Source organism: Pristis pectinata, chromosome 6, assembly GCF_009764475.1.
Source record: "Pristis pectinata isolate sPriPec2 chromosome 6, sPriPec2.1.pri, whole genome shotgun sequence".
NCBI classification, from domain to species: domain Eukaryota; kingdom Metazoa; phylum Chordata; class Chondrichthyes; order Rhinopristiformes; family Pristidae; genus Pristis; species Pristis pectinata.
In genome coordinates, this window is record NC_067410.1 from 110,916,859 (window position 1) to 111,061,037 (window position 144,179).

The 144,179-nt window shown below is 44.7% G+C and overlaps 2 protein-coding genes and 1 pseudogene across 2 annotated transcripts; all 3 read right to left on the reverse strand.

The window, feature by feature from the left end:
- Window positions 1-18,540: 18,540 nt before the first annotated feature.
- LOC127571914 (uncharacterized) lies at window positions 18,541-23,709 on the reverse strand. The gene is made up of 3 exons (XM_052018662.1): window positions 23,554-23,709; window positions 20,646-20,700; window positions 18,541-19,043 (listed from the first exon to the last, which is right to left on the reverse strand). The coding sequence occupies exons 1-3, from the start codon at window positions 23,707-23,709 to the stop codon at window positions 18,541-18,543; spliced, it is 714 nt and encodes a 237-aa protein (XP_051874622.1).
- A 4,319-nt stretch (window positions 23,710-28,028) lies between these two features.
- LOC127571915 (zonadhesin-like) lies at window positions 28,029-97,105 on the reverse strand. Its single transcript, XM_052018663.1, has 12 exons — window positions 96,983-97,105; window positions 95,884-95,968; window positions 93,728-93,975; window positions 92,067-92,244; window positions 90,423-90,531; window positions 78,648-78,792; window positions 75,337-75,501; window positions 72,658-72,785; window positions 71,632-71,852; window positions 62,618-62,865; window positions 62,193-62,322; window positions 28,029-28,411 (listed from the first exon to the last, which is right to left on the reverse strand). The coding sequence occupies exons 1-12, from the start codon at window positions 97,103-97,105 to the stop codon at window positions 28,029-28,031; spliced, it is 2,163 nt and encodes a 720-aa protein (XP_051874623.1).
- Window positions 97,106-132,607: 35,502 nt separating this feature from the next.
- On the reverse strand, window positions 132,608-134,205 carry LOC127571997 (basic proline-rich protein-like; annotated as a pseudogene).
- Window positions 134,206-144,179: the final 9,974 nt, after the last annotated feature.

Genomic DNA, 144,179 nt, shown 5'->3' on the forward strand with positions numbered 1-144,179 from the left:
CAACCACATCCCCTCGATACATCTCACCGCTCGCTACTTCGTTTCCTTCGCTGGGGTATCATTTTATTTTACAAATATCCACAGGACGAAATTGCAACAAGTGGTTCTCAAGCTGCGACCCGTTTGGTAGTTTGAAAATTTTAACGAAGGGAGAAAAGACCTGGTTTGAAAAATGGGGGCGGGGGCTATGTGGGAGGGAAGGGGTAGATAGATCTTAGAGCAGGGTAAAATGTCGGCACAACATTGTGGGCCGAAGGGCCTGGTTTGTTCTGAGAGCCACGGTCGTTTACTGATTTTTGTGTGTGTGGTTTGGTTTAAGATTCTTATACTCGGCCTTTTCTCTCTTGTTGGTTCTCCGGATTCGCGCTTCGCTGGCAAAACAAACAAAAAAAAAGTCATACAATGTAAATTTATGGTTGGCACGGATGTGAGGGGCCGAACGGCCTGTTTCTGGGCTGTGACTCCATTGGTAATTTCCAGCTGCTTCAACTGACAGGCTTGCAAGGGATATCGGAAGGGACTTCCAAGCCAACAATTGGTGTGGGCGTGCATTGGTGGGAGGGAGAATCTTCAAAGGAGATGTGTGGGGCAGGAAGAGCTGCTGTGCTACAGCTCCAGCGGCCTGGGTTCGATCCTGACCTCGGGCACTGTCTGCGTGGAGTTTGCAGGCCCTCCCTGTGACCCTGGGGGTTTCCCCCGTGTGCTCCGGTTTCCTCCCGTGCCCCAGAGATGTGCGGCTTGGCAGGCAGTTTGGCTGCTGTCAAGTACCCTTCACGGAGGCGTGTGGGGAATTGGAAGGAATGGGAGATGGGTTTGTTCTGAGAGCCAACATATACCTGATGGGCCAAATGGCCTCCTATATTAGAACATTACAGCACAGTACAGGCCCTTCGGCCCACAATGTTGTGCCGACATTTTATCCTGCTCTAAGATCTATCTAACCCTTCCCTCCCACATAGCCCCCCATTTTTCTATCATTCATGTGTCTATCTAAGAGTCTCTTAAATGTCCCTGATGTATCTGCCACCACAATCTCTGCCGGCAGTGCGTTCCACACACCCACCACTCTCTGTGTAAAAAAAAACTTACCCCTGACATCCCCCTTATACCTTCCTCCAATCACCTTAAAATGATGTCCCCTCATGTTAGCCATTGCCGCCCTGGGAAAAAGTCTCTGTAAGGGAAATATATCCCCTATATTGTAAGGGCAAATGAGGAGATAGTGTTTGAGATAAGAAGATCAGGTTTATCATCACTGACGTATGTCGTGAAAAGTGTTGTTTTGCAGCAGCAGCACAGTGCAGGACATAAAGATAAATATTACTATAAATTACATAAATAAATAAATAAATAAATAGCGCAAAAGAGGAATAACAAGGCAGTGTTCATGGGTTCATGGACCGTTCAGAAATCTGATGGCGGAGGGGAAGAAGCTGTTCCTGAATCATTGAGTGTGGGTCTTCAGGCTCCTGTACCTCCTCCCCGATGGTAGTAATGTGAAGAGGGTATGTCCCGGATGGTGAGGGTCCTCAGTGATGGATGCTGCCTTCTTGAGGCACCGCCTCTTGAAGATGTCCTCGATGGCTGGGAAGGCTGTCTCGTGATGGAGCTGGCTGAGTCTACAACCCTCTGCAGCCTCTTGCGATCCTGTGCATTGAAGCCTCCATACCAGGAGGTGCTGCAACCAGTCAGAATGCTCTCCGCCGTACATCTGTAGAAATTTGCAAGAGTCTTTGGTGATGTGGGCTTTGCAGGCATTTGCAGCATTTAGAGAGGAGACAGAGGAGACGGCAGATGCTGCAATCTGGAGCAATCAGCTAGAGGTACTCAGTGGGTAGTGCAACATCTGTGGAGGGAAAGAAACTGACCCTGATGCAGGGTTTCAACCTGAAAGGTCGACAATTTCTTCCTCGCACAGATGCTGCTCGACCTGCTGAGTTCCTCCAGCAGATTGTTTGTTGAGCCAGCATTTAGTTGCCCCTTGAGAAGGTGGGTTGAGCTGCCTTCTTGAACCACTGCAGACCTTGAGGCGTGGGTGTACCCACAGTGCTGTTAGGGAGCGAGTTGCAGGAATTCTGACCCAGCGACAGTGAAGGAATGGCAATATGTTTCCAAGTCAGGATGGGGTGTGGCTCAGAGGGCAACTCCCAGGGGGTGGTTTCCCCGTGGTTTTGCTGCCCTTGTCCGGGTAGAGGTGGTGGGTTTGGAAGGTAGTGTCTGAGGAGTCTCGGTGAGTTGCTGCAGTGCGTCCTGTAGATGGTGCACACTGCTGCTGTTGTGTGTTGGTGGTGGAGTGAGTGAAGGTACAGTAAGGGTGGGTGGGACTGAAAACCAAATGACCAGATAGAAGCCCTTGAGGTGGAGGGAGATAAATTTTTGGTAGGTCAGGAAATTAATGGTCCTGGGGCACAGGAGCTGAGGCCAGCGCAGATCAGCCATGATGATATTGAATGGTGGGGTAGGTTTGAGGGGCCGACTGGCCTACTTCTGCTCTTCCTTCTCTCCTCCCATTCAACTTGTTTGCCCAGGGATGGAAGCAGATTGCCATTTTATTGTTGCCCACATAACCATCAAACCCCACCCACCCCCCACTCCCCCCCCCCCAAACCAATTTCAATGGCATTTACCTTGAAGGTAATGTCATTGGTTGCATCACAGCCTGGGATGGAAACTCCAGTGACAGGAACACAAGAGTCTGTAGCGAGTGCTGGATTCAGCCAGTTCCATCATGGGTACAGCTCTCCCCACCACAGAGAGCATCCTGTCTGGATGCATCACAGCTTGGTACTGCAACTGCTCTGCCCGGGACCGCAAGAAACTGCAGAGAGTTGTGGACACAGCCCAACGCATTACGGAAACCAGCCTCCCCTACATGGACCCTCACAGGTACGGTCTAAAACCCTTTAAAAAGTTTGTGTTTTCATGGGCTTTTTACTTAGGAGTGAATCAGGAGCTGAGAGACTATGGAGCAGCAGGTCCCTCACAGGTCCGGGCGAATTTAGAAGGGCCAATAAAAAGGAGGTCGTGTCAAGTGGAGCGGCCATTATGGAGCCGCCATTGTCGGAGTGGACAGAGTCAGAGTGAGTGGCTTTGGCACAAGAGGCTTCGGCATCAAGAGGCAGAGGCCATCTGCAACAACACTGGTGAGTAAAGGTAAGGTTTACTGTTATTGTCATAACTTTTAAGTAGACTACAGCTAGGTAAGGAAAACTAGTTCAGATGGAGGGCAAGGCTGCAGCTGCATGATATGGGAGCTGGTGGACCCTGCTCTGCTGCACGGTGACCACATCTGCAGTAGGTGTTTGAGGCTGGAGGAACTGGCTCAGAATTGATGAGCTGGAGTCGCAGCTTCAAAACACTGCGAAGCATCAGGGAGGGAGAGAGTTATGTAGATGCTGTGCATCGGGAGGCAGTCACCACCCCCACCCCCCTTACAGCAGGTACTTCTAGGGTCCAGGAGGCAGATAGATGGGTGACTGTCAGGGGAGAGAAGGAGAAAGGGGAACAGGCAGACAGAGCAGAGGACCCCAGAGGCTGTTCCCCTCAATAACAGGTATTCCACTTTGGATGCTGTTGAGGGGGATGACCTCACAAGATCACAAGACAAAGGAGCAGAAGTAGGCCATTTGGCCCATCGAGTCTGCTCTGCCACTTCACCATGAACTAAACTATTCTCCCATCTAGCCCCAAATCCTAACCTTTTCCCCATATCCCTTGATACCCTGACTAATTAGATACCTATCAATCTCCTCCTTAAATGCCCCCAATGATTGGGCCTCCACAGCTGTATGTACCAATGAATTTCATAAATCCATGACCCACTGGCTAAAGAAATTTCTCCGCATCTCTGTTTTAAATGGGTACCCTCTAATTCTAAAACTGTGCCCTCTTGTCCTGGACTCACCCACCAAGGGAAACAACTTAGCCACATCTACTCTGTCCTATCCTTTCAACATTTGAAATGTTTCTACGAGATCCCCTCTCATTCTTCTATACTCCAATGAATACAGTCCAAGATCCAACAAACGCTCCTCATATGTAAGTCCTTGCATTCCGGGAAGCGTCCTCGTAAATCTTCTCTGTACCCTCTCCAACATCCTAACATCCTTTCTAAGATAAGGGGCACAAAACTGCGCACAGTACTCCAAATGAGGTCTCACCAGTGCCCCATAGAGCCTCATCAATACATCCTTACTTTTATACGCTATTCCTCTTGAAATGAATGCCAGCATAGCATTTGTTTTCCTTACTGCCGATCCGACCCGGTGATTAACCTTTAAGGTATCCTGCACGTCCCTTTGCACTTCCGAATTTTGAATTTTTTCCCCCGTCTAGATAATAATCTGCCTGTTTATTTCTGTTTCCAAAGTGTACAACTGCACATTTCTCAACATTGTATCTCATCTGCCATTTCCTTGCCCATTCTCCTAAACTGTCCAAGTCTCTCTGCAACCTTCCTGTTTCTTCAACATTTCTTGCTCCTCTACCTATCTTGGTGTCGTCTGCAAATTTAGCCACAAAACCATTTAATCCATAATCTAAGTCATCGATATACAGTGTAAAAAGAAGCGGCCCCAACACTGACCCCTGCGGAACACCACTGGTAACCAGCAGCCAACCAGAACAGGATGCCTTTATTCCCACCCTTTGCTTTCTGCCTGTCAGTCAATGTTCCACCCATTCTAATACCTTTCCTGTAATTCCATGGGCTCTCATTTTATTAAGCAGCCTCTTGTTCAGCACCTTGTCAAAGGCCTTTAGAAAATCTAAATACACAACATCCACAGCCTCTCCCTTGTCTATCCTACTTCAGATTACTTCAAAATATTCCAATAGGTTGGTCAGGCGGGATCGTCCCTTCACGAAACCATGCTGGCTTGGACCTACAGTATCTTGTCATGCACCTCTAGGTATTCCATAACCTTGTCCTGGAGGATTGACTCCAATAACTTTCCAACCACCGATATCAGACTAATAGGCCTGTAATTTCCTCTATGCTGCCTCCCTCCCTTCTTAAACAGCAGAACTACATTTGCGACCCTCCAGCAGGTCTTGCTGCTCAGAAGGGAAGGGAGGAGAAGAGGAGGGCAATAGTGATAGGGGACTCGATAGTCAGGGGAACAGACAGGAGGTTCTGTGGACATGAGCGAGAATCCCGGATGGTATGTTGCCTCGCTGGTGCCAGGGTCCAGGATGTCTCTGATCAGGTCCACAGCATTCTTGTGTGGGAGGGAAAGTAGCCAGAAGTCGTGGTACATGTTGGTATCAATGACATAGGTAGAAAGAGGGATGAGGTCCTGAAAAGTAAGTTTAGGGAGCTAGGCAGAAGGCTGAAGAACAGGTTGCCTTCTGCCAACATCACTAAAAAATCATTACACTTTTCTTTTTGTGGGAGCTTTTTGTGTACAAGTTGGCTACCACGTGGCTTACACTACAACAGAGATTGAAAATGTTTTTTTATTGTCACTTGTACCGAGGTACAGTGAAAAACCTGTCCTGCATACCGTTCATACAGATCAATTCAATACACAGCACATTGAGATAGTACAGGGTAATGACGGTGAATCAAAAACAGCCAGTGCTGAAAACACACAGCGTGTATTGGTATTGGTTTACTATTGTCACTTGTACCGAGGTACAGTGAAAAACCTGTCTTGCATACCAGTCGTACAGGTCAATTCATTACACAGTGCAGTTACATTGGGTTAGTATAGAGTGCATCGATGTAACAATACAGAGTAAAGTGTTACAGCTACAGAGAAAGTGTAGTGCAATAAGGTGCAAGGTCACAACAAGGTAGATCGTGAGGTCAGAGTCCATCTCATTGTATAAGGGAACCGTTCAATAGTCTTATCACAGTGGGGTAGAAGCTGTCCTTAAGTCTGGTGGTACGTGCCCTCAGACTCCTGTATCTTCTATCTGATGGAAGAGGAGAGAAGAGAGAATGACCCGGGTGGGTGGGGTCTTTGATTATGCTGGCTGCTTCACCAAGACAATGAGAGGTAAAGACAGAGTCCAAGGAGGGGAGGCTGGTTTCCGTGATGTGCTGGGCTATGTCCACAACTCTCTGCAGTTTCTTGCGGTCCTGGGCAGAGCAGTTGCTGTACCAAGCCGTGATGCATTCAGATAGGATGCTTTCTATGGTGCATCGATAAAAGCTGGTGAGTGTCAAAGGGGACAAGCTGAATCTCTTTAGCCTCCTGAGGAAATAGAGGTGCTGGTGAGCTTTCTTGGCCGTGGCAGCTACGTGATTTGACCAAGACAGGCTGTTGGTGATGTTCACTCCCAGGACCTTAAAGCTTTTAACCCTCTCGACCTCAGCACCGTTGATGTAGACGGGCGTATGTACACCGCCCCCTTTCCTGAAGTCAATGACCAGCTCTTTTGTTTTGTTGACATTGAGGGAAAGGTTGTTGTCATGACACCATGTCACTATCTCCTTCCTGTACTCTGACTCATCACTGTCTGAGATATGGCCTACAACGGTGGTATCATCTGCAAACTTGTAGATGGAGTTAGAGCAAAATCTGGCCACACAGTCATATAGGGAGTAGAGAAGAGTGAGTAGGGATGTCAGGCAGCATCCGTGGAGAGAGAAACAACTCTTCGTCAGAACTGGGAAATAGAGATGGAATTAGTATTCGGCAGGAGAGAACGTGGGGGAGGGATATAGAACAAAGGGAATGTATTGGTATTGGAATTGGTTTATTATTGTGACTTGTCCCGAGGTAAAGTGAAAAACTTGTCTTACATGCCATTCATAGAGATCAATTCATTACACAGTGCAGATATATCAAGTTAGTACACAGTGCATTGAGGTTGACATAGAATTTAAATTTAGAAGTGTAGAACGGTTATAGTAAAGGTAATGAGTAGCTTGCAATGAGTCACCATGGATGAGTTGAAATGGCTCAATGGCTGTAGTTACCAGCACATTAAACTTCCAGACCTGTGTAATGAGTTGTTAATGGTAAAGTGGTGGGATCTGCCCAGCAGGGTAGACTTGTACAAGTAGGATAAGAAAGACTGAGGCAACATGGTGTAAAAACATAAAAAGGAAAATGCTGGGAAAACTCAGGAGGTCAGGCAGCACCTGTGGAAAGAGAAACAGTGTAGTGGTTAGCATAACGCTATTACAGCGCCAGCGACCCGGGTTCAATTCCAGCCGCTGTCTGTAAGGGGTTTGTACGTTCTCCCCGTGTCTGCGTGGGTTTCCTCCGGGTGCTCCGGTTTCCTCCCACATTCCAAAGACGTACGGGTTAGGAAGTTGTGGGCGTGCTATGTTGGCGCCGGAAGCGTGGCGACACTTGCGGGCTGCCCCCAGAACACTCTACGCAAAAGATGCATTTCACAGTGTGTTTCGATGTACATGTGATTAATAAAGATACCTTATCTTATAGTTAACGTTTCAGATGAGGAGACTTCGTCAAACCCAAGAAAGAGAGAAATAAGTTAGTCTGCATAGCAGCGAAATGTGGTGGGAACAATGATTGAAATGTCAGAATTAGAGCGCATAGTAAGGTGAGAGGGAGAAAGTAAAAGGAGATTTACAGGGCAGGTTTTTACACAGAGGGTGGTGAGTGCCTGGAACCTGCTACCAGGGGTGGTGGTAGACACAGCTACAATAGCAACATTTGAGGCATTTAAACTGGCCCATGAACATGCAGGAAATGGAGCAGGGAGCAGAGGGATATGGACCATGTGCAGGCAGATGGGATTAGTTAAAATTGGCATCATGGTCAGCATAGACATGGTGGGCTAAAGGGCCTGTTCCCATGCTGTACTGTTCTATATTTCATGTTCCAAGTGATGGTGAATTAGTCCCCGGTTTAGAACACCTTTTATCCGAGGTCTTTATCCCAGACATGTACAGAGATACCAGAGGGGTATCGGTGAGGAGCCACCCAATGGTTTGATTTGCTGGTGGGATGAGGACATTCATACAATATGGGAAAGGCCCTTCAGCCCAACTGGTCCATGCTGACCAAGATTCCCATCTAAGCTAGTCCCATTTGCCTGCGTTTGGCCCATATCCCTCTAAACCTTTCCTATCCATGCACCTGTCCAAGTACCTTTTAAATGTTAATGTACCTGCCTCAACCACTTCCTCTGGCAGCTTATTCCATATACTGACCACCTTCTGGGTGAAAAAGTTGCGCCTCAGGTTCCTATTAAATCTCTCCACTCTCACCTTAAACCTGTGCCCTCTAGTTCTTGATTCCCCAACCCTGGGAAAAAGACTGTGCACATTCATCCTATCTGTGCCCCTCATAATTTTATACACCTCTATAATGTCACACCTTAGTCTCCTACACGCCAAAGAAAAATGTCCCAACCTGCTCAACCTCTCTCCATAACTCAGTCCCTCGAGTCCTGGCAACATCCTCATAAATCTCCTCTGCGCTCTTTCCAGCTTAATGGCATCTTTCCTATAGCAGGCTGACTAAAAATAAACACAATATTCTAAATGTGGCCTCACCAACGTCTGGTACAACCACACCATGAACTCCCAACTTCTATACTCAGTGCCCTGACTGACGAAGGCCAGGGTGCCAAAAGCCTTCTTCACCACCCTGTCTACCTGCAACGCCACTTTCAGGGAGCCATGTACTTGTACCCCTACGACCCTCTGTTCTCCCTCAAACCTTGAACTAAGTGACGATGGGCCATTTTACAAGACAATGCATTGGTGGGTCTGTGTAAGGACAACATACTGTATCTCCTTCCCTGAAAGGTATCGGTGAACAAGTTGGTCTGTAATAACAATTTAGTCATTTTACAGTCACCATTATCGAGACTAGATTTTATTTCAATTTTATTTAATTAGTTGGATTTAAATTTCTAAGCTGTTGTGGTGAGATTTGAAATTGCGTCGCTGGGTAATACTGAATACTAATCCAGTAAATAACTCTTGTGTTACCATGTCCACGTACTGAGGGGCAGAAGGTACCATTGGTGTGATCCGTATCCATCTACTGCAGCCCATAATTCCACACCCAAGTGATGTCCAAGAATTCTGTCCAAGAATTTTCCATTAATCAATGAAAATACCATGTCCGAACATTTTCATCTGAATTAAACCATTAGATTTAACCAGTCATCTGTCCCATAAAGTATTAATGATTAATTTATTTTTCATGAACAAATTGTCACTAAGGCAGAAGTTCAAATGTAATTCAAAAGCACAAGTAGTTTGGTGACTGCCCCGACCTCTTGCCGTTCACTGAACAGGTCAGTGCCACGCACAGTTTGGAGATTCTGTAGCAATACTTTGAGGATGATACTATAATCCTATCCATTTCCTCATGTTAATCACAATCCTGTACAATGCTTAATTCGGACATGAAGGTAAACCAGCAGCTCTACTTTCTTAGAGGTTTAGGAGATTTGGTGTTGGTTTATTATTGTCACTTGTACCGAGATACAGTGAAAAACTTGTCTTGCATACCGATCATACAGGTCAATTCATTACACAGTGCAGTTACATTGAGTTAGTACAGAGTGCATTGAGGTAGTACAGGTAAAAACAATAACAGTACAAAGTGTCACAGCTACAGAGAAAGTGCAGTGCAATAAGGTGCAAGGTCACAACAAGGTAGATCGTGAGGTCAGAGTCCATCTCATTGTACAAGGGAAATGTTTAATAGTCTTATCACAGTGGGGTAGAAGCTGTCCTTAAGTCTGGTGGTACGTGCCCTCAGGCTCTTGTATCTTCTACCTGATGGAAGAGGAGAGAAGAGAGAATGACCCGGCTGAGTGGGGTCTTTGATTATGCTGGCTGCTTCACCAAGGCAGCGAGAGGTATAGACAGAATCCATGGAGGGGAGGCTGGTTTCCGTGATGCGCTGGGCTGTGTCCACAACTCTCTGCAGTTTCTTGCGGTCCTGGGCAGAGCAGTTGCCGTACCAAGCCGTGATGCATCCAGATAGGATGCTTTCTGTGGTGCATCGATAAAAGTTGGTGAGTGTCACCAAAGAGTCATAGAGCAATACAGCACGGATACAGGGCCTTCTGCCCAATGAATCTATGCCGATGTTGCTGATTTGAAAAGACTCTTGCAAATTTCTAGATATACGATGGAGGGCATTCTGACTGGTTTATATCACAGCCTGGTGTGGAGGCTCCAATGCACAGGATCTCAAGAGGCTGCAGAGGGTTGTAGACTCAGCCAGCTCCATCACGGGCACAACCCTCCCCACCATCGAGGACATCTTCAAGAGGCGGTGCCTCAAGAAGGCGGCATCCATCACTAAGGACCCTCACCATCTGGGACATGCCCTCTTCTCGTTACTACAATTGGACAGGAGGTAGGAGCCTGAAGACCCACACTCAACGATTCAGGAACAGCTTCTTCCCCTCCGCCATCAGATTTCCGAACGGTCCATAAACCCATAAACATAACCTCATTATTCCTTTTTTCTTGCACTACTTATTTATTTTGTAATTTATAGTAATTTTTTATGTCTTGCACTGTACTGCTGCCACAAAACAACAAATTTCATGCCATATAAGTCAGTGATATTAAATCTGATTCTGATTAATTTATTTTTCATGAATTTCATTTAAAAATTTCATTTTTATTATCACCAAGGCAGAGGGTCAACTGTAATTCAAAAGCACAAGTAGTTTGGTGAACAGGTCAGTGCCACACTCAGTTTGGAGATCCTGTGGCAATACTTTGAGGATGATACTATAATCCTATCCGTTTCCCCACGTTAATCAGTCTTGTACAATGCTTAATTCAGACACAGTCTCCATCAATTATCATCCTGTCTGGAATGCCATACGTCAGTGAGAGCCTGTCTTCTTTCCGAACAAGGTCAAGGGCTCCTTGGAAAACGATATAGGGGTAGAGGAGTAAATAGCACTGAGAGAGGGCACAGATCCTGAAATCATCGTCATCGTCAGCACAGCTTAATAACCATGCAATGTTAAGGACAGAGGTTTGTTTCTAATGAGGTAAAACTGATAGCAAAAATAATGTGAAATTTGTAGCACCCTTTGGAGTGATGCAAACTCTTTACAAAGGGTTTTTAAAGGTAGTAGAGAAGGTGAAATAAAGCTTGGATGGACATCTTGGTCGGAATGGGCGAGTTGGGCCCAAGGGCCTGTTTTCGTGCTGTATAGATCTATGTTTGCAGAGTGCAGATGATTGGGTAATTGCCCTGTCAATCACGGTTGGTGGTCACACTTCTTTATGTGATTGACACATACACAATCTGTGTGCAGCCATCCGCCGCTCATTAATTTACCCCCCACTTTTATCGGGGGAAATTGCTGTAGTTTCCTTCACTGTTCTCTCAGTAAATTGATATTGTATGCTGCACAAGGTCTGCTGTAAGGCCTTTCATTCGTCGAGCCCTGCCTCCAACCTCCTGTGACAGAATTGTCAATGCTATAGTGATGGACTCTGCCAACGTTCTTCACGAGTGAAGGCTGATAGACAACCTGATAGACTGGCTGTCTGTGGTAGGGACGATGCAGAGAAATTCTTCCACTTGAGAACAGGACTCCAAACCCTGGGTGACATCAGTTTTAGGCACTTGCTGATGAATCCCATTGGGAATATACACAGAAACACGGGGTGAGGAATGTCAGTCAAGGAGAACTTTGGAAACCAGCTCCTGCTCCTTCCAAGCCATGTCTCCAATTACTCCGTGACTGCCTCAGAATGTTTTGTTCCCAACAAAAATTGTCTTTGAGTGAACCAAGAGTAACAAAGTGTGACATTTAGTGAGTGTGTTGGGGCGGTTTTGACTCATGAAAAGTCTTACTTGCTCACAGGGGTTGTCCGTGGCTCAGAGGGGGCTCTCTGTCCCTGAGGTGGGAGCAAACAAACTGGAGCAGAAGATTTCAAATTTGGTCAGATTAGAGCCGGTTTGGGACATTTTTCTATATTTGTGCCTTAAAATGCAGTGTGGTCATAGAGTTACAGCAAAGAAATAGGACACACTCAATCTTTTCATCGATCTACACCAATCCCATTTGCCCGCAATATGTCCATATCCTTCTACACCTTGCCTATCTAAGTGGGCTTTTGTTGCTTGTGTGATCTTTACTCACCAGAACGGTAGAGTCATAGAGTTACACAGCATGGAAACAGGCCCTTTGGCCCAACTCGTCCATGCTGACCAAGATGTCTATCCAAACTACTCCCAGTTGCCTGCATCTGACCCATATCCCTCTAAACCTTTTCTATCCATGTATCTGTCTAGGTGTCCTTCACCTGCCTCAACCACTTCCTCTGGCAGCTCATTCTGTATACACACCGCCTTCTGGCTGAAGAAGTTACCCTTCAGGTTCCTTTTAAACCTTTCCCCTCTCACCTTAAACCTACGTCCTCTAGTTTTGGACTCCCCTACCCTAGGAAAAAGACTGTGTCCATCCACCTTATCTACACCCCTTGTGATTTTATAAACCTCTATCAGGTCACCCCTCAGCCTCCTTCACTCCAGGGAAAACAGTCCCAGCCTGTCCAGTCTCTCCTTATAACTCAAGCCCTCCAGTCCCGGTAACATCCTCGTGAACATTTTCTGCCCCCTCTCCAGCTTAATGACACCCTTCCTACACCCGGGCAACCGGAACTGCACACAACACTCCAAGTGTGGTCTCACCAACGACTTGTACTGCTGTAACATGATGTCCCAACTCCTGTACTCAACGCCCTGACTGATGAAGGCAAGCGTGCCAAATGCCTTCTTCACCACCCTGTTCCAGTCTGTGCCACTGGGCAGCGGGGGTTCTGATGACCTTTTTATCTTCATTCCTGCCCAATTCTCAGCCTCGCACTGTGGGTTCAAACCCTGCTCCCGCTCCAGCCTGCTACCTCAGCGCTACTACAGAGAGACCACTGCATTGTTAAACTCCCTCCTTGAGGATGAGGCATCAAACTGGCTAAGAGTCATAGAGTCATACAGCATGGAAACAGACCCCTTCGGCCCAACTGGTCCATGCCGACCAAGATGCCTATCCAAGCTAGTCCCACTTGCCTGCGTTTGGCCCAGAACCTTCTAAACCTTTCCTATCCATGTACATGTCCAAGTGTCTTTTAAATGCTGTTTAAGACAAATGTACCTGCCTCAATCACTTCCTCTGGCAGCTCGTTCCGTACACCCACCACCCCCTGGGTGAAGAAGTTGCCCCTCGGGTCCCTTTTAAATCTCTCCCCACTCACCTTAAACCTCTGCCCTTAAGTTTTTGATTCCCTCTCCCTGAGAAAGAGACAGTGTGTATTCACCGTATCTGTGTCCCTTGTGATTTTTATGCACCACTGTAAGGTCTTTCTTGTGCCCTCTTAGAATGAAGAGGAAGATCCCACTGCACCATGTGGGGAACAGCAAGGGAGGTCTCCAATAATAAAGCAAATGTTGAAAATATGAAATAAAATCAGAAAATGCTGAACACTCAGCAGGTCGGGCACATGGTGGGAAGAGCCACAGAGATCTCTCCTGTATCGTGGCTGTCATTTCTCCCTCAACCAACCTCAATGGAAGAGATTATCTGATGACAATCACATTAGGCTGAACAAATTAGATGAAAGGCTGGCTCCAGCCAGAAATGTTTCAGCAGTAATTTCTATTCTTGAGTTAGGTCTGGTCCATCTATACACTGATTTGTTCCTGAAATCAATCACTTGTATTTAACTGACAGATGCTTCCATTCCATCCAACAGTATGATTCAATAGACAATTCCAAAGTGTTTAGACACATTATTTCATCAATAAATGCCATTAAATTGCCGTGTTAATGAAATTATTCCCAGGAAAGTTCTTTTTGTGATTGCTCTGCTTGTCAAATACAAAATGTCAGTGAGGGAGCAATAAAACCTCTCCTCAGTTACAGGGATCTGTTGACTGAGACACTCTGCTGAAAGATCATAAAAAGATCCATGACAATTTATTCTTGATGCCTCTGATGTCTCCTTTTATGAACTTACCATATATCTGTGTAGAGTTTACACGTTCTCCCTGTGACCGCGTGGGTTTCCCCTGGGTGCTCCGGTTTCCTCCCAAAGACGTGCTGGAGGTTATAGGCTGCTGTTAAAAAAAAACCCTTAGGGTAGATAATTGGCAAAAGAACCAAAGGGGAGTTGATGGACATTAAGTTGCAGGGGTACGGGGAAACAGAGAAATGGAGACACCAGAGACGGCGGATGCTGGAATCTGGAGCAACACACAATCTGCTGGAGGAGCTCAGCGGGTCGGGCAGCATCTGTGGGGGGAATGGACAGTCGACGTTTCAGTTCAAGACCCTTCAGATGAAGGTCACCTGAAGGAAACCCACACAGTCACAGGGAGGACATGCAAACTCCACACAGATGGTAAATTCATAGAGAGAGACATCTTTATTATACGAGAGTTTCACTCAAGAGTCTTATAACAGCAGAGTAAAAGCTGTCCCTGGTGGTACATATCCTCAACTTCTGTATTTTCTGCCTGACAGGAGGGGGGGGGGATAGAGAATGTCCGGGGTGGGAGGGGTAGGATTGATTATGTTGGCTGCTTTACCGAGGCAGTGAGAAGTGTAGACAGAGCCCATGGAGGGGAGGCTGGTTTCTGTGATGTGCTGAGCTGTGTCCACAACTCTGCAGTTTCTTGCGGTCTTGGGGCTGATGGGATTGCACTGCTGGGAGCCTGCATGGACTCAATGGGTCAAATAGCCTCTTTCTGTGTTGTAAGAGGTAAGCAGTTAATAACTATTAGCAGCAAGAAAGTGTTATGATTGTCTTCAGGAATGGGGGCAGTGCACATGCTCTTGTCTACTTCAACGACGTTGAGGTCGAAGGGGTTGAGAGCTTTAAGTTCCTAGGATTAAACATCACCAATAGCCTGTCCTGGTCAACCACACAGACGCCACGGCCAGCACCTCTACTTCATGTCCCCTTTGACACTCACCAATTTTTATCGATGCACCAGAGAAAGCATCCTATCTGGATGCACCACAGCTTGGTACGGCAACTGCTCTGCCCGGGACCACAAGAAACTGCAGAGAGTTGTGGACACAGCTCAGCGCATCACAGACACCAGCCTCCCCTCCATGGACTCTGTTTATACTTCTCACTGCCTCGGTAAAGCAGCCAACGTAATCAAAGACCCACCCACCCCGGACATTCTTGCTTCTCCCCCCTCCCATCAGGCAAAAGTCTGAAAACACGTACCACCAGGCTCAAGGACAGCTCCTACCCCACCGTTATATTGAACGGCTCCCTAGTACGATAAGATGGACTTTTGACCTCACAATCTACCTTGTTGTGGCCTTGTACCTTATTGTCTGCCTGCACTGCACTTTCTCTGTAACTGTAACACTTTACTCTGCATTCTGTTATTGCTTTACCTTGTACGACCTCAATGCACTACTGTAATGAAATGATCAGTACGATCGGTGTGCAAGACAAGTTTTTCACTGTACCTCAGTACAAGTGACAATAATAAACCAATTCCAATGAGAATCAGAATGTTGTGAACAGTTCTGGACACTTTGGGCAAGATGAAAGGATTTTACTAAAAGAAGAGATTTGCCAAATAGTTTCAGTGGCTTCAGTTCCGTGGGTACACTGGAGGGGCTGGGGATGTTCTCCTCGCAACAGAGGAGGTTGTGAGGAGATCTGATGGGATTTAAAATCATGTCGGGTAATAGCGTAGACAGAGAGGACCCGTTCCCGCTGGTGGAGGGGTCAAGAACCAGGGGACAGAGGATTGGCAAAAATGACAGGGGGAGTTTCTCCAGCACTTTGTGTCAGCCCCATTCACCCTCCCCTGCCCTCTCCATCTGCTCCTCACCCACACACTCCTCCCTCTGGTTCCCCTCCCCACCCCCTTCCCTCTACTCCATGGTCCACTGTTCTCGCTTATCACAGCAAGCACGGTAGCGTAGTTGTTAGCGTATTACAGCGCCAGCGACCCGGGTTCAATCCCGGCCGCTGTCTGTGAGGAGTTTGTACGTTCTCCCCGTGTCTGCGTGGGTTTCCTCCGGGTGCTCCGGTTTCCTCCCACATTCCAAAGACGTACGGGTTAGGAAGTTGTGGGCGTGCTACGTTGGCGCCGGAAGCGTGGCGACACTTGCGGGCTGCCCCCAGAACACTCTACACAAAGGATGCATTTCACTGTGTGTTTCGATGCACGTGTGACTAATAAAGATCTTATCTAAACAGGTTCCTCCTTCATCAGCCCATTGTCACTTCCACCTATCACCTCCCAGCTTCTTACATTATTCCCACCCTCATCTGCCCGTCACCCCCCCTCACCTGGATCCACCTATCACCTCCCAGCTCTTGCTCCACCTCTGTACAGGCCACCTCCCCCCTTTCTTTCCAGTCCCGATGAAGGGTCTCGACCCAAAACGTCAACTGTCCATTTCCCTCCACAGATGCTGCCCGACCCGCTGAGCTCCTCCAGCGCTTTGTGTGCTGTTCCGGGGGGGGTGGGGGGGGGTGATGGAATCTTTTGATACGTACTGTGTCTGGAACGCACTGAGTGGGAAGAGTGGCAGCAGATTCAAGTGTACTGTTGAGAAGGGGGTTTTGTAAGTATCTAAAAAGAAAGGATTTAGAGGGCTGTGGGGAGAGGGTGGCTGTATTGCTCTTGCACTGAGCTAGTATGGACGATGGGCCAAATGACCTCCTTCCCTGCCATTCTGTGATTCCTTGCAATAAATGTCCTAATTCCTCCTGAAATATCTCCATGCATTATTGTTTAAAACTAATGAAAGATTTGCATCTTTCACCGCTGAGGAAGAACCACCGAGACTGTGAATAGACGCTTATATAGACAAGTATAGAAGGATACGGGCCTAATGTGGGCACATGGGATTACTGTAGATGAACAAAATGGTCGGCATGGACATGGTGGGCTGAAGGGCCTGTTTCTGCATTGTACAACTCTGTGTAGTCCCAGAAAGACACAGAGACTACAGATGCTAGAACCTACTACATAGAGCAATAAACAAGATGCTGCAGGAACTCAGCAGGTCGAGCAGCATCTGTGGAGACCGAGGGGTGGCTGATGTTTTGGTTCAAGACCCTGCATCTGGACACAGATGTTGCCCGGCCCCCCAGCATCTTGTTTGTTGCTTGATGATGTCCCAGATGTAATGCTGGAAACAAAGTGGATCACTGAACGTGGAGTCACAGGTAGACAGGGTGATGAAGAAGGTGTTTGGCAGGCTGGCCTTCATCAGTCAGGGCACTGAGTATAAAAGTTGGGAGGTCATGGTGCAGTTGTACAGGACACTGATGAAGCTGCACTTGGAGTATTGTGTTCAGTTTTGGTCGCCCTGCTGTAGGAGAGATGTTATTAAACTGGAAAGACTGCAGAAATGGTTTTCAAGGATGTTGCCAGGACTTGAGGGACTGAGTTATAGGGACAGGTTGGATAGACTCGGACTTTATTCCTTGGAGTGTAGGAGGCTGAGAGGTGATCTTACAGAGGTGTATAACATCATGAGGGGCATAGATAGGGTGAATGCACTCGGTCTGTTTCCCAGGGTTGGGGAATCAAGAACTTGAGAGCATCGGTTTAAGGTGAGAGGGGAGAGATTTAATAGGAACTCGAGGGAAAACTTTTTTTACACCAAGGGTGGTGTGTATGTGGAACGAGCTGCCAGAGGAAGTGGTTGAGGCAGGTACAATAACAACTTTTAAAAGACAGTTGGACAGGTACATGGATAGGAAAGGTTTAGAAGGTTATGGGCCAAATGCTGGCAAATGGGACTAGCTTGGATGGGGTAATCTTGGTCGGCATGGACCAGTTGGGCCGAAGGGCCTGTTTCTATACTGTATGACTCTATAACTGTGCACAGCTTCCATTAACAGCAATGTGATCATCTGTTTCATACTGAACTAGCCCCAGGATGATGGGGGTCCTTTAAACCTACTCTTTGAAGGAGATCTAAAGGATCTTCTATGTCTACCTGAAGAGCATCACATCAAGATATCTTTATTAGTCACACGTACAATGAAACACATAGTGAAATGCATCCTTGCATAGAGTGTTTCGGGGGCAGCCCGCAAGTGTCGCCACGCTTCCGGCGCCAACATAGCATGCCCACAACTTCCTAACCTGTACGTCTTTGGAATGTGGGAGGAAACCGGAGCACCCGGAGGAAACCCACGCAGACACGGGGAGAATGTACAAACTCCTTACATACAGCGGCCGGAATTGAACCCAGGTCGCTGGCGCTGTAATAGCATTACGCTAACTGCTACACTACCGTGCCGTCACCTCCTCCAACCGTGTGGCCCTCTCCCAGTGCTGACCGCAGGAGGCAGCCTGCATTAGTGAGGCCGGAATGGCTGTTCCAACCCACGAGTTTCTGGGTCAGTAAAGGATGGACCAACTGACCCAAAACATGCCTGGAACTGGCAAGTGACCCATAGCGAAGAGAAACAAGGATTAATCCCAAGCTCATTTCAATTCTGTTTATTGCATAGAAATAAAAGGCTCCAGATTTTCCTATCTTCTACAATCTCTGAGAAACTTTGGCTTCTCCTGTGTCCCCAGACAGTGGGTTTTATTTGAGGTGGAGTGTGCTGGGCTTTTCATTTTAGATGAAGTTGGCTCTCTTGTAGTTGCAGATGGGGGATTGCAACCTGGGTCTCAACTCTGGTCTAATTTCAAAGGTTGCTGAACTGGGTGATTTCTTCCCTGCCACCTGCTCTCTGCTTGACCGGATATACCTGGAGCCTGCCTTATACTTTGACTTGCAGACGTCCACGAAGTTGAAGTGCCCATAGCTGTAGATGCCCTCCGAGCCCCCTGTCAAGTGCGGATACTCCAGGACCTTGCGGGGGAGGTAGCACAGGACTTCGCCGCCGGCTGATTGCAAGTACTGGATCCGGTGTTTCCTGCACCGCCCTCCAGGTCTCAGGTGCTTCAGCCTGAGCTTGCCCTGGGGCACGATCCTCTCCAACGAGTGCCGGAATCTCTTGCGGAGCTTCCGACTGGCCCGTTGGCTGAAGACGGCCCTCAGCATGCGCCCCACCTGTTTCCTCAACGCACCCAGGAGGCAGAGGAGTGAGAAGCTCTGAGGCGGGGTTGAATCACATTCTGGGGGGGTAGGGAGAAACAGAGAAAGGGAAGAAATGTTATTGAGTGCATCACACTCTGGCTGCGTCTCAGTTTTAAAATAACCATCACTCCAGTTCCCAACAAGCCTCTCTACCACTTCTTGTCCCTACAACTCTTACAAACAGATGTATCTAAGCTCGAGAAGGTCCAGTAAAGATTCACAAAGCTGTTGCCAGGACTGGAGGGCTCAAGTTATAAGGAGAGACTGGATAAGCTGAGGCTTTTTAAATGGCTCACACGAGGGGGCATAATTTTAAGGTGATTGGAGGAAGGTATAAGATATTATTAGTCACATGTACATCAAAACACAGTGAAATGCATCTTTTTGTGTACAGTGTGCTGGGGGTAGCCTGCGCCACACTTCCGGCACCAACATAGCATGCCCACAACTTCCTAACCCATACGTCTTTGGAATGTGGGAGGAAACCAGAGCACCCAGCATGCTAGCATGGATCTGCTGGGCCAAATGGCCTCATTTTGTGTCGTCAATTCATACAGCGCAATGACGGGCCCTTCAGCCCATCGTGTCCATGCCGACCTTATCGCCCATCAGAAGATTAAGTCACGTGGGATCCACGGTAAGTTGGTAAATTGGATCCAAAATTGGCTTGGTCATAGGAGACAGAGTAGCGGTGGAGGGGTGTTCTTCTGACTGGAGGTCTGTGACCAGGGGTGTTCCACAGGGATCGGTGCTGGGTCCTCTGTTGTTTGTAATAATGACTTGGATGAAAATGTGGGTGATTTGATTCGTAAGTTTGCAGATTAAATGAAAACCGGTGGAGCTGTGGATACCGAAGGAAGGTTAAAGGATGCAGCAGGATATTTGGGCAGATCTGGACAAGTGTGAGGCGATGCATTTTGGGAGGTCAGATGCAAGGGGAGAGTATTCAGTAAGTGGCAGGACCCTTGGGAGCATCAACGTACAGAGGGATCTTGGGGTGCAGGTCCATGGCTCCCTGAAGGTGGCAACACAAGTGGATAGGGTGGTAAAGCGGCCTTGCCTTCATTGGTCGGGGAACTGAGTACAAGAGTCAGGAAGTCACGTTTCAGTTGTATGAAACTTTGGTTAGACCGCACTTGGAGTGTTGTGTGCAGTTCTGGTCACCGCACTACAGGAAGGATGTGGAGGCTTTGGAGAGGCTGCGGAAGAGGTTTACCAGGATGCTGCCTATGTTAGAGTGTATGAGCTATAAGGAGAGATTGGACAAACTTGGGTTGTTTCCTCTGGAGCATCGGACTGCAGTTGTTTGATTTTTGGGTAGTGTATGTGTGAGCATGTGGTGCATGTGTGAGGGTAATCCTTCCACCAACACTCCCAACTCCTCTGCGGTACAGTGCTGTGCAGAGTGTCAGATAACCTTCCAGAAGGAGTTACACCCAGTGCATCATCCCAGCTTTCACCCACAGGACTGTGCCCAGCGACATGAATTTGGCAGCTGTTGGAGGGGTGTGGTCAATGCACACATCTGACACGGAGCAGCAGATGTGTGTACGCGCTACTGGTTGAGGCAGGATCTGCCGTGCAGGGTCTGACTCACCCCCACTCACGGCCTGTCCGCCAGTGCCACAGAGAACACTCACCCGATGACTGCAACTTTCCACAGCTCCTCACCACCGTACGGACACTGTTGTAAATCTACATGGGGAGGGAAAGGAGGAGTTTTACACTTAACGGCAGAGGTGGGATCCTCTAAGCACACCGTCGCCAGCTCATTCTGCCCACTGCGTATCATGCCACCTCAGACTCGACAAACTAAGTTTCCCGCCAGCTGAACAACATTTGAAGGGGGGGCAGTGTGGTGAGCTGTGTATTTATCAAGCTGGGATCTTGCTGTGCACAGAGTAGCTACCCGATTCTTTGTATAACTACACCTACTTCACTTTAGGGAAAGTTATCATGTTTTTTTTAATTCATTCGAGGGATGTGGGCTTTGCAGGCTGAGCCAGTGTTTATTGCCCATTCCTAGTTGCCCCTTGAGAAGGTGGTGGTGAGCTGCCTTCTTGAACCACTGCAGACCTTGAGGTGTGGGTGTACCCACACTGCTGTAGGGAGGGAGTTTGAGGAATTCTGACCCAGCGACGGTGAAGGAACGGCGATATGTTTCCAAGTCAGGATGGCTCGGAGGGCAACTCCCAGGGGGTGGTGTTCCCCGTGGTTTTGCTGCCCTTGTCCTAGCTGGTAGAGGTGGTGGGTTTGGAAGGTGGTGTCTGAGGAGTCTCGGTGAGTTGCTGCAGTGCGTCCTGCAGATGGTGCACACTGCTGCTGCTGTGTGTCGGTGGTGGAGTGGGTGAACGGTGGTGGATGGGGTGCCTATCGAGCGGGCTGCGGTGTCGAGTTTCTCAAGTGTTGTTGAAGCTGCACTCACCCAGGCAAGTGGAGAGCGTTAGTCTGATAACACAGGTGCTGGGTGAATGTTTCTGAAGATGTGTGCCTATCCTACCATGGGAGATGAAGAATTTTAATTTAAACTACATAAAAATCTGGAGTAATATGATCCTATCAGGTGTGAAGGTGTGGTGACCATTTGCCTAGTTTGGTCATGTCCTTCAGGGAATCTGTCAGCCATACCTCTCTTTGTCTGTACCTGACTCCAAATGCACAGCAATATAATTGTGTCTGAAAGGCTCAACCAGGACTCAGTTGCCAAGGAGGAAGCTCACCACCAGCTTCTCCCGGGCAACATGAGCAACAATGCCGACACAGCCAGCGAAGCCCACATCATGTATGTGGACAGATAACAATTCCTTAAATAATTGACTGCCTACAAAGTGTCCATTTAGCAATGGGAGACCTCTATGGAGACATGGTCTAGAGTCCTTCTTACATTCCAGTGTTATACAGCACCCTTCATAGCCTCACATTGCTGTTTGTGGGAGCTTATTGTATGTCAAATGGCCATTGTGTTTCCTACATTATACCTGGTTGTGTAATGGTTAAACACTTTGGAACATCCTGACCTTATGGAAGGTGCTACAGAAATGCAGCTCATGCTGAAGTGTACACCAAAGACTCTTACAAATTGCTGCAGATGTGCAGTGGGGAGCATCCTGACTGGTTGCATCACTGCCTGGTATGGAGGCTCCAATGAACAGGATCGCAAGAGGCTGCAGAGGGTTGTAGACTCAGCCAGCTCCATCACAGGCACAGCCCTCCCCACCATCAAGGACATCTTCAAGAGGCGATGCCTCAAGAAGGCGGCATCCATCACTAAGGACCCTCACCACCCGGGATATGCCCTCTTCTCGTTACTACCATCGGGGAGGAGGTACAGGAGCCTGAAGACCCACACTCACCGATTCAGGAACAGCTTCTTCCCCTCCGCCATCAGCTTTCTGAACGGTCCATGAACCCACGAACACTACCTTGTTATTCCTTTTTAATGCACCATTTATTTATTTATTTTTGAAATTAATTGATTTTACGCCCCTGCACTACTGCTGCCGCAAAACAACAAATTTCATGTCATCTGTCAGTGATGATAAACCTGATTCACGATTGAACTGACAGGAGGCAGCTTTGGCACAGCAAGCTCCCACGGACAGCAGTGTGATAATGACCACATAATCAGCCACAATCATATGGAGACAAAGAGACCGCAGACCCCCTTCTTTCCAAACCCCAACCTCCCCACCCAGTCCCCTGTTACCCGGTTTCTTTCCCTTCCCCTCCCTCATTCTATTTGCCTATCACCACACACTCAACCCACTCATTCCTCTATTCCCTCCCCTCCCACCTGCCCACCATCCCTTCCCCATCAGTTTCCATCATCTCCAGCCCTCTGTTGCCCCCATGTATCACCTCCCAGCCTCCACCCTTCCCTCCTCCCCTGGCTCCACCTGCCAATCATCCCCTCCTCACCTGGATCCACCTATTGCCCGCCAGCTCCTGCCTGACCCCACCCCCTTGTACCAGCAATCTCCCCTCCAGAGTCCTGATGCAGGGTCTCCGGCTGTTTATTGGTCTGCCTCCTCACACGCTGCCTGACCTGCTGAGTTGCTCCAGCAGTTTTATTATTGGACAAAGTAACACATGGATCCAACTTGGTGGGTTGTTGGGTTGGGGTTGGGGGTGGGGGGTTGGAGGGGGGGAAGATTCATATTCCTATACACATTCATTCAAGTCCACTTAAGGGTGCTGCAAATTATTTCACAGCCAATTAAGTATTTTATAAGTGTAGCAATTGTACTGCAGGAAAAATAGCCTGCCATTTTTTGCAAGGGAAGATCCCAGCAACGTGGCAGTGATCAGATCACCGGACCCTTTGTTGCTGTTGACTGAGGGTCAATATTGGCTCAACCATTCTCCCCCCAACCCTAACCACTTGGGACGGTGGTTAATGTCCCATTCAACAGTGCAGGCTCTCCCAGGCCGGCTGTTGCTCGGGTCCCTGGACACAGTAACTCGTTGCTCAGAGATTCATTGCTCTGAGACGCCCCAGACGGACACACCCTCCCCGTGCAAAGAGTTCCAGATGTGGGGCATCCTTACCTGCAGGAAGGAGCTGTAAGAGGCCAAGAACGCCACCATGCAGCTGAAGTAGAAAAGCACAAAGACCGCCACATGTTGGCAGAAGTAACCGCCTTCCCAGTCGGTCGGAGGCAGTGGGTCCGGCTCCTCCGGGTTCACACTCCTAAAGATCTGCATTCACTCTACCACGACCCTGGGTCCAATGAACGGGACGTCCTGTGACTCGCTGCTGCTCACTGCCGTCCCGCCAGCACTGAGCGGGGCCATGGGCTGCTCCCCGCCTGGTGACACGTCCCATTGCTTCACAGACCTCGGTTGATGACACGGGGCCAGATGTTGTCCTGAGGGCAACATCTGGCTGGGAAATTGTGACGTCGGGCTAGGCAGAGGTCCCCGGGCTGGAGACTGGAGATAAGTTGGGGGGGGGGGGGGGAGCGGGGTGTCATGGGGATCAGGGGCAATGGGAGGTGGGCTGGGATAATCAGGGATTGGGCCATTGGGAATGAGGTGACACCATTCGGGATGAGCAGAGACAATTGGGAATGGGAATGGGAAGGGGCAATGGGACAGATCCAGGAAAGATATAGTGGCTTTGGAGGCAGTGCAGAGGAGGTTCACCAGGTTGATTCCGGAGATGAGGGGATTAGCCTATGAGGAGAGATTGAATCACCTGGGACTATACTCGCTGGAATTCAGAAGAATGAGAGGGGATCTTCTAGAAACATGTAGAATTATGAAAGGGATGGATAAGATAGAGGCAGGAAGGTTGTTTCCACTGGTAGGTGAGACTAGAATTAGGGGACATGGCATCAAGATTCTAGGGAGTGGATTTAGGATGGAGATGAGGAGAAACTGTTTTTCCCAGAGAGTAGTGAATCTGTGGAATTCTCTGCCCAGGGAAGTGGTAGAGGCTACCTCATTAAATATATTTAACACACAGTTAGATAGATTTTTGCACAGTAGGGGGATTAAGGGTTATGGGGAAAAGGCAGGTTGGCGGATCTGAGTCCACGGCCAGATCAGCCATGATCTTATTGAATGGTGGAAAAGGCTCGACGGGGCAAATGGCCTCCTCCTGCTCCTATTTCTTATGTTCTTATGACAGTTGTTGGGAATGGGAAGGTGGTAGGGAATGGATTCTGACATGGGGAATGGGCAGAGATAATTTGGAATGGGCTGGGACGAGCTGTGGACGGACGGTCTGAATATTCTGATGGTGTGTTGCTGGGGTCTCAGAACACACTGGATGGCTGGGATCGTGCACAGTCATGGCTCCAATCTTAATTTTTCATATTCATCTGCTCCCACCAAAAGCAAAATTTGGAATTTTTATCAAAATTTAGACAATGGCTTCAGCAGTTTCTGGTTCCAGTGTTGTGCTGGGCACAGTTGTGGTCCACAGACAGAGGGCACTTCATACCGACAAAGGGAGACTGGATTGGTGGGACAGTATCAGATGGAGGGGTTGTAACTATCAGGAAGGGCTGGGGGTCTATTCCTCAAAACCCAAAGGGGAATGGATAAAATTCCGTAAAATCATTGTCGGGTTGGAATGTTTCCACTCCTTGCAATAGTTACTGATAAATCACAGAACATCGAACACTACAGTACAGGAACAGGCCCTTCAGCCCACCATGTTGTGCTCAACTAATTAAACTGGTGATTAAATGCTTAACTAAACTAATCCCTTCTGCCTACACAATGTCCATAACGCTCCAATCTCTGCACATCCATGTGTCTATCTAAAAGCCTCTTAACTGCCTCCATCGTATCTGCATCCACCCCACCCCTGGCAGCACATTCCAGGCACCCACCGCTCTCTGTGTAAAAAACTTGCCCCGCACATCTCCTTTGAACTTTCCGCCTCTCACCTTAAATGCATGCCCTCTCGTACATTTCAACCCTGGGAAAAGATACTGACTGTCTACTCAATCTATGCCTCTCATAATCTTATAAACCTCTGTCAGGTCTCCCCTCAGCCTCTGCATCTCCAGAGAAAACAACCCAAGTTTGTCCAACCTCTTCTTATAGCACTAATCCAGGCAGCATCCTGGTGAACCTCTTCTGCACCCTCTCCAAAGCCTCCACATCCTTCCTGTAATGGGGCGACCAGAACGGAATGCAATACTTCAGATGCAGCCTAACCAGACCTTTATAAAGCTGCAACATAACTTACTGACTCTTGAACTCAGTGCCTCGGCTAATAGAGACAAGCATGCCAAATGCCTTCTTTACTGCCCTATCAACCTGTGCAGCCACTTTCAGAGAACTATGGACTCGGACACCAAGATCCCTCTGTACATCGACACTGTTAAGAGTCTTGCCATTAACTGTGTACTGTCCCTATACATTTGATCTCCAAAGTGTAACATGTCACACCCCAAATCCTATGGGAAACGAGGAAGAGTGTGTTTTCCCAATGAGAACATGGAAGACACCAAAGCAGAGCACTGCAGATGCAGTAAACCTGAAACAAAACTAGAAGATGCTGGAAATACTCTGTGGCTCAGTCAGAGTGATCGCTCACACCTACTGCCTCACCTGACCTCCGGCGTTGTCTGTGTGGAGTTTGCACGTTCTCCCTGTGACCGTGTGGGCTCCCCCCGTGTACTCCAGTTTCCTCCCACATCCCAAAGCTGTGCAGGTCATTGGGTTAATTGGAGTGGAGAATCAGAGTTGGGAGAGTGTGCGTGACAGGGAAATGATTAGGGGGGGATGACATCGACGGGTTCGCTCTGATAGCCAGCATAAGCTCTGGGCTGGATGGCCTCCTATATCGTAAGAAACCATAGAAAGTGACGCAGCCTCTGTGAAAAGAGAAACAGAGTTAACATTTCAGATTGAGCTGCTTCTGCCTGAGGTCAGGACTGAACCCATGTCACTCCCACTGAAGGGTAGGGGAGTATGGAACTCTCTCCTACCGGGATGGGTGGGAATGGGGAACAGTTTCCAGTTTTTCTGGTCCCAATTGGATCAAGGACGGATAATCCCTCTGCACAGCCCATCCCACACCAGGTTGTTCTGAGGACCCTTCACTTCCTTGAACAGCCATTTCTTCTCCATCAACACACCGGCCTGGTTGAACTTGTTCTCACATTGAACAGTTTCTCCTCCAACTCCACTCACTCTCTCCAACTCAAATGTGTGGCTATCGGGACTCACATGGGCCCGAGCTACACCCATGTCCTTGTAGATACATGAAACAGTCAATAGAGTCATACAGCAGGGAAACAGGCCTTTTGGCCCAACTGGTCCATGCCGACCAACGTTCCCATCTAAGTTAGTCCCATTTGCCCGCGTTTGGCCTATAAACCTTTCCTATCCATGTACCTGTCCAAGTACATTTTAAATGTTGTTAATGTACCTGCCTCACCCACTTCCTCTGGCAGCTCGTTCCATATACAGACCACCCTCTGGGTGAAAAAGTTGCCCCTCAGATCCGTTTTAAATCTCTCCCCCTCTCCTTGTCTTTGTTTCAGTCCCAGTTTGTAACCCCTCCCACAGCTCTCTTTTAGTTACCTCAATGACTGGAGACATTGGAATCTGGAGCAACACACAATCTGCTGGAGGAACTGAATCTGCTGCTCGACCCACTGAGTTCCTCCAGTAGATTATTTGTTGACCTTGATGACCTTGAAACGTCAACAATTCCTTCCCCCTACAGATGAGAGGCATTGATTGTGTGGACAGTCAGAGGCTTTTTCCCGGGGCTGAAGTGGTTGCCGCAAGAGGACACAGGTTCAAGGTGCTGGGGAGTAGGTACAGAGGAGATGTCAGGGGTAAGTTTTTTACTCAGAGAGTGGTGAGTGCATGGAATGGGCTGCCGGCAACGGTGGTGGAGGCGGATACGATAGGGTCTTTTAAGAGACTTTTGGACAGGTACATGGAGCTTAGAAAAATAGAGGGCTATGGGTAAGCCTAGTAATATCTAGGGACGTGTTTGGCACAGCTTCGTGGGCCGAAGGACCTGTACGTGCTGTAGGTCTTCTATGTTTCTGTGTTTCTATGCTGCTCGACCTGCTGAGTTCCTCCAGCAGATCGTTGCTCCAGATTCCAGCGTCTGCAATCTCTTGTGTCTCCGTTTGGTTCACTTACCCCAATGTAAAAATGTAGGAAACAAAAATCATTTCCAATTCATTGTGCTGGGACAAATATTATCCAATGTTTAGTTCAAGTGCTTAGAAACACCCCGACAATCCCGAAATAAGTACAAAATTAAAGTTGGAAATAATCAACAAGTCAGGTAGCGTCGGCTGAGAAATTTCAGGCAGTCATTCCATGTTTCGAGAGTTAGTTTTAATTATCGCCAGAATGCAGTTGATATATGATTTCTGAGAAGAGGCACGTTAGACTAAGGTTATGCAAGGTCTATTGCAAGCAGTAAAGTCACCTGATTTTAGTGAGAGAAAGAGAAGGGGAGATGCTTTCCAATGGAGAGGAGGCTACAGGGTTTAATAGATACAGGGCTGACACAGGCAAGTGTGCACGCCTCATGCCTACATGTTCATAGTCATGCGTGAGTGTTTGCAGGCAGTGGAGCAGTTCCCAGGTCTCCTTTCACCAGGCGCGTATCCCTGCAAGTTTATTGTCCACTCTGCCCTCGTGAACTTGTGTGGGTCGTAGTTACAGCAAAGGCGGCTCAGGATCTCTTGTTCGTCGGGCTCCAGGTAGCGCACGCGTTTCCTCTTGCAGTGGGCGTAGGACTTCTTGTGCCTCTTGTGCCCCATGGTGTTGCAAGGGAGGGGCTCATGTGAGCAGGAGGGCCGTGCTTCCTCACAGCTAGAAGCTCGCCTCTTGATAGCCATGAGGCCAACGAGGTAGTCCCACCACTGCCTGCTCTCATGAAGGAACTGCTCAAAGATGTTGTTGTAGTTATAGTCTTGAGGAAGGAAGCAGAGAGAAACATCAACAATCAACCATCTTCACAAAGTTCAAGCCCCTCCATAAATCTGCTTCTCCCTTTCCCATATTCCCAGACTCAGCCAGCTCCATCATGGGCACAACCCTCCCCACCATCGAGGACATCTTCAAGAAGCGGTGCCTCAAGAAGGCGGCATCCATCACTAAGGACCCTCACCATGCGGGACATGCCCTCTTCTCATTACTACCATCGGGGAGGAGGTACGGGAGCCTGAAGACCCACACTCAACGATTCAGGAACAGCTACTTCCCCTCTGCCGTCAGATTTCCGAATGGTCCGTGAACCCATGAACACTACCTCGTTATTCCTTTGGTTTTGCACTATTCTCTATAATTCATAATAATTTTATGTCTTTGCACTGTACTGCTGCCGCAAATCAACACTTTTCACATCATCTAAGTCAGTGACAATAAATCTGATTCTGATGCCAATTCTGATATTATGTTTTTCCCAGAATTTTCACAGTGTCATCAAGTGCAGTCCCTCATTGTTGAGCTACATTATAAATGGTGGAAGTGGTTGAGGCAGGTACAATGACAACAATTAAAAGACATGTGGACAGGTACATAGGTAGGAAAGGTTTAGAGGGATATGGGCCAAACGCGGGCAAATGCGACTAGCTTAGATGGGAATCTTGGTCGGCATGGACCAGTTGGGCCGAAGGGCCTTGTTTCCATGCTGGATAACTCTATGACTATGTTCACATTCCTCTACTTCCTCAGGAGGCTAAAGAAATTCAGCTTGTCCCCGTTGACCCTCACCAACTTTTACCGATGCACCATAGAAAGCATCCTATCCAGATGTATCACGGCTTGGTACGGCAACTGCTCTGCCCAAGACTGCAAGAAACTGCAGAGAGTTGTGGACACAGCTCAGTGAATCATGGAAACCAACCTCCCCCCCATGTCTACACTTCTCGCTGCCTTGTAAAGCAGCCAGGATAATCAAAGACCCCCCCCCCCCCCCCCCCCAGCCCTGGACATTCTCTCTTCTCCTCCCTCCCATTGGGCAGAAGATACAAAAGCCTGAAGCACGTACCACCAGGCGCAAGGACAGCTTCTATCCTGCTGTTATAAGACTATTGAACAGTCCCCTAGTACGGTAAGATGGAGTCTTGACCTCACAATCTACCTCGTTATGGCCTTGCACCTTACTGTCTGCCTGCACTGCACTTTCTCTGTAACTGTAACACTTTATTCTGCATTCTGTTATTGTTTTCCCTTGTACTACCTCAATGTACTGATGTGCTGAAATGATCTGTATGGATGGCATGCGAAACAAAGTTTTTCACTGTACCTCGGTAGATGTGACAATAATAAACCAATTTACCAATTTAATTTACTCTTAGGTCCAGCCCCCTCACGTTACAATTCTCCACCCACTTCAACCTTCTCCTGCACTGCACCAACAATGGACAATGAACAGAATCTCTTGTTCCATCTGGCATGGTGTTGAATTTCCTCCTATCCACAGATCCTCCTTTCTTTCCTCCTATCCACAGATAGGATTGTACCTTCCTTTCTCTTCTGCCCAGTTTTGGAAGTAATTGTTGCCATGACAACTTTGTTCTGCACCGTGCCACAGACCTTCTCCATGTTTCATCCACCCTTCTCCCTCTCTGCTTCTTCTTGTTTCTCCAGTTCTGGTGAAGGTTCCTTGGGACAAAAGGTTGACTCTGTTTCTCACTGACCTGCTGCGTGGTTCCAGTGTTCTCTGTTTTGTATTGATCACTACAGTTGGCTGAATGACTGGTTTACTTCATAACACAAGAACACAAGAAATAGAGTCATAGAGTCATACAGCATGGAAACAGGCCCTTCGGCCCAACTCATCCATGCTGACCACGGTGCCTACCAGAGCTAGTTTCATTTGCCTGTGTTTGGCCCATATCCCTCCAAACCTTTCCTCTCTATGTACCTGTCCAAATGTCTTTTAAACGTAGGAATTGTACCCACCTCTACCACTTCCTCTGGCAGTTCGTTCCACACACCCACCACCCTCTGTGCGAAATACTTGCCCCCAGTTCCCCTTTAAGTTGTTCCCCTCTCACTTTAAAGCTATACTGTTTAGTTTTAGACTCCCCTACCTGTGACCATCCACCTTATCTACGCCCCTCATGATTTTATAAACCTCTATAAGGTCACCCCTCAGCCTCCTTCGCTCCAGGGAAAACAGTCCCGGCCTGTCCAGCCTCTCCTTACAACTCAGGCCCTCCAGTCCTGATAACATCCTCATGAATCTTTTCTGCACCCTATCCAGCTTAATGACATCCTTCCTATAGGAGAAGGAGGAGGACACTTGGCCCATCTAACCTGTCCCCTCATTCATCAGGACCATGGCTGATCTTCTTTCTATCGACCTCTGTCTTGGATGAACACAACGGCTGAGCCTCCTTATTCTCCAGGGTGGAGAATTCCGAAGGTTCTCCACCCTCTGACTGAAGAAATGTTTTCTCCTCTCCATCCTCCATGATCTCAGACTGTCCGCCCCAGCCCCAGACCTCAGTTGGAGGAAATATCCTCTCTCCATGTAGCCTGACAAACCCTCTAACAACTTTTAAAATTGCCATGAGATCTCTTATTTTCCTAAGCTAGAGACAATGCAGGACTAGTCTTCCCAACCTCTCCTTGTACTGGAAACACTGGAACCAGTCCCGTGGATCTTCACTGCACTCTCCTGATGACAAGTGGTTAGCATAACGCTTTACAGCACCAGCAACCCGGGTTCAATTCCGGCCGCTGTCTGTAAGGAGTTTGTATGTTCTCCCCGTGTCTGCCTGGGTTTCCTCCGGGTGCTCCGGTTTCCTCCCACATTCCAAAGACGTACGGGTTAGGAAGTTGTGGACGTGCTATGTTGGTGCCGGAAGCGTGGCGACACTTGCGGGCTGCCCCCAGAACACTCTACGCAAAAGATGCATTTCACTGTGTGTTTCGATGTGCATGCGACTAATAAAGATACCTTATCTTATCATAGGTAAGGAGACCAAAACTGCAGACAATACTGCAGCAAGGCTCTATGCAATGCCAATAAGATTTCCATAAACTGTATTCAGATCCTCCTGTAATGAAAGCTAATGTACCATTTACCCTTCTAATCACTCACTGCACCTGCACATTGGCCTTCAGTGACTCGCTTACAAGGACCCCTTGAACATCGATGCCATCCACTATCTAGCAGCAGTAAGCCATAATGTCAATCAGAGCCAGGTAGTACTGAAACAGGCCCTTCGGCCCACCATGTCCATGCTGGCCGTCAAGGACCCATCCATCACCATCAAACAGCACCGCTCTTCTGTTCTATTCACCCATTTGGATGACCTCATATTTTTCACATTATCAGCCACATTCTCGCCCACTCATATCCCCCTTCAAGCCTCCTGACCTCCTCCTCTGTATTCACAGTCTCAGCTAGTCTGGTATTGAAAGCACGTACCACCAGGCTCAAGGACAGCTTCTATCCCGCTGTTATCTGAACAGTTCCCTAGTACGATAACATGGACTCTTGACCTCACAATCTACCTCGTTATGGCCTTGCACCTTACTTTCTGCCTGCATTGCACTTTATCTGTAACTGTAACACTTTACTCTGTATCCTGTTATTGTTTTACCTTGTACTACCTCAATGCTCTGTGTAATGAACTGATCTGTAGGAACGGTATGCATGACAAGTTTTTCACTGCACCTCAGTACAAGTGACAATAATGAACCAATTCACGAATCATCAGCAAATTTGGCAACGTGACATTTGATCTCCCCAGCCAATCATTGATGTGGATTGTGAATAGGTGGAGACCAGGTATTGATCTCTGTGGTACTCCGCCAGTCACGGTCTGACAACCTGAGAATGATCCATTTTTTCCACTCCGCTCTTTGTCCAATGACCATTTACTGACCTGTGTCAGTATTATACCCCAATTCCATGTACTCCACCCTTGTTGACCAATCTCCTGTATGAGGCTTTAACGAAACCTTCCAAAAATCCAAATGTACTTGGTTCCCCCTCATTCCCTTTGTCACATACCCAAAGGTCCCCAATAGATTAGTCAAACATCATACACAAGACTGATTGAATTCTTTGAGGATGTGACAAAGCACATGGATGAAGGTAAAGCAGTGGACGTGGTGTACATGGATTTCAGTAAGGCGTTTGATAAGGTTCCTCATGGAAGGCTTATTCAGAAAGTCAGGAGGAGTGGGATCTAGGGAAACTTGGCTGTGTGGATTCAGAATTGGCTCACCCATAGAAGACAGAGGGTGCTGGTAGATGGAGCGTATTCTACCTGGAGGTCAGTGACCAGTGGTGTTCCTTAGGGATCTGTTCTGGGACCCCTGGTCTTCATGATTTTTATAAATGACTTGGATGAGGATGTGGGAGGGTGGGTTAGTAAGTTTGCAGATGACACGAAGGTTGGTGGTGTTGTGGATAGTGTAGGAGGTTGCTGTAGATTACAACAGGATATTGATAGGATGCAGAGCTGGGCTGAGAAGTGGCAGATGGGGTTCAACCAGGAAAAGTGTGAAGTGATACTCTTCGGGAGATTGAATTTGAATACAAGGTTAATGGCAGGACTCATAGCAGTGTGGAGGAACAGAGGGATCTCGGGGTCCACGTCCATAGATCCCTCAAGGTTGCCGTGCAGGTCGATAGGGTTGTTAAGAAGGCGTCTGGTGTGTTGGCCTTCATTAGTCGGGGTATTGAGTTTAAGAGCTGCGAGGTAATGTTGCAGCTCTATAGAACTCTGGTTAGACCACACTTGGAGTATTGTGTTCAGTTCTGATCACCTCATTATAGGAAGGATGTGGAAGCTTCAGAGGGTGCAGAGGAGATTTACCAGGATGCTGCTGGGATTGGAGAGCATGTCTTATGAGGATAGGCTGAGCAAGTTGAGGCTTTTCTCTTTGGAGAGGAGGAGGATGAGAGGTGACTTGATAGAGGTGTACAAGATGATAAGAGGCATAGATCGAGTGGACAGTCAGAGACTTTTTCCCAGGGCAAAAATGGCTAACACGAGGGGCATAATTTTAAGGTGATTGGAGGAAGATACAAAGGGGTATAAGGGGTAAGTTTTTTTTCACACAGAGAGTGGTGGGTGCGTGGAACGCACTGCCAACAGAGGTCGTGGGGGCAGAAACATTAGGGACATTTAAGAGACTCTTAGATAGACACATGAATGATAGAGAAATGGAGGACTATGTGGGAGGGAAGGGTTAGATAGATCTTAGAACAGGATAAAATGTCGGCATAACATTGTGGGCCGAAGGGCCTCCACTGTGCTGTAGTGCTCTATGTTCTATGTTCATGAATCAAGGCTGGCTCCTAACATTCTTTTCAAGATTCCACTTTTTTCTAGGCTACATGTTGAAAATCTAAAAGGGATATCAAAATATGAGCAGCAGTCAATCATAGAGTCAGGTAGTAACAAAACAGGCCTTTCAGCCCATCGTGGCATGCTGGCCATCAAGTACCTATCTTAATACCATTTACCGACACTTGGTCCACAGCTTTCTGTGGTTTGTCTAAACACTTCCTAACTATTGTGAGTCTCTGCCTCCATCACCTCCGCAGTCAGTACGTTCCAGATTCCAACCACCCTCTGGGTGATAAAATTCTACCTCAGATCCCCTCGAAATCTTCCACCTTTTACCATAATCCTAAACCTCTTGGTTTTAGACACCTCTGCTTTGGGAAAAAAAGTTTATTCATGTCTCCCGTATTTATGCCTCTCACAATTTTGTACACCCTTATCTGTGTCCCCCCTCAGCCTCCTCTGCTTCATGGGAAACAAACCGCTTCAGTCTCTCCTCATAACTGGAACATCCTTTTCAGTTTTTTTAAGAGGGGCTTGGATGGGCACGTGAATGAGAGGAAAATGGAGCGATATGGGTATTCTGTAGGTCGGAGGGAATAGCTATGTCGGCACAACCTTGTGGGCCAAAGGGCCTGTTCTGTGCTGTACCGTTCTATGTTCTATGTTCTGTTCGATCCCAGGCAACTTTCAGGTAAATCTCCCCTGCACTTGTCTCCAGTGCAATCACATTCTTCCTCTGCTGTGGCAATGAGAACAGTGCACCCTCTTCCAGCTGTGGTCTAACCACTGTCTTATAAGTGTGTACCATAATCTTCATGCTCTTATATTTTATGCCTTGGATAATGAAGGCAAGTAGCCCATGGCTGGCACGGTAGTGTAGCGGTTAGCATAACGCTGTTACGGCGCCAGTGACCCGGGTTCAATTCCGGCCACTGTCTGTAAGGAGTTTGTACGTTCTCCCCGTGCCTGCATGGGTTTCCTCCAGGTGCTCCGGTTTCCTCCCACATTCCAAAAGACATACGGGTTAGGAACTGTGGGCATGCTATGTTGGCACCGGAAGAGTGGCAACACTTGCAGGCTGCCCCCAGAACACTCTACGCAAAGGATGCATTTCACTGTGTGCTTTGATGTACATGTGACTAATAAAGCAATATCCTAAAAATATCTTATATGCTTTCTTTGCCACCTTATCTACTGGTGCTGCCCTCTTCCGATAACTTTGGATTTGTATGCCAAGATCACTCTGTTCCTTAGTACTCCCTGGGGCTTAACTACTTAATGTGTATCTCTAGCCCGATTAGTCCTCCTGAAGTGCATCACCTCACACTTGCCATCTGACATTGCTCTGCCAATTTCACAAATTCCTCAATATCATCCTGTAACCTCAGACTAGCCTCCTCACTATCAACAGCAAGTTTCATACCATCTGGACAGTTTCAATACCATCTGGACACATCCAAACCAGGAATGAATATGATGAACACCAAGGGTCCCAGCACTGATCTCTGATCTGTCTCCCCTGTGGAACCTTTCAGGGACCTTACTGAGGTCCATGTGGAATACATCAGCTGTGCTGCCCTCATTTTGTTACCTCTTCATAAAGTTCAAGCTGATATTGACTCTCCATTCAGAGGACACAGCCTGCTAACTCTTACCTGGTCAACAATGGTGAGATTTCTATTCATTTTAACAAGAGCTCCTTTCCTCGTCTAAACATGAGCCCATTTGGCTCAATCTCTCCCTGTTGGAAAACTTCATCCCCATGTCTGAACCAATGACCTTTGTTACGAACCTTCTCTTCTCCCTTGGATACACAGAAGACTGCAGATGCTGATGAATCCTGATGCAGGGTTTCGACCCAAAACATCAATGGTTGTTTCCCCCCCACAGGTGGTCTCCATCTGTTGAGTTCTTCCAGCAGTTGGTTCTGATTTTTCCTTGTCTGCTTCCATCTATCGTCCATCTGCATCTGTCTCCCAACTCCATCCCACCCCTTTCCCCCACCTGGATCCTTCTGCCCACCATCCCTCACCCCTCCTCGGTCTACCTATCACCTACCAGTCCCTGTATCATCCCTCTCCCTCTCGTCTTTATACCGGCTACCTTCCCTCTCCACTCTCAGTCCTGATGCAGGGTCTCGACCCAAAACGTCAACAATTCCTTTCCCCCACACCCAGAAATGCTGCTCGACCCATTGAGTTCCTCCAGCAGGTTGCTTTTTCGTAAGGAGGTCGAAACTGAGTTCATTGCCTTTGGAAAACTGCAACGAGGAAGCCAGGTGCCTGAAAGAACAGTCATTGGAAATGAGTAATTCTACAAACTGCAGTTGAGGGTTCCATGTTCTTCCTCACGTAAACCATGATGTTCCGCCTTTCCAACTTAAACATCCAAAACTTTGGCTCTCTTTTTGTTCTAATTGTATAATTTTGTATAATTTATGCTTAATTGTTTAATGTATGTTTCTCCTGTGAATGTTGTGTCTATATTGCTCTGTGCCTGTGATGCTGCTGCAGGTAAGGATTTCATTGCACCTGTGTGCACCTGTACTGGTAAGATAAGATAAAAGATACCTTTATTAGTCACATGTACATCGAAACACACAGTGAAATGCATCTTTTGCGTAGAGTGTTCTGGGGGCAGCCCGCCAAGTGTCGCCACGCTTCCGGCGCCAACATGGCATGCCCACAACTTCCTAACCCGGACGTCTTTGGAATGTGGGAGGAAACCGGAGCACCCGGAGGAAACCCATGCAGTCACAGGGAGAACGTACAAACTCCTTACAGACAGTGGCCAGAATTGAACCCAGGTCGCTGGCATTGTGATAGCGTTACGCTAACTGCTACACTACTGTGCACATGACAATAAACTCCACTTTGACTCTGACCCTGCTGCCCAGACCCAAATATGTACTGTCCAGTTCACTCATCACCCTGCGTTTGCTAACCTCTGGAGCAGCCAGTCCAGCTACACCTCAGTCTTAAACTTCTCACTTTTGTTTTCACTTCCCATTGGGCTGAGCTCCTCTCTGGTCCTCTCGTCTCCTCTAGTGCCACAATCCTTTACACTCCTCCAGTTCTGGTCTCTTGAACCTCCCCATTTTATTCCTTCCACCATCCAACCTAAAACCACCTCATGGCGATTTGCCAGCTTATAATATCAGGGCTTCACACTTGGGTACTTACACATACAATACCTTCGGTAGCTGGAGTAAGCAATATTCAGCAATCTCTTGAAAATCTATGCAAACAGGAGCAGATCTGGGTCAGTTTTAAACAGCAAGAGAAGATTAAAATCATTTAAATCGTGGGTGTTTCTGTAAACGGGACAATATTGGAATGGTCGCTCTATACGTACCACACTAATTTCCCACCCTGGATAGATGTGTGGCCCTCTTTAAATCATAAGCAGAAGATAAAATGACTCTAACAGACTTCAGAGCAAAAGGCTGCAGATGGGGGAAACCTGAAACAAACCGCAAAATGCTTGAGATACTCAGCGGATCAGGAAGTGTCCGTGAAGAGAGGAACAGAGCTAATGTTTCAGGTTGACGAGCTATCTCAGTTCTGACAAGGGAAGCAGGTCCTTCCTACCCACCCTACCTGGACCTCTCATTCATTTTACATACCATGATGAAAGGTCATCAACCCGATACACTAATGCTGTTTCTCCACAGATGCTGCCTGACCTTCTGAGTATTTCCAGCACAATCTGTTTCATTTTCCACTTTATTGATGTCAAAAAAGGCAAATTGAAGTGGGTCTTCGTTTTCCAATTAACAACGTCTACCCTGACACCCCCTGGCTGAACCCCCGTTGGATCATCACTGAGGTGGAGGGAGATGAAGCAGAGGGGAGTGGGCAGGCATGAACCGGCGCTTTATGGAGTGTGTCCTGGAGGCGTACAGGTTGTGCTTCTGTCCTCACCAGCATCTGTGAGTCAGAGAATCCGAGAGTACAGAGACAGACCCTTCTGCACACCATGTTGTGATGAACTAATTAAACTAGTAATTAAGTGCCTAACTAAATCCTGATGGAACAAGCTGCCAGAGGAAGTGGTAGAAGGGGGTAGAATTACAACGTTTAAGAGACAACATAGAACACAACACAGCATAGGAACAGGCCCTTCAGCCCACCATGTTGTGATGAACTAATTAAACTAGTAATTAAGTGCCTAACTAAACCCTGATGGAACAAGCTGCCAGAGGAAGTGGTAGAAGGGGGTAGAATTACAACGTTTAAGAGACATTTGAACATGTACATGGATAGGAAAGGTTTAAAGGGATATGGGGCAAACATAGGCAAATGGGACGAGTTCAGGTAGACCACTTGGTCAACATGGAGGAGCTGGGCCAAAGAGCCTGTTCCCGTCCTCTATTAACTGGATGACTCGATGATGACCACCTATACTAATCTTCAGTATGTGGATATCAGGAACTTAGCCTAGTGACTTCACTTGTCCCAATGAGGTTAATGTTAGTGAATAGACCAGAAACCAGGGACTGTAGCTAGAAGATGGTGGCGACTTTTTCCCAGGGCGAACACAAGGGGATATAACTTTAAGGTGATTGGAGGAAGTTATAAGGGGGATGTCAGAGGTAAGTTTTGTACACAGAGAGTGGTGGGTGCGTGGAATGCACTGCCGGCAGAGGTTGTGGGGGCAGATACATTAGGGACATTTAAAAGACTCTTAGATAGACACATGAATGATAGAGAAATGGGGGGCTATGTGGGAGGGAAGGGTTAGATAGATCTTAGAGCAGGATAAAATGTCGGCACAACATCGTGGGCCAAAGGGCCTGTACTGTGCTGTTCTATGTTCCATGTAATAAATCCAACTGGGGATCAGAAGTGTCTTTACCCGAATATTGGTGAGGAATTGGAACATTGGATGTGATAGCACTCGGGAGGGTGTGGGGGAGAGGTATGACGGTGCTGCCGAGGGCTGCAGAAGTTAAGCAAGGAGTTCAGCTCAGCTGTGATTGCCCTACTTGAAATTTGAGGGGAGATTTAATTAAGCTGTGTAAAAGCATAAGAGGCTGAGGGAGGATGAATAGGAAAGAGGTCAATAATAAATAGGTGACGCAGATTTAAGATAGAAGTGGAAGAGGCAGTTGAGGAGAATTTTATTCATTCACAGCCTGATAGGCTGTGGAGACAGAAACCCACATCACATCTGAGAGGTACTTGGATGTGCACAATGTTCCCTCACCTACAGGACTGTGGACTGAGAGCCAGGAAGAGGGAGTAAACAAAATAGCTTTCTATCAGGTCCAGCATAGATGGGCCAAATGGCCTCCTTTTGTGCCATTTGTATTGTTTGAGATTGCTGGTAGACAACTTGAGATTGGAACTGCATTACTGTTATTTGCTTGCTATTTCCAGAGAACTTATTGTAGGAAAGATGGACTTTCACTTCACCATCTCAAAGACATCCCACAACACTTCACAGCAAAGGTCGTGTTTTGGAAGTGCTATCACTGCTGTGGTTTAGGAACTGTGGGGGTCATTTCTGCACAGCAAGCTCCCTCAAATGGAGACACACAAGAGATTCTGCAGATGCTGGAACCTGGAGCAACCCACACAAGATGCTGGAGGAACTCAGCAGGTCAGGCGGCGTCTATGGAGGGAAATGAATCAGAAACAACATCACTCCAGATGAAGGGTCTTGACCTGAAACGTCGACGGTTTATTTCCCTCCACGGATGCTGCCTGACCTGCTGAGTTCCTCCAGAATTTTGTGTGTGTGTACTTCCATAAATGACCAGGTCTATGATCCGACGGAAGGAGGTTTCTTGCCCTTTTTCAGCCACGATCTTATCGAATGGTGGGGCAGAATCGAGCACGTATCTCCAGCATTCTCCGAGTTCAGATCAAGGAATTCCCAACAAATTTTGCCCAATATTATCTCATGAAGATCACGCAGCTGATAAATCACTTACAAAACATTCCGATTTTAAAATCTGATATCCGAGCTTTTATTTTGCCATTTCCATACATCCCGTAGAAACTGCTCTCCTCAAAAGCTTGGAATGCCCCAGTGATATTACAGTACCAACTTGCTCCGTACCTTAGGAAAAATATAGAAGGTCAACACAGCCAGGAAAACGCACCCGAAATAGCCAAGCAGAAATATGCAGACTTGGCGGCAGAACCCATGGTGCAGTGCTGGTGGGGGAGGTGGGTCCCAGTACCTCTTAACCCTCTTAATCAAATCCGTCTTTCAGGAGGGAGGAGATGTACCTGATGAGGAACTAGAAAAGGTGTGCCCCAGAGAGAGGGCACTCCCCTCTTGGGTCACCTACAGCCTGAGACATTGTGATGTACACAGCTAGCGATTGTGACATCTTTGAGATCATTGTAAAACCTGAAACTCGGGCAATTGTGACATCAATGCAGCTGGGAAAATGTTTCACCTGAGACACTGGGGTCCTAATGTTAACTGTCCTGGTTTGCATTGTCCAGGTCGCAGGGATTGGACTGGTGATAGAATGGGTGATTAAACTAATACAGATGCAAGAGTCTGCAGATGTTGGGATCGAAAAATAAACTTCTGGAAGAAGTCAGTGGGATCTGCCAGTCTGCCCATCTACTCCCACCTGCCAATGACCGCCACTTGACTCCATCTGTTAACCCCTCCTCGCCTGGATCCACCAATCGCTTGCCAGCTCTTGCCCCACTCCCTTCTCCTCACCACTTCAGATTGGCCATCTCCCCTCTACTTTTTCAGCCCAGAAGAAGGGTCTCCACCCAAAATGTCGACTGTCCATTTCTCTCCACAGATGCTGCCTGACCCATCGAGTTCCTCCAGTAGTTTATTTCTTTGCTCCAGTTAAACCAAGGCAATCCTCCCGATCTTCCTGCTCTACCCAGAATTAAACGGCAGTACCGAGAGTCACTGTTGTAGACGTCAGGAGAGAGTGAACCCGTGGAAGGCATCTGGCCCGGATGGAGTCCTGCGATCCTGCGCAGATCAGCTGGTGGGGGTATTTGCAGACATTTTTAACCTCTCCCTAATTCAATTTGAGGTTCCCACCTGCTTTAAGAAGACAACTGTCATCCTGGTTCCAAAGAAGTATAAGGTAACGTGCCTTAATGACTACCGCCCAGTGGCACTGACATCCACCATCATGAAGTGCTTTGAGAGGCTGGTCATGGCACGCATTAATTCCAGCCTCCCAGACAAGCTCAACCCACTGCAATTCACCTACCGCCAAAAGAAGTCCATGATGGATCTCCCTGGCTCGACACTCATCTCTGGAGCATCTAGATAATAAAGACACCTACGTCAGACTACTGTTTATTGACTACAGCTCCACCTTCAATAGTATAATTCCAAACAAACTCATTTCCAAACTCCTAGATGGAGGACTTAACACCTCCCCTTGCAACTGGATCCTTGACTTTCTGACCAACAGACAGCAATAGAATATAGTACAGCATGGAGCAGGCCCTTCGGCCCACAATGTTGTGCCAATCTAACTAAATTAATAATCAAATGCCCAACTAAACTAATTCCTTCCACTTAAATATCCATATCCTTACATTTCCTGCACATTTGTATGTCTATCTAAGAGCTTCTTGAATGCCCCTATCATATCTGCCTCCACCACCACCCCAGGCAGTGCATTCCGGGCACCCACCACTCTCTGTGTAAAAAACTTGCCCTGCACATCTCCTTTGAACTTTCCCCCTCTCACCTTAAATGCATGTCCTCTGGTATTACAAATTTCAACCCTGGGAAAAAGATACCAGCTGTCTATCTATGCCTCTCATAATCTTAGAAACCTCTATCAGATCTCCCCTCAGCCTCCGCTGCTCCAGAGAAGACAACCCAAGTTTGTCCATATCAGTAAGGAGAGGCAACACCTCCACCAAGATTATCAAGAAACTGCAGAGAGTTGTGGACACAGCTCAGCACATCACGAAAATCGTCTTCGTAGAATCTGTCTACACTTCTCACTGCCTCGGAAAAGCAGCCAACGTAAGCCAAGACCCCAGCCATCCTGGACATTCTCTCTTCTCCCCCCTCCCATCAGGCAGAAGATACAAAAACCTTAAAACATGTACCATCAGGCTCAAGGACAGCTTCTAGTCCACTTTATAAGACTATTAAATGGACCTCTCATATGATAGGATGGACTCTTGACCTCACAATCTACCCTATCATGGCCTTGCATCTTATTGTCTACCTACACTGTATTTCCTCTGTAACTGTAACTTTTTTCTGCATTCTGTTATTGCTTTTCCCTTGTAATCCCTCAATGCACTGATGTTGTGAAATGATCCGTATGGATGGTATGCAGAACAAAGTTTTTCACTGTACTTCGGTACATGTGACAACAATAAACCAACTACTACTGTTCTAATTGCCATCCTGACTCACCAAGTGTGAAGATTAAAGTTGAAAGACCTTACCTGTGCTTACCTTTACTCTTATGTTTGGCAGTACAAATAATAAGAAACAAACAGTCCAATGGAATGTTCTCCTGAAGACGACATCCCTTCATTGTGAAGCAGGACAATACAGATATATTGTCTGTATTCAAATATATAGAAAGAATTAATTGACTTGTTATCTGTAGATGGGCAAGCTATGGAATAACTACAGCATATACAAGCCACAAACATGTCTCTGAAGTGATTAACTTCTGCAGTAATCCAGGCTGAGGTAATAGGTTTGTGGATGCAGATGATCAGCAGGGAAAATGTTGAGGGATGTGGCTTTGATTGATTGATTGATGTTTTGTTAGGATCAGTGACTGACCAGGGGCAGGGTCTCACCTTTGGGTGGTCAAAAAGTGAGAACTAAATGCCTGTAATATTGGTTAAGAAAGTATTTCTACATGATGTGGACCTTAGAATTGATGATACGTGTCGCATTTAACTCTGCTGAGGATATAATAATTATATTTATAATTTCATTTAATAATCATTGTATTTATTGTGATTTTTAAGTCACTCAGGAGCTCTGTATCTGGGTGACTTCCTTGCATATGCTCACATTAACTGGTGAACAGAGGAACTCGAGTGTCACCTGATTACTGGGGTGGTAGAGAATAACTGAATTCCCACAACAAATACTGATGAACAAACTGCCCAGCAGCTTGTGACAAGGGAGAGATTCCCCTCGAATTACACTGGGCATGGTGAAATAAGATAAACTGAAGTTAGAGAAAGGAGGAACACTAAAGAAACAGGTTGAAAAATTGTCATATTTTATTTAATTTTTTCCGATCCAGTAGAAATCATATGTCAGTATTTTTGCACAAAGGTAAGCAATGTTTTTGCTTTGGATCCAAAATAAACCTGACCCATTTGGAAAAGGTTTTACATAATGTGTAGATTAATATTTAAACAGACAGACAGCAAAACAAGGGTAGGAAATGGCAAGCGAGTTTAAGCAGTTGTTTTTACTAATGATTTATGATTTTAGTTCACCATCATTTCCAATCATCAAATATAGCAGAACTTGCTGAACTTATCTTGTGAACTTCTCTCTGCCAGTAGGTCCTCAAACTGTATTTTCTGAAAGAAATCATAAATGAACTCAGTATCAGATTAGTAATGAACAGTGAATAAATAGAACACAAGGACTAGTCAAGGTTGGCAGACCAGTGCGGTACTCTTGCAGATAAGATGTTACAATCAGGCCTTGTCTGTGCTCAGAGGGCAGACTGAAAATAGTGCACGTAATTTTGCAAACAACAGCAGAGGGATTATTCCCAGTATAAGCCCAAATTTTATGATTTAATTAAGATCACAAGATCAGATTTTAGTAATGTTGATTGAAGTTTCGAAGAGTATGGTTTTATCTAAGAGTACTGTAGCCTAGCGATCATGTTTCTGGATGAGTATTCAAAAGCCTGAGCCACTACTCAGATGATTTAAAATCCCACAACAGCAGTTACTGAATTTAAGTTTAAGTAATGAAATAAAATTGAAATTACTGGCAGAGTCTCAGTAATGCCTTCCATGAAATCATTAAATTGTCTAGTTCACTAATCTCCTTCCATTAAGGAAATCTGCAGTCCTAACCAGGACAGGCTGATGTGTTTGACTCATAACTGACCTCAGAAAAGACCTAGAAAGTCACTCAATTCATGGACAAAAGGGATGGACAATAAGTGTTGATCTTGCCAGCATTTATTCATCCATGATTGGATTTTGTAATGTCCTGTGGTTTTGAAAGGTGGTGTAGAAACGGAATTGTTTTGGGGAAAGAGCTCTTTGTTCTTTCAATTATTAAAGGGTAGTAAAAATCTAATGATAGTTGACAGGTGATGAATCAAACACATTTATGGATTAGAATCTGCAAAGCAGCTGCTGAGTTTCTGAAACAGGTTTGTTGCTTTGGTGTTATCACTACCACCGTCAGGCATAAGTAAGCAACAGATGTCACTACTGTTACATTTACACAAGAGCCCTGAGAAAAATAATACTGAAAATCCAAAGACCACACTTAAATCAGAAAGGTTGATCTGTATCCACGTTGGGCTGATTCTTCCTGGATGTCCCCGGCGATTTAGTTCTTCACTGCAGGGCAGATATTTAACTCCTAAAACATTTCTCCAGTCTGCAGTCAGGATGAAGTGGGAAGATTTCCTCCACACAGTGTGGTTAATGAAATAATAAAATCATCCTTTCTAAATGGCTTTACCAGCTTGTAGTGCAGAGGCAATCGCTGCATTCACATCACTTAGTTAAAAGAAAAATAAAATTGTGCCTGTGATCATGGGATAAATTAGCAGTAACGAACTACAGACACCCTGCTGTTTTGGAGCGACGTTAATGCCAGCTTTAAGTTGAGCTGTTACACTGTTTGATATTTTGATGGGGAGAACGAAGAGAGCCTACTGTTGATCCCTCTGCCACCCATCTTCCTGCTAGGAATATTGATAAATGTTATAACTCTATTAGATGTCACCAGCTGAAATAGAATGTAAACTGTTGCTATGTACAGGATATTCTGCTGCCATTCAGTCATATTATATACAGAAGTTAAAGTCTTCTCCGGTGGTTCAGCTGGTTCAGTCAATGGGTCGTTTTGATCAGGAAGATCCAATACTAAATCCATAGTCAATACAGAATCATAAAAAGACATCGAAACACACAGTGAAATGCATCGTTTTGCATAGAGTGTTCTGGGGGCAGCCCGCAAGTGTCGCCGCTCTTCTGGCACCAACATAGCATGCCCGCAACTTCCTAACCTGTATGTCTTTGGAATGTGGGAGGAAACCGGAGCACCCGGAGGAAACCCACACAGACACGGGGAGAACATACAAACTCCTTACAGACAGTGGCCAGATTTGAACCTGGGTCACTGGTGCTGTAAAGTGTTACACTAACCACTACACTACCATGCCTGCCCAGCATATGGAGGTAACTTATGGCATAAGGAGGTAATTTGGTCCATTGTCCCCATACTGTTTTAGCTGATCTCAGTAGGCTACCTGCAGTTTCAAGAAGTTTTACTAACTAGAAAGGGAAGGATTGTCTTTTGAGGAAAGTTTGGCAGGCTAGGAATGTACCCACCAGAGCTAAGAAGAGTGAGAGGTGAATAGAACTAGAAAAGTATTATGGAGGGAAGATCATTTGAATTGTGTTTCTGTTTCAGTATTCTTTTTGAATTAGACTGCCTGCCTAGGACATACATTGTTAAAAGTTACCCTTTAAATATTAAGATCGTTGAAACAATTGTTAGTTGTAACAATTCACCCATTTAAATGCATATTATAAACTGCTGCAAGAAAAAAAGAATACAAATACTTTATTAATGAGCACATCTAGTCAATTAATTTTTGTTCTTGTGAAGTTGGCCCTTGTTTCAATAATCTATATCAAAATGTAAGTTTTATCAAGAGATAATTAACGAAACAAACCTTTGAAAGTCCATAATGTCATAGATAAGAGATGCATGATATTATAAGAAACACAGAGATACAGAATTTTTTTCCTCTAATCCTTTGTGTTGTACTAACACCTTTAAAGAAAGGCACAAATACTGTTCCCGGTACTACAGATGTGGTCTCACAAATGCCCATTATAACTGAAACATAACTTCCCTACTTTTGTATTCAATTCCCCTTGAAATAAACGCTAATATTCTCTTGGCTTTCCTAAGTACTTGCTGGCATCAGCACACTAGTCATTCGCAAATCATGCACCCAGGGCACCAAGATCCCTCTGCATTTCAGAGCTTGCAATCGCTTACCATGAGATAACATGCTCCATTTTAATTTTTGCTGCCAAAATGAATAATTTCACAGTTTCCAAAATCAAACTGCATTTGCCAGAACTTTGCTCATTCGTTTAGCCTATCGGTACTCCTTTGAAGCTTTCTTACTTCCTCTTCACAGTTTTCTTCCCACTTTATTTTTCTGTCATTAGCAAATTTACCATCCATACATTAGGAGCCTTCATCCAAGTCATTTATACAAATTGCAAATTGTTGAGGGCCCAGCACAGATCTCTGCAGCATATCGCTCATTACGTCTTGCCAGCCAGAAAATTACCCATTTATGTCTATTTTCTGTTTACTGTTAGCCTGCCAATCTTCTATCCGTGCTAATATATTACCTCCTACAACATGAGCTTTTATTTCCCGCAATAACCATTAATGTTACATTTCATCAAATGCCTTCTGCAAATCTAAATTTAGTACAGTCACTGATTCTCTCGTTCCATGGAGTTTGGCATACTTCCCCACTGCTTCACTTACAGGTGTTCTTGGAACAAACCACAAGTCCCAGCACCATTGGGATTCATTTACCTGCAGCCAAAGCAAGTGCTACTTTTCAAACCACAGGAGTTGCCTGACATCTGGCAAATGGGCTTACTAAATAGGTGCTGAAGCAGGGGGATTATGGTCTCTGAAATGATTGTCATATAACTAAAATGAATATGAAAACCTGTCCTTTTACTCATAGCCATTCCAGTATTTCTTCACCTACAGGACAGCGAATCTTTGGAATACTCTACCCAAAACACTGTGGAGGCTTAGTAATTGTGTATATTCAAGACAGAGATCAATATATTTTCAGATAACTGAATTTGGGATATGGGGTTAATGCGGGAAAGTGGTGCTGAGATCAAAGTTCAGCCACAATCTCACTGAATGGCAGAACAGGCACCAGGGGCCAAAAGGCCTATTTCAGCTTCTAATGCCCCAGCATTCTCAGACTTTGCTTGTACGGTGAAAATAGTTTGTTCAATGGGTGACTTTAAAATAGTGTTTGTGAGGAGATTATGAGTTCGATATGGGGAAATTAAATCCTCCTGGAGCTTGGATGTAAAGGACTGTCTGGAGCAGGGTACAGAGAGAAATGGAGCAGGGAGAATTGCAATGCCTAAAACAAGCAGACTTCTTTGCACAAGTACAATAATTCCTTTACCACAATCCATTGATCCATGCTATCTATGCATTCCCATCCACTTCCCAGGTTAATCAGACATCTTTCAGGCCATCTTTATTATTTCCTTATTGGAGGCATGCATTGGATATAAAATGGAACTGTTTGCCCAAGATTGCTTCACCTTGTGATGACTTGTCCTCTTCCTGCTGCCTCCAGACCTAAGCCATAGTGAATTAAATGATGTAACCATATGCAGTGAGTTGAAACAGAAGGACAGGTGGCACTCAAAATTGCCTGTGGTGCTAAAACCCTGAAAATTTAAACAGGAGTACCAGTGGATAACTCAGATTTCCAGCAGCTTAACACAGACTAAACCAGCAAGTCCTGGAAAAGCAATGTGTGGCAATGGAATGATTTACATGTGTATAATTTTCAGATTATCCCAAGTGTTTTACTGCCAATGAAATACATTTTGACATGCACTTAAAGTTGTAACATAGCAGACAATTTTTACTCAGCAAGCTCTGCATGCGATACTCAAAAGTCAGCAGTATAGCTCCATTAAGATGTTAAAAATGCACCATTACACTTTCAGTGAGCTCTCAGGGTAACTCTGTGATCCAGTCAGGAGTTATAACTAAAGGAAGACACTTGCAGAAAATCACAGGCACCTCATTCCATGACTGAGGATAGCAGCAACTTAAAATAAAAACTTAATACTTAGAAATAAACAAACAAGCTATTACAAAGAGACTTTAATAATATTATTGTAGTGTAGCCGGTGAGGAAACAATTACCTAGAACTTGAGTTATAACATTAAAATTTAATGTACAAGGATATGGGTCAAATGCTTTATAATGTGATTGATGGAAGCTTACACTCAGCTAGGACAGTGGAGGGATAAAAGATCTTCAAGAGACGATAGCATTGCAGTAGAAGCTGAAGATAGTACAGTTGCTGCAGACGTAGAATTTCATGAGAGACGCTGGCAGAATCTGAGCTATGGTAAGTGAACATGTTGATGATATAAATGATCAAAGAACTGGAAATGGGTTGTCAGCAACTGCCACTGGGTAATGGAACTTGATCTGGGCAAGACTGGCAGCAGTGTTTTGGATGAGCATTGATCAGCTGGCAAGTACATAGTTGAAGGTTTTAGCAGCAGATGGACACAGGCAGTCCTAGTGGTCTTTGTGGTAAAGTGGATAAAAGGGCTGACTTCACTGTCAAGTGCTTCTGGCACAAATGGGAAAGGCTGCTCAGAAAATATGTGGCACTTTGGAACATTTATCCATGCTATTGTCTGATTTTTCAGTCATTAGAAAATCAAATGATTTTACTGTTAACTTCCTGTTGAGTACCATTCCACAGAGAGTACCTAATTGCAGAATCATCCTTATAGGCAGAGAGTGAAAAAGAAAAGGGCAGATATCTACTTTAGTTCCTGTCTGGTAAATTGGTGGCAACAGATCTCCCATCCATTACTGCCTCTTTGCAGTCCAGTGATGAAAGTTAAAAGCTACCCCTGAGCATCAAGTTACCTTGATTTAAATGAACATGATATGTTCTTTCATCAGTAGCATCCTCTGATACGATTAGCGGTGGTACAGGTAGTGTTGGGAGCACAAACCATCCTTGTGCAGTTAACTGTTGCAGTACCAATACACTCACAAGCTTCAGTGCAATCTTCAGTGACAAAGTTTTCCCCAACCTATTCACAGAAGATAAAGAGAATTTACATTTGCTTCAAGTACATGGTAACAATTATAACAATTAAAATGATTTAGTCTATCATTCCAAAATCTTTTTGAAGCATTTCTAAATCTGTTAATGCTGAATTTAATTTGCTGACAGAAACTTTTCCAGTACATTTTGACTCTCGTCTTTTATTCTTGTTTTGTCAGGCTTACTTTGATTGCCTCCCACACTTATTTTTTAGCATTTAATGAAAAATGTTGCTTGTACAACCCATTTTCCTTTGCTATGCCCAATTTGACTCAATGGGCAGGAATTCCAATCAAGCAGCTTTGCTGGCAGTAGTAACAGAATGAGCCCTGAGATTGCAATGTGTGTCCCAAACTGTGGGGATGGTGCCATTTGCAAAGGCAGTGCAGGCAGCCTGAACCAATTAAGGCAAAACAGCATTACCTGTAGTTCCAAGGGTGGGATGCAAACACGGAAAAGAACTAAAAAAAAAGATAACTTTTTACTCTACTGTTCTTTTTGAGACTATGCCTTTGTTTTAATGTAATTGACCCCTTAGTGTATCAGTTACCATAGGATGCTAAAGCACTAATGCTATTCCAGGATCTTCAATATGATTCAAGGCATTTCTCTAAAAAGTGGTACCCCAGACATCCTCCCTTGACTTTAGATAAAAGGAATGGTGGGGAAGAAGGTGGTGTTTGGCGGTGGCTGTAGGGATCAGAATATTCATTCTCCTTCCCATAGATATTTCATGTCTTTTTTCTCCAGGGTCTGAGCCACACCACGTACCACTATATTGTCCAGCTCCTGTCTGATACTTCTACCGGGGAAGTGCCCAAGAACCAAGTGAAAGTTTGCATCTGACAAAAAAACCTAATTGAATCCAAATTCAGTAAACACTCCATTTTCTTAAAAGCTTCTATCAATACAACATTAAGTGTTGTGTTTTGAAGTAAAAAATATCTCCTACACTAGTTTTCCTGATCTTAGGAGCTTTGGTTCAATTGGACATTCAGATTGATGCAGGGCAAAAGTTGGCAGGTACAAAGAGCAAAGTCACAGTTTATGAAAGTAAAATGCACAAATTGAAGTTATTTCACTTACAGATTCTGAGAAACAAATACTGTACACTTGTTTTGGCTAGTATATGTTTCTAATTTATCTGTCTGGACAACCACATATTATAGTGAAATGTGCTGTAATTTTACTTTTACTGATAAAATCATACTGTCTTAGCCACAGTTACAAAGCATACATGCTGTTCTATATGCTGCTGTATGGATCTTGAAATGTTTACAGGCTTAAGATCTGATTTCTGGAAGTTTTCTAAACTGCTTGGAGGTGTTGAAAAGAATACAACAACATACAGTAGGTGACCTTCGCACGTGCACAATAGTGTGCTACAATATCAGAAAAATAACAGATCAACTATAACTTAAATCATAAATTGCAAGCTTCCCAGGAACATAAACTATTGCAGTAAGTGGGATCAACCTGTGTACACTAAACGCTGATTTTACCTCATAATACTTGTTTCGATATGTGCATCCACAGTTTTTGTAGGGGACACACCGGAAATCACTGAGTATAAAGCCTGGTAAGCATTCACAGCCCTCCATGGTGAATGCTTCACCCTCTGAGGGAGCACCAAAGTCACCACATGAAGCAGGGTAGGCTGACATTTGCAGATTGTATCGGCTGTTTTCTGGACATACCATCTCTGTGGATTGTATTGGAGTAAAAGATCATTGCATGTTAGTTAAATGAATCAATTTATGTCATTGGTAAAATAGATAAACAAATGTCATACGAAGATGATAACCCTTTTCCCACAAATACCGCCAAATGACCTCAAGGTTTTAATTTCTGGTTTTATTTCCAGCTTTTGTGATGGTGTGGATCTCATGGGAAAACAAGAATGGATAATCTATTCAACACTTCTGTCTGAAAATGGTTGCAGATGCTTCAGCCTTTTCTAAGGCACTCACATACTGGGTCCCACCATTGTTGAGGAAGGAGATATTCTTGCATCCTCCTCCTCCCAATGGCTGTTTAATTGTCCACCACCATTCATGACCAGATGTTGGACTGCAGAGCTACAATCTGATCTGTTGGTTCTGTGATCACTTAGCTCTGTGCATTGCATGCTGTTTTTGCTGTTTAGCACGCATGTGGTCCTTGCTGCAGCTTTATTCAGCTGGCACATCATCCTTATTAGGTGTGCGCAGTGCTGCTCCTGACATACCATTCTGCATGCCTCATTGAACCAGGGTTGTTTCCTTGCCTTGATAGTAGATTGAAGGATATGTGAGGGGTGGGGGCATGAGATTACAGACTGTGGTAAAATGTGCAAGACAGGCTAGTTTGGATCTGTATTCCTTGAAGCTCAGAAGAATGAGGAGTGGCCTTATTCAGGTGGATAAGATCTTAAAGGGGCTTTACAAGAGATGTTTTCACTAGTGGGAGAATCAAGAACAAGGGGACATAGCTACAAAATAACAGGCCGTTCATTTAAAACAGGTGTGTAGAAATTTCTTTTCTGGGAGGGGTAGAGAATCTATGGAACTCTCTGCCCTGAGGGTGGAGGAGGCCAGATTATTAGATATATTTAAGGTGGAGATAGATAAATATTTGAATGATTGAGGAATTGGGGGTTATGGGGAACTGGCACAGAAGAGGAGTTAAGACCAGCACAGATCAGCTGTGATCATATTGAATGGCAGAGTAGGCTTGAGGGGCCTGGTGACCTATTCCTACCATGTTCTTGTGTTACTTGTCCACAGCACCTTATGGATATCCAGCTTTGAGCTGCCAGATCAGTTATGTCTATCCCATTTAGCATGTTTTTAGTGCCACACAATTATGCTCAGTGTGAAGAAGGGGGCTGGGTCTGAATACTGATGGTTTCAGGGAAGGAAGGGACTAGGAACCAAGGAAATCCCTTTAATAATGACATATTTTGATAAGCAGAGCTCAAACACAGAACAATTCAGAACCATGTTATTACGGAAATAAAATTGGACCATGTTTTGCCTGGACCCTACCTCCACAGAGGTAACGTTTTAAAAAATACGTAACTGAACAGGGAGATGAGATTAGCAAGGTTCCCTCTCCCTGCTCCACATCAAAAGCAGTGGCTGTTATGAGTTCTACTCCTTTACAATCAGTGGGAACATTGGCAGTATAATTCTGAGACCATCAGAATAACATTTTCTGCTCTTTCTGCCAAATATATATTGTATTGAAATACTTTTCCTAGCACTTTCCAGTTTATAGGTTGGTGTAATCCATTATAAAGTATGAAACTTAAAATTTTTCTCATGATTCTACACGCAAGTATTTATTCAGCCTCTTTTTTCAATACTAACAGGTTTTTGTCAATTTAGTAAGGGTAATTGACAACAGGTTTGCAATTGCTGATGACATTTGATAAATATCTGTTCATGAGATACCTACATAGAACATAGAACACTACAGCACAGTACAGGCCCTTCGGCCCACAATGTTGTGCCGACATTTTATCCTGCTCTAAGATCTCTCTAACCCTTCCCTCCCACATATTTCTCTATCATTCATGTGTCTATCTAAGAGTCTCTTAAATGTCCCTAATGTATCTGTTCCCACAACCTCTGCCAGCAGTGTGTTCCACGCACCCACCATTCTCTGTGTGAAAAACTTACCCCTGACATCCCCTCTATACCTTCCTCCAATCACTCTAAAATTATGTCCCCTTGTGCTAGCCATTGTCGCACTGGGAAAAAGTTTCTGACCGTCCACTCGATCTATGCCTCTTATCATCTTGTACACATTCAGGGTTCAGTCAAATTTTGCTGTAGAAGTGTCTGCATTTTCAAAAGAATGCAGTAATTTTCATGGTTTTGATCTGATAGTATAGATGGATGAGCAATTTAGCAATCTAGGAATATCTTCAACTCCCCTGATCTGTGGCCCACTTTAAATCCACTGATTTTAATGGATGGAAAATTGTGCTAGCTCTGAGCAGTAGATACTGGCCTCTGTAATGAGATAACTAATGTAAGCTTTAATGTTTGTTGCAGTTCAGCTATTTCTTGTCTGTGTGTTCATGGAGGGTTCAAGAAACCCAAGCAAAAAGCTAATTATCCAGGTCTTTATGGTCAGAGGTGACATCTTTCAGGTGGCACATTGTACTGAAGCCCCATCTGTTGCCTTAGATGGGGCTTCAAAGAAGAAAGAGGACTTATTCCCTTTATTTTGGCCAATATTTATTCATACATTTGTCATTAAAAAGATAGATTATCTAGATGTTGTGTGCAAATTGCTGTTGTACTTCCTGTGAGTACAGTTTAAAACATATTTCAACAGACTTCCCAAAATTCTAAGATATAAATCTAAATCTTTCTTCCTTTTTGCTCCCATTGTGTAAATGCTGCACTGGGAGCATAAGGTTATCAACAATCACAATTGAATGCACAGACTGATATCTCTTTCAAGCCTTTTTTTTTCCATGAGAAATGTTCAAAAATAGAATATTTTAATTATTTAAAACTGTCCTCTGTTATTATTAAAACTGGAAGATATAAAACTTTCATGTTAAACTACATAGGTTTTGATTATTCACACTACATGCTTAATGTTGGTGTGAATCTGTTTTTTCTCAGATAACCTGGTAGAGTTTAAAAGATGTATGATGACACAGAGTGAGGTTACATCCTTCAGGGTTTCTCACTCTGCCTTCTGCAATGTCACTTCTATTTGGTGCTGATTCTCTCTTCAAGTACTCTGGTGCAGATCAGACTGCATCATATTAAAGCTTCAGCATAAAAGCACCAAGACAGTGTTGAAGCATCACCTGCCTCAGCAGTAAATACATATACAGAATAACAATACAGTCCATACCACAGAGGGTGTCACTTCTCCATTCTCCCAGAATGACTCCTTGTTCTTGACAGTGCAGTGCATATTGTTCCAGGTTGAGGCACAGCATCTCAGTGATATTCAGTGACGTGCACATACTGAAGATGCAGTTCCTGCAGTGAAAAATAGCGTGAAATATCTACCCTTTTCATTCATCACATGGTGTGACTAACTGTGTATATTATGATGACGGCTGTGGTGAAGTGATCATGGCTGACGGGTGGGGAAGAGGACATTCTGTGGCCACAGAAGAGACAGCAGGATGACACGTTGCCTCCTGGGTGCCACGGTCAAGGATATCTCTGAGTGGCTGCAAAAAATTCTTGAGGGGGAGGGCGAACAGCCAGAGGTCGCTCTACATGTTGGTACAAATGACATAGGTAGAACAAGGGATGAAGTCCTGCAGAACGAGTACAGAGAGTTAAGAAGTTAAGAAGCAGGACCTCGAGGGTGGTGATCTCCAGATTACTCCTGGTGCCACGTGCCAGCGAGGTCAGAAATAGAAGGATAGGCTAGATGAATTTGTGGCTGAGGAGCTGGTGCAGGGGGCAGGGATTCAGGTTCTTGAACCTCTGGGATCTCTTCTGGGGTGGAGGTGACCTATACAAGAGGGATGAGTTGCAGTTGAACCAGAGAGGGACCAATAACCTTGCAAGGAAATTTGCTAGTGCTACATGGGAGGGTTTAATCTAGATTGGCAGTGGGTGGGACCCTGAGCAGGAGCAAGTCATGGGATAAAGCAGTAACCAGCGAGAGCAAGTTTAGTAATCAGGATAGCCAGGAGCACAGTAAAGGCAGGGAAAGGAATACTGAGTTAAACTGTATTTATTTCAATGCACGAGATTTAACAGGTAAGGCAGACAATCTCAGAGCGTGGATTGGATCTGAGGACTGGGATGTTATAGCCATAACAGAAACTTGGCTGAGAGAAGGGCAGGACTGGCAGCTTAATATTACAGATGCTACAGCCAAGCGAGGAGGGCTTGTTGCCTCTTTGAAAAGGGAGGACGTAACAGCAGTACTTAGAGATGACATTCTTGGGGGATCGTCCAGTGAGGCCATATGGGCAGAACTAGAAACAAGAAGGAGAAGGTCACTCTAGTGGATGCACCTGTAGTCAGCGGCAACTTGAGGAGCAGGTGTGTACAGAAATTGCTCATAGTTGTAAGAATAATAGGGTTGTATTAGTGGGAGATTTTAATTTCCCTGGTATTGACTGGACTACCAGAGTGTTAAGGGACTGGATGGGGTGGAATTTGTGAAATGTGTCCAGGAAAGTTTCTTGAGTCAGGAGAATGCAATGCTGGACCTCATCTTAGGGAACGAGGCTGGGCAAGTAACTGAGGTGGCGTCAGGGAGCACTTTGGCTCTAGTGACCATAATTCTATTAGTTTTAAGATAGTTATGGAAAAGAATAGGACTAGTCCACAGGTTAGGGTGCTAAACTGGAGCAGGGCTAATTTTGGGGGAATTAGGCAGGATCAAGCAGAGGTCAGTTGGGTGAGCCTGTTTGAAGGGAAAGGAATGAATAGCAAGTGGGAGGCTTTCAAGGATGTGATATCAAGAGTCCAGGAGCGGCATGTTCGTGTTAGAGTGAAGGGTAAACCTGGCAAGTTTAGGGAACGTTGGCTGACAAGAGATACTGAGGCTCTGGTCAAGAAAAAGGAAGCATACATTGGGTTTAGGAGGTCTGGGATGAGTGAATTTCTTGATGACTATAAAAAGATTAAGAAATCACTTAAGAGGGAAATCAGAAGGGCAAAGAGAGGGTACGAGATGAATCTGGCAGGTAAGGTTAAGGAAAATCCCAAGAGGTTCTATAGCTATATCAAGAAATATAAGGGTGGCTAGGGAGAGAGTAGGTGCCCTTAGAGATCGGCAGGGCTGCCTATGTCTCGGGCCGCAGGAGATGGGTGGTATTTTTCATGAATATTTCTCCTTGGTGTTTACTGAGGAGAAAATCATGGTTGCTCAAGAGGTAAGGGAAAAAAGTGGTGATGTTTTGGAGGACACTTGTATTACCAGGGAGGAGGTATTTGAGGCCTGAACAGTGCATTAAGGTGGATAAATCCCCAGGGCCTGACCAAGTGCATCCTCTGACTTTGTGGGAGGCTAGTGAGGAAATTGAAGAGACCCTTGCAAAGATACTTACTTCATTGTTAGCCATTGGTGAATTTCCTGAAGACTGGAGCTAATGTTGGTTCTGTTGTTTAAGAAAGGTAGCAAGGACAATCCAGGGAACTACAGGCCAGTCAGCCTGACATCAGTGGTGGGGAAGTTAATGGAGGGAATTCTATGGGACAGGATCTACCAACATTTGCATAGTTAGAGTCTGATTAGGAGGAGTCAGCATGGCTTTGTGCATGGAAAGTTGTGCTTGACAAACCTTTTAGTTTTTGAAGAGGTAACCAAAAAAGTAGATGAGGGTAGGGCAGTGGATGTTGTCTATTTGGACTTTAGCAAGGCCTTCAACAAGGTCCCGCATGGTAGGCTGGTTTGGAAGGTTAAGTCCCATGGAATCCAGGGAGAGCTAGTTAGGTGGATTCAAAATTGATCTGGAGGTAGGAAGCAGAGGGTGGTGGTTGAAGGTTGTTTCTTGGAATGGAGGCCGGTGACTAGTGGTGTGCCGCAGGGGTCAGTGTTGGGACCCTTGTTACTCATTATTTATATAAATGATCTGGATGCGAATGCACAAGGCTTGATCAGTAAGTTTGCAGATGACACGAAATCAGGAGGTGTTGTTGATAGTGAGGAAGGTTATCATAGATTACAGAAGGATCTTGATCAGTTAGGGAAGTGGGCTGAGGAGTGGCAAATGGATTTCAATACAGATAAGTGTGAGGTGATGCATTTTTGGAAACTCAAACCAGCACAGGACTTGTACTATGAATGGTAGGGCACTAGGGAGTGCAATGGAACAAAGAGACCTGAGAGTACAAGTGCATAGTTCATTGAAAGTGGCGTCACAGGTACACAGGGTGGTGAAAAAGGTGTTTAGCGTGCTCCGTTGTGTCTCTGTTTTGCTCCTCCAGATTCCAGCATCTGCAGAATCTCTTGTGTCTCCGTTTAGCACGCTGGCTTTCGTCAGTCAGGGCATTGAGTGTAGGAGTTGGGACGTTATGTTGCAGTTGTACAAGTCACTGGTGAGGCTGAACTTGGAGTATTGTGTACAGTTTTGGTCACACTGTTATAGGAAAGATGTGGTTAAACTGGAAAGAGTGCAGAATGGATTTATGAGGATATTGCCAGGACCAGAGGGCCTGAGTTATACAGAGAAGTTGGCCAGGCTAGGTCTTTATTCCTTAGAATGTAGGAGAATGAGGGACGGCCTTTTAGGAATGTTTAAAATTATGAGAGGCACAGATAAGGTGGATAATAACAGTCTTTTCCCCAGGATAGGAGAGTCCAAAACTAGGGGGCATAGACTTAGGGTGAGATGGGAAAGGTTTAAAAGGGACCTGAGGGGCAACTTTTTCATGCAAAGGGTGGTGAGTATATGGAACGAGCTGTCAGAGGAAGGGATTGAGGCAGGTACAACAGTATCATTTAAGAAGCACTTGGACAGGTACATGGAGGGGTGGGGCTTAGAGGGATATGGGCCGAACGCAGGAGATTGGGACTAGCTGGGTGGGCACCTGGTCGGCATGGACTTGATGGGCCGAAGGGCCTGTATCCGTGCTGTCTTGCTCTATGACTCCAAGAGGATCTTTTATAGTTTCTCAGTGGCCTTGCCCATTCTGATTTCTGTCACTTCCTCTTCCAAGGTCCTCTTAAGCATCCACAAATTTAATTGCTTCACTTTTAACTGCGTCAGTTGCCTGGACTGTAATATTTGGAATTCTCCACCCAAACATCTCCACCTCTTTCTCTGCACATTAAGGAACTCCTTAAATCTTTTAGTATTACAATCTCCTGTGGGCCAAATGTGGGCAGATGGGACTAGTTCACTGGGCAACACAGTCAATATGGACGAGATGGGCTGAAGGGCCTGTTTCCATGCTATATGACTCTATCTCCTAATGTGGCTTGGTACCACACTTCTATGGATATTTTGCCACGTTAAGTCAGGCATATAAATGCTAGTTGATGTAATGCCATTAGTTTGGAATGTTGAACTGTAGCATCAAGCAGTGCATTAACAGAACATAGAACTAACATCTGTTCTGGGTGGATTTACAGCACTTACCTCTTTTTCTTTCTCCCCAACATTAATTACCATAAGAACCAGTTGTCTTTAATAAATTGTTTTTATTTGCTTTTCAGAAATAGTCTAACACTGGAAAGTATTTTGCCACTTTCTGCTTCCCATTGGCATTGACTAATTGTTTACTTCTAGAACACAAGAAAATAAGACCAGGAATAGTCCACCAGTCCCCTCAAGCCTGCCCCACCATTCTATATGATCACAGCTGATCTATGTTGGCTTCAACTCCACTTCTGTGGTGGTTCCCCATAATCCTCAATTCCTTGATCTTCCAAATATTTACGTAGCTCCACCTTAAATATGCCCACCATTGTCATGGTCAGAGAACTCTGAGACTCACTACCCTCTGAGAGATGAAATTTCTATGCATTTCATTTTTGAATGACTGGCCCCTTGTAGCTAGTTCATAATTCTTATTTCCTTTATACTTTCAAATGAGCTGCATTGGATGTAAGCCACTTGTAAGCCACCTGAGATTGTGAAGGGGAGCTATATAAAGTCAAGGCATTTTTTTCAAACTATGTGGTCTTTAATTAAAATTTGAGATGTTGTGAGTATTTGTAAAAATGATATTAATATAGCCAGGTGAAGCATCTAATATAGTAAGGTTATTGAATTGGTAAAATGATATCATAGTAATAATTTGCATTTATAAAGCCTATTTAACATAGTAAATTATCCCTAGAATTTCCACAGATTGCAAATCACAAAGAAAGGTGACTGAAAGCTTGGTTCTTGAGGTAGGGGTTGAGGAATATCTAAAAAGGGAAGCTGCATAAAAAGAGAGGATTAGGGAGGGATATCAGAACTTAATGCACAGATACTAATGGAGAAGGGATTAACATTTGGTATGCACAAATGTCAGAACAAAAGCATTGCAGAGATCTTGGAAGGTTGTATCACTGAAGGAAGTTATAGGAGTGGTATGTAAGAGTTTGCAAATAAGGATGAGATTGTTTAAATTGAAGCATTATGGGACTGGAAACCAATTTAGATAAGGGAGTAGAATTATAGTGGATGAATGAGCTTTGATGTAAAGATTCGAGCAATGATTGCATGCCCTGTACAAAAAAATGAATGATTCTTACATTTGATACTGGTCTGGAGAGATGAATCTATGACAGTTGCTGAATGGCCCATCTGGATCAGAGATGATTCCACAGTAATTGGTGCTGTTTACGAGAGTCAGTTCAGTTTTGCTACACTGCAAGTCAAATCCAGTGTCTGATTCGAGATTTTCATCTGTAGTAGGATGTTGCCTGCATTCAAATAACAAAAAAGTAAGTTCACAAACAAGAAAACTCCAGCGCCTTGGACGGGATTCAGATTTGGCTTCTCAAGATATATGTGTATAACAGACACTCATGATGTTAATCACCCATTTATTCATGAATTCTTCTGCATTCGAGCAGTGCACTTTATTCTGTATCTGGCAAAATGGAAGTTCTACCAAAAATGAGAAATGTAATATATTCCATTCCCATTTCTTTGAAATAGATTCCCTCAAACCAATGGGCCCTTTGCTTCATATTACTTCCTAAGCAAGTATATCTTTACTATATGGCCAGATCACCTTGCCTGGTATCTGGCATTACAACATAAAGAGAGTAATTATGTCAGCATGCAATAACAGCAAGGAACCTTGCTGCAATCTATGTGGGCACATTGCAATGTTTAAGCATGTCCTGTAAAATTATGCAATCAGAAAATGACAGTATAGCTTTTCAGCTAAGGATTGACATGTTTAACTAGCCTTGTATAGTTTCAAAGTCTGATGGAATTTCTGTGTACTTTCAACTATTTCCATTTTGTCACACTCTTCATTCATAAGTAAAACTGAACTTCAAAGTAAAGAACAGTGAGATCTGTCCTATGAGCCTTTTTTGAGAGTGTGTGTACACATACCTCTCTCTGCAATTCCCTAAAACTGCAGGAGTGGAGCTGACACTGTGAGGTGGGGAGAGGGTTTCCCTTGGTAAAACAATGGCTCTTCGGTCCTGTTTTCAGCTTAAGGCCGCATGTCCCTACAACATCAGGAGACTGTCCAGTGCAGTCATACTAGTTGGAAATTGGGTATTCATTTCATAGTGAAACTCAGCAGCCCAACTGAAATATGATTCAAATATCTTACAGTGGATCTGCAGAGAATGGAATGCTTACTGTCTAGAAAAGACCAATTTTAATGGACATGTTAGAAACAACTTCATCTGCTAGAGCCTTGCAAAGTTGGCTGTTAACTAGTTACAGGTACAGTTAACAATTTATTGTATGATGTATGATAGCATGCACCATAAGAGAACTTCTACACACATACCTTTGTCTATCTGCAGTTTCTGGTTCTCCAGATGTAGGTCTACTTTTGTCAACCCCTGAACCTTTACCAGAAGAATTCACTTCCATATTTCTTGTTCCACCTGATTGCGTGAGAAAATTTTTGCTCTTTCCTATGAAGCTACTGCATAGTCCTCGAACCCACTGCTTGTAGTTAATTGGCAGAGTGATATCTGATGAAGAAGAAAATGAATATCTGAAAATCCACTGTGACAGTAACTATTAAAGGGGGAGCTGGAGAAACACAGAAAGGAGAAAGGAATAGATAGGGTGATGATTAGATGAGGAAGGGCAAAAGAAGTGAACCTCTTGCAGAGTGTAAAATTGAGGATAGGTGAGTTGAGCTGAATGGCCTATTCCTGAACTGCAGATTCAATATAATATTATCACTGCAATCCAAATATCTATTGTTACCTATTAAGTACTCTAATGAAATGATGGCACTATGTTGATGGGGTTTACTTTCACAGTGGTTGGACTGTGGAGAGGTGTGGATGGACCTTTGCAGGTTTTAGAATGTTATTTAATGTTTATTGAAAGGGGAGCTGAATGTAAAAGCAGGGAAGTTATGCTTGGATTATATAGGTCATTGGCGAAAGCACATTTGGAGTACTGAGTGTTAGTCTTCTTATTTAAGGAAGGATATTAATGCCTTGGAAGCCCAAGGAAGGCTTAATAGACCAATACTTGGAATGGGCAGGCTGACTTGTAAGGGAAGGTTGAGTAAGATAAACTTGTATTTGCTAGAGCTTACAAGAGTGAGGGGAACTTCAAAGGGTGGATATAGAGAAGATCCTTTTGCTGGAAAATCTTGTACTGGAGGAGGTGGAGGAGATAGTCACTGCTTTAAGATAAGTTAATGTTGTTGCCCATTTAAGACAGAGAAGAGGCCATTTTTTCCTTTCAGGGGATTGTAAGTCTTTTGAACTCTCTTCCCCAAAGGGCAGTGGAAGAGTGCTTGAAAATATTAAGTGTACCTGCACCTGACTTTTGTAACCAAACAGTACCTAGGATAATAAAACAAAACAGGTAAGATATATATACAGCTCAAATAGTGCTTGCTGCTTAAGTTGCAGTCCATTAAAAAATAATTCTGAGCTGTGGGGCTCAGGACTGTAGCCCGGCAAGCACAAGTGCCATTGCCAGGGACTGAATGTGTTGATAAACTGTCCAGATCCCACATTCTTTTTCATTACCCTTTGTTGGATTTAATGGAAGCAGCTATCTCCCCCTTTCTTTGTATGGCTTTCAAGCTCTCCTCATCCTGGAAATAATATGGTAAAAAATACAAATGAGAGGAGGAGACTGTAGTTTACAACCCATCCAACAGAAGGAGATGAGAGACCGCAGGGTAGAGTCAGCTGTGAACACATGGAGCAACCATTGACAGTCCCCAGCAATGGACTGCACTCAACATGCCAACCAGGGTACAATTCAGAGCCCCACAACTTAGCACTGAGCTTCTCAGTGGACTCCCTCACAGGCAGCTACACTGAACCATGAGATGCTGAGTGAGCATTAGTGGAGGATAGGAATTTGCTCCACAATTCCAGCACCCAGATTCCCTACACAGCAACGTGCAGTAACGGAGAGAGCTAGAGTTTGCACATTCTCAGTACCCAGGTTCCTGGCACAGCAGTGATCAGCACCAGGGAGCGCAGGGGTTTGTGCCAGTGCCATAGCACTCAGATTCCTGGGACAACACCACACAACCCAAGCTAATGTCTTTTATAATGTACAGTAGGTTATGTACCCATGAGTATTTGGACTTCAGGACCATGAACACAGTAATAAATCTGTGGATAATGCAAAACGGGGTACCAGAGTCTATGATTAATTGCTTACTTGTTTGTCAATGTTGAAAACCCTAATTTACACCTTTTGTACAATTTTTGTATCGAGTTGAATTTACTGTCACACCCATCTGAATGAACATGGTACCTGAGTAAGCTTTCTCATGAAAGCTGACAGCTAGGCCAAAGTCTGTTTCCAGGCGAAGCCTGTTGGAACTTTGGTATATCCTCAGACCATCATGAGGCTGAATTGGAGGCTTTACCAGTTCACCGTCCACCTGCAAGAAATCATTTGCTCCTTAGTTGAAAAGATTACTGACTTTCATTTTTAGTTTTTATTACAGCTAAATGTAGCAAGTCTGGAAGTTTCAATCCATAAATGCTTTCTTTTTAGAAAATACCAAACAGAGTAGGATATAAAATTAATTCAAGTGCCGGAAGTCAAGTAGAAAATCAATTTTAAAACCAGTCATGTATGCAACATATTGCTCTCTAAAACAGTACTGTTTGAAAGAAAAAGTGGATTCATTTGTGGCCTAGAATTTCTACTCGTTTTGGGGCTTTTCAACTCACCACTAGTTTTTGTTTATCCTCGAAGTGAACAGTGTGGCCGTAGACTTCAATAATGATCTCTTGCAGGTGAGCAGTCTCTTTCTTTTCCTTTTGAGGTGCATTTTTGCCAAGAATCCTGAACTCCTGCAGTCTATCAGGAACGCCAAATGTTTCTGCCAGAGTGTATCGATTCTCACCCGCAAAGTGATGGACCAAACCATCAAAAGCCAAGTAATATGGGTTTCCCCCAGCAGTGCACTTACTGAACCCTAAGATAAACAAGTGCATTTAAAATCTTAGAGTGAACGACACTGGTACTCTTCCTGAGCTACATAAATATTTCTACTTCCAACAAAATAGGTTGCAAAACTAAAGCTTCAAGCTTCAAAATGCAACCATAATTTGAATTCTTAAATGCAATAGTTAGGCAATCTGTAGAGCTCTGAAACTGTGAAGCAATAAAAGGGTCCTTAATGAATGTTACTTTGACCAATTTCTATATGATGGCTTGTAAGGATACCATAAATAAAAAATTGTCATTGTATTGAGAGAGAGAAAGATGTCGAGATAGAGAATGTTGATGTGCAGACATTCCATTGCAAAGAAATATCATAGGTGGACAGTATATGACTCAATTGTTGTGCCACCCACAGTTAAATGTCCCCAGCTCTCACTGTCTATGCTCACATAAGAAGTAAAGGCTCTTTAAAGCAAGGTACCAGAGGTTGTCTGCTCACCAGTACAATATAAAAGGAAGTGTTACTGCCTTTACAAAGGACGTAAGAAAAAGGCACTATACCTTAAAGATTAGTGTGGAACAATGTGTACCTCTCATAACTGGTGAACCTGAGTAACTGAAAAGGGCAGTGCACAAATGCATCACAGGATTTACTCACAAACATTTTTGCCTCTTGAATGAAATAATATTGTAAAGATTTTGCATTCCAGATTTATTAAAAACAATTATTCAAGTGTTAATACCAACAGAAAAATACAGTGGATAAGCTAATCAGTTCTGTACCAGTGGGTCTGCAGATATATTGCCCATTTCTTTTCAGGCTGCAATCCTCATTAGTTCCACAGCCATAGTCTGTGCAGCTTATTTCACCACCTTTCTTACAGGTACACATTTGGATACAGTGTTGTGTCAGCCACATCTCTCCAACCTGCAATAGATGTATGCAAGTGGTATTAAAGGTATACAGATAATGCTAAATGACAGAGTTGAACGGGGTACATCGGTAGCAAGGATTGTTGTAATATCTTTACTAAGGTAAAAAGGCAACTGAAAGAAAGTCCTACCTGCATTTTTATAGTACCTTTCCAAAGCACAGGATGTCTCAAAATGCTTTATAGCCAATTATATACTTTTGAAGTGCAGTGACAAACAGCAATAAAATAATGACTAGACTCTCTATTTCAGATGTTATTGAGGAATAAAAAATGGCCAAGACACTGGGGATAACTCCTCTGCTTTCAGGAGTTTTTGTACCCATTTGAGAGAATATATGGTGTCATGGTTTAACATCTCTTCTAAAACACAGCGCCTTTGACATTGCACTCCCTTCTGTCCTGCACCAAACTGTCAGCAGAGTTAATGTGTTTATATTCCCAGTGAGGATGAACCCACCATCTTAGCACTCAGAGGTGAGTTGATACCAAATAAACCCCATGCTTGCATAAATAATGAATAATGAACATAAAAAATGCTGGAAATACACAGGGAATATGTTGGCAACCAAAAAGAAAAAAGATATGCTAATATTCCATGTGAGATTCTGTAACAGAATACTTGTCTCAAAGTCACAAAAGTAGGGTTCTAAGAAAAGGAATCTTCAGGAACTGAAATTTGCCAGCTTTTGGACGCACATATTTGCACATCCTTAATGTTAAGGGCTGAAAGTACGTTCACAATCCCATTATACATTGTTATTTGGGGGCACGGTGAAGGGGGGAGGGCTGTGCTGAACCCCTCTTTGCCTCTCCCATCCTTCAACATAACCCTGGTTTCAAGCCAAGGACTTCCGTACCCAATATAAATGACCAATATTCATGACCTAGCAATTCTTTGTTACCTTTGCATGGTGGGCCAATGCATGTTTCACATGAAGAAATAGGAGCAGGAGTAGGCCAGTTGACCCTATGTGCTTTCTCCACATTCATAAAGATCACAGCTGATCATCCACCTCAGCACCATTTTCCAGCACTATCCCAATTTCCCTTGATTGCCTTAATATTTAGTAATCTAAAGATCTCTGTTTTGAATGAACATCACAACTGAGATTCCACAAATTCTGGGGCAAACATTTTCATGGATTTGCTACATTCTGTGTGAAGAAACTTCTCATTTTTATTATTGGTTGCTCAACAGGATCACATTTTAAAGTCCATATCTCTGTTGTAAATCAAAAGATTACTCTCAGTGCTTCAGTCTTATTTAAATACCAACACCATTAAGTATGGATTACCTGGCTATTTTATCATGCCTTGCCTTTCTGTATGCCAGTTTGTCACTGTATTTGCTTATACAACACTGGCTGTACATCAAAGATGGTTCTTTAGATGCAGTGTTTTTAAAGATAATCATGAAAAGTACAAAACAAAACTTTTTCTTTTATCATGAGGCTATGAGAACTTAATGGACAATCAAACCGTAATCATAGAATAAAAGAAAACTTTACATGCCATCTTACATTACTTCCCAAAATGCATTGCAAATGGCAGACAGATTAATGTACAGATAATGCTTTAGTCATGTTGGCTGAGGGCTAATTATTGGCCCTGAAACTCAATGCTTTTCCATGAATAGCATCATGTTATCTCTACCCTTGAGAAGACAGACAATAGGTCCAATGCATAGCAGCACTACCAACTGCACCACTGTGGGTGGAAATGTGGTGCAGCTAGTAGAGCTGCTGCCTCTCAGTGTCTGAGACCTGAGCTCAAATCTGATTGCAGATGCTGTCTGTGTGGAGTTTGCCTATTCTCCTTGTGACCATGTGGATTTCCTCTTGGTGCTCTGGGTTTTTCCCACATCATAAAGTCTATGGGTTGGCGGGTTAATTGGCCACTGTGAATTGCCCAACTTGTGTCGGTGAATGGTAGTACCTGGGGAAAATTGATGAGAATGTGCAAAAGAATAAAAAGTAGGATTAGTGTAGGATTAGTTTAAATGGGTGACTAATGGTTGGCACTGATGTGATGCATTGAAAGGCCTGTTTCTATGCTGTATCTCTCTATGGCTCTATGACACAGGACAGCCTTAACATTTTCCAAAAAACTGCTTAGATTTCATGCTGACATCTAACACTTTTGCTCAAACTAAAAACAATATTTAGATTCAATATAACATTGAGCTAAGACACTTTACGGCAAATTTCTCATACTTGTAATCTCCAGTTAGCTTGGATATACTTACAGGATGGTAATTATCATTTGTGTCTCTGCAGCCACATTCACTGATCGGAACACAGCTGTCGTCACTCTGGACAAAGCCGTTGTCACATGCACATCCTTCTACACACACAGAAGCCTTGTCACAGCTGGACCCTGCATATATATTGCTGCATGTCGGGGAACAGGCTGGAGCACAGGTCACATAGGAGCTATTTGGTGGACAGTAGAGAGCTACAAGGAGAAATATTAAACATGACCATCACATCACTTAATGAGGTTTCCCCAAGTGGCTGAAAGAACAAAGGTGCAAATAATTTAGTATTACAATTATTGAATCAATTTTTTATTCAACTGAACAGGAAGATAACCAGAACAATTTCAGACATCCAGAATAATATTATAACAGGCCAAACTAGAACTAGATAGAGCAGATAAAGCTTGCAGTTTCGCAGAACACCTGCGTAACTATGATCTGCATCTACCTGTTGCCAGTCACTTCAACTCCCCCTCCCACTCTATCACAGATATGTCAGTCCTCAGCCTCCTCCATTGCCAGCAGAATTCCAAGCGCAAACTGGAGGAACAGCACCTCATTTTCTGTCTTGGAACCTTGCAGCCTAACAGCATGAACACTGAATTTTTCCAGTTTAAGTAATCTCCACAATCGCCACCACCTCACCACCCCCCCCCCCCACCCCACACACACACACACACACACACACACACACACACACACACACACACACACACACACACACACACACACCCATCCCCAATCGTGCCTCTTCTCGTCTTCCCTTTCCTAGCCTCTCTCTCTTTTTTCTACCCCTCTTTTATCTTCCTTACCTTTGACCCATCCCCCCATGGATCTGCTCTCCCCACCTCTTACCTGCATCTACCTATCACTACCTTGTGCCCACCCCACCTCCCCTCTTTTAGAAACATAGAAAACCTACAGCACAATTCAGGCCTTTCAGCCCACAAAGCTGTGCCGAACATGTCCCTACCCTAGAAATTACTAGGCTTACCCATAGCCCTCTATTTTTCTCAGCTCCATGTAACTATCCAAAAGTCTCTTAAAAGACCCTATCATATCAGCCTCCGCCCCTGCTGCTGGCAGCCCATTCCACACACTCACCACTCTCTGAGTAAAAAACTTACTCCTGACATCTCCTCTATACCTACTCCCCAGCACCTTAAACCTATGTCCTCTTGTGGCAACCATTTCAGCCCTAGGAAAAAGCCTCTATCTACCCGATCAAAGCCTCTCATCATCATATACCTCTATCAGGTCCCCCCTCATCCTCCGTCGCTCCAAGGGGAAAAGGCCCGAGTTCCCTCAACCTGCTTTCCTAAGGCATGCTCCGCATTCCAGGCAGCATCCTTGTAAATCTCCTCTGCATCCTTTCTATGGCTTCCACATCTTTCCTGTAATGAGGTGACCAGAACTGAGCACAGTAATCCAGGTGGGGTCTGACCAGGGTCCTATATAGCTACAGCATTATCTCTTGGCTCCTAAATTCAATTCAACAGTTGATGAAGGACAATACACCGTATACCTTCTTAACCGCAGAGTCAACCTGTGCAGCTGCTTTGAGCGTCCTGTGGACTCAGACCCCAAGATCCCTCTGATCCTCCACACTGCCTAGAGTCCTACTATTAATACTATACTATATTTGACCTACCAAAATGAACCACTTCACACTTATCTGGGTTGAACTCCATCTGCCACTTCTCAGCCCAGCTTTGCATCCTATCTATGTCCCGCTGTAACCTCTGACAGCCCTCCACACTATCCACAACACCTCCAACCTTTGTGTGATCCGCAAACTTACTAACCCACCCCTCCACTTCCTCATCCAGGTTGTTTATAAAAATCACAAAGAGTAAGGGTCCCAGAACAGATCCCTGATGTACACCACTGGTCACTGACCTCCATGCAGAATATGACCCTTCAACAACCACTCTTTGCCTTCTGTGTGTCAGCCAGTTCTGGATCCACAATGCAGTGTCCCCTTGGATCCCATGTCTCCTTACTTTCTCAATGAGCCTTGCATGAAATCCATATACACTACATCTACTGCTCTCCCTTCATTGATGTGTTTAGTTACTTCCTCAAAAAATTCGATCAGGCTCGTAAGGCAGGACCTGACAAAGCCATGCTGACTTTTCCTAATCATATTATACCTCTCCAAATGTTCATAAATCCTGCCTCTCAGGATCTTCTCCATCAGCTTACCAAACACTGAGGTAAGACTCACCGGTCTATAATTTCCTGGGCTATCTCTACTCCCTCTTGACTAAGGGAACAACATCCTCCAATCCTCCGGAACCTCTCCCGTCTCCATTGATGATGCAAGGATCATCGCCAGAGGGTCCGCAATCTCCTCCCTCACCTCGCACAGCAGCCTGGGGTACATCTCATCTGGTCCCAGTGACATATCCAACTTGATGCTCTTCAAAAGCTCCAGCACCTCCTCTTTCTTAATATCCACATGCTCAAGCTTTTTAGTCTGCTGCAAGTCATCACTACAATCACTAAGGTCCTTTTCCATAGTGAATACTGAAGTAGCGTATTCATTAAGTACATCTGCTATTTCCTCCGGATCCATACACACTTTCCCACTGCTGCACTTGATAGGTCCTATTCTTTCACATCTTATCTTCTTACTCTTCACATACTTGTAGAATGCCTTGGGGTTTTCCTTAATCCTGCCTGCCAAGGCCTTCTCATGGCCCCTTTTGGCTCTCCTAATTTCCTTCTTAAGCTCCTTCCTGTTAGCCTTATACTCTTCCAGATCTCTAACATTACCTAGCTCTCTGTACCTATTGTAAGCTTTTCTTTTCCTTTTGACTAGATTTATTAGACTTTGTACACCACAGTTCCTGTATCTTATCATAACTTCCCTGTCTCATTGGAACATGCCTATGCAGAACTCCACACAAATATCCCCTGAATATTTGCCACATTTCTTCCGTACTTTTCCCTGAGAATATCTGTTCCCAATTTAATCTTCCAATTTCCTGCCTGAGGGCCTCATAACTCCCTTTACCCCAACTAAACGCCTTTCTAGTCTGTCTGTTCCTATCTCTCTCCAATGCTATCGTAAAGGAGATAGAATTATGATCACTATCTCCAAAATGCTCTCCCACTGAGAGACCTGACACCTGACCAGGTTCATTTCCCAATACCAAATCAAGCACAGCCTCTCCTCTTGTAGGCTTATCTACATTTTGTCAAAAATCCTTCCTGAACACACGTAACAAACTCCACCCCATCTAAACCCCTCACTGTATGGAGATGCCAATCGATATTTGGGAAATTAAAATCTCCCATCACAACAACTCTGTTTTTGTCACACCTTTCTAGGATCTGCTTCCCTATCTGCTCCTCAATATCCCTGTTACTATTGGGCGGCCTATAAAAAACACCCAATAAAGTTATTGACCCCTTCCTGTTCCTAACCTCCACCCACAGAGACTCCGTAAACAGTCCCTCCATGACATCCACCTTTTCTGTAGCCGTGACACTCTCTCTGATCAACAGTGCCACTCCCCCACCTCTTTTGCCTCTCTCCCTGTCCTTTCATCTAAAACCCAGCACTTGAAGTAACCATTCCTGTCCCTGAGCCATCCAAGTCTCTGTAATGGCCACCACATCGTAGCTTCAAGTATTTATCGAAGGTCTAAGCTCGTCCGCCTTGTTCACTATACTCCTCGCGTTAACATAGACACATCTCAAACCGTCCACCTTTTGTCCACCTATCGCTGCTCTGCTTTCCCCTCCTATATACTGGACTTCCCCTTTTCCTATCTTCAGTCCTGAAGGAGGGTTCTGACCCGAAACGTTGACCGCCTGCTTTTCCCCACAGATGCTCCCTGGCCTGCTGAGTTCCTCCACCATCATAGTGTTTTTCTTCTTGAAGGGGCAAGTAGGCAAGTTATTTGAATTGCTGTATGTACTGTTTGTTCTTGGCCTCTATTGGCTCAAATCAGAGAAACGTGGAGCATTTAGTGTTTTCCACATGTTTCTCTGGCAGCTTAAGCAGTCTTGAACTAAGAATTCCCAGGAGTTGGTGAAAATGTTACATTGTTCAAGGAAGCTTTGAAGACACCTTTGGGGGATTTTCTCCATCCCAATGGAAATCGCATGCTATGTTGTCGGGAGTCTCGTGTCAAGCATGCAGGTGAAGTGACCCAACTATCAGAGCTGGTTGACTGTGATCAACACCTCAATCCTGGGCATGTTGTCCTGGGACAGGATTCTGACATTGATTTGCATATCCTGCCAGCACATTTGGGGGATTTTGCAGAGGCAGCATTGGCAATGATTTTCCAGTGCTTTCAGGTGCCTACTGCAAGTTGGCCATGTCACTAATTAATACAGGAGGGGAGGGATCATCGCTCTTGGATAGATTATTAATTCATCCACCACAAAAGCAAGGACCTCCCGGTGACCAGCCACTTCGATTCTACATCCCACTCCCATACGGACATGTCTATCCACGGCCTCCTCTACTGCCACGTTGAGGCCAGACGCAGGTTGGAGGAACACCACCTCATATTCCGCCTTGGTAGCCTCAACATTGATTTCTCTAACTTCTGGTAACCCCTCCCCTCCCCTCCCTCCCCCTTTGTTTTCCCTGATTCCTGTGGCCCACTCACCCCTTCTCTTTCCCCTCCCCTGCCATCATGACCTGCCCATCTATTCCCCACCTTCTTCCCTTTTTCCTATGGTCTACTGCCCTCTTCTACCGGATTCCTTCTTCTTCAGCCCTTTGCCTCTTCTACCTATCAACCCTTAGCTTCTTACATCACTCCCTTTCATTCCCCCCCCCACCCACTTACCTTCCCCCTCTCACCTGGTCTTACCTATCACCTGCAAGTCTGTGCTCCTCCATTTCCCCCATCCTTCTTATTCTGGCTTCTGCCCTCTTCCTTTCCAGTCCTGATGAAGGGTCTCGACCTGAAACGTCGACAGTTTATTTCCCTCCATAGATGTGACCTGCTGAGTTCTTCCATCATTTTGTGTTTGTTGCTCCAGATTCTAGCATCTTGTGTTTCTATTAATTTGTTGATGGGTTTAAAGTTCTGGTCTGCAAGCACTCTTTCCTTTAGGTGGGCAAAGGCTGTGCTGGTGTACCTGAGGCAGTGGTGAATCTCATTACCTACGTCTACCCTTGCTGAGGGGGATTCCCTCAGGTATGGCTGACGTGCTAAACCAGTGCTAATTGCTTTAAAGGACCGAGATCATGGAAACGCACAGTTTAACAAATCCCCTTCCTCTCCAACATCAATGGCCACATACTTGATGAAGTTGGAGGCTACACTTTCAGCAAGAGGGAGGACATATTTGGTCATTCTGATGTTCACTGCCAAATTTACAGTGGGGATGTCAAAAGAATTTCATAACACTGAATCCCTTATACTTCTTGTAGCAGCCACTACTCCAGTGAGTAGCTTACTGTACTCATGTATCATATCATGGCAATGTTGTACTGCACAATATTTTTAACAATATACAAACATTTGCATACTATTGAACTGTCATATCTCCCCTACAGACAACAGTTATTCGTATAATTACTTACAGCAGAAAGTACTGTTCCTCCATACAAGTTCTATTCCCTCTTTCTTACAAGCATCAGCGTAATGTTGGATGTTATCACAGAGTGCTGGCAGCAAACCATTGTATTTGCACATATCTTGCACGCAGTTCTTGATGAAGAGATCTGGATTAACAAGGGGATGGCAAGACTTGTACTTATTGGACAGCAGTTCCTGGCACTGGGACTCAAACATCAGCTTCTCTCTTGGAGTGCAAAGAACGTCCACTTGTTGTTGGTTTCTTGGCAGACAGCTAGAGAAAAGAAACAATATTTCAACGATACATTTTCGCATCATATGCATGCGTGAAATCCTTAAAATATTAAATCTTGTACTGAGGAACAAACTGCTTCTTAGTTTGTCTCTGTAGTTCTCCCTGGTATAAAGGTTGAGGCAAACTACTTTCAAAGTTCAAATAAGTGTTCATAAATATGCATCTATGCTTTCACTTCAACTATTCTCAACATCGTCCAGATCAAGAAATGTCTTCTGAGCTCCTTACGAGCTGCATTAGTAACTGATTTATATTTCTGTCCACAGATTGTGGAACCATCAAAAATGGAAACATTTTCTCTTTACCTTCTCTATTAAACCATTTTTAATTTTTTTTGTGTCCATCATAACTGATTATAAACTTGAGTGCACCGGCTGCAGAGATGTTGCAATCTCATTACAGCATAGGAAGATGGGATTTTCAAAAGGTTTTAAACTCAACGTTACCTAGTGTTAAATAGGAAGATTAAAGCAGTACATGTGACGTTCAAAAGGAAGATTCATTGTTATACTTCTGAGTTCTTCCACTACACTAACAGCAACAGAGCACTGGGAAATGGCTTCTGTTCTTATTACATAGGTTTACACTATCTAAAGACCCTGATGGGGTTAAAATATAGGCATTATTTGAATGGGAAAAAACAAGGGCCAACTGGACTCCTGTTGTTCCCACTTTCATACAATTGCCTTGTGTACACTCTAAGGTTTGTATTATTCACTGTTCACAATTAATAAGAATATATACTTTAGAGTGCTTCTGCAATACATAAAGGTTTAAAACTTACCCTTGACTGCCAAATTCCTTTGATTGCCAACTGTTTCCAAAGTGATTAGCGCTGGGTGCAATATGACCATTGGGCATTCGAAACTCATCAACCTGCTGGCCATTGTAATCACCGCACAAGCCACACACCTACATTAACAGGGGAATGGAGTCCCAAAAGTTATTACAAAGAGATGACTTGAGATCAAGGTGTACTGTATTACATAAAACTTAAAAGAGCAGAATTAAACTGAGTCTTACATCAGTGGTGGGCAAATTATTGGAGTGGATTCTTGGGGACAGGATTTATGAGCATTTGAAGGTATAGTCTTAATGGGCTTTGTGAAGGGCAGGTCGTGCCTCACGAGCCTAATAGTTTTTTTGAGGAAGCAACAAGACAAATTGATGAAGGTAGTGTGGTGGATGTGGTAAATATAGATTTTAGCAAGGTGTTTGACAAGGTTCCCCATTGTAGGCTCATTCAGAAAGTCATGATAAGATAAGACATCTTTATTAGTCACATGTACATCGAAACACACAGAGAAATGCATCTTTTGCATAGAGTGTTCTAGGGGCAGCCCTCAAGTGTCGCCATGCTTTTGGTGCCAACATAGCATGCCCACAACTTCCTAACCAGTATGCCTTTGGAATGTGGGAGGAAACCGGAGCACCCTGAAGAAACCCATGCAGACACGGGGAGAATGTACAAACTTCTTACAGACAGCAGCTGGAATTGAACCCGGGTTGCTAACGCTGTAAAGCATTACGCTAACCGCTACAATACTGTGAGGTACAGGATCCATGCAAAACTGGCTGTGTGGATTCAAAATTGGCTTCCCCACAGAAGGCAGAGGGTGGTTGTAGAAGGGGTGTATTCGACCTGGAGGTCGGTGACTAGTGGTATTCCACAGGGATCTGTTCTGGGACCCCTGCTCTTTGTGATTTTTATGTATGATTTGGATGAGGAAGTGGAAGGGTGGGTTGGTAAGTTTGCAGATGACATGAAGGTTGGTGGTGTAGTAGATACTGAAGAAGGTTATCGTAGGTTGCAACAGAATTTAGACAGGATGCAGAACTGGGCCAAGAAGTGGCGGATGGAGTTCAATCTGGACAAGTGTGGAGTGATACACATTGGAAGAACAAATCTGAAGGCAGAGTACATGGTTAATGGCAGGATTCTTAGCAGTGTGCAGGAACAGAGAGATCTCGGGGTCCAAGTACATAGATCCCTCAAAGTTGTTGCACAAGTGGATAGGGCAGTTAAGAAGGCATATGGTGTGCTGGCCTTCATTAGCCAAGAGATTTGAATTCAAGAGCCGAGAGGTAATGTTGCAGCTCTATAAGACTCTGGTTAGAAGTGGATAGGGCAGTTAAGAAGGCATATGGTGTGCTGGCCTTCATTAGCCAAGGGATTGAGTTCAAGAGCCAAGAGGTAATGTTGCAGCTCTATAAGACTCCGGTTAGACCACATTTGGAATATTGTGTTCAGTTCTGGTCACCACATTATAGGAAGGATGTGGAAGCTTTGGAGAGGGTGCAGAGGAGATTTGCAAGGATGATACCTGGGTTGGAGAGCATGTCTTATGAGGAGAGGTTAAGCGAGTTAGGGCTTGGAGCAACTGAGGATGAGAGGAGACTTGATAGAGGTATATAAGATTATGAGAGGCATAGACAGAGTGGACAACCAGCATCTTTTCCCCAGGGTGGCAATGGCTAATACTAGAAGTCACCCGTTTAAGGTGCATGGAGGAAAGTTCAGGGGAGATGCCAGAAGTAGGTTTTTTACACAGAGAGTGGTGGGTGCCTGGAATGCACCACCAAAGGTAGTGGTAGGGGCCGATATGATAGGGTCATTTAAGGGACTATTAGATAGGCATGTGGACAAAAGAAAAATAGAGGGTTATGGGAGGTGGAGAGGGGGGATAGATTGAATGGGGACAAGGTTTATATTGGTCGATACAACATCGTGGGCCGAAGGGCCCATGTTGTGCTATACTGTTCTATGTTCTAATTTATCTTCTTTGGTGCCTGGGCTAATTAAGAAATTTCTTCAAAGTTGACCTAATCCCATTGTATATCTTAACTAATTGGTGCAAGAAATTCTTAAGTGACTTTTATGTCAGCTTTCTTAGTTTAATCTCAACACTTTACAACAGAATGAAATCCCATATGACAAATTTAGTTACCCATTCCCTTCAGGAAAAATCACATTCATTCAATATTTTACACACGTCATTCCATTTAGGTGAGAGATGAGAAAAATATTTATAAATATTTATTTACTTTATTTTAAAATATGCATAAGGTATTAAGATTTCTTTTATTCACCACAATAATCTTCATTTTCCATAAATTAACCATACTTTGGCCAAATAAAAATATCATATTTTGAGTCACCATATTTTTATTGCAGATTTTAAGTTCCTTAAAGCCAATGTATTATAAATTAATATCATATGCATTCACTTTTCCTTTGGGTGAAATTTCCTTTCAAGTACCATACATGAGAAACATTTGCATCACAGAAAAAGGCTCTTTGGCCCACCACATCCATGCCGACCATTTTACTTATCCATACCAGTTCCTCTGTTCATTAACACTCCCTAGGGCCCGACCAGTTATGGTATACGCACTCTAATTTGGCCTTATAAAATGCAACACTGTATAAAATATGTTGCAGTAAAATACATGCTTTACTTACCTTTGAATAATATGAGTTAGGCAAACTGATCTCCAGGTTGCGACTGCCGTCAAATTTCACTGACATGCCAAAATCTGTCTCAACCATTGTGTAGATACCATTTGTTATAATGTTTATACCTTTCACATGACCCGGGATTGGTGTGCGGGCCCTTACTCCGTCCAGCTAGAAAAGAACATACTTTGTATGATATAGACATCGTCAACTATGAAGAAACAGAACCATTTTACAACACCAAAAACTGAAAATAGATATTTATTAGTCACAAGCACATCGAAACACACAGTGAAATGCATCTTTTTGTGTTACTGAGAATGTGCTGGGGGCAGCCCATAAGTGTCACCACTCTTCTGGCACCGACATAGCATGCCCACAGCTCCTAACCTGTACATCTTTGGAACGTGGGAGGAAACCGGAGCACCCAGAAGAAACCCACGCAGACACACGGGGAGAACGTACAAACTCTTTTACAGACAGCGGCGGAAATGAACCCGGGTCGCTGGTGCTGTAATAACGTTACACTAACTGCTACACTACCGTGCCAGGATCATCTGAGAGCACAAGACACTATCTTCCTACTGCAACTCTACATTAGTTGGTAAAAAAATGGATTTTGAAATAGCTTGTAGCGTAAAGCCAGTATCTGCATTTGCCAGCACTTTAAAGAAACCACATGGTTTTCACATTTTCTGACTTTAATGTAAATGAAAATGTTTTTAATGGCCTGCTGATCTACAATGCCATTTTGCAATCATAATTTGAAATCCTACTTCAAGTAACTTACTATTGTATTACTTATATTTAGAGGACAATACCTCCTGCAGTGCCTACGTTTTGTAATCGAATAGTAGAAAACAAATGTGCCTGTGATTTACTTGTTTCTAATCAGTCTTTGATCAACTTAGGATATATATCTGCACAATGCCACCACACAGATATTGATTCACGTTTTTGGCTGATGACATGTATGCAGGCTGGAGCATGGACGACTAAACAAATTAACTAGTACTGAATTATCAGTCTCATTCAGAAACCAAGCAACGGTTTCTATGAGAAACAGAGGTGATCACATTGCGGGAATTGTGGTTACTCTTCCAAGGTTGAGAATGAGAAGAATGATCCTTATGTGGCATTTACCCGAGCTTTACAGCTTCTTTGAATAACAATACCAAAATCATTGCCCAATATAGAAAGTGTTTCATTCACTACCAAGAGAATTCTTCACTTAATGCTCATTATACTTACACAAAGCTAAAGAAAAAAATATCAAAGAGTTGGTACAAATGAAACCTCTTATAGTGTAACATTGTACAGCACATTTTCCCTTACCAAGGTCCTCCTGTTTCTCTGTAGTGTAAGGCGAACACCATACACATCTACGTAGATCTCTCTCAAATAAGGTGAAGGAAGTTGTCCTTGTCCTTCATTTAATATGCTGATGCTGATAGGGGTCACACTGCTGTTGTCACACGCTTTCACCAGGGTGTATGCGCAAGTGCCCGAGAACGAGTACATGATTTTATCGAAGGTATAATAGTGAGTACCACTAGTAACATGGCAGGATGCACTTCCTAGATGACAATAATAATACAATGAAATTCTGAACAATGCTTATTGTGCTGAAATAACATTTTGCTGCTGGGTACATAGCACTGCAACAAAGATTGATTCTCTATTACAAAGAATATCTCAGATTCTCAAAGTTGAAATGCATCTCCCTGGGTGTTAATACCCCTAAGATGCTTTTCTCCAAACATGATTGTCAACAGTGCAAGCAATAGGGAAATTCAACCATTCTGTTCATCGCAGACCAGCTGTCTCCCTACACTGAATTTCTATTCACATATTCATATTTTATAGGCAAGAGTTCCCAAAATGAATACAGAGAGAGATACAGCATGGGAACAGGCTCTTCAGCCAAATGATTCTGAGCCGAGCATCAGGCACCCATTATTACACTAATCCTACCCAAACTCATTTTAATATCCCAACATTCCAATAAATTCCCCCCAGATTCTACCACTGGGGCAATTTACAGCTGCTGGTTAACCTACAACCCGCATATTTTTGAGATCTGGGAGGAAACCGGAACACCTGGAGGAAACGCATGTGGTCACAGGGGGAAGGTGATAACTTCACACACTCAGCATCAGAGGTCAGGACTGAACCAGGGTTGATGGAGCTGTGAGGCAGCGGCTCCACTAGCTGTACCACTCTGCTGTCCACTATACTCCTGTACTGTGAAGGGTCATGGCTGTCACGTGACACCATTGACCACATGGTCGAAAGCCACACCGTCAATCAAGGTCTGGCTCCACCCACCTATTAGCACACACACTTGACCACTGGCCTTTGTAAACACCTTTATACCTGACTCTGAACCATTGGATTGTTTGAATTACCTGGACTGGACCACCCAGCCCTCCAGCACTATAAAGAATGCCACATGTGTGTGGTTCACTCTTTTAATTGCTCCAGGAATTGTGAAACAACGCTGAAGAGACCATTGGTAAGTGTGTGCATTTCCACAAGGGTTAGGAGTGTCCTAAGTAGATCCCCAGTAGCGTAGGGCCGATGCTTGCACTGAGGTCGAAGGGTCAGGCATAGTATTGCTTCTTCCTTGATCAATTGTAACCAGTTTGTTTTGTGTGTGTGGGTGTGTGTGTGTGTGTGGGTGTGTGTGTATCTCACCCTTGTTGTGATTTCCCTCACGTTTGCTATCACCCGTGTGCGTGTGTGCGTGTCTGTTCTCGTTCATCCTGTCCCGCGTTTGTCTTTGCGAATAAATCATTTTAACTCCAAAGACTGTGTCCAGAGTCCTTGCCCTTTAAGACCTTACGAACTTGTCTTACAACAACTCCCCTGCATGCTTAGGGGCCAACGCCACTGAAGCAGAATCATAGTAATGGTGTGGGAAACTAGAAAATAAGGCTGGGAACATGATAGGGGTGGTTCCTTTCAATTCAGTACTGATTGCATTTTGTAACAGGTATCACACTGGATAGCTGTTAGAAACATAGTTCACGTTTGCTTTCCCTTGGGATGGGTGCTGAAGGAGACTGTAATACTTCCAAATGCTGCCTTAACTAGTCATCTCACTACAAATTCTAAACAAGGAACATGGAATTAAGGAACACACTAGGGAGTGCATTTTTACCTGTAAATAGAAAAACTGAACTCAAAGCAGCTTTCAGGTTCCAATGTCTGTTACACCTTGACTTTTCATAAATGTAATGGTTCAGTGGGTCCCACTAATGATATCACTTACCCAACTGCGGATCAGTACTCCACTCTTTTGTAAAATTACTAACCTGCCATCTGACAGCCGAGCTCTCCATCCCATCTTTCACATTTCTCATGCATTCCACACTTCCATGCTGCACAGACAGTGACGTTTTTGCCCAAGCATGTACAACGCTCAGTGCAATTTTCTCTTGTGAACCAGCTTTCATACGTCTGAAAAAAAATCAACCAAGATGACACTGTTAAAGGAAATGGTTCAATGTGAGAAATAGCCAAGTTGTGGCAATGAAATTATGGCCTATTACAGCACAACTTCTTACTTTCCACTGTTAACTAATTAGAAGGGGGGCAGCCTGGCAATCATTGATTTATTTTTAGTTCATTTCACTTTATTAACCAGACAGTGATTTTGGTTTTGCTTTTGTTTTCTCCATCTCTTCTATATAAAGGAAATTCAAACCAAGAAACTTGTTCTCACAAGACAGTGAAAAAACAGCATAGGACAGACAAAAGTTTGAACCTGATCAGAATAAAATTGCAACCATTTCTGAGCTCTTACCACTCAGTGTGGGTCCCATTGTGGCATTTGTCAGTGCGAGAAATGTGGTTCCAGTGTGAAATTCACCCCAATGACCTTAGCAACAATGCAATGCCAAATTTTTGGATTCCAATGTGATTTTCAATATCATTGGCTCGGAATATGATAGTCTTTGTTTACTGTTACGGACTCAGTGAAAGTCCCTTTAAGATAGAGAGTGTGTGTGTATGTGTGTGTGGGGCGTGCTTACGTCAATAGAAGATAAAGGACGTAATGACGTTGTTGAAGAAGTTAGAAGAAGAAGAAGGAGAAGAGAGAGAGAAGGGAGAAAGACACCAGCCTGCTAGTTTTCTCTATCGATGGATGAGAAACAATAACTGTGTCTGCCACTGAAATCCATGTATGGAGGTTGGAAGTAATCCGGTTGAGTTCACTTTGTTGCTGACCTGTAGAAGGAAACAGGTATTTGTGTGTGGACGACCACGATTCGGATGCTTTTCGGGGTGAGGAAGTCACTACTGAGTAAACACTGGAGTGTCGTTTGGGTTCCATCGTGGAACATTTGGATTTCGTACTTACTCTCTCTCTGTTTTTCTACATCTACATCTTATCTTCAGACAACGGTGGTTGTTGAAGAAGCCCTTGCTCATGTTTCACCTTATGGCTTGCGGAACTGAACTTTAAGAACCATTCCTGAACTGGGAGTTTTGGACTTTGCCACACACACACACACACAAAGAGTTTAGTTTTGGGGTTAACGTTCAAGGTTTAACATTTTTGAAGTCTAACATACTAACATTTTTACTTTTATTTTACGTATTATCATAAGTAGTGATTAATAAAATAGTTTTTAACACTGAATCATGCTCAGTGTGTTTCTTTTGTTGCTGGTTCGTGACAAAATTGGGGGCTCATCCGGGATCCAACCCAAAGATTAACGAGTGTCGTCCGGGATCCAATCCAAAGATTAACGAGTGTCGTCTGGGATTGTTCCCCAGATTGACGAGATTTGTTGAGGGAGGTCTGATAAGTTCTTTTTAATTGGCTTGTGTGTGTGGAAACCAGCAGCAATGGATATTAAGGCATTTTTGGAGTCACCAACCCAAAAGGGATTGGAGGTGGTGAAAAAGGATGATCTGATAAAGATTGCTACAAGGCTCAACCTTACAGAAGTAAAGCAGTCTATGAGAAAGGCAGATATTCAGAGACTGATAGCTGGCCATTATGTGGAAAAGAAGGTGTTTGAGAAGGAAGTGTTAAAACAGTTTCCTGGCAGTGAAATAGCAATTTCTGAGGCACAGGTGCAGATAGCAAAGATGGAGTTAGAACAAACACGACTGAAGTTCGAGTTGGGACAAAAGAAATTAGAGGCTGAACGAGATCAAACCCAGTTAAAGATAGAGGCTGAACGAGAGCTAACTCGGATGAAGATAGAGGCTGATCTAGCAATGAAGCAGATGGAATTGAAGAGGATGGAGCTGGATAGTGAGGAGAAGGAGAAACAGAGGCAGCATGATTTACAAATGATGCAAAAGAGTTTGGAATCTGGTTCTGATGATGGTTTTTCAGCCAGCAGGGAGGTTCGATTAGTCCCTCCTTTTGAGGAAGATCAGGTTGATCAGTATTTCCAACATTTTGAAAAGGTTGCTGTGAGTTCAAACTGGCCAAAGGAAGGATGGGCTCTTATGGTACAGAGTGTGATTAAAGGTAAAGCTCAAAAAGCTTATTCTGCTTTGTCTGTTGAGGATGCAGCTGATTATACCAAGGTAAAACAAGCTATATTGAAGGCCTATGAATTGGTACCTGAAGCTTATAGACAAAAATTTAGAGACTTGAGGAAATCTGCAGATCAGACTTATATGGAATTTGCCAATGGAAAGAGAATATGTTTTGAACGATGGTACATGGCTAAAAATGTAGATGGGGATTTTGATAAATTGAAAGAATTGATATTAGTGGAAGACTTTAAAAGATGTGTTCCAGCTGAATTAACAACATATTTAAATGAAAAGGGAGTGGAAACTTTAGAAGAAACTGCTAGGTTGGCAGATGATTATGCTTTAACCCATAAATCCAAATGGGGACAACCTAAAACCTTTCAAAAGAGTTACAAGGACAATCCAGGTAAACTGGAGATTAAATTGGGAGGTAATCAAAAAGGAAAGGATGAAAAGAAGCCCGTGCTGGAGAAACCTGTTGAGCGTACTTGTTATTACTGTAAGAAACCTGGCCATGTGATAGCTAATTGTGCCCTTTTGAAAAAAAGGAAGGAAGCTGTGCCCAATACTTGCTTTCAGGCAATTAAAAATCAAAAAGGTTTAGGAGATGCTGTTAAAGATCAGTCCTTGCAAGAGGGAAAAGCGGAAAAGTTGGAGGAGGTGAGAAAGGAATTCCGTTCTTATGTATCAGAGGGTTTTGTTTCACTGAATGATGGGTCACCCCAGGTGCCAGTGAAAATTCTTAGAGATACTGGGGCTTGCCAATCTCTCTTGCTGGACAGTGTTTTAAATTTTGGTGAAGAAACTGACACTGGTGAGGTAAATCTAGTGCGAGGCGTTACAGATGACACCATGTCTGTCCCTTTACACAGGGTGATTTTGTCAAAGTTCGTAGAAGGACCAGTCGAGATAGGGATAAGACCTAGGTTACCAGTGGAAAGATTTTCTTTGTTATTGGGAAATGACCTTGCGGATGGAGAAATTGTTCCTGTGGTACGGTTAACAACCAAACCAAGGATTGATGAGTCTGAGAATGATCCAGATGTTTACTGTTATGGACTCAGTGAAAGTCCCTTTAAGATAGAGAGTGTGTGTGTATGTGTGTGTGGGGCGTGCTTACGTCAATAGAAGATAAAGGACGTAATGACGTTGTTGAAGAAGTTAGAAGAAGAAGGAGAGAGAGAGAGAAGGGAGAGAGACACCAGCCTGCTTGTTTTCTCTATCGATGGATGAGAAACAATAACTGTGTTTGCCACTGAAATCCATGTATGGAAGTTGGAAGTAATCCGGTGGAGTTCACTTTGTTGCTGACCTGTAGAAGGAAACAGGTATTTGTGTGTGGACGACCACGGTTCGGATGCTTTTCGGGGTGAGGAAGTCACTACCGAGTAAACACTGAAGTGTCGTTTGGGTTCCATCGTGGAACATTTGGATTTCGTATGTACTCTCTCTATGTTTTTCTACATCTACATCTTATCTTCAGACAACGGTGGTTGTTGAAGAAGCCCTTGCTCATGTTTCACCTTATGGCTTGCGGAACTGAACTTCAAGAACCATTCAGGAACTGGGAGTTTTGGACTTTGTCACACACACACACACGAAGAGTTTAGTTTTGGGGTTAACGTTCGAGGTTTAACATTCTTGAATTCTAACATACTAACATTTTTTTTTTAACTTTTATTTTACGTATTATCATAAGTAGTGATTAATAAAATAGTTTTTAACACTGAATCATGCTCAGTGTGTTTCTTTTGTTGCTGGTTTGTGACATTACCCATCATGTGCGGTGACTCGAGCTAGAGCTAGAGAATTAGCCAAGACAGACAGTCCGGTGCAGTCTGATGTGGTTCCTTGTGACAGTCCTAAACAGGAAGAAAATTATGATGCCTTATCTGAGACTTTTCTGTCTTCACCGGAGGATCAACATCCTTATAGTGAGCCTGAATTTAAAGATTTGTCTTTGTCGAGGAAGGATTTTATGGTGGAACAGACAAAGGACCCTGAGTGGACAGAATTGAAAGAAAAATCACTCTCATGTGAGGAGATTGAAAAAGTGCCAATTGGATATTATGTCAAAAATGGAGTGTTAATGAGGAAATGGAGACCTCCTCATGTTCCTGCTAATGAGGAATGGGAAGTTATTCATCAGGTTGTTGTTCCAAAAGTTTATAGGGATGAGATTTTAAACCTGGCCCACAGTATGCCTTTGGGTGGTCATTTTGGGGTGAATAAAACTGTAGGGAAGATCTTGAAACAATTCTATTGGCCTGGTTTGAGAAAAGATGTGGTGATGTTTTGTCGAACCTGTCACACATGTCAAATGGTAGGTAAACCAAATCAAAAAACCCCTGTGGCTCCGTTGAAACCAATTCCTGCTTTTGGTGAACCCTTTACGAAAGTGATTGTGGACTGTGTTGGCCCATTACCAAAGTCTAAAACTGGAAATCAGTATTTGTTAACCATCATGTGTGCCACTTCTAGATTTCCAGAGGCAATACCCCTTAGAAATATTAAGGCCAAAACGGTGTCAAAGGCTCTTTTAAAATTTTTTACCTTGTTTGGTTTGCCAAAAGAAATCCAATCTGATCAAGGTAGTAATTTTATGTCAAATTTTTTTCAACAACTAGTCTATGAGCTGGGAGCAAAGCAGATTGTATCATCTGCATATCACCCAGAATCTCAAGGAGCTCTGGAGAGATTTCATTCTACTCTCAAAAATATGCTGAAGACTTATTGCTTTGAAAACACAAAGGATTGGGACGAAGGCGTTCATTTACTTTTGTTTGCCGTTAGAGATTCAATCCAGGAGTCAATAGGATTTAGTCCGTTTGAGCTTGTATTTGGACATAGGGTGAGAGGACCTTTGGAGTTGTTAAGAGGGCAATGGGTTAATGAAGAAGTGCACTTGAGTCTGTTGGACTATGTCCAAAAATTTAAAACTCGGTTGGAGACAGTCTGCCAGCTAGCGAGAGAGAATTTGAAAACCAGCCAGATAAGAATGAAGACATATTTTGATAGACGTGCTTGGCCTAGGACATTCGCAGTGGGGCAAAAGGTGTTGGTATTTTTCCCTAGCCAAAATAATCCCTTGCAATCTCGTTTTTCTGGACCCTATGTTATTGAATCTCGAGTGACTGATTTAACATATATAATCAAAACACCAGATAGACGCAAGAAAACACAACTCTGTCATGTAAACATGCTAAAACCTTATTATGAGAGGGATTCAGTTGTGGCCTCGGTGGATGATGTGGTTGTTTCTAGAATGCCTGATGTTGATGTTGAGGAAGGCCAATTTAGACCAAATATTGTTCCATCAAAAGTAAAAAACCAAAATATCCTGGAGAACCTTGAAACGAAGTTGGACCATTTACAAGTTTCACAAAAACAACAGATGAGAGAATTAATTTTAAAATTTAAAAATCTGTTCCCAGATGTTCCAAACAGAACATCGATAATTACCCATGATGTTGATGTTGGGGATGCAAAACCAATCAAACAACACCCATATCGAATGAATGTGGAAAAAAGTAAACTTGTTGATCAGGAAATAAAATACATGTTGGAAAATGATATTATTAGACATTCTACTTCAAATTGGAGTTTGCCCTGTGTTATTGTACCTAAACCTGATGGAACTGTTAGATTTTGCACAGATTACAGGAAAGTGAATGCTGTAACAAAGTCAGATGCTTACCCTATTCCTAGGGTGGATGATTGCATAGACAGAGTGGGAAAGGCAAAATTTCTTACAAAGATTGACCTATTAAAAGGGTATTGGTGTGTTCCATTAACAGATAGAGGAAGGGAGATTTCAGCCTTTGTAACCCCTTCTGGATTGTATGAATACAATGTTTTACCATTTGGAATGAAAAATGCTCCGGCAACATTTCAAAGAATGATTAATTCAGTGATTCATGGGTTAAAACATACAGATGCCTACATTGACGACTTAGTGACTGGGAATGATACTTGGGAAGATCACATCTCTGCGTTAGAAAGGTTGTTTGAAAGACTTTCTAAGGCTAACCTTACAGTTAACTTGGCTAAAAGTGAATTTGGGCATGCCACTGTGACGTATCTTGGTTATGTTGTAGGTCAAGGCAAGCAAGCTCCTGTTCAGGCAAAAGTTCAAGCAATATCTGAGTTCCCTATTCCCACAGGTACGAGGACTGTTAGAAGATTTTTGGGAATGGTTGGATATTATCGAAAATTTTGTAAAAATTTTGCTGATATTGCTCTTCCCCTAACTAATCTTCTGAAGAAGGGAGTAAAGTTTGTTTGGACAGATTCTTGTCAAGAAGCATTTGAGAAGCTGAAAGCCATTTTATGCTACCATCCTGTGCTCAAAACACCTGACTTTGAAAAGCCATTTTCATTAGCAGTAGATGCCAGTGATGAAGCTGCAGGAGCTGTGTTATTGCAGAAGGGTGACCTTGATGATATTGACCATCCTGTAGCTTACTTTTCAAAGAAATTTAATGAGCATCAAAAGAATTATTCCACCATAGAGAAAGAATTACTGTCCCTTGTTTTAGCCTTGCAACATTTCAGTGTATATGTTTGCACCGCTCAGAAACCATTGACTGTATATACAGATCATAACCCATTTGTGTTTCTGAGCCGAGTCAAAAACAAGAACAAAAGGCTGTTAAACTGGAGTTTAATTTTGCAAGAGTTTGATCTCATGATAACTCACATTAAAGGCAAAGATAATGTGATTGCTGATTGTCTTTCCCGATGTTAAATGGGAAACATGTATCTGTACTAATCTGATAGTCTGTAGTTGTGTAGCATGATAATTATTAACATTACTAACTGTATGCGCGGTTACATTTTTCTTGGGAAAAATTTTTTTTTAGGTGGGAGGTGTTACGGACTCAGTGAAAGTCCCTTTAAGATAGAGAGTGTGTGTGTATGTGTGTGTGGGGCGTGCTTACGTCAATAGAAGATAAAGGACGTAATGACGTTGTTGAAGAAGTTAGAAGAAGAAGGAGAAGAGAGAGAGAAGGGAGAGAGACACCAGCCTGCTAGTTTTCTCTATCGATGGATGAGAAACAATAACTGTGTCTGCCACTGAAATCCATGTATGGAAGTTGGAAGTAATCCGGTGGAGTTCACTTTGTTGCTGACCTGTAGAAGGAAACAGGTATTTGTGTGTGGACGACCACGATTCGGATGCTTTTCGGGGTGAGGAAGTCACTACTGAGTAAACACTGGAGTGTCGTTTGGGTTCCATCGTGGAACATCTGGATTTCGTATTTACTCTCTCTCTGTTTTTCTACATCTACGTCTTATCTTCTGACAACAGTGGTTGTTGAAGAAGCCCTTGCTCATGTTTCACCTTATGGCTTGCGGAACTGAACTTTAAGAACCATTCCTGAACTGGGAGTTTTGGACTTTGCCACACACACACACACAAAGAGTTTAGTTTTGGGGTTAACGTTCAAGGTTTAACATTTTTGAAGTCTAACATACTAACATTTTTACTTTTATTTTACGTATTATCATAAGTAGTGATTAATAAAATAGTTTTTAACACTGAATCATGCTCAGTGTGTTTCTTTTGTTGCTGGTTTGTGACATTACTCAAAGAACAACTAAGCTTTACTAAAGCAATTTCTCCTGACATCATGCTACTTAAAGTCCAATCACAGTAAAAAAGAATTGCATTACTAGGATGTTCCACAGAACACTCTTAAGCCACACTGCTTACTGTAGACTGAAAATTATGGATACCTATCCACCAGCATGGGAGAGAATAAACCCTAACTCTAAACTTAAGTTGGAGATTCCATTCTAAAATTCGGGGAAAGAGCTCTTCACAAGACTGAGGTAGTGCATATGAACAGAATGCACCTGAAATTAAATGCAGGGAGGTGTAGGATCCCAGTGCTATTCTGAAAAGGTTATCTTTAGTTAATCCTGTGGCTTGATGTTGGAGACAGAATTAGAGGATTTTCCCATGGCTTCACCCCAGTCATGCCCTCCATCCTCCCACCTCCCTCCACATGTTCACCCTCATCCCCCCAAAACAACTGCTGGAATTTAAAAAATCATGCAAAATCAGTAGATTCCTAGAATAACCTTTCAATTTTTTTTTCAGGTGTAGATTGGTCAGTTTTGCATTTTGAACATGATTTGTTTACATTCAAGGAACTTACACGATTATACCAGGCAAATGCATTTACCTGATAATACTTGTTGTTATATGCACAGCCACACTGACTGCTTGGAATACATTTGTCCACACTCAGAATGTATCCAGGGTCACAGAAGCATCCTTCAACAGTTGGTACAAGACAGCTATTAGGTGCAGATTGGTCCATACAGGTAGCAGGACAACCAGTCCCGCACGTCTCATAATGACTACCAACAGGACAGGTCAACGCTAAAGAAAAGAGGTAAATAGCAATCAAATAGCAATATTCAAATTATTTATGTAGCCATCTGACATTTTGTGTAGTGCTCTGACATCTCACTTGTGTGGTTTATGTTACATAGATGAGCAGCACATGTCTTTCTGGCTATATTGTCAGGTCATGGACTGTTCAATTTTTTGAGGAATGATGAATGGAATTGAACATGATGCAATTATTGAAGAAGCAGCAGGAGCTAATTTAACCCAGAACAATTCCTACAGCAATGTCCAGGGCCTCAAATGATAAGCATCCAATATCCAAAACCACCTTCTTTTGTGGGATGATTCAATCCAGTAAAGAGATATAACCCTAGATTTCCAGACTTCCTGGAACTCCTTGCTACCGTATTTGATAATGTTCTACCTTAGATATCAAGGGCAATCATTCTCAAGTCAATTCAATTCCTTAAATCATATTTGGATGAAGGTTTGGAACTGTGTGGCAAAATAGACACTAAGCATTGGTGAGCAGGCTGTTGATCGAATATATCATGTGATAACACTGTCAATGACTGCTTCCATTACTTTTCTGATGTTCCAGAATAGGCTGAGAGAATGTTAACTGACTTCCTTTTTGCTCTTTTGGACAGGTTAAACTTGAGCAATGAACTGCAAAATACAACTTACAGCATAATGTATTGTTTCTCCATTCTATACATACTCCTGCTTGAGCACATAAGTCAGCATAGGTCTGTAGGGCAAAGCAAAGTGTTGCGGACTGCTCTCCATCCATGCACATATCATAAACACAGTTATCAAAGTAATTCGTGGGAAGAACTTTAGCATGGCATTCTTTAAAGAATCCTAAAAAGACACAGAAAAGATAAAGAAAGTTATATTCTGAAATAAAAATATTTTAAATTTAAAGAGTATGATTGAGAAAAGTATTCCAGACAAGCAACTTTTGAAGTTAAAGATGCAAAGCCAATGAGATGTATTGGGAACATGTTGTAGAATGATCCTGTACCTTATTTGAATTTTGAAAAATAGGAATGTTTTTATTGTTTTAGGTTTAATCCCTTTGATTGCACTAAAGTAGCTAATCAGTTCTCCTGCACACATTATTATTTTGCACTTTCACTTCTAGTACATTGCTCATACTGGGGATAATTTGAGGCAAAATTTTGTTTCTCAGATTCCATCAGGTGTGAGGGGAGTCAGTGATTATGTAATGTTCTGAATCTTATAAAGTGAGATATAAATCCAAATTATTTCTTCCTTCATATTGTGCTTCAACATTGGAATTAGATTACAGTTTTCAGCCACTCTTGGAACACAATTTTTCTACTTTTTAAGTAATCCTATTTTTAAAATTTCAACCAGTAATTTGTGTTCAAATATCTATGACTCTGTAAATATAATTATCCAAATCCCTCAGTTAGATTCCACCAACATGAGGAAAGGTTGAGCGAGCTAGGGCTTTTCTCTTTGGAGCATAGAAGGATGAGAGGTGACTTGATAGAGGTGTATAAGATTATGAGGGACATAGATAGAGTGGATAGCCAGCACCTTTTTTCCCAGGGCGGCAATGGCCAATACCAGAGGACATCCGATTAAGGTGAGTGGAGGAACGTTTAGGGGAGATGTCAGAGGTAGGTTTTTTTCACACAGAGTGGCGGGTGCCTGGAAGGCACTGCCGGGGGTGGTGGTAGAGGCTGATACAACAGGGACATTTAAGAGACTCTTAGATAGGCACAAGGATGTAAGGAAAATGTAGAGTTATGGGTTGTATAGGAGGGAAGGGTTAGATTGATTGTGGAGTAGGTTTATAGAGGTTGGCACAACATCGTGGGCCGAAGGCCCCATACTCTGCTGTACTGTTTTATGTTCTATGTAACATATTTGCACACATTCATTATTCTGCATGGAAACCATCTGCATCCCTCAATTAGAATTCATCAATCTATGGCTAATTTTCCATTTTCCCATGAAATCTCTTGTCCTTTCCATTAATAAGGAACATGTCTACACATCAGAATGTATAGCATTTTACAATGGGTAAAATTTGTACTGAAAGGCAATAAACAGTTGTGGAGTGAAGAAGTTTCTTCAAGTAAATTGCATTCCACTATTGACAGTTTGAAACCATTAAGGGAATCACCCATCCGTCACTCTTACATTTTCTGTTTTAACTAGTTATTTAATTTTTAAATTAGGCAGCAGATGTATACCTGTTGGATCTGTAATCATTCCACAAGCAGTAACTTTTTCTGCATTTTCCATTACTTCTGGATCACATTTAAAGCCACTCCCACCATGATTGCACCTGCATTTGCAAATATATAAAATAATTGCAATAAGAAATATGAAATTAGATGAGATATGATCTGACCCCATTCTTCTATCATCTACATCTTCCTTCACCTCTGTAATTTTGCCTCTGTCTCATTTTACTTCACCAGATCCTCTGTTGGAATATTCTTACAATTCTTCATCAGCTCCAGGTTCTCTTATGACAAAACATTGTGCTATCTTCTATTATTGTCACTTCATAAACTCCAAAATCCAAAAGTCTCATATCTCACCCTATTGTGAATACGGCTCGTAATGTCCCTACAGACCTGAAAGTTCACAATGACTTTACAAATATCATTGTCATTAAATTTCTCCATGGTCCTTCCTTGTTCTACCTCTATAATCTCCTCACCCCAACTTCCATTTTGGATCTCTATTTATTGGATTTTGGCAATTTGTTCTTAATCCCTATTCTCCTGCCTTACTCCAGATCAGTTGTCAAGTTTCATTCTGGAATTTCTTCCTTTAACCCCCTTTCCTTTAAAATCTTCTTTAAATTCATCCTTTTCAATTTTTACACCTATTTTAATCTTCCATCTTGGCAATGGCAACAGTTTTCTTCACAGGTCTCTGAAATGCCTTGAGATGTTAGCCATGTTGAAAAAGCTATAAAGCTTCAGGTTGAGCCTAGAATTTGGTAAACATGGATATATCTGGAAGGATGGTGATTAGAAGCAGGAATCATAACTAGAGCCATTCATTCTCTTGCCCAAGGGGCCTGTTAATTGTGGCCTTTATGGAATGCAATGGTTGAAAATGGCTCACTAACCCCTTCTCAGGGTAGCTGGGAATGGATAAATGTTGGTTTACCCATTGATACCTACATTCCAAGAATGTTTGTTAGTTCCAAAGGGTGATAATTAATACTTACTCAGTCTCTCCATTATACACTTGCCAACTCTCTCCAAGCATATTAGAATCTGCTGCAAGGCTGCCATTAGGCATCATAATGTCATCATTACGGTCACCATTGTAGTTACCTAAATCATACAAAAAACAGTTTCTATAGATACTTTGTCATTTGCTCCTTTCTTGATGACCGTATTGAGGTACGGTAGTGTAGAGGACAGGCATGGTAGTGTGGCGGTTAGCATAATGCTTTACAGAACCAGCGACCCGGGTTCAATTCTGGCCGCTGTCTGTAAGGAGTTTGTACGTTCTCCCCGTGTCTGCGTGGGTTTCCTCCAGGTGCTCTGGTTTTCTCCCACGTTCCAAAGACGTACGGGTTAGGAAGTTGTGGGCGTGCTATGTTGGCGCCGGAAGCGTGGCAACACTTGCGGGCTGCCCCCAGAACACTCTATGCAAAAGATGTATTTCACTGTGTATTTCGATGTACATGTGACTAATAAAGAGATCCTATCTTATCCATTGTGACAACATCTTTTCCATTTCTAATGCTTCTAATAATGCTGCTGAAACTGCCTCAATCTACAAGTGAAAACATCATCAACAGATTAACTCAAAATAGTTTTCTTTGCTCTAGCTGGAATATAACATCTGCCGGTGCAAAATAAGCCTTTGAGTCATAGAATAATACGGCATAGAAACAGACCCTTCAGCCCTCCATGTAATTGGTACTTAGTTTATTATTGTCACATGTACCGAGATACAGTGAAAAGCTTTTGTTTGCGTGCCATCCAAAAGGATCTCTCATTCTACCTCATCATGGCCCTTGCACTTTATTTGTCTTCCTGCACTGCACTTTCTCCGTAACTGTAACACCGTATTCTGCATTCTGTTTTTTTTTTCCCTTTTGTACTACCTTGATGTAGTTATGTATAGAATGATCTGTCTGGATGGCATGAAAACAAAGTTTTTCACTGGAGCTCAGTACATGTGGAAAATAATAATAGACCAATTATGTAAAGTAACATAAGGAAATATCTCTGCATAGCAAATGATTATGTTCTGCAGAAGTATCCAAAAGAAAAGAATGCACAGGTATATGGTGAGAGGTTTAAGGAGTGGGACTAACTGGATTGTGCTTCCATAGAACTGGTACAGACTTGACCTTGTGTGCTCCAGCTATTTCAGGATTGAGATTCTGAACTTATTCACAATAATTGTGAAAACCAGGATAGAGGTTAAAAAGATCTATTTCCTGGCTTTAAGGGATCAGTGGACAGTCTCAAGCAATCACAATCAAGTTCCTGGTGCAGACCTGGCACAAAACTACCCTCAGGAACAAATTGACAATCTCTCTGAGTGCCATGTTAATGGACAGTTTGGAGCAGGACTATCTACTATTGAAATGGAGATTTATTTTTTTACCCAGTCTACAGTGTAACTGCTCTCACTGTGGTTGATATTGACCGAAGAACTAACATGTTCAATTAACTGACATTATCATTCATTATGATACACTATTATACATTAAACTAATAAATATGCCTTTCATCAAATCACATCACAAATGAAGTGTTGTTAAGCCATTAAAAATTAATACCACTCCAACATTTAAAGACAGATAGAAGGGCATCTGTTGGCCAGTGAATCATTTTAAGTGTAGACCTACCACATATGCCGCAAAGCAGTCCAGAATATGTAGATGGCACTGACACATCAACATGGTGGATACCATCAAACCTCACCAACAAACCAAAGTCAGTCTCCAGTGAAACATAGGCGCCGCTCATCCGTACCACCAGAAGGTCCATGACAGACACAGGCAGGTTTACTCGTTCTCCATTCAACTGTGGAAAGAAACAAAAATGCCACTATTTATCAAAGAGCAAGGTGTCACCATTATATAGTCGCACTCTAAGTCAACAATTTTCACTTGACCTAACCCAATGGAAGGTACAGTCACACAATGCTCTTAGACCTTGAAAGGCCTTGACTGTTTATTTAGAGACATCAAATCGCGCTATGGCAACTGAGAAATTCAACTTTTGTTAATTGAATAACAATTTAATTTTAAGTATGTGATTCTGGAACTACCAGATTGCCATAAGAAATCATTTAGTTTACTAACGGCTTTAAAGAAAGAAAATCTGCTGCTGTTAGCCTATACGTAACTCCAAACCAGCAGAATTTTGGTTGACTCTGAAGTGACCTCAATCGTTTAAGGAAATTAGGCATTGGGGACATTACAACAATTAGGCCTTGTTGGCTATGTCTTCCTGCGATGAATGAGCTTTGAAAATGTGCAGATTCAGGACAATATACTATAACGTAAAAGTTTTGAGAAAATATTATCGACGGTTCAGTTAAATATCACATATTTATTATTTCATATTTATGGGACGAAATATTGATTCCACAAATACTGAAGGTGTTCCATTTAAAAGAATGTATTTCTTCTACAATATGTTATCAGGCCAGCCTATCAGTGGAATCTAGTCTTAAGGGCAGGCTGTTCAATCAAACTTATTGGACTTTGTGTGCCACATTTATATAATTTTTTTAATCAGATCTGCTACTGAAACTGGAGTTTACGTTGAATAATAAGATAAGCAGAGTTTGCTTTTCCTCAAATTGTTTGCATTTGATAAATCAGTAAAAGTTCTGCTTAACACACATGCATCACCAAAAACTTAAAAGAATAGATGTTGTTCTGTGTTCCAGCAAGAGAAGGCACAGCATGGTACAGGTTCTGACACAATGCAACTACTAAATGCCCAGAATAAAAATGGAAAATACTGGAAATACTCAGCAGAAAAGGCAGTATCTGTGGATGGAGAAAGATATGTTCTGATATGTTCAGAACTCTGTTTCCTCTCCACAGAGGCTGATCAACCTCTTGAGTATTTCTAACATTTTGTGTTTTCATTTCAGATCTCCAGCGCCATACGATAAAATGGACTCTGAAGTCACAAACTACTCTGTACTGTACTCTTTACTCTGTACTGTTATTGTTTTTACCTGTACTACATCAATGCACTGTGTACTAACCCAACGTAACTGCACTGTGTAATGAATTGACCTGTACGATCGGTATGCAAGACAAGTTTTTCACTGTACCTTGGTACAAGTGACAATAATAAACGAATACAAATACCAATGTGAATCAGTACTTTTTTTTTCTTTCCATTACTAACTGTCTATATTTTATATCAGTGTTCCCAGTCACCAACATCTCCAGCCTGAGGTTAGCTTATCAGTGGAAAAGTAGAGAGCTAAGGCAAGTCACGGATTAGTTTTAAATAAACAAAAAATCTGAATAAAAATACATACCAGGACTTTATGACTTTTCATGATTGAAATTGTGTTGTTATATACAAACACGTGCACAGAATTTATCCAGGACACTTTGGCGTTGGTACCTCTGTGCTCATTTGTTGTTGACACACTAAAGTAAGGAAGGCCTGAAGCTTCACTGCATAGCTTGGAGAGCAGATACGTGCAAGTTCCCATGAAGTGATGAACACGTGTGTCAAAAGTATTATAGTGAGGATCTCCTGAAGCGCTGCATGTGGCACGACCTGTACAGAAAAATTAACGAATGGTGTAATATCATCTACTAATCTATTTCAGTCATCTACCAAGTTTTAAAAACAGAAACAACAAACAAGATGCTGGAGGAACTCAGTGGGTCAGGCAGCATCTGTGAAGGGAAATGCACAGTTGACATTTCAGGTCAAGACCCTTTATCTGGACAGATGCTGCCTGACCCATTGAGTTCCTCCACCATCTATTTGTTGCTCCAACTTCCAGTATCTGCAATCTCTTGTGTCTCCTTCAAAAACAGAAAGGCTGGATAAATTCAGCATGTCGGGCAGCATCTGTGAAAAGAGAAACAGTCATCATTTCAGGTCTGGGGCTCTTCATCTGAACAATTCTGATGAAGGGTCCTGGATCTGAAATATTAAACATTTCTCCTTCCACAGATGCTGCCTGGCCTTCTGAGGTTTTCCAGCATTTTCTGTTACTATTTGGGATTTCCAGAACCTGTGTTTTTGTTTATTTTTATCTATCATCTTTTCCTACTTAAAATCAACATTATCTGCCAAAAAGTTACATATTAGAAAATGCAAATTCTCCTTTCCAAAGTGGTCTCAAGAAACACTTTTTACTGACAATTTTCTGCCTTCTTTCTCTCCTGAACACGTTGATTCCTTGCTGTAGGATGTTTTCCAGTGCAGGTAACTTAATGGTACTTTCCTTAATTGGCCATTTTGTTCTGTTTTGCATAACGGTAAATGTTAAGAGTTCATTCAGCCACGATGACATTACATCTGAGCTTGGTGTTTGTCTACCAGAGATAATCAGGAGTGCAAATCCAAGATGTTTTTTCCCCTATTACTTTTTATGACATCAGTCAGTATATTATAATATCTATAACAAAATGCTGATCCCAACTGCTTCCTAAGCTGATGTTTCCAATTGCTAAGATTGCTGTTCAATATCAAGACACAATTCACATTCAAAATAAATTACATCCATTCTCCCCTTTGGAAAACTGACCTGATCCTCATAGGAAGCAGATGTTGAGAATGAATAGGGAATGCCCATATTACCCAAAATCAGGTTGTGCAAATGATGGTTAGGATTATTTATTTAAAATTAAGGAAGGAGAACATAAATAAAACTGCAATAGCTGCACCTGGAACTGCAACAGCACTAGATAGCAGAATTGTGAACAGTCCTGAAAAAGATGTGAATGTAATGAGGAAGACAATAACTACATATCGACTGCAGTGATATGAAAAAATGAGCAAAGCAGATTGCCAAATAAATCGATGAAATGACACCAGACAAAATCCAATCCTTTGACGACTTGCACGAGTTATCATCATAACAACAAAAGGAATTAAAAACATTTTAGAGGGACACTCTTTCCATTAATCTTTTTCTGTTCATTTGGTGCTCTCTTATTGTTTCTGGAAGGATGTGAATGAAGAAAATTAAAGTTGCAGGTGAAATGCCCCAGCCGAGAAGGTGACACATTGAAAATTGGAATAAGAGAGCAGACTGCAAAGCTCTCCTTTGTATGACATGCCCATGATGGGCAGAATGGCCTCCTTCGATGCCATGAATTTCTACCATTCTGTTTGACTCCAATTAAAAACTGCACTATGAAGGTCCCAATTCACATGCACATTGCTTTTCTTTACCTGTATGCTCAGGGATCACGGTACTGGCTGCAGTTGAGATGCTTGTGGGAGCTGTTGTGCCACACCCCTCTGTGGGAAAAGATGGAAGAGACTCAGAAGACTTCATAACCTTATGTTTTATACAATAAACACATTGGATCACATTTCCAGGCTAATGAAGCATGGAGAAAAGAAAGTGCATCTGTAGTGCAACATCAATCATCATCATGAAAACCATTGCTGGGGTTAGTACTGTCTACATTTCAGAAATACAGCCAGCACATATGTCAGACCAACCTCCACAACATCCGACGTGGAAGGAAATATCATCCACAGCAACATCACTGCGGTAGTCATTGCCCCGGACTGCTTCAAAGAAGATCTGTCAGAGAAAGCATCACAATATCAATAGACAACAGCAAGTCAAACAGCATAACTGAAGATCTTCCCTTTAAACAATCTTGGAAAACACAGGCACAGAGCAGTTCCGAAATCGTGACAAAACAAATCAAGAAAGAACAAATCCTAAGATTATTCAAAATGAAACTGCTGGTTATTCAAGTTTTTCAAGGACAAAAACACTGCACTTGAGCTGGTCATTTTGGTTAAATGAGAGGCAAGAGGAATTTCACCCGAAGAAGTGTGAGATGATGCCTCTGGGAAGCTGCAACAAGAATGCACAATAAATGGCAGAATATAGACTTCTGAGAGGAACGAAAATATCTTGGAATGCAGATTACAGACATCTAAAGTTTTAAAGACAGGTCAAAAAAGGGGGTGGACAATGGATGCTGCAAGCTGTCCATTACCAGCTGCGGGATAGAATGTAAGAGCAGCAAGGTTACGTGGAAGGTCATGCAACAATACATAGGCCACAAGTACCGTATTCTGTACAGGTCTCATGACAAATTACATGAAATATGTGATTGCACCCGAGAGGATATAAAGCAGATTGATGAAGATGATTCCAGGATGGCAATGTTGCGTTGAAGAGGAGAACCTGGATAACCAAAATTTATTTCCAACAGAAATGAATGAGGGGAGACAACTGAGGTATATACAATTATCCAGAGGATGAGAAAGTGCAGATTAGAAGTGCTTGTTTCCATCAGCACGAAGGAGAATGAAGAAAGCCACCTCAGCCAGAGGCTGAAAATCAAAAAGAAATTAAGGGGCTGAAACTCATTGCTTGGAGAGGAGACACAAATCCTCAATGCATAGACAGAATATTTCCAGACATAAACGACTGAGAAAGTGGTGGAAAAAGCAATGAAATTAAGCAGTTCCTTTAAAACCAACACAAACACCAAAGGCTAAATGGCCTCTGCTTTGTTGTTTATTTTCTATGATTTCCATGATTGAAAAGGACCTCTTAAATATTATCCATGTAGCTTACCCGAGAATCTGCAGAGAGCTCAAGGTCTACTTCTCCTTCAATCCATTGGTTTCCCTTATTTCCTGACTCAGACCACTTCAGGACTGCTGCCTCGCTTTCAACCTGGTAAACATTCAAAGCCATGCTTCGAGCTACTCCATACATATGGTACCAGAATCGCATGCACTGAGCTCCTCTCCTCGCACATGGAGCACTGACCAAACGGGCAGGGTCTCCTGGTAGCCCGTCATTGCCTTCAATGTAGATGTAGGAACCACCTGCGCGTACAAGAAGGTTTATTAGTCAGAGAGGAATCAGCTGCACAGTGGCTAGACATGAATCTCACATCACTGACCTGCAGTGGTGTGGTCAAAAGTCGGTCCTGTGTTAAATGAAGGTGTCGGCCCACTGATGCGTTTCCAGTCCAACGTATCGTTCTTGGATTGGCTCCACTGGCACAGGTCACTATCAAAGTTACAATCCCATGAACAACCTGTGGGTTTCAGAAAGACACATCATTCGTCTGAATGCACTCAACAACAGCTAGAAATAATTCCATATCTTCAATACCATACTATTCAATAAAGACATTGAAAAGTGCAGGTCAGGAGTGTACTTTATCGGAGTTAGTCGATAATTATCCACGACTACTCATCGGGACTAAGACTGCAAATGAGGATGGGCTATTAATCGACACGCGCAGGGAAAGGAAGATGCGTGACGTTCCCTGTCACGGGGAGGCTGGGTGCTACCATCAGACGGCTGAGAATATGCAACGAGACGACAGTGCCAGCTATCAGAGACATTCATTCAGCTTGAAGTATTTCCTTCTTCTTGCACCCAACTCTGGAAGGACAAAAAACTCCAATTTTTTTTAAGCTACACTGACACTGAACTTTCCTTGAGGAGACACAGTTACCTGAATAACTCTCATCCTCTCCCACCCCAACTCTTCTTCCAGACTGAGGCAATTCTGTCCCACTTTTTACCAGTTTCTTTCATTGCAGCCTGATGCTGTCACAGAAATATCAATCAGAGATGGCAAACCCAGCTTGTAACAGGAACTCGAAACATTAAGACATCTTGAAATACAACATTCATAAATGGACGATAAAATGCAATCACCTAAAAGGCACTTGCACAAAACCCTCTGCAAAGAAACTCACATACGGCTGACTAAGGCCAACAAGCTTGTGTTTTCAAGGGAAAATGTGCTTTATTTATTCACTGGATTTCTCCACTTACCACACGCAGAAATAAAACAGAGGAAAAGAAGAAGATCTCAGACTTACTTTTCTCAATACAGCCGCTCTGCTGCCTCCAGTCTCCCAGAACAACATCAGCTGCTTCACAAGCCGAAGCATAAGACTCCAGCGTGTTGCACATCTGAACTGAATCTCCGCCAGTCACGCAATGATCATAGACGCAGCTCTCAAAGTATAGCTGAGGTGGGATATGCCAGTGGCACTCGTTAAATGGACCAGGGTTTGCCAAAACAATTTTGCAGTACCTCTCTGCCTCTTCGCTTGCTGGTGGCTCGCATGGCGGTGGAACCGGAGCAGTTTGATTACACCTGTGCAACAGAAACGATCTCTCACTTTTCTCAAATCAAAATTCTCTATTATCCCATTTAATCCTCTTCAAAGCAGGGAGGGCTTGGCAGAAAAACCCACCAGCTCATCCAAATATGCAGCAATCAACGCGATTCCATTACGCAACTGAAAAGACTGAAACGCATCCCGAAAGCAACACTGGAAAAATCATTTCATTTCTTTCCTGTGCGCTGCTGTTATTCAAGAGAACAATACACGAGGGGCGATTCGAATATCTCCTTGAAATCTCTTCCTTGCCCCAACATTCCTTAGCTTCAGCCAACCTCGCCACTTGATCAAACACTTTCCATGACTTCTCAATCTCACGTCCGGAGAAACCTTAGCGTTTGCCTTCACGGAAATAAAAGACAGAAATACTCACAGCCAATCATCATCAGTAACCGTCCAACTGTTTCCAAACTCATTTGAGTCCAAAGCTAGAATTCCATCAGGTTTCAAGAAGTCATCCAGCTGGTCATTGGTGTAGGTCCCGCACAAGCCACACAGCTGTCCTTTGTATCTCTCATCCACAGCCACAACCAGTTGATGATCTCCGTCAAACTTCACCCGAAGACCAAAGTTGGTCTGCAGCACGACATACGATCCTACCAGTGACAGTCTTACCGAAGAACTGGGTCTCACTGGGAGCTCAACCCTCACTCCATCAACCTAAGCAGAGCATTACCAAGTCAGCTACCACAAAATCGCAGACAACCCAGCTATTGCTCTACAACATCATTTCAATGCTGAAAATTAGACTCGTCACAATACGTCATACTCACATCAACGTGCTTGTTTTTCCGCACTGCGATATGAAGCTTCTCCAGATGCACGCTAACCGAATTAATGACAGTCCATCTCGGACTACCTCTGTGCTCATTTCGACTTGTCACAGCAAATCGAACAGATGTATTTCCACAAGTCTCAGTCACCGTATAATTGCAAGCACCCTGGAAATGGTACAGCTTCCCATCAAAGGTCGTATAGTGCGGGTCGCCGTAGACGTGGCAGATGGCAGTGTCTGCGCTGTAACATCCCAAATTGCCGTCCTGCACTTTGCAGATTTCCCCCGCTCCACAAGATCCCGCTTCGCACTCTATTCGGTCATTCCCAGCGCAGCGGCACCTTTCTCGACATCCGTCTTCCCAGAACGTTGCACCTTTCTGACACACAAATAGCAAGGATTATTTGCAAAATTGCTACCTGCTCTGAAAGGAAGCAGAGCCTCGTTTTCATACAAACCAAAGCCCATCTCAAACACTCCCAACTCACCTCGTAGTATTTGTCCTTGTGCATGCAGCCACAGTTCTCCACAGGCACACACAAGCTTCCACTGAGGACAAAGCCAACGTTACACTCACAGTCCTCCACACAAGGTTTACTGCAGTTAGCTGAAGCAAAACGGTCCGTGCAAGTGGCTGGACAAGCGCTGGCGCATGCCTCGTAGTGGCTGTTGGCTGGACACCTGACAGCTGAAAGCAGAGAAGCAGCAAAACATTTTACATTTCAACTGAAGAAACTTCACACAAGGCAATTCTCTGACACAATGTTGTACCCAACCTCAAACTGCCAAGTGTCACACCAACAGCATTTGGACCTAACTCATACGTACCACAGAAAGTGGAGTTCCTCCACGGCACGATGCTCACTCCTGCGCTTTGGCAGGCGTCTGCATAGATTTGCAGGGCATTACACAGAGCTCCTTGCTCTCCATCCAACAAGCACAGTTCAACCACGCAACTTTCAAAGATACCACGGGTGCTGATTACAGAGTGGCAGTTTACAAATGGCCCCTGTTGACTGGTGATCAGACCACAGAAATCATTACTTTGGTAGCGCTCCTCTTCCGCCGGCTCACACTCTTCTGACTCGCCTGGGTCACAACCTGGCTCGTCGGGTGGCACCTTCCAGCTATTTCCCAGCTCGTTGGAATCCCTCGCTTGCTCTCCGTCACGTTTCATGTAATCATCCTTTCTCATTCCGTTGTAGTTACCGCACATACCGCAAGTCTGATTAAAGTACGTACTCGGCACCTTCACTTCCACTGAATGATCGGTGTCGTAAGAAACCGACAGGCCAAAGTCAGTGGACAGGACCACGTATCTTCCGCTCCTACTCACACTCACGCCACCCTCAGCAAGCCGAACGGGTAAGGTCGCCCACACTTCGTCAACCTGAGCACAAGAGCAAGTACTGTATCAGACAGCAATCTTCCTGGCACAGCACGACAACCATTCACTCCGTGCACCGATCACGCTCCAGCAGCGTTCCAAGCGACCAGCATTTCACCGCGATGCACGCCTAATTAGACTAGGCATCGCATCTGTGAACATTCACATCCCTTCAGAGCACTCGCTTCAGCTTGGGATACAAACTGGCAATGCCACTTTAAGTCTACTCACTTCCATTGCACTGCATCATATATTCTCAGTCACTCACATCTTCAACTGCAAGCAAAAGGCTTTACCCAAGCAATGACTCCAAATACAGTGATCGGTAGAAAGTACTGTACTTTAGCAGACTTAGACTTACAGTAACAGACTTACCAACACACGGTGAGCTTCCATCTTCACCATCCAAACCCTGTGGCCGTGAACAGCTACCAGAACTCTCTGAACGTAAGAGACTTTCGCGTTGCCACGATTTTCATTCTTCGCTTCAATGTTGAAGTATGGAAGAGAGGAGGAATTTCCACACAGCTTGGCTATTGTGTAGGTACAGCTACCCATAAAATGCAGCGTCGCTTTGTCAAACGTGTTGTAATGCGGATCATTATGCACTCTGCAGATACCGTACGTGTATGGGTAGCAACCAGGAACGCCGTTCACAACTCCACAGTGTGAATCTGTAGGACACGGTGAATCCCAGCACACCACTTTACTGCCTGCCGAAGGACATCTACATTTTCTCGAGCAGGTATCATCTGTCCAGAATTCAGAGCCCACTGGGTAGTGCTTTCCTTCAGACCAGCAACCACACTCATGTCTTGGCACACATCGGTCATTGTACAAAACGTAACCACCGTCACATACGCAGCCTTCCACGCATGGTTGCAAGCAGCTGGATGGAGCACTTGGACTCACACACGTAGCTGGGCAGGCGGAGCCACACTGCTCATAATGACTATTCGCTCCACATTTTAGGGCTGTGAAGGCAATCCACAAGGTTACACGTTACTTTCATCCGAAATTCCTTCCGTCAACACTCACCTCAAAACTCATCGCTCAAACTCTTCTGATTGCTCTCTATCTCCACTAAGTGTCATTGAATGATCCAGCGGTATACTCTCAAGCACTTACGGCAAAAGCTCTCGTTCCTCCAGGCTTCCACTCTCGCTCCCTCTGACTGGCACGCATCTCCATAGGACTCCAAACTACTGCACAGAGACTCCGGCTCCGTGCCTAACGCACAAAGGTCGTACACGCAGTCACCAAAATAGACTTCCGGATCGACTTTGGAATGGCACCCTTTGAAAGGACCCTGTGCATCCGTCATTATTCCACAGTAATATTTACTTTCTATCATGTGCTTTTCATCCTTCGTGCAATTTGGTCTGATGCCGACGTCAGGAGTACACCTGGAAAAACAGCAGCATGCCAAATGAGAGATACTTCAAGCTATATCAAAACTCTGCGCAAGCAAACGACGGAAATTACAAATAGCACAGTTTTCAAAGCAATGGAAATATTCCCAACAGCTCGGTTACAGTGTACCTTGTGTCATTTTCAGACTGCCAACTGTTGCCCAAGCTGACCGAATCAGGCTCCATTATTCCATCCGGATTCAGAAAATCATCTCTTCTGTCTCCATTATAGTTTCCACACATTCCACACACCTTGCCTTTGAAGAGACTAGGGACAGTTACCTCAGCTCGATGCCTGCCATTAAACTTCACGCCCAATCCAAAACTAGTGGTAATGACGACATACTGCCCAGTCAGAGCCACAGCAACATCTGAGGTGACTGACACAGGGAGCACTGCCACTTCCCCATCAACCTGCAAACATACAAATCACTCATCAATTGATTCTTCTGCAAACAGACATTTCAATACACCTCATCAAGACACGTACCACATCAAGATCTTACCTTTACCACACGCCCCTTTCCTAGCGTGATTCTGTGATTGTAAACCTCAACCTTGACTTGTCTGACATAAGACACGTAGGGATTTCCCGACCTGTGCTCATTTGCAGCTTCAACATTGAAATAGGGCAGACTGCTGTCGGTACTGCACAGTTTCGATAAGGTATATGTACATGTTCCCATAAAGTCGTGAGCTTGCTTATCAAAGGTCATGTAGTGAGGATCTCCGTGCACTGTGCAGGACGATTCTAAAAGCAGTCAAACAAAGATCCATTGGTGGAATGTCAGTAAAAGACATACAGGCCACTTACAAAAATATTGTCAGGATGAGTCTACGAGGAATCATTTGGTTTTCTTTACAAATGAGCCTCAGGGGAGCATTAATTCAAGTGTATATAATAATTGTTGGATTGAGATCTCAATCAGCAGATGGCATCATCCTCACCAGAGACAGGTTTTAAGGAACTGGCAGAAGGAATAGACGGGAACTGCAAGAAGAGGGTGGACCTTGGTGGTCTGGAACTGAACAACTTAAAAAAAAGTGGTCCAGAAAATAACCTTGAAAAGTGACCATACATACAGGTGAACTGGCTTCAGCCAGAAGGTTACAGACTGAAAACTGGAACAAGCAAAAGACTGCAAAGTGCCTCTCTGGCATTCCACTATGGGCTGAGAGGCCTCCTTCTATCCCATGAATTTCTACCATTCTGGAAGACTCCAATCTAAAACAGCGCCATGAAGATCACACATCACATGTACATTCTATTCCTTTACCTGTAACGTCAGGCATCACGGTACTGGCCGTAGTGGAGATGCTCGTCGTGGCTGTTGTTCCACAAGCCTCTGCGGAAATAAGATAGTACAGACTCAGAACAATCCATCTTTTATAACATAAGCACATCGCGTCACACTTGCAGCCTACCGAAGCGTGGAAAACCAAAAGAGAACCACAGTATTACAGGAGAAACACCAACCTCCTGAACTAAAACCAATGCTGGCGTCAGCATTGTCTACATTTAAGAAATACAGTCAAAGGAGCCACCAAGTATTTCAGACCAACCTCCACAACATCCTACATGGAAGGAAATGTCATCCACAGCAACATCACTCCGGTAGTCATTGCCCCGGACTGCTTCAAGGAGGATCTGTCAGAGAAAGCATCACAATATCAGCAGGCAACAGCCTCAAATAGCATCAATTTAGCACCACCCTTTCATTTCACATGGGAAAAGCAGAGACACGCGCCAGCTCTCAACTCCTGACCAAACGCACCCAGAGAAAACACATCTCAGTCCTGTTTGAAATGTAACCACCAATTACTCAAGTTATTCTCGCACAGAGACACGGAAAAAGTATAACATGCATTTGGTCTGGTCAGTTTGGGCAGCAGAAAGGAAAATGGAATTTCATCCAAACAAGTGTCAGCTGATGATGCATTTGGGTAGCGGCAACAAGCCAAAGGAAGATACCGTTGAATGCACGATACGGACTGGTGAGAGGAACAAACAGGCCTCGCAGTACATGTCACAAATCTTTCAAGTTTCAAGTACAGATCAAAAAGGTCAACAAAAAGGCAGCTGGGATGCTGGCCCATATTAGCTGCCGGATAAAACATAAGAGCGGCAAGGTTATGCTTCAACTCTACGCAACACCAGGTTGGCAACTGCTGCACTTCTCATCACCACGTTACACAAAAAACGTCTGATTGCATTGGAGAGGATTTAAAGAAGACTTTCGCTCGCTCTGAGATCGATAACAGACGATGGTTGAACTGTTTGTAATAGTAGTTGGCGAGGCTTACTGGACCACATTGCAAGAAATATCTGATTGCAATGCACAGGGTATGATGGAAATTTAAAGGTTTTGCCAGGATGGGAAAGATACGGCTATGAGGAAAGCTTGGATAATCTACAGTGGTTTGCGACAGACAAGGGTGATGGGAGAAAATTGAAACGCAGCGGTTTATCAGGGCCATGGGCACAGCAGATATGAAGGACCGCCCCCCTTCCCTCAGCAGACGAGTCATAGGTTTCATGTCATTGGCAGAATTATTTGAGTAAAGCATTTTCATGCGTTTCCAGTCCAACGTATCGTTCTCGGATTGGGTCCACTGGCACAGCTCACTATCAACATGAGAGTGGCAGAGCGCTGGAACACAGCACCTGCAAGGGAAATATAGGCAGTAACCTTCAGCACACTCGAACAGCGCTAACAGAGTTGTGACCTTCACAACCACACAACTAATGCTGGAAAGTGCCATTAAGTTCAGTAGCTTAATTCAACCAACACAGACACCAAAGGCTAAATGGCCTCTGCTTTGTCGTTTATTTTCTATGATTTCCATGATTGAAAAGGACCTCTTAAATATTATCCATGTAGCTTACCCGAGAATCTGCAGAGAGCTCAAGGTCTACTTCTCCTTCAATCCATTGGTTTCCCTTATTTCCTGACTCAGACCACTTCAGGACTGCTGCCTCGCTTTCAACCTGGTAAACATTCAAAGCCATGCTTCGAGCTACTCCATACATATGGTACCAGAATCGCATGCACTGAGCTCCTCTCCTCGCACATGGAGCACTGACCAAACGGGCGTGGTCTCCTGGTAGCCCGTCATTGCCTTCAATGTAGATGTAGGAACCACCTGCGCGTACAAGAAGGTTTATTAGTCAGAGAGGAATCAGCTGCACAGTGGCTAGACATGAATCTCACATCACTGACCTGCAGTGGTGTGGTCAAAAGTCGGTCCTGTGTTAAATGAAGGTGTCGGCCCACTGATGCGTTTCCAGTCCAACGTATCGTTCTTGGATTGGCTCCACTGGCACAGGTCACTATCAAAGTTACAATCCCATGAACAACCTGTGGGTTTCAGAAAGACACATCATTCGTCTGAATGCACTCAACAACAGCTAGAAATAATTCCATATCTTCAATACCATACTATTCAATAAAGACATTGAAAAGTGCAGGTCAGGAGTGTACTTTATCGGAGTTAGTCGATAATTATCCACGACTACTCATCGGGACTAAGACTGCAAATGAGGATGGGCTATTAATCGACACGCGCAGGGAAAGGAAGACGCGTGACGTTCCCTGTCACGGGGAGGCTGGGTGCTACCATCAGACGGCTGAGAATATGCAACGAGACGACAGTGCCAGCTATCAGAGACATTCATTCAGCTTGAAGTATTTCCTTCTTCTTGCACCCAACTCTGGAAGGACAAAAAACTCCAATTTTTTTTAAGCTACACTGACACTGAACTTTCCTTGAGGAGACACAGTTACCTGAATAACTCTCATCCTCTCCCACCCCAACTCTTCTTCCAGACTGAGGCAATTCTGTCCCACTTTTTACCAGTTTCTTTCATTGCAGCCTGATGCTGTCACAGAAATATCAATCAGAGATGGCAAACCCAGCTTGTAACAGGAACTCGAAACATTAAGACATCTTGAAATCCAACATTCATAAATGGACGATAAAATGCAATCACCTAAAAGGCACTTGCACAAAACCCTCTGCAAAGAAACTCACATACGGCTGACTAAGGCCAACAAGCTTGTGTTTTCAAGGGAAAATGTGCTTTATTTATTCACTGGATTTCTCCACTTACCACACGCAGAAATAAAACAGAGGAAAAGAAGAAGATCTCAGACTTACTTTTCTCAATACAGCCGCTCTGCTGCCTCCAGTCTCCCAGAACAACATCAGCTGCTTCACAAGCCGAAGCATAAGACTCCAGCGTGTTGCACATCTGAACTGAATCTCCGCCAGTCACGCAATGATCATAGACGCAGCTCTCAAAGTATAGCTGAGGTGGGATATGCCAGTGGCACTCGTTAAATGGACCAGGGTTTGCCAAAACAATTTTGCAGTACCTCTCTGCCTCTTCGCTTGCTGGTGGCTCGCATGGCGGTGGAACCGGAGCAGTTTGATTACACCTGTGCAACAGAAACGATCTCTCACTTTTCTCAAATCAAAATTCTCTATTATCCCATTTAATCCTCTTCAAAGCAGGGAGGGCTTGGCAGAAAAACCCACCAGCTCATCCAAATATGCAGCAATCAACGCGATTCCATTACGCAACTGAAAAGACTGAAACGCATCCCGAAAGCAACACCGGAAAAATCATTTCATTTCTTTCCTGTGCGCTGCTGTTATTCAAGAGAACAATACACGAGGGGCGATTCGAATATCTCCTTGAAATCTCTTCCTTGCCCCAACATTCCTTAGCTTCAGCCAACCTCGCCACTTGATCAAACACTTTCCATGACTTCTCAATCTCACGTCCGGAGAAACCTTAGCGTTTGCCTTCACGGAAATAAAAGACAGAAATACTCACAGCCAATCATCATCAGTAACCGTCCAACTGTTTCCAAACTCATTTGAGTCCAAAGCTAGAATTCCATCAGGTTTCAAGAAGTCATCCAGCTGGTCATTGGTGTAGGTCCCGCACAAGCCACACAGCTGTCCTTTGTATCTCTCATCCACAGCCACAACCAGTTGATGATCTCCGTCAAACTTCACCCGAAGACCAAAGTTGGTCTGCAGCACGACATACGATCCTACCAGTGACAGTCTTACCGAAGAACTGGGTCTCACTGGGAGCTCAACCCTCACTCCATCAACCTAAGCAGAGCATTACCAAGTCAGCTACCACAAAATCGCAGACAACCCAGCTATTGCTCTACAACATCATTTCAATGCTGAAAATTAGACTCGTCACAATACGTCATACTCACATCAACGTGCTTGTTTTTCCGCACTGCGATATGAAGCTTCTCCAGATGCACGCTAACCGAATTAATGACAGTCCATCTCGGACTACCTCTGTGCTCATTTCGACTTGTCACAGCAAATCGAACAGATGTATTTCCACAAGTCTCAGTCACCGTATAATTGCAAGCACCCTGGAAATGGTACAGCTTCCCATCAAAGGTCGTATAGTGCGGGTCGCCGTAGACGTGGCAGATGGCAGTGTCTGCGCTGTAACATCCCAAATTGCCGTCCTGCACTTTGCAGATTTCCCCCGCTCCACAAGATCCCGCTTCGCACTCTATTCGGTCATTCCCAGCGCAGCGGCACCTTTCTCGACATCCGTCTTCCCAGAACGTTGCACCTTTCTGACACACAAATAGCAAGGATTATTTGCAAAATTGCTACCTGCTCTGAAAGGAAGCAGAGCCTCGTTTTCATACAAACCAAAGCCCATCTCAAACACTCCCAACTCACCTCGTAGTATTTGTCCTTGTGCATGCAGCCACAGTTCTCCACAGGCACACACAAGCTTCCACTGAGGACAAAGCCAACGTTACACTCACAGTCCTCCACACAAGGTTTACTGCAGTTAGCTGAAGCAAAACGGTCCGTGCAAGTGGCTGGACAAGCGCTGGCGCATGCCTCGTAGTGGCTGTTGGCTGGACACCTGACAGCTGAAAGCAGAGAAGCAGCAAAACATTTTACATTTCAACTGAAGAAACTTCACACAAGGCAATTCTCTGACACAATGTTGTACCCAACCTCAAACTGCCAAGTGTCACACCAACAGCATTTGGACCTAACTCATACGTACCACAGAAAGTGGAGTTCCTCCACGGCACGATGCTCACTCCTGCGCTTTGGCAGGCGTCTGCATAGATTTGCAGGGCATTACACAGAGCTCCTTGCTCTCCATCCAACAAGCACAGTTCAACCACGCAACTTTCAAAGATACCACGGGTGCTGATTACAGAGTGGCAGTTTACAAATGGCCCCTGTTGACTGGTGATCAGACCACAGAAATCATTACTTTGGTAGCGCTCCTCTTCCGCCGGCTCACACTCTTCTGACTCGCCTGGGTCACAACCTGGCTCGTCGGGTGGCACCTTCCAGCTATTTCCCAGCTCGTTGGAATCCCTCGCTTGCTCTCCGTCACGTTTCATGTAATCATCCTTTCTCATTCCGTTGTAGTTACCGCACATACCGCAAGTCTGATTAAAGTACGTACTCGGCACCTTCACTTCCACTGAATGATCGGTGTCGTAAGAAACCGACAGGCCAAAGTCAGTGGACAGGACCACGTATCTTCCGCTCCTACTCACACTCACGCCACCCTCAGCAAGCCGAACGGGTAAGGTCGCCCACACTTCGTCAACCTGAGCACAAGAGCAAGTACTGTATCAGACAGCAATCTTCCTGGCACAGCACGACAACCATTCACTCCGTGCACCGATCACGCTCCAGCAGCGTTCCAAGCGACCAGCATTTCACCGCGATGCACGCCTAATTAGACTAGGCATCGCATCTGTGAACATTCACATCCCTTCAGAGCACTCGCTTCAGCTTGGGATACAAACTGGCAATGCCACTTTAAGTCTACTCACTTCCATTGCACTGCATCATATATTCTCAGTCACTCACATCTTCAACTGCAAGCAAAAGGCTTTACCCAAGCAATGACTCCAAATACAGTGATCGGTAGAAAGTACTGTACTTTAGCAGACTTAGACTTACAGTAACAGACTTACCAACACACGGTGAGCTTCCATCTTCACCATCCAAACCCTGTGGCCGTGAACAGCTACCAGAACTCTCTGAACGTAAGAGACTTTCGCGTTGCCACGATTTTCATTCTTCGCTTCAATGTTGAAGTATGGAAGAGAGGAGGAATTTCCACACAGCTTGGCTATTGTGTAGGTACAGCTACCCATAAAATGCAGCGTCGCTTTGTCAAACGTGTTGTAATGCGGATCATTATGCACTCTGCAGATACCGTACGTGTATGGGTAGCAACCAGGAACGCCGTTCACAACTCCACAGTGTGAATCTGTAGGACACGGTGAATCCCAGCACACCACTTTACTGCCTGCCGAAGGACATCTACATTTTCTCGAGCAGGTATCATCTGTCCAGAATTCAGAGCCCACTGGGTAGTGCTTTCCTTCAGACCAGCAACCACACTCATGTCTTGGCACACATCGGTCATTGTACAAAACGTAACCACCGTCACATACGCAGCCTTCCACGCATGGTTGCAAGCAGCTGGATGGAGCACTTGGACTCACACACGTAGCTGGGCAGGCGGAGCCACACTGCTCATAATGACTATTCGCTCCACATTTTAGGGCTGTGAAGGCAATCCACAAGGTTACACGTTACTTTCATCCGAAATTCCTTCCGTCAACACTCACCTCAAAACTCATCGCTCAAACTCTTCTGATTGCTCTCTATCTCCACTAAGTGTCATTGAATGATCCAGCGGTATACTCTCAAGCACTTACGGCAAAAGCTCTCGTTCCTCCAGGCTTCCACTCTCGCTCCCTCTGACTGGCACGCATCTCCATAGGACTCCAAACTACTGCACAGAGACTCCGGCTCCGTGCCTAACGCACAAAGGTCGTACACGCAGTCACCAAAATAGACTTCCGGATCGACTTTGGAATGGCACCCTTTGAAAGGACCCTGTGCATCCGTCATTATTCCACAGTAATATTTACTTTCTATCATGTGCTTTTCATCCTTCGTGCAATTTGGTCTGATGCCGACGTCAGGAGTACACCTGGAAAAACAGCAGCATGCCAAATGAGAGATACTTCAAGCTATATCAAAACTCTGCGCAAGCAAACGACGGAAATTACAAATAGCACAGTTTTCAAAGCAATGGAAATATTCCCAACAGCTCGGTTACAGTGTACCTTGTGTCATTTTCAGACTGCCAACTGTTGCCCAAGCTGACCGAATCAGGCTCCATTATTCCATCCGGATTCAGAAATCATCTCTTCTGTCTCCATTATAGTTTCCACACATTCCACACACCTTGCCTTTGAAGAGACTAGGGACAGTTACCTCAGCTCGATGCCTGCCATTAAACTTCACGCCCAATCCAAAACTAGTGGTAATGACGACATACTGCCCAGTCAGAGCCACAGCAACATCTGAGGTGACTGACACAGGGAGCACTGCCACTTCCCCATCAACCTGCAAACATACAAATCACTCATCAATTGATTCTTCTGCAAACAGACATTTCAATACACCTCATCAAGACACGTACCACATCAAGATCTTACCTTTACCACACGCCCCTTTCCTAGCGTGATTCTGTGATTGTAAACCTCAACCTTGACTTGTCTGACATAAGACACGTAGGGATTTCCCGACCTGTGCTCATTTGCAGCTTCAACATTGAAATAGGGCAGACTGCTGTCGGTACTGCACAGTTTCGATAAGGTATATGTACATGTTCCCATAAAGTCGTGAGCTTGCTTATCAAAGGTCATGTAGTGAGGATCTCCGTGCACTGTGCAGGACGATTCTAAAAGCAGTCAAACAAAGATCCATTGGTGGAATGTCAGTAAAAGACATACAGGCCACTTACAAAAATATTGTCAGGATGAGTCTACGAGGAATCATTTGGTTTTCTTTACAAATGAGCCTCAGGGGAGCATTAATTCAAGTGTATATAATAATTGTTGGATTGAGATCTCAATCAGCAGATGGCATCATCCTCACCAGAGACAGGTTTTAAGGAACTGGCAGAAGGAATAGACGGGAACTGCAAGAAGAGGGTGGACCTTGGTGGTCTGGAACTGAACAACTTAAAAAAAGTGGTCCAGAAAATAACCTTGAAAAGTGACCATACATACAGGTGAACTGGCTTCAGCCAGAAGGTTACAGACTGAAAACTGGAACAAGCAAAAGACTGCAAAGTGCCTCTCTGGCATTCCACTATGGGCTGAGAGGCCCTCCTTCTATCCCATGAATTTCTACCATTCTGGAAGACTCCAATCTAAAACAGCGCCATGAAGATCACACATCACATGTACATTCTATTCCTTTACCTGTAACGTCAGGCATCACGGTACTGGCCGTAGTGGAGATGCTCGTCGTGGCTGTTGTTCCACAAGCCTCTGCGGAAATAAGATAGTACAGACTCAGAACAATCCATCTTTTATAACATAAGCACATCGCGTCACACTTGCAGCCTACCGAAGCGTGGAAAACCAAAGAGAACCACAGTATTACAGGAGAAACACCAACCTCCTGAACTAAAACCAATGCTGGCGTCAGCATTGTCTACATTTAAGAAATACAGTCAAAGGAGCCACCAAGTATTTCAGACCAACCTCCACAACATCCTACATGGAAGGAAATGTCATCCACAGCAACATCACTCCGGTAGTCATTGCCCCGGACTGCTTCAAGGAGGATCTGTCAGAGAAAGCATCACAATATCAGCAGGCAACAGCCTCAAATAGCATCAATTTAGCACCACCCTTTCATTTCACATGGGAAAAGCAGAGACACGCGCCAGCTCTCAACTCCTGACCAAACGCACCCAGAGAAAACACATCTCAGTCCTGTTTGAAATGTAACCACCAATTACTCAAGTTATTCTCGCACAGAGACACGGAAAAAGTATAACATGCATTTGGTCTGGTCAGTTTGGGCAGCAGAAAGGAAAATGGAATTTCATCCAAACAAGTGTCAGCTGATGATGCATTTGGGTAGCGGCAACAAGCCAAAGGAAGATACCGTTGAATGCACGATACGGACTGGTGAGAGGAACAAACAGGCCTCGCAGTACATGTCACAAATCTTTCAAGTTTCAAGTACAGATCAAAAGGTCAACAAAAGGCAGCTGGGATGCTGGCCCATATTAGCTGCCGGATAAAACATAAGAGCGGCAAGGTTATGCTTCAACTCTACGCAACACCAGGTTGGCAACTGCTGCACTTTCTCATCACCACGTTACACAAAAAACGTTCTGATTGCATTGGAGAGGATTTAAAGAAGACTTTCGCTCGCTCTGAGATCGATAACAGACGATGGTTGAACTGTTTGTAATAGTAGTTGGCGAGGCTTACTGGACCACATTGCAAGAAATATCTGATTGCAATGCACAGGGTATGATGGAAATTTAAAGGTTTTGCCAGGATGGGAAAGATACGGCTATGAGGAAAGCTTGGATAATCTACAGTGGTTTGCGACAGGACAAGGGTGATGGGAGAAAATTGAAACGCAGCGGTTTATCAGGGCCATGGGCACAGCAGATATGAAGGACCGCCCCCCTTCCCTCAGCAGACGAGTCATAGGTTTCATGTCATTGGCAGAATTATTTGAGTAAAGCATTTTCATGCGTTTCCAGTCCAAACGTATCGTTCTCGGATTGGGTCCACTGGCACAGCTCACTATCAACATGAGAGTGGCAGAGCGCTGGAACACAGCACCTGCAAGGGAAATATAGGCAGTAACCTTCAGCACACTCGAACAGCGCTAACAGAGTTGTGACCTTCACAACCACACAACTAATGCTGGAAAGTGCCATTAAGTTCAGTAGCTTAATTCAACCAACACAGACACCAAAGGCTAAATGGCCTCTGCTTTGTCGTTTATTTTCTATGATTTCCATGATTGAAAAGGACCTCTTAAATATTATCCATGTAGCTTACCCGAGAATCTGCAGAGAGCTCAAGGTCTACTTCTCCTTCAATCCATTGGTTTCCCTTATTTCCTGACTCAGACCACTTCAGGACTGCTGCCTCGCTTTCAACCTGGTAAACATTCAAAGCCATGCTTCGAGCTACTCCATACATATGGTACCAGAATCGCATGCACTGAGCTCCTCTCCTCGCACATGGAGCACTGACCAAACGGGCGTGGTCTCCTGGTAGCCCGTCATTGCCTTCAATGTAGATGTAGGAACCACCTGCGCGTACAAGAAGGTTTATTAGTCAGAGAGGAATCAGCTGCACAGTGGCTAGACATGAATCTCACATCACTGACCTGCAGTGGTGTGGTCAAAAGTCGGTCCTGTGTTAAATGAAGGTGTCGGCCCCACTGATGCGTTTCCAGTCCAACGTATCGTTCTTGGATTGGCTCCACTGGCACAGGTCACTATCAAAGTTACAATCCCTATGAACAACCTGTGGGTTTCAGAAAGACACATCATTCGTCTGAATGCACTCAACAACAGCTAGAAATAATTCCATATCTTCAATACCATACTATTCAATAAAGACATTGAAAAGTGCAGGTCAGGAGTGTACTTTATCGGAGTTAGTCGATAATTATCCACGACTACTCATCGGGACTAAGACTGCAAATGAGGATGGGCTATTAATCGACACGCGCAGGGAAAGGAAGACGCGTGACGTTCCCTGTCACGGGGAGGCTGGGTGCTACCATCAGACGGCTGAGAATATGCAACGAGACGACAGTGCCAGCTATCAGAGACATTCATTCAGCTTGAAGTATTTCCTTCTTCTTGCACCCAACTCTGGAAGGACAAAAACTCCAATTTTTTTTAAGCTACACTGACACTGAACTTTCCTTGAGGAGACACAGTTACCTGAATAACTCTCATCCTCTCCCACCCCAACTCTTCTTCCAGACTGAGGCAATTCTGTCCCACTTTTTACCAGTTTCTTTCATTGCAGCCTGATGCTGTCACAGAAATATCAATCAGAGATGGCAAACCCAGCTTGTAACAGGAACTCGAAACATTAAGACATCTTGAAATCCAACATTCATAAATGGACGATAAAATGCAATCACCTAAAAGGCACTTGCACAAAACCCTCTGCAAAGAAACTCACATACGGCTGACTAAGGCCAACAAGCTTGTGTTTTCAAGGGAAAATGTGCTTTATTTATTCACTGGATTTCTCCACTTACCACACGCAGAAATAAAACAGAGGAAAAGAAGAAGATCTCAGACTTACTTTTCTCAATACAGCCGCTCTGCTGCCTCCAGTCTCCCAGAACAACATCAGCTGCTTCACAAGCCGAAGCATAAGACTCCAGCGTGTTGCACATCTGAACTGAATCTCCGCCAGTCACGCAATGATCATAGACGCAGCTCTCAAAGTATAGCTGAGGTGGGATATGCCAGTGGCACTCGTTAAATGGACCAGGGTTTGCCAAAACAATTTTGCAGTACCTCTCTGCCTCTTCGCTTGCTGGTGGCTCGCATGGCGGTGGAACCGGAGCAGTTTGATTACACCTGTGCAACAGAAACGATCTCTCACTTTTCTCAAATCAAAATTCTCTATTATCCCATTTAATCCTCTTCAAAGCAGGGAGGGCTTGGCAGAAAAACCCACCAGCTCATCCAAATATGCAGCAATCAACGCGATTCCATTACGCAACTGAAAAGACTGAAACGCATCCCGAAAGCAACACCGGAAAATCATTTCATTTCTTTCCTGTGCGCTGCTGTTATTCAAGAGAACAATACACGAGGGGCGATTCGAATATCTCCTTGAAATCTCTTCCTTGCCCCAACATTCCTTAGCTTCAGCCAACCTCGCCACTTGATCAAACACTTTCCATGACTTCTCAATCTCACGTCCGGAGAAACCTTAGCGTTTGCCTTCACGGAAATAAAAGACAGAAATACTCACAGCCAATCATCATCAGTAACCGTCAACTGTTTCCAAACTCATTTGAGTCCAAAGCTAGAATTCCATCAGGTTTCAAGAAGTCATCCAGCTGGTCATTGGTGTAGGTCCCGCACAAGCCACACAGCTGTCCTTTGTATCTCTCATCCACAGCCACAACCAGTTGATGATCTCCGTCAAACTTCACCCGAAGACCAAAGTTGGTCTGCAGCACGACATACGATCCTACCAGTGACAGTCTTACCGAAGAACTGGGTCTCACTGGGAGCTCAACCCTCACTCCATCAACCTAAGCAGAGCATTACCAAGTCAGCTACCACAAAATCGCAGACAACCCAGCTATTGCTCTACAACATCATTTCAATGCTGAAAATTAGACTCGTCACAATACGTCATACTCACATCAACGTGCTTGTTTTTCCGCACTGCGATATGAAGCTTCTCCAGATGCACGCTAACCGAATTAATGACAGTCCATCTCGGACTACCTCTGTGCTCATTTCGACTTGTCACAGCAAATCGAACAGATGTATTTCCACAAGTCTCAGTCACCGTATAATTGCAAGCACCCTGGAAATGGTACAGCTTCCCCATCAAAGGTCGTATAGTGCGGGTCGCCGTAGACGTGGCAGATGGCAGTGTCTGCGCTGTAACATCCCAAATTGCCGTCCTGCACTTTGCAGATTTCCCCCGCTCCACAAGATCCCGCTTCGCACTCTATTCGGTCATTCCCAGCGCAGCGGCACCTTTCTCGACATCCGTCTTCCCAGAACGTTGCACCTTTCTGACACACAAATAGCAAGGATTATTTGCAAAATTGCTACCTGCTCTGAAAGGAAGCAGAGCCTCGTTTTCATACAAACCAAAGCCATCTCAAACACTCCCAACTCACCTCGTAGTATTTGTCCTTGTGCATGCAGCCACAGTTCTCCACAGGCACACACAAGCTTCCACTGAGGACAAAGCCAACGTTTACACTCACAGTCCTCCACACAAGGTTTACTGCAGTTAGCTGAAGCAAAACGGTCCGTGCAAGTGGCTGGACAAGCGCTGGCGCATGCCTCGTAGTGGCTGTTGGCTGGACACCTGACAGCTGAAAGCAGAGAAGCAGCAAAACATTTTACATTTCAACTGAAGAAACTTCACACAAGGCAATTCTCTGACACAATGTTGTACCCAACCTCAAACTGCCAAGTGTCACACCAACAGCATTTGGACCTAACTCATACGTACCACAGAAAGTGGAGTTCCTCCACGGCACGATGCTCACTCCTGCGCTTTGGCAGGCGTCTGCATAGATTTGCAGGGCATTACACAGAGCTCCTTGCTCTCCATCCAACAAGCACAGTTCAACCACGCAACTTTCAAAGATACCACGGGTGCTGATTACAGAGTGGCAGTTTACAAATGGCCCCTGTTGACTGGTGATCAGACCACAGAAATCATTACTTTGGTAGCGCTCCTCTTCCGCCGGCTCACACTCTTCTGACTCGCCTGGGTCACAACCTGGCTCGTCGGGTGGCACCTTCCAGCTATTTCCCAGCTCGTTGGAATCCCTCGCTTGCTCTCCGTCACGTTTCATGTAATCATCCTTTCTCATTCCGTTGTAGTTACCGCACATACCGCAAGTCTGATTAAAGTACGTACTCGGCACCTTCACTTCCACTGAATGATCGGTGTCGTAAGAAACCGACAGGCCAAAGTCAGTGGACAGGACCACGTATCTTCCGCTCCTACTCACACTCACGCCACCCTCAGCAAGCCGAACGGGTAAGGTCGCCCACACTTCGTCAACCTGAGCACAAGAGCAAGTACTGTATCAGACAGCAATCTTCCTGGCACAGCACGACAACCATTCACTCCGTGCACCGATCACGCTCCAGCAGCGTTCCAAGCGACCAGCATTTCACCGCGATGCACGCCTAATTAGACTAGGCATCGCATCTGTGAACATTCACATCCCTTCAGAGCACTCGCTTCAGCTTGGGATACAAACTGGCAATGCCACTTTAAGTCTACTCACTTCCATTGCACTGCATCATATATTCTCAGTCACTCACATCTTCAACTGCAAGCAAAAGGCTTTACCCAAGCAATGACTCCAAATACAAGTGATCGGTAGAAAGTACTGTACTTTAGCAGACTTAGACTTACAGTAACAGACTTACCAACACACGGTGAGCTTCCATCTTCACCATCCAAACCCTGTGGCCGTGAACAGCTACCAGAACTCTCTGAACGTAAGAGACTTTCGCGTTGCCACGATTTTCATTCTTCGCTTCAATGTTGAAGTATGGAAGAGAGGAGGAATTTCCACACAGCTTGGCTATTGTGTAGGTACAGCTACCCATAAAATGCAGCGTCGCTTTGTCAAACGTGTTGTAATGCGGATCATTATGCACTCTGCAGATACCGTACGTGTATGGGTAGCAACCAGGAACGCCGTTCACAACTCCACAGTGTGAATCTGTAGGACACGGTGAATCCCAGCACACCACTTTACTGCCTGCCGAAGGACATCTACATTTTCTCGAGCAGGTATCATCTGTCCAGAATTCAGAGCCCACTGGGTAGTGCTTTCCTTCAGACCAGCAACCACACTCATGTCTTGGCACACATCGGTCATTGTACAAAACGTAACCACCGTCACATACGCAGCCTTCCACGCATGGTTGCAAGCAGCTGGATGGAGCACTTGGACTCACACACGTAGCTGGGCAGGCGGAGCCACACTGCTCATAATGACTATTCGCTCCACATTTTAGGGCTGTGAAGGCAATCCACAAGGTTACACGTTACTTTCATCCGAAATTCCTTCCGTCAACACTCACCTCAAAACTCATCGCTCAAACTCTTCTGATTGCTCTCTATCTCCACTAAGTGTCATTGAATGATCCAGCGGTATACTCTCAAGCACTTACGGCAAAAGCTCTCGTTCCTCCAGGCTTCCACTCTCGCTCCCTCTGACTGGCACGCATCTCCATAGGACTCCAAACTACTGCACAGAGACTCCGGCTCCGTGCCTAACGCACAAAGGTCGTACACGCAGTCACCAAAATAGACTTCCGGATCGACTTTGGAATGGCACCCTTTGAAAGGACCCTGTGCATCCGTCATTATTCCACAGTAATATTTACTTTCTATCATGTGCTTTTCATCCTTCGTGCAATTTGGTCTGATGCCGACGTCAGGAGTACACCTGGAAAAACAGCAGCATGCCAAATGAGAGATACTTCAAGCTATATCAAAACTCTGCGCAAGCAAACGACGGAAATTACAAATAGCACAGTTTTCAAAGCAATGGAAATATTCCCAACAGCTCGGTTACAGTGTACCTTGTGTCATTTTCAGACTGCCAACTGTTGCCCAAGCTGACCGAATCAGGCTCCATTATTCCATCCGGATTCAGAAAATCATCTCTTCTGTCTCCATTATAGTTTCCACACATTCCACACACCTTGCCTTTGAAGAGACTAGGGACAGTTACCTCAGCTCGATGCCTGCCATTAAACTTCACGCCCAATCCAAAACTAGTGGTAATGACGACATACTGCCCAGTCAGAGCCACAGCAACATCTGAGGTGACTGACACAGGGAGCACTGCCACTTCCCCATCAACCTGCAAACATACAAATCACTCATCAATTGATTCTTCTGCAAACAGACATTTCAATACACCTCATCAAGACACGTACCACATCAAGATCTTACCTTTACCACACGCCCCTTTCCTAGCGTGATTCTGTGATTGTAAACCTCAACCTTGACTTGTCTGACATAAGACACGTAGGGATTTCCCGACCTGTGCTCATTTGCAGCTTCAACATTGAAATAGGGCAGACTGCTGTCGGTACTGCACAGTTTCGATAAGGTATATGTACATGTTCCCATAAAGTCGTGAGCTTGCTTATCAAAGGTCATGTAGTGAGGATCTCCGTGCACTGTGCAGGACGATTCTAAAAGCAGTCAAACAAAGATCCATTGGTGGAATGTCAGTTAAAAAAAGCATACAGGCCACTTACAAAAATATTTTCATGTGTATTCTATGAGGAAAGATTTGACCTGTTTTACAGATGAGTCTCTAGGGAAATTTAATTCAGGTTTTTGAAACTAAATTATGATCCTTCATCTTATTTCTTGAACGTCGGACTAAATCGTATTAACTTTTCATCTAAACCTTGTTTTATCTTGAGAAAACTACTCGTGGCTGGAGATGAAGGATGTGAGTGTGATGCGTGAATATTTAGCAAATGTTCTCACAGAAGAAGCGAAGTCCTAACATATTTAATGTAAATACATTTAATACATGAACATATTAAAAGCATTGTGGTCTCTGACATCTTTGTAAACTGGATAAATCACACAGCCTCAATGAAATTTTCAGTCCTCAATTTTGGTTGATTTGTTATCCATAGATCCATAGATATTTGCACGGTTGGCTATGTTTTAATGGGCCCTAGTGTGGTCATTTTGATCTCTCTCCTCTGTTGTCTGTGTGTTGCAGGGACTTTTGCGTGGGACTTTCTGGAATACAAGATCATATATTCAGTGTCTGTCTGATTGGGGCACCATGCAGAGTGGTTCAGAGTTGAGTTCCAAGTGACAGGTGCTGTGCCTGGAAATCCTCCCAGTCTCACCAGTTTCAAACCAGGTGAAGGCAGAGCTCCAAATGTAAGAGTGGAAGCAAAGCTATGCCAAATATCGCAACATCGAAACCTCCAGGCTACGACAAGGATGGGATCCAAACCCATACACACATAATACAATGGATTATCAGTCCATCAACCTAACTTCTTGGCCACCTAGTATGATTTGGGCCTGTGCGATTTGAAAGGCCTCCTACTGACAGAGATCATTAGTTGGGATGGAAGGTAGATTTGGAGATGAGGAAGAATCTCAGTAAGGCACCTCCTTCCCACCACCACCAAAAGTACATTTAAAGCTCCCAGAACTGTAATTTAAGAAGAAGAGGCCATGAGAGGCAATGCGTATTAATGCTTTTACATAGAAGACCTTCATGGTGTCTGCTTTGTCTTCCGCAGGAAGTCCGTGGCCCCCTCCCTTGAGGACTGAGTCTATATCACAGGCTGTTTCGAGAAGCAAGGGAGGAAATTGAAGAGGCACTGACTGCATTTTTTTCAATCTGCCTTGAGCCTGTTGAATTTTTTGAGAAGGTAACAAGGAAGGCTGTTGAAGCCAGTGCACTTCCTGTCATCTGTATAGATTTCAGCAAGGCTTCTGAGAAGGTCCCAAGAAGCTGCCTGGTCGAATAGTGAAAGTCATGGGATCCAAAGGAGGTTATCAAATTGAACAAAACTTTGGCTCAGTGATAGGAAGCAAAATGATAGTTGTTCAGGGGAGTTTAATGACTGGTAGACTGTCTTCACTGGGGACGCACTTGATCCCTTGCTTTTTGTGATATATATCAATGAATTACCCTTAATTGCAAGGCAAAGTCTTAAGCTGATGCAAAAATAGCAATGTGGCTGATAAAAGAGAAACTTTAGCTTGCAGGAAACTTTCATCCAGTAAGGAGACACAAGAGACTACAGAAACCACCCACTGGCTTGTCCCTCTTCTCCCTCATCTGGGTCTGGTTCCATCTACTTTTCACCCTCTTTAGAGAGGGTACAGAGGAGGTTTACCAGGACGCTGCCTGGATTAGAGGGCATGTGCTATCAGGAGAGGCTGGACAAACTTGGGCTCTTCTCTGGGGCGGCGGAGGCTGAGGGGTGATCTGTTGGAAGTGTATAAAGTTATGGGGGGCATAGATAGGGTGAACAAGCAATATCTTTTTCCTATTACTGAGCGATCCAATACCAGAGGGCATGCATTTAAGGTGAGAGGGGTTAGGTTCAGAAGAGACGCGAGGGGTACGTTTTTTCTTACTCAGAGTGGTGGATGCCTGGAACGTGTTGCCTGATAGGGTAGTGGAGGCAAATTCATTGGGGGCTTTTAAGAGGGGCTTGGATGGGCACACGAATGAGAGGAAAATGGAGGGATATGGACATCCTGTGGGTAGGAGGGATTAGCTATGTCGGTACAACACTGTGGGCCGAAGGGCCTGTTCTGTGCTGTACTGTTCCATGTTCTAACAGTTACCATTATCACCTTCCTTACTTATCAGATTCCAGCACTGGTAGCCTTTGTGTTCCTACTTATCATCCTCCAGCAGCTGTCCGCCCTTCACCCTCCCTTCCTCCCACCTGCCTGTCTCCCAACTCCACACCCCCCGCCCCCGGCTCAATCTGCTTGTCATCGTTCACCCTCCACCCCTCTATCACCGCTCCCCCTCTCCTCTTTATACTGGCTATCTCTCCTCTCCACTCTTAGTCCTGATGCAGAGTTTCAGACTGAAACATTGACAATTCCATTCCCTCCACAGATGTTGCTCAACCTGCTGAGTTCCTCCAGCAGGTTGTTTGTTGCTCTGTATATAGTCCAGTCAGTTGGATAGAAAATGGCAAAATGAAATTTAATGCTGAGAAGTACGAGGTTATGTACTTTGGGACATGCAAGCGTATTTAAAATAGCAGGATAATGGACTCAAGAAATAGGCCCTTCAGCCCACCATGTCTATGCTGACCATCATACCAATGCTATACTCATCCCACTTACCTGCATAAATTCTATATCCATCTCTTCCTTGCTTACTGAAGCATGTGTCCAAATGCCTCTTAAATGTTGTTCATGTCCCTGCCTTCACCACCTCCTCTGGCAGCTCATTCCAGATACCAACTACTATTTGTATGAAAAAGTTACCCCTCAGATCCCCTTTAAACCTCCTCCCTCTCACCTTAAAATCTGCCCTCTCGTTTTATACACCTATACCATGGGAAACAGACTCTGGCTCTCTCCCCTATCTATGCCTCTCATAATTTTATATACCTCTCTTATGTCACCTCTCAGCCTTCTTCACTCCAGGGAAAACAGACCCCCCTATTCAATCTTTCCAATTCAGGCAACATCCTTGTGAATCTTTTCTGCACCCTCCCTAGTTTAATCACATCCTTCCTACGGCATGGCAGCCAGAACTACACACAAAACTCCAAGTGCATTCTAACCATTTTATACAACTGTAGCATGGCATCTCAACTTTTGTACTCAATGCCTTGGCCAATGAAGGCAAATATGCCATAAGCCTCCTTCACCAATCTGTCTCCTTGTGTTGCCACTTCCAGGGAACTGCAAACTTGTACCCTACCATTCATGGTGTATGTCTGAGCTCCATTATTTCTCCCAAAATGCATCACCTCACATTTGTCTGGATTAAAATCCATCTGCCAATTTTCAGCACATTTCACCAAGACATTGCTGTCTCTCTGCAGCCTAAAACTATCTTTCACACAATCAACAACTCCACAATCTTGTCTCCTACATCCAAGTCATTCATATATTTGTGGGACATCACTGGTAACAACTACTTTCTCCCTAACTACACTTTTACTTTTAATATACATAGAGAACCTTTTAGGATTCTCCTTTATCTTTTCTGCCAGGGATCTCTCAAGGGCCCTTTTTGCCCTCTGAATTCCCTTCTTAAGTGTACCCCTACATCTGTTAGACTCTTCAACAGACTCATTTGATCTCAGCTGTTTATTTCTGACATACGTCTCCTTCTTTTTCCTGACCAGACCCTCATTATCTCTCGTCAACCAAGGTTCTCTAATCTTGCCAGCCTTATACTTCACTCAAGCAGGAACACGCTGGCCCTGGAGAGTATGGAGGAATAAGGGGATGTGCACAAGCACAGATCCTTAATTATCCATGAGGTGATTAAATTGACACATGGATGCTTTTCTTTTTTTTAAGCGAAGTCATCGTATATAGCAGGGAGGTTATGCTAAAATTTGACTGCTCTGTATGGTTCTGATCAAAATCGAGGAAAGATTTGATCGCATGAATAAGGTGCATGACTGGAAAACTGTAACTTTAGGAGAGACTGAATAAGCCAGGATTGTTTTCTTTGGAATAATGAATTAAATGGTATTAGGTCAGTGCAGGAAAATGGTGGTGAGACATACACATCGACATAGAAAAGTACAGCACAGTACTTGCCCTTCAGCCCATGATGTTGTGCCAACCTATAGAAACCTACTCTACGATCAACCCAACCCTTCCCTCCTACACAGACCATAACCCTTTTTTTGCATCTATGTGTCTATCTAAGAGTCTCTTAAATGTCCCTATTGTATCAGCCTCTACCACCACCCCCGGCAGTGCATTCCAGGCACCAACCACTCTCCGTGTAAAAAACCTACCTCTGACATCTCCCCTAAACTTTCCTCCACTCACCTTAAATGGATGTCCTCTGGTATTGGCCACCGCTGCCCTGGGAAAAAGGTGCTGGCTGTCCACTCTATCTATGCCTCATAATCTTATACACCTCTATCAAGTCGCCTCTCATCCTGCGTCGCTCCAAAGAGAAAAGCCCTAGCTCACTCAACCTATCCTCATAAGACATGCTCTCTAATCCAGGCAGCATCCTGGTAAATCTCCTCTGCACCCTCTCTAAAGCTTCCACATCCTTCCCATAATGAAGTGACCAGAACTGAACACAGTACTCTAAGTGTGGTCTAACCAGAGTTTTGTAGAGCTGTAACATCACCTCGTGGCTCTTGATCTCCCGACTAATGAAGGCCAGCACACCATATGCCTTCTTAACCACTCTATCAGCTTGTGCAGGAACTTTGAGGGATCTATGGACATGGACCCCAAGATCCCTCTGTTCCTCCACACTGCTAAAAATCCTGCCATTAACTTTGTACTCCGCCTTCAAGTTCAATCTTCCAAAGTGTATCACTTCAACACTTTTCTGGATTGAACTCCATCTGCCACTTCTCCACCCAAGTCTGCATTCTGTCTATATCCTGTTGTGACCTACGACAACCTTCTACATTATCCACAACACCTCCAACCTTTGTGTCATCTGCAAACTAACTCACCCCTCCACATCCTCATCCAAGTCATTTGTAAAATCACAAAGAGCAGGATTCCCAGAACAGATCTTTTCAGAACACCACTAGTCACCGACCTCTAGGCAGAATACTCTCCATTTACTACCACCCTCTGTCTTTTGTGGGCAAGCCAATTCCGAATCCACACAGCCAAGTCTCCATGGATCCCATGCCTCATGACTTTCTGGATGAGCCTACCATGGGGAACTTTGTCAAACACCTTATTAAAGTCCATATACAGCACATCCACTGCTCCACCTTCATCAATTATTTGTCACCTCCTTGAAAAACTGAATTAGGCCTCTTGAGGCACGACATGCCCTTCACAAAGCCAGGCTGACTATCCCTAATAAGACTATGCTTATCCAAATGCTCATAAATCCTGTCCCTAAGAATCCTCTCCAGTAGTTTGCCCCTACTGATGTAAGACTCACTGGTCTACAGTTCCCAGGATTATCCCCGTTACCTTTTTTTGAACAACAGAACAACATTTGACATCCTCCAGTCCTCTAGTTCCACTCCCGTCCTTTGGCCAGGGAGGACAGAAAGATCATCATCAATGCCCCAGCAATCTCTTCCCTCACTTCCCGTAGTAACCTAGGGTATATCCTGTCCGGTCCCAGAGACTTATCCATCCTAATGTTTTTCAGAAGCTCCAACACTGCTTCTTTCTTAACCTTGACATGATCCAGCACATTAGCCTAAAATGGTCTTTTTGAATGTAAAACAAGCATGAGGAGCCAAATGACCTACTTCTGTTCCTGTAAGGGAAGGCTTACTCAAGGTGTATAAAATTACGAAAGGTCTAGATAAATAGAGAGGACCTATTTCCCTTAGCATAGAGGTCATAAACCAGGGGGCAGACATTTAATAGTTGGTTGAAGAATTAGTGGAGAGATGAGGAAATAAAATTTTCATCTGGAGAAAGGCAAGGGCCTGGAAATCACTACCTGAAATTCCATTTCAACACCACTTAGATGTGTACTTGAAGAGATTAGACCTACAGAGATCTTGTACTGGAAGGAGGGACTAGATTAAGTTGTACCTTTTTGATGTGATGGGCAAAAAGCTTTTCATTTTTTCTATTATCATTCCACACATTTCCTGACAACACATTGTTAGCATTTAGTCTTCACTGCACAGGATCTTTCAAATTGGTTCTGTCATAAAAGGCAGTTTCAATCCTACTATTAACATCACATTTCTATTGCAGCCAGCAGTATTATGAATGTCACAGTCTGGGGCAAAGCACATTAGCATATTTCATTTATTACAAACTTCCCCAACAACTGAGAAGGTCATTGCTGGTTGACTGTGGTCACAAGACCACAGTGCCATTGCAAAACTGATGAGAATGTCCAAACCTATTTAAAATTTTCTTTTCCAAAGCATAAGCAGGTAAGAACCGATACAACACGTAAAGGTCAACTGTGGGAGACAAAGAATCTTTGAGGGATTAGATGTTAGATATTTATTTATAGTCAGATGTACATCAAAACACAGTAAAATGCATCTTTTTGCATTACTGAGAATGTGCTGGGGGCAGCCCGCAAGTGTCGCCACTCTTCCGGCACCACATAGCATGCCCACAACACCTAACCTGTACGTCTTTGGAATGTGGGAGGAAATCCACGCAGACACGGGAGAACGTACAAACTCCTTACAGACAGCGGTGGGAATTGAACCCAGGTCGCTGGCGCTGTAATAGCGTTACGCTAACCACTACACTACCGTGCCACCTTTAAAGGCATATCAAGGCAGCACAAAGGTAGCATATGGATTAAAATGCAAGAAATGTTAGATTTCTTGTTTAGTCGGGGGGGGGGGGGGGCCGGAAATAGAAAAAAAAATATTTTTTAAAAGACATTGAGAACCTGTAAAAGGTGGCAGAGAAAATTTGCTCTTCCAGTTCATGAAAGATAAAACTGTCCAGTCAGCTATTGTATGTCATATCATATCTTTGTGTTTTTTACATGTAGTTTGTATTGCAAAATAAAGAAAACCAGTTATGTTTTGGCCAGAATGTTCATGGAATGCTATGTTGTTTTATCTCTGTACCGAAGGAAGGACATGAAGCCATCATCACAAGACTAAAGACACCTTTGATAAAGTTCCTCATGGTAGGCTTCTTCAGAAGGTCAGAGGCCAAGGGATCCAGGGAAGCTTGGCCGTGTGGATTAGGAATTGGCTTGCCTGTAGAAAGCAGAGGGTTGTGGTAGAAGGAGTGCCCTCGGATTGGAGAGCAGTGACTAGTGGTGTCCCGCAGGGATTGGTTCTGGGACCTCTACTTTTTGCGATATTTATAGATGACTTAGATGAGGGGGTGGAAGGCTGGGTTAGTAAGTTTGCGGAAGACACTAAGATCGGCGGTGTTGTGGATAGTGTGAAGGGCTGTCGGAACTTACAGAGGGATATTGATAGGATGCAGAGCTGGGCTGACAAGTGGCAGATGGAGTTCAATCCGGAGAAGTGTGAGGTGGTACACTTTGGAAGGACAAACTCCAGGGCAGAGTACTGGTAAGTGGCAAGGTACTTGGCAGTGTAGAGGAGCAGAGGGATCTGGGGGTTCATATTCACAGTTCACTGAAAGTTGCCTCACAAGTGGATAGAGGCAGTTAAGAAGGCCTGTGGGATGTTAGCATTCATAAATCGTGGGATTGAGTTTAAGAGCCGCGAGGTGATGATGCAGCTTTACAAAACTCTAGTTAGACCACACTTAGAGTACTGTGTTCAGTTTTGGTCGCCGCATTATAGGAAGGATGTGGCGGCGTTGGAGTGGGTGCAGAGGAGATTTACCAGGATGCTGCCTGGATTAGAGAGTATGGAATATGAGCACAGGCTTAAGGTGCTAGGGGCTTTATTCACTGGAAAGGAGGAGGATGAGAGGAGACATGATAGAAGTAAATAAAATATTGAGAGGAATAGATAGAGTAGACAGTCAGCACCTCCTTCCCAGGGCACCAATGCTCAAGACGAGAGGGCATGGCTTTAAGGTTATGGGTGGGAGGTTCAGGGGAGGTGTCAGGGGGAGGTTTTTCACCCAGAGAGTGGTTGGTGCATGGAATACACTGCCTGGGGTGGTGGTGGAGGCAGATACATTGGACAGGTTCAAGAGTTTGTTGGATAGGCACATGGAGGAATGTGAGATAGAGGGATATGCGGGAGGAAAGGGTTAGATAGTGTAAGGGTGGTTTGATGGACGGCACAACATGGTGGGCCGAAGGACCTGCTTTGTGCTGTATGGTTCTATGGTTCAGCCTTCTGTGGTACAAAATTCCATGGATTCCTCTCCCTCTGAAGAAATTTTCTCCTCCAACCCAAAATGAATTAACCCATATACTAAGACTGTAACCCCCTTGTTCTCATCTCCGTTCAACCATGGGAAGCTTCCTCTGGCATCCAACCTGTAAAGTCTTGTCAGAATCATCGTTGATCTTACTGCCTCCACAACAGGTATTAGGTCTGCATGGACTACTATTTCATATTAGGGTTTATTTTTAAATAGCAGAGAGGTCACGCTGGAACCATATAATATAGTTTACAGTTAGAACACGACGCACATGAACACATTTTAAAAATACCCAAATATGTAATTGAAGTGTCATAGGTTATAAAACCATGGGACTGAGAGTTGGAATCTGCAGTCATGGGCCAAGTATTCACAGGAACCATTTGGGACATTGCAAGATGGCTTTCAGCACATCCTTGAATCTTTTCTTCTGTCCACCTGCTGATCTCTCCCCATGACAAAGCTCCAAATAGTGTGTCCATTTCTGGAGATTGATGCCAGGCATGCAAATGTCATGACCTGCCCAATGGAGCTGAGTGTAAAAGAGGCCTCATTGATGGGGGATATTGACCTGGGAATGGATTCGGAGGACGTTGCAGAGGCAGCGTTAGTTGTATCTCCTCAGTGTTTTTAAGTGGAGACACAAGAGACTACAGATGCTGGAATCTAGAGCAAAAAAACAAGCTGCTGGAGAAACTCAGCAGGTCGGGCAGCATTTGTGGAGGAAATGGACAATCAACATTTCAAGCTGAGACTCTTCATCTGGACTGAAAGAGGGGAGATAGCCAGTATAACAAGGAGAGGGGGGAGGGGGGAGCGATAGGTGGCAAGCAATAGAATGGAACCACTCCACTTTCCTTTATAATCACACTCCACAATCTGCAACCCTTTGTTGTCACCACTTATCACCTTACAACCTCTGTCACTATCTCCACCCTTCCCTCCTCCAACTGACTCCATCTGCCAATCAACCTCTCCTCACCTGGATCTGTTTCTCTGTATTGGCTACTACATGCTGATGTATTTTTATTGGATAGGTACATGGAACTGAGAAAATAGAGGGCTATGGGTAAGCCTTGTAATTTCTAGGGTAGGGACATGTTCGGCACAGCTTTGTGGGCCGAAGGGCCTGAATGGGTGCTGTAGTTTTTCTATATTCTATTTCTATTTATGTCATTAGTTTCACCCATCTTATTAAGTGTCCTTAACATTTATTTATTCAGATAAAGGACCTTTAATTTTGTTTTGTTCTTTACCACTGCTCTTACTCTAATTGGAGGTTTATGTTTTTATGTGGCAACTGCTCTGCCCAAGACCATAAAAATTGCAGAATTGTGAATGCAGCCCATCTATCACGAAAAACAGCCTCCCCTCCACTGACTGTCTACAATTCCCACTGACTCAGGGAAAGCAGCCAACATAATCAAGAACCTCTCCCACCTAATCATTCTCTCTTCTCCCTCTTCCCATCAGGCAGAAGATACAAAAGCTTGAGAACACGAACTACGAGGCTCAAGGACAGCTTCAACCCCACAGTTATAAGACTTGAATGGACCTCTTGTAGATTGAGATGAACTCTTGATCTCTCAATCTACCTCGTCACGGCCTTTGCACCTCGACTGCCTACCTGCCCTGCACTTGCTCTGTAACTGCAAGACTACATTCTGCATGTTTTTCCTTTTGTACTACCTCATTGTATTTAGGTATGGAATGATCTATCTGGATGGCATGTAAACAAAACCTTTTCACTGTATCTCTGTATATGTGACAATAATAAACCAATTACCTTCCTGACAGACTCTGGTCCATTATTACCTATATTACTGCCCTATCACTTTGCCCTTTCTCTTTAACTTTCTAAGTTTGGTCTGACCAGAGCACCATCACCACCACCACTCCCCGCTACCCCCACTACTTTAAAGCATTATCTACAGCTCTGCTTATTTGTAATGTACTGTAGCTGCAAAAAGCTAATCTTCATAGCATTTATAGCCTGGATATATTTGCCTATGACAATAAATTTGAACTTGATTTCGCTGGGACATTGTATCTACTCCCCTAATTATACTGTCCCCTTTTACCACTAAATTCCTTTTCACTCCCCCAACTTGAATAATCACATTACCATGGTCAGTTTGCTCCTCCGCACTGCAGTCTCCTGCTCCCATCCACGCAGCTTCAAGAACCCTATACAAGTTGGACAAGTTCAAAGGCTGGAGCTCTTGCAACACCACCTTCTGGATCTTCATAACTGCCTCGCCTATAGTCACATTCTCCTGTCCTTGATTTATCATTTCTACTGTAGTTAATCTGAGGTGTGACTTTCTCCTGGACCAAAGTATCCAAGTAATGATCCCTTCTGAACCTTGGATTCAAGTCTGAGCCAGAATTTGAGTTGCAGATTCATTGCAGATGTGTTCATCATGGATCCCATTGTTTTTTTATTGTCAAACACATCACAACCATCGCACATCAAGTGCCATGCTCTGTCTAACTTATTTATTTATTAGCTAAAGTCTGTCCCCATGTCCTTACCTCAAAGTCCATTCTCCTTGAATACTGCACTATTACTTTTTTTCCTGCCCCAAAGAGACTGCTTTAGTTTATCCAGCATTTTGCTTTCATTTCATCATCTAATCTGCAGCACAGCCTTTCAATAAATAATAGTCTGTTTATTCAAAGAACCATTTGATAAGATTATCCATGTAGCTGTTTGGATAGAGCAACTGATGACCTGAATAATGATCCTTGACATCAAAAGTTTTTCACAAGCCCACATTCCCTCCATTTTCTTAAAACATCAGTTGCTTTGCACATTGGAGGATACTCATTGCAAGTTATGAACTAATTGAATAGTTGCAAATAGCTTGTATGTTTAAAATGTAGTATGGTGATCGTTTTCATAAATTTTCTTGTTTCCTGGATTCCTCCCTTGACAATGAGATGATGTACATGCACCATTTGTGCACATCACCTGCACACTCTCCCTCCAGCATCAGGAGCTTATAGTTCCTAAAGCTGCCAGGTGGACACCAGTGAATAACAAATGACAATTGAGAGGTTGGTTTTAGATAGAAAGATGTATGTGGCAGGTTCAATGCCTTTGCTGCACAGTCAGTATTTGGACTCATCTTCAATTGCAACCAATGCATGAACACAATGCATTCACTTGATCTTTTGAGGCCACCATATGCAGCTTCGATGTTTTGTCAAACAAGAGTTGAATTATGCAGAGACCAGATATCTGGGTGCACAGCCTTGTCAGACTAATTATCAGACAACACCGAATGAGTGATCTGTTGGAAACAGCAGGTTACCCACTTCAGAAACATCTTGCAATCTGCTCCATTGTAGCCCATTGAATCAAAGTCCAGCTCCAAAGAGATAGCTTTCCTTCAGAAGCTGTTCATAATGCACCAAACTGCAAACAGCAGGTAGTGCCTTGCAGTGGGCAGCATTTCTAAGTAGGGCAATGACACACATGGCACAGATTTTTGGAGAAACATTACATGACCCTGTAGCCAGATGATGGAAGCCACGCCCATCGCAAAAGCAAAGTATTACCTGACCTGAGTCACTGCCACAGCTGCTTCTCTTTCAAATAGTGCATGCACACAGTCGAAGATTAAGATTAAATAGCTATTCTGGGTCTGAAGAGGATGCATGAGGCAAGCCTAAATCATGTCATCTAAAACAAAAGCTTATGGACTGTTAAACATTTGGACAAAAAGCAAGATGGGAAGAGATGAATCTTACACCACTTGTGGTATACTGCTTTGAGTCACCAAGGGAGAAGGAATGCAGTAATTGAAGTGATCTCTGATCTTCCTGCCTAAAGGTCACCCACTTTCCAGATCTTCTTTCCTTAGGCTGGTAAAACCTGGGTCATGTCCTGCTGTCTGTTCCTCTTCACATCAGGTACAAAATTATAGTTGCAAATATTAACCACTTTTCATCCTGGGAGCTCTGCCAGAGCATTTTCCTTGCAGTTGGCATCTTCATCTGACTAGAATACAGAAGCCTGTGGGATCCATCACCTGCTCCCTGCAGGTGGGGTCATCTCTCAGATGTTGCATTGGGATGGAGGAGTGAAACCAGACGCCTGGTTTCCAAAGCCTGTTCAGGAGCAACATCTTTTAAACGTTGGCCTTGATTACTCAAGCTTTTTGGGGCATTGAAGTGGGAATGGTTCATGGGTCAGAGTTGATCTCTGCAAACTTATCTTCTCATGCCCACATCTGGGATAGGTCATTGGGAGGAGAGAGGGGCTAGTGCAGACCAGCCATATTGACCAGTCAAGCAGCTGAGGTGGAGAGGCATCGAGGGTCACACAACATGCTGGAGCCACACTCAGAATAAAGAAGCAGGAAGCCCCAATGCTCTGGAGGTAAGGCAGTGGGGTCAGGCGAGGGGCAGATAGGGCAAGGCAGGGATGGGTGAGGGAACTGGACCAGGGGAGAGTTCACACCTGGGTTGAAGCCCAAAGAAGGGAACTAAACTTGAGGGCGAGGTGGCCAATGAAGAAGCTGGGAGATACTGGGAGGAAGGTGAAGCAAGGGAGCAGGGTTAAGGGAGGAAGGAGATTTGGGATGGGTGGCACCTATCCTGGGAGGCAGAAGCAAGGAGTGGGGTTGCTGGAGGTTTAGCCTGGAAGGGAGCTGGGTGGGGAGTAGAGTCCAGGCCTGGGAGGGAATGGACGGGGAGCGCAGCCCCTCCCTCCGCCTCAGGAGCCCGCACCCAACGGACGACAGGCTGGGGCAGCGAGTGATTGGTCCGAAGCCTGCGGATGGGCGGGAACCAATGAGAGGGCGGGACGCGCGCAGGGGGGCGGGAGGAAGAGGGAAGGTCAATGAGCGATTGGGCGAAGCCGGTGGATGAGCGAGGACCAATGGGCGGGCGGGGCGCCCGCCGACGGAGGCGGGGCGACAGGGAAGGGCAGCGAACGATTGGGCGAAGCCAGTGGAGGGCGGGGTGAGCGGAGGAGGAGGAGGGGGGGGGAGGAGGGGGAGGGGAGGAGGGGAGGAGAAGGGGAGAAGGGGAGGAGGGGAGGAGAAGGGGAGGGAGGGGAAGGAGAGGGAGGGAGGGAGGGGAAGGGAGGGAGAGGGAGGGGGAGGGAGGGGAGGGAGGGGAGAGGGGAGGGGGAGGGAGGGGAAGGAGAGGGAGGGGGAGGGAGGGGAAGGAGAGGGAGAGGGGGAGGGGGAGGGAGGGGAAGGAGAGGGAGGGGAGGGAGGGGAGGAGAGGGAGGGGGAGGGGGAGGGAGGGAGGAGAGGGAGGGGAAGGAGAGGAGGGGGAGGGGGGAAGGAGAGGGAGGGGGAGGGAGGGAGAGGGAGGGGAGGGAGGGGGAGGGAGGAGGAGAGGAGGGGGAGGGGGGGAAGGGAGGAGGGGGGGGAGGGGAAGGAGAGGGAGGGGGAGGGAGGGGAGGAAGGGAGGGGGAGGGAGGGGAAGGAGAGGAGGGGGAGGGGGGAGGGAGTGGAGGAGGGAGGAAGGAGGGGAGGGGGGAGGAAGGGAGGGGAGGGGGGAGGAAGGGAGGGGAGGGGGGGAGGAAGGGAGGGGAGGGGGGAGAGGGAGGGGAGGGGGGGGAAGGGAGGGGAGGGGGGGGAGGAAGGGAGGGGAGGGGGGAGGAAGGGAGGGGAGGGGGGGAGGAAGGGAGGGGAGGGGGGGGAAGGGGGGGAGGGAGGAGGGGGAGGAGGAGGGAGGGGGGGAGGGAGGGGGAGGGAGGGGGGAGGGAGGGAGGGGAGGGGGGGAGGAAGGGAGGGGAGGGGGGAGGAAGGGAGGGGAGGGGGGAGGAAGGGAGGGGAGGGGAGGGGGGGGGGAGGAGGAGGGGAGGGGGGGAGGGAGGAGGGGAGGGGGGGGAGGAGGGAGGGGAGGGAGGGAGGAGGGAGGGGGGAGGGGGGAGGGGGGGAGGGGGGGGGAGGGAGGGGGAGGGAGGGGGGGAGGGGAGGGGGAGGGGGGAGGGGAGGGGGAGGGGGGAGGGGAGGGGGAGGGGGAGGGAGGAGGGGAGGGGAGGGGGGGGGAGGAAGGGAGGGGAGGGGAGGGGGGGGAGGGAGGGAGGGAGGGGGGGAGGGGGGGGAGGGAGGAGGGGAGGGAGGAGGGAGGGGAGGGAGGAAGGGAGGGGAGGGGGGAGGAAGGGAGGGAGGGGGGGAGGAAGGGAGGGGAGGGGGGGAGGAAGGGAGGAAGGGAGGAGGGGGGAGGCGGGAAGGGGGGAGGAGGGAGGGGAGGAGAAGGGTGGAGAGGGAGGGAGGTGGAGAGGGGGAGGGGGAGAGGGAGGGAGGGGGGGGGGGGAGGAGGAGGAGGGGGAGGGTGGGAGGGAGGGAGGGGGGGAGGGGGGGAGGAGAGGAGGGGGAGGCGGGAAGGGGGGGAGGAGAGGTGGAGAGGAGGGAGGGGAGAGGAGGGAGGAGGGGGAGGAGGGGGAGAGAGGGAGGAGGGGGAGAGGAGGGGGGAGGAAGGAGGGGAGGGGGGGAGGGAGGGGGAGGGGGAAGGGGGGAGGAGGGAGGGGAGGAGAAGGGTGGAGAGGAGGGAGGGGAGGGAGGGGGAGAGGAGGAGGAGGGGTGGGGGGAGGGAGGGAGGAGGGGGGAGGGAGCGAGGAGGGGGAGGGTGGAGGGAGGGGAGGAGGGGAGGGGGGGAGGAGAGGAGGGGGAGGCGGGAAGGGGGGGAGGAGAAGGGTGGAGAGGAGGGAGGGAGGGGAGGGAGGGGGAGAGGAGGGAGGGAGGGGGGAGGGAGGGGAGAGGAGGGAGGGAGGGGGGGAGGGGGAGGAGGGAGGAGGGGGATGGGGGGAGGGAGGAGGGGGGGAGGGGGAGGGAGGAGGGGAGGGAGGAGGGAGAGGGAGGAGGGGGAGGGGGGAGGGAGGAGGAGAGGGGAGGGAGGGGGATGGGGGAGGGGGAGGGAGGGGGGGGAGGGGGAGGGAGGGGGGGAGGAGGGAGGGGGGGGGGAGGGAGGAGGGAGGGGGGATGGGGAGGAGGGGGAGGGGGAGGGGAGGGTGGGAGGAGGAGAGGAGGGGGAGGCGGGAAAGGGGGGAGGAGGGGGGAGGAGAAGGGTGGAGAGGAGGGAGGGGGAGGGAGGGAGGGGGAGGAGGGGGAGAGGAGGGAGGGGGAGGGGGGGGAGAGGAGGGAGGAGGGGAGGGAGGGGGGAGGGAGGAGGAGGGAGGGGGAGGGAGGAGGGGGGGAGGGAAGAGGAGGGGGGAGGGAGCGAGGGGGGAGGAGGGGGAGGGAGGGGGGAGGAGGGGAGGAGAAGGGTGGAGAAGAGGAGGGGAGAGGAGGGAGGGGGAGGGAGAGGAGGGAGGGGGAGAGGGGGAGGAGAAGGGTGGAGAAGAGGGAGGGGAGAGGAGGAGGGGGAGGGAGAGGGGGGGAGAGGGGGGAGGAGAAGGGTGGAGAGAGGGAGGGGAGAGGAGGGAGGGGGAGGGAGAGGGAGGGAGGGGGAGAGGGGGGAGGAGAAGGGTGGAGAAGAGGGAGGGGAGAGGAGGGAGGGGGAGGAGAGGGGGGGAGGGGGGAGGAGAAGGGTGGAGAGGAGGGAGGGGAGAGGAGGGAGGGGGAGGGGGGAGAGGAAGGAAGGGGTGAGGGGGAGAGGAGGGAGGAGAGGAGACGGGGGTGAGGAGGGGAGGAGAGGGGGAAGGGGGAGAGAGGAAGGGGGATTGGGGGGAGGGGAGGGGGGATGAGGGGGGGAGGGAGGGAGGGGGAGAGGGAGAGGTAAGAAAGTGGCATCATGCAGTGTCAACCCACCATTAATATCTGTGTTACTGAATTTATTTTCCTTTTTCTGCAAATTGACGTCGTGGGCATTTATTGTCCATTCCTCAAAAACCCCTGACCAGAGGAGGCAGTGAGCAGCCAACCTCATTGGTGAGCCTGTGATCACATGGAAGCCAGACCAAGTGCAGATGGCAGATTTCCTTACCTGGAGCTGATCAGTGAACCTGATGTGTTTTTACAACAATCTGATGCTTTGTGTTTATTGTCACTGACAGGCAAAGAAAATGCTGTTTATTTAATTAATTGAATTTAAGATCTTCAGCTGGCTTGGTGGGATTCAAACTCGTGTCTCTGGATCATTGCTCTAAGTCTGTAGCTGTTGAGTCCAGTGACTTAAACAGAATACGACTGTATGAAGATACACAAGCTCCAGGTTTTCCCTTATCAACACTTAATTTTCCTTTATGTCTTTCACAACTGCATCCACCGTCTAGGGTGGATTTAAAAGATTCAATTAGCACTGTTTTGACAGAGCGAACAACATGTATTCCCAACATTCTGGTTAAGTTTTATACATCTGCCAACTGTAAACTAATTACTTGGTCGCTGTTTGCAGGAGCTTGCTGTTCACAATTTGGCCTTTAGGTTTGCTACATGATAAGTGACTGCACTTCATAAAAACGTTCATTGTTGGGAGGTTCAAACAGGATGTGGAAGACACTAGAAATCCAAACATTTCTTCTCCCCTTTACTATTTGTTAATTTCTTTGATACTGCTACAAAAGTCACTTGTCTGCAATAAGTAATTTCTTAATTCTCTGGATGAGGGCAAGGCCGGTTCTTATTATTGTCTGTGATTTCTTTGAGATTTAGAAACATAGAAACATTGAAACCTACAGCACAATTCAGGCCCTTTGGCCCACAAAGCTGTGCGGAACATGTCCCTACCTTAGAAATTACTGGGCTTACCCATAGCCCTCTATTTCTCTAAGCTCCATGTACCTATCCAAAAGTCTTTTAAAAGACCCCATCGTATCCGCCTCCACCACCGTTGCCGGCAGCCCATTCCACACACTCACCACTCTCTGAGTAAAAAAACTTACTCCTATACCTACTCCCTAGCACCTTAAACCTGTGTCCTCTTGTGGCAACTGTTTCAGCCCTGGGAAAAAGCCTCTAACTGTCCACACGATCAATGCCTCTCATCATCTTATACACCTCTATCAGGTCACCTCTCATCCTCTATCGCTCCAAGGAGAAAAGGCTGAGTTCACTCAACCTGTTCTCATAAGGCATCTTACATCTGGTTAAGGTTCTGTGTATGGTCTAGTAAGCTAATCACAGACAATATAATGGTAGGAATATTCAGCAGGTTGGGCAGCCCCTGTGGCAAAGGAAACAGAGTTAAATTTTCCAGCTGATAATCTTCACAACAGGTGTTCTGAGGAAAGGTCACAGACCTGAAGTGTTAACTCTGCACGGATGCTGCTGACCTGCTAATAATCTCTGCATTTTCGTTGTTACTACGTTCCTGCTCCCCTTCAAAATAGTAGCCATTAGATGTTTTGCATTCACTTGAGAGAGTAACTGTTTAAATCCTCGTCCAAAATATGGCAACTTCTGACAGTGCTGTGTGCCCTCTGTGCTGTGCTGGTTATTGTACTTGAGTCTTTAAATGGGACTTGGATCCAGAATCTCCATATTCAGAGCTGAGTATACCACCTACTGAGCTAAAGCTCCATCTTTACTTAGAACCATAGAATACTACAGCACAGAAAACAGGCCATTCGGCCCTTCCTAGTCTGTGCCGAAACTTTATTCCGCTAGTCCCATTGACCTGCACGCAGTCCGTAACCCTCCAGACCTCTCCCGTCCATGTATCTATCCAATTTATTCTTAAAACTTAAGGGTGAGCCCGCATTTACCATGTCAGATGGCAGCCCGTTCCACACTCCCACCACTCTGAATGAAAAAGTTCCCCCTAATGTTCCCCCTAAACCTTTCCCCTTTCACCCTAAAGCCATGTTATTTGCTATAAAAACAGAGACCATTCAGCCCACTTGCAAACAAAAGCTTGCAGCAGAGAATCCCGTCAGTCCCATTCCCCCCCCCTTATTTCCCTGTAGCCCTGCAATTTATTCTTTCTCACATGTCCTTCAATTCCCCTTTGACTCTTTTGCCACAACTACACCAATCTTTCCCCTCCACTTTAAATCTATGCCCTCTAGTTTTGTACCCCACATCCTGGGGAAAAAGACTTTGGCTATTCACCTTATTATGCCCATCATGATTTTATAAACCTCAAAAAAGGGTCACCCCTGGAGAATGAAACATGCCACTAGTTCTTAAGGCTCTTCCCAACTTGAGGGGTGAACTTCCAAAAGTTGCACTTACAGTAAGTTGCATACAAGGAGACAAAATTGCAGAGTTATTTTGCATTTACTGGTTGCGGTAATTTTCAAGAAGTCAACAGGTTCATTTGCTTCAGGGTGGAAAACGCTTTAAACTATAAACAGTTTTCATACTTTTAAAAGATACTGTAAATGTGCCTTAAATCAAGTGTTTTACCAGCGCTTCTATTGCTTTTATTCAGTACATACTCACTGGTACAGTGAACTGTTTCATTTAGTTTGCAGGTGAGTCTGAGATCACAATCACATGACAGCCATGACCTCCACAATACACCATCCAATTCCCTTGATGGTGGTCACTTATACTAGTATTGGTCTCTAGTGATGCTCATGTCCTCACACTGGGCTGTCATCTGATTCTGATTTAGTGATGACTCATCACTAACATAGTGCCCAGTGTGAGGACATGAGCATGACTAGAGACCAATACTAGTATAAGTGACCACCATCAAGGGAATTGGATGGTGTATTGTGGAGGTCATGGCTGTCATGTGATTGTGGGGCTGTCACGTGACAACACTGCCCCCCCCCCCCCACCTGGTCGGATGATAGCACTGCCCCTACTTGGTCGGAAGACACACCACTGTCAATCAAGGTTTGGCTCCAGCCTCACCCATCCGGGCACACTTGACCACTGGTCCCTTTAAGCACCTTTGTACCTGGCACACTTGACCATAGGCCCTCCTGAACTACCTAGGCTGGACCACCCCCAGCCCTCCAGCAGTATAAAGAGTGCCGCATGTGCTTGGTTCTCTCTCTTTTGTCTCTGAGGGATGCCTGTTGGTAAACTGTGTACTGTTTAAGAGAGATTAGTTAAGGACCCCTGGGAGCATAGAGCCGTGCCTGTACTGAGTCAAGGGGTGGCGGGTAGCGTATTGCTTTTCCTTGATTGTTTGTACCCAGTTCGTTGTGTGTGTGTGTGTGTGTATTTTACCCTTGTAGCGATTTTCCCCCGCTCGCTATCACCGGTACGTGTGTGTGTGTGTGTGTGTGTGTGTGCGTGCGTGTGTGTGTGTGTGTCTGTGTCTGTGTCTTGTTCCCGTTACCCTTTCCCAGCGTTTGTCTTTGTAAATAAAATACTTCCTTGCCAGACTGTGTTCGGAGCCCTTTACTTTTGAGACCTCGGACTTGTCTTACAACAGATGGGCACTTAGCAAGCCCCAGGAAAAACCAAGATCAGAGACTCTGGGAGCAGCGGAGGAGGAGGTCGGAGATCCCAGAGATGTGAGGGTGTCTAATGGTCCAGTCCTTGTGCTCCATGCCTGATACTGTGAAATCTACAATTCCTAAAAGTATGCAATCCAGCAATTATCCTGAGCAGCTTTTCAATAGAGAGATCAGAGGATTTCATCTCCACTAATGGAACACTGCTACAAGGAAGCTAAAGCTAACTAAAAATACAGTACAAGCTTTTATGTTAAATCTTACCACCGCCACAGTCTCCTCTTCGGATTGCTAAATTATCAATTGCTGTGTCACCGTTGTCCGTCTGCCCACGGATAGCCTCGAAAATTACCTAGAATGTTGACCAAAACCAAGAATTCATTCAACATGTGAATCAATGACATGTGACCCATGTTGAAAGGATGTCACAGTGTTAGGAGGAGAGTTGGTCTGTCACCAAAGACTCTTGCAAATTTCTACAGATGTACGGTGGAGAGCATTCTGACTGGTTGCAGCACCGCCTGGTATGGAGGCTCCAACGCACAGAGGCTGTGGACGGTTGTAGACTCAGTCAGCTCCATCACGGCCACAACCCTCCCCACCATTGAGGACATCTTCAAGAGGCGGTGCCTCAAGAAGGCAGCATCCATCACTAAGAACCCTCCCCATCTGGGACATGCCCTCTTCTCGTTACTACCATCGGGGAGGAGGTACGGGAGCCTGAAGACCCACACTCAACGATTCAGGAACAGCTTCTTCCCCTCCGCCATCAGATTTCTGAATGGTCCATGAATCCATGAACACTACCTCATTATTCCTTTTTTTTGCACTATTTATTTATTTTGTAATTTATACTAAATGTTATGTCTTTGCACTGTACTGCTGCTGCAAAACAACAAATTGCACGTCATATAAGTCAGTGATAATAAATCTGATTCTGATTTAGTGATGAATCATCACTGACATAGTGCCCAGTGTGAGGACATGAGCATGACTAGAGACCAATACTGTATAAGTGACCAAAGATCCACATTTATATTGCAGCTCTGAGGACGTTTGGAAGTGCATTTGAAATGTAAATGTTACAGGATGGGAAACGTGAAATGCATTTGAAATGTAAATGTTACAGGATGGGAAACGTGAAATGCATTTGAAATGTAAATGTTACAGGATGGGAAACGTGAAATGCATTTGAAATGTAAATGTTACAGGATGGGAAACGTGTGCACAAAAGGTGCAGTGACAGTCACCAGATGATGTTGTAGTGGTGTTGATTTAGCACATTGAGCATTGAACAGGACACTATAGGCAACTCTTCTTTGAAGTAGTGCTGTGGGATATTTTAGTTCCACTTGAGAGATCAAACGGGGACTGGACTGAGCAAAACATCTGAGAAGCACATCTTCAGTAGTGAAGCACTCCGTCAATTAAGCACTGGGAATGTCAAGAAGGAATTTTATGCTCAAGTCTCTGCATCAGGACTTGAACCCAGAACCATCAACTCAGTTAGGGAAAGGCCAACTATGCGGTATAGAGACACATATGCTGATCTCGCTCTCCAATAGCACAATTTTAAACTAAAGCTTTGGCAATCAATGTTGGAAAGCTTAAAATTTAGCTGCAGAAATACAGCTAATAGCAGATCTGGTATCCTACTCTTAATGTTGGCACATGAAATTTCAAAAGGTGTCCCTCTGAGAACACAGGGAAAGGCCATTTCAAACCTAGAGCCTGTTTTCACCATTCAGTGAGATTGTGCCTGATCTGTGACCTGCCTCAGATGAAGCATCATCAATCTGAAATGTTTCCATATTTCCTAATGATACAGAGACCACTTCTGGCCCATCAAGTCGATGTGGCTCACAGAGCAACCTCACTCTCCCAGTCATTTTCCCTGTAACCTGTTCTCTCCAGGTTCTCTGTTTTTCTCCTCGGAGGCTGCCTGACCTGTTGAGTGTTTCCAACATTTACTGTTTCTCTTCCTGATCTGTGACCTGTTTTTCTCTCCACGTGCCTTAGTACCATTGGATAAGAAAAACCCATCAACCTCAAATCTAAAATTAACAATTGACCAGGCATCAATTGCTGTTTGGGGTACAGGGTTCCCAGTTTTCTGCCACCCTCTATGTGTGGAAGTGTTTTCCAAATTTCCAGAAAATGCTGGAAACATTCAGCAGAACACGCAGCATCTGTGAAGAGAGAGAAACAGAGTTCATGGAGTCATACAGGCCCTTCAGCCCACCGACTATACCCACCTATACTAATCCCATTTACCAGCGCTTGGTCCATGGCCTTTAGTGCTTTGGCAATTCAAGTTTTCATCTATATAGTCTCAGCCTCCATCACCCTTTGAGGAAGTGCATTCCAAACTTTAGCTACCATCTAGGTGATTTTTTTTTTCCATCTCTTAGTCCTTACCCCGGACAATTCTCTTCTCCCTTCTCCCATCGGGCAGAAGATACAAAGCTTGAAAACACATAGGACCAGGCTCAAGGACAGCTTCTATCCCACTGTTATGAGGCTCTAGAACGGACCTCTTGTACAGTAAGATGGACTCTTAATTTCACAATCTACTCATCATGGCCCTTGCACCTTATTGTCTGCCTGTACTGCACTTTCTCTGTAACTGTAACACCCTATTCTGCATTCTGTTATTGCTTTTCCCTTTGTACTGCCTCAATGCACTGATGTGATGAAATGATCTGTATGGATGGCATGCAAAACAAAGTTTTTCACTGTACCTTGGTACATGTGACAATAATAAACCAATTACCTTAAACCTATGCCCTCTGGTTACAGGCACCTCTGCTAAGGGAAAGTCTACTACTGTCTACCTACCTTTGCCCTCATAATTTTGTATACCTCCATCAGGTTCCCCCCACCCCACCCCACCCCCAGTATTTGATCCAAGGAAAACAAACCCAGCCTATCCAATCTTTCCTCTCTACTAAGAAATTCCATCTCAAGCAACATCCTGGTGAATCTCCTCTGCAACCTTTCCAATGCAATCGCATCCTTTCTATACTGTGGCAAACAAAACAGCACACGATATTCCAGATGTGACCTCACCAATACTTTATAACCTCATAACTTCTCTGCTCTTATATTCAATGCCCCACCTAATGAAAGCTAGCATCCCACAGCTGTGAGAACTTTATTCTGCATTCTGTTATTGTTTTACCCTGTATTACCTCAATGCACTTTGTAATGAATTGATCTGTACGGACGGTACGCAAGACAAGTTTTTCACTGTACCTTGATACATGTGACAATAATAAACCAATACCAATTCCGACCTTCTTTACCACTCTATCTACTTGGGCTACCATCTTCAGAGATCTGAAGGATTAAACTTCAACTACCATTGATGTTTCAGGTCAATTTTATCTTTTAGAACTGATGAAAGATCATTGACCTGAAATATTAGCTCTGTTTCTCTCTCCACAGAAGTGTCCAACTTATTGAGAAAATGAATACCTTAAACTTGTTAGAACCACATATGTAACATGGAGTATGTTGATTTAAAGTTTAAGCAATTAAATAACCTTTATTTTGGAGCTTCTTGGAAAATGAAACTGTGCGTGATCCATATAACCAAGAGGGTCCTGGTTGCCAGTTTTTCTCCAGACTTCTATTTCTGTCAAATCCTCCTTAATCACCACCTTCAGTACATTTAGGGTCTCCGATCCCAACATGTGATACCAGAAGTCGATGCATATCTCCCCAGATACGGTGAATTCACGCTCTCCCAATCTAACCAGCCCTGACAGAACCAAATTGCTGGCTTCTTGGTACAGGAAGTAACCATCTGTGTATTTAAATATAATGAAAAACAGTTTAATTAAAATTTCACTCAGAGGTACATAATCCTATCAGTTAATTAACTCCAACCTCAAAAAGCCAGGGTTCAAAGGGCCATTCCTTGACTTGCGTGTTTGACCCTTCATAGAACAAAGAAACATAGATCAGTACAGCACAATACAGGCCCATTTGGCCCACAATGTGTGCCGAACCTTTAAACCTTGCCTAAGGACTATCTAACCCCTTCCTCCCACATATCCCTCTTATTTTAAGTTCCTCCATATGCTTATCTAGTAATCTCTTGAATTTGACCAATGTACCTGCCTCCACCACCACCCCAGGCAGCGCATTCCATGCCCCCAACCACTCTCTGGGTAAAAACCCTTTCTCTGATATCTCCCCACCCATACTTTAAAGCCATGCCCTCTTGTATTGAGCATTGGTTGCCCTGGAAAGAGGCGCTGACTGTCCACTCTATCTATTCCTCTTAATATTTTGTACACCTCTATCATGTCTCCCCTCATCTTCCTTCTCTCTTCCTAGCTCCCTTAGTCTCTCCTCATAATCCATACTCTCTAAACCAGGCAGGCATCCCGGTAAATCTCCTCTGCACCCTTTGCAACGCTTCCATGTCCTTCCTATAATGAGGCGACCAGAACTGGACACAGTACTCCAGGTGTGGTCTAACGAGTTTTACAGAAGCTGCATCATTACCTCGCAACTCTTAAACTCGATCCCTCGACTTATGAAAGCTAACACCCCAGAAGCTTTTTTTAACTACCCTATCTACCTGTGAGGCCCCCAGATCCCTCTGCTCCTCCACACTACCAAGAATTCAGTTCTGGGGCAGTTAGGAATCAACAATAAAAGCCAGCATTGCCAGCAACACACCCATCCCTTCAGCAGATAAAAGAAGTTGATAATCTGATTGGACCCATGAGTGCTCTTTCACCTCTGAGTGGGAAGATTATGGGTTTGGATACCATTCAAGGGACATGTGCCCATGGTTGAGAACCATACTTCAGAAAGAGGTCCCATCTTTCAAATGCAAAAAAATGCTTTCAATTATCTCAAGACTTTCCAAAGTGACCTAAGTCAATGCAGTAATTTTGAAGCATAATCATTGTTAAGGAATAGCTGTCGTAATCGGGGAAAAAAACTGTAAGGTATGGCAGCCATTAAACAAACAACAATCATCCTTCAAGTTCTTTCAGATGTAAACTTCAAGCAGTAATCAGGAGTTACAAGGACAGTGAGAACGATCTTCCTCAGAGATTGACTTGCAGGTAATTTAGAGCAAAGAAGAAAAATCCCTTACCAAGGATAGAATCTGGCCATCTATCTGCCTCCGCTAACCGTCTATGATTGCCTTTGTTACCTTAATGGCCAAATGATCCAATTTGCTTAAATGGAAGGATCTGATACCCCTACTACTTTTCAATAGTTCTCTCAAAACTATATCATGTTTAAACTTGGAAAAATTAGGAGTGGTACTGTTGATCCTTCGCTTAAATTTGAGGAAGTTTGGAGTCCATTTATTCAATATTTTCACATGATATAGATTCCCCTTGTAATAACCTTTCAATTTAGAGGAACGGAGTTGATGACATAATATTGCTCTGTTTCTATTGAGAAATTTTAGTCCAGTTTTTTTTTCTGTTTTTTTTTAAAAAAAAATTTCTTTCGCTTAGTTTGGTTTGATATATTGTTTATAATTTTTCTATTGTTTTGGGGATTTTTTCTTTCTTTTATACTTTATAACAAATCCTTTTCCTTTATATTATATTCATTCACTAACAGATCGTTGGATCTACAGATTTTTTTAAAATCTATTGTTCTTTATGATTATCCATGTCAT

Excerpts from the sequence above, each read along its gene's own strand:
- LOC127571914 (XM_052018662.1), bottom strand. The coding sequence starts at position 23,709 with ATGCAGATCTTTAGGAGTGTGAACCCGGAGGAGCCGGACCCACTGCCT. Across the intron at positions 20,701-23,553 it reads CTTACAGCTCCTTCCTGCAG|ATTTACAACAGTGTCCGTAC; the intron begins GTAAGGATGCCC and ends CTCCCCATGTAG. Across the intron at positions 19,044-20,645 it reads TGGAAAGTTGCAGTCATCGG|AATGTGATTCAACCCCGCCT; the intron begins GTGAGTGTTCTC and ends CTACCCCCCCAG.
- LOC127571915 (XM_052018663.1), bottom strand. The coding sequence starts at position 97,105 with ATGGCTTTGAATGTTTACCAGGTTGAAAGCGAGGCAGCAGTCCTGAAG. Across the intron at positions 62,866-71,631 it reads CCAACATTACGCTGATGCTT|GGTTCAGTAAGTGCACTGCT; the intron begins GTAAGAAAGAGG and ends TGTTTATCTTAG. Across the intron at positions 28,412-62,192 it reads TCATGAGAAAGCTTACTCAG|ACTATAACTACAACAACATC; the intron begins GTACCATGTTCA and ends TCCTTCCTCAAG.